This window comes from Odontesthes bonariensis, chromosome 8 (assembly GCF_027942865.1).
Source record: "Odontesthes bonariensis isolate fOdoBon6 chromosome 8, fOdoBon6.hap1, whole genome shotgun sequence".
NCBI classification, from domain to species: domain Eukaryota; kingdom Metazoa; phylum Chordata; class Actinopteri; order Atheriniformes; family Atherinopsidae; genus Odontesthes; species Odontesthes bonariensis.
This window is the reverse complement of record NC_134513.1, coordinates 19978871-20089183: the sequence shown is the minus strand read 5'-3', so window position 1 is coordinate 20089183 and position 110313 is coordinate 19978871. Positions and strand designations below refer to the sequence as shown.

Here is a 110313-nt window from a genome sequence, read left to right as displayed (position 1 = left end):
ATGCTGATGTTAAAAGTGTGTTTGCACAACAAATGTAATGGCACTTTCATCCATATGGCAGCACATTTAAAATAAAACTAAATGCTAAAAGCTATACACTACTTTTGAATTCATTTTTGGATTTTGTGTACAAATGTGATTAATCGTGATTAATTAGATTAAAAATTTGAATCGTTGCCCAGCCCTAATATTAATGAAAATGATCAGTATTGTACAGTTAAAGAAATTAGACTACTTTTCTTTACAAATAAGTCTGTGGTCTTGTAAGAAGAGTGGCTACCGCTTCTTTCAGCCTCCAGACTGATGTGGACACGGTCTTTCTTCTACACGCCATTTCTCATCTCACGCACCTCTGGTATTAGTCCCTCCCCATCTCGATGTTAGCTGAGGAAGTGAGGAAAAGGTGTAAGAAAAGAGGGGTAAAGGTACCAAGAAGAGTGTCCCTCAAGAGGCAAATCTGTTGCAGCAGCACCTGGATTCCCCAAATACAGAAATGGAAAGCTATCCTAAAAGAATAAAGAAAAAAGCTGAATGCAAAGATTTGTATATCTCATAAACCAATTGTTTCATTAATCGATATATACGGTATAGATATATGGTAGTTACACCTTTGACGTGTGCAGAAATAATTGCAAAGTTTGCCCGCCCCAACTCAATGATCAGAAAATATAGTACTTCTGAAACGAGAATAAGACATTCCGTGAAATGCATTTACCACATGACCGAAACTCTCCAAGCGTTCAGTGAGCCAAAAGAACAAACTAAATGGCCCTTACAGCCTTTTCCCCTTAACTGCAGTGAATTGGGAGCCAATTTCTGTGTTGTTTTTCCTGTGGGTGCACAGGAGTCTGACCCCTACAATGTGTGTGAAAGGGGCAGGGGGCTGCAAAGCTGGGTACAGCTCTGAGGTGCTAGATGTCATTATTTTGGGTGGTAAAAAAATGAAAATATGTGAGTGTATTGCACAATATAATTGGGCAGTCCATCCAAGTAGAGAGTAAAAATGTTATGAGAAACCCTGCAGTTTTTCAATGTTTCCATTTTCATAAAACCCCCAGAAATCTGAACAAAGTGAAGCATTTTACACCAAAGTCAATGGCAACAAAACAATTACTCCTTTACAAATGATTAAAAACAAAAGACAGAAATGCAAGTTGGCTAACTTTAGACTCGTAAAACAATCACAAGACCAAAACAAAAAAAAATTGTTTGGCTTAAAGTGTATCAACCACCTCCAGACCAGGTTACTACCACCAGGCCGCTGCTACAAAGTATCCCACATCAGGAAAAACACTTACCATAGCTCATTTATTCCCACTGCCTTCAAAACCTAATAATCAACCCTCTAACTTCAACTTCAGACCATGTTTCTGGAGACGGCTAAATATACTAAGTCTAGTCGCTCACAGTGACTCTCAAAATCTCTAGAGAACACCAAGACGTCATCTAGGTAGATCGTTAGGATGTCGAACGCAAGATCTCCTGGCACTACGCCCATCAAATCTCTGGAAAGTACCAGGGACATAACAAAGCCCTAATAGCAATCCGTCAGTGGAGCCCAAAAAGGGTGGTGACAGCGTTTTGTTTTTTTCTTGGTCTTGCTGAGCCACCGCATGGTGGAAATAGCTCACAGTCAGGCCCACACAAGAGAAGAGTTTGGGCTGGCCTATGGCACCCAGAGACTCTTCAACCAGGGGTAAAGGGTAAGCAGTCTTTGTGTGTGACTGCATTCAATTTGCTGTCATCAAAGCAAGACCGCACTGATCCATCTTTAGTCATTACCATAACTGCAGGTGATGCCCAAGGACTGCGCCTCTCTTATGACAAACTCTCTTTTCAATGGACTTGTCATTTAAAGTCTTGGAAAACACGAGTTGGGACTCGCCAGTGCCTTTGTGAAAGAGGATGTGCATCACCTGTTGGTATGATATGGGTGACATTGGTGCAAAATCCATAATCATTATCATCTGTTGAGAACACTGTCCGGTGTGTCTCCAAGAGCTGATTGAGCCATTTGCATCTGAGCATCGCTGAGGCCATGGAGGTTTGCGCGGAATGGAACTGACAGGTGCACTGAGCAGTCTGACTAGGGCTTGTTACCTATGCCAGAGGGTGAAATTGCAGATCTCCCACAGCTTCTTCCAACAACATTCTTACTCTCAGTCTCAGCAGTACCACTGGGTGCTTCCCAGTGACTTTTACAAAGCCTATTTTCCCTTCAGGTCCATAGAACTGCTCCTGCCTCTTTAAGTGTGGCGAAGACACAGAGTAGGTTTCCCATGGGATGTTTTTGGCGCTCCATATCTTCCCGTGTGCTCAAAGCGCCTCCAATTAGTTTTCGAGTGGTGTAACGTTTCCCAGCAATATCAAAGACCACCTGGTCTGCATGTCTTCTTCCATCAGTTCCACAGTCGGCGGGGATTTTGTGTCTTACCTCGGGCCGGAAAGCTCAATTAGCTGCTCCCATTGGTAAACTGCTCTCGCGTTGGCATGGCTACTCATCATAACAGATGTTGAAAAGTGTTAGAAAAATGAAGAGAATTCACCTAAGCATCTCAGCTTCCAAACCGGCGCAGAAAAAAAAAAAATCCATTTTTTTGCTTGTATGAATCAGTATGAATCACAATCAAATACAAAATACACATGTTTGGAGCTACTGCAACTAACAGCCAGCTTGAGCATTCTAATATGCGACCGTATATTATTTCAAATGGTATAATATCTGCTGCTCACAAAACTGACCTTCGAAAACGTGATGGTAGTATCATATTATTTCTTACATTTCTGCCCAGATGGCTGAGTGACAGCTTATCAAGATCAAGTTTTCTTCCCATACCTAACCTGTGTCCCCTGTGGGTTCAAAGTGTTGGGGCAGTTACGGTCGTATTGTTTGGATAGGACAGCCACATCACAGATGGGAGCTGTTAACCCAGTAAGTGGAGCCAAGACACTTTTGAGAAAAGGGTTGATGGTTGGCATTTAAAAAAAAGAAAAGAAAAAAGCCTCATTAAATGCCAACACCCTGACAGGATTATTATGTCTTTCAATGTCAAGCTGTTATAAAAAAAAAAGAACGTCTGACCTCACATTTAATCTTAATGTCTGCGTGTGCTGCAACAGCAGCTGGTGCAGAGTTCAGTAGGCTTCTTGCCACAGCGCAGCAAGAGTAAAAATGAACTGGTCATGCCCATCAGGGGCTGTATTCATGAAAACTTTGAGAATTTTCTCAGGGAACTTCAGTCTTTGCAGATTAATCTCAGAGCAACTCTTTGGATTGGTTGTTTGAGGTTTGAGAGGGATCAGACCCTCAAGCAGAGACTGACTCAAAGCAAGTAGTTTAAGAAGAGTTTATTCACAAGACTCAGGTAAGCATTTCCCCGAGTAGCTAAGTAATCATTTCAGAAGAAGCAAAGTCAACTGATTCGCAAGTAGGCAGAGAAGCAAATTAAAATGAAGTTTTTACAGTAAAGATGGCAGTTAAAATGTTAAGTATAAAGTTTATTCAAACAAGAACTCTTGAGATTCTTAAGATCTGATTTGTGAGAAGGTGCAGCCTTTCTATGGGTTACATGAAGGCCACATCTGAGCAAGCTGATGCCAGTGCTTCCTCTGACAGGCGGGCTGCTCTGCGGTGACTGAGTGGCTGCAGCTTCTCAGGCTCCACTGAGTGATGAACACGCGCTGTGTGTGTGTGGGGGGGGGGGGGGGTCAGGTCGGGGTCTGCAATCATGAGCTGGGCGCTCGTGCCGTCTCCACCGGCCGGCATGCATTGGTGATGATTTTGTTGTAAAAACCCAAAAGAGGCAACGTTTGGCTGCGCATGCGTGAGGAGGAGGGTTCTCGGTGATGATGACGCATTCAGGCAGGCTGGTTTCTCCCACTGTAGCTTCATTTGTTCTGGTCCAACTGCTCGTCTCCACACAGAGAGCATGACTTATCGAAGCTGACCCTACTTCTAAATGAAAAGTAACGCAAAAAGTAATGTTTTTTTTCTTCCGGTCAGCTCGGTCAGTCTTTTACAACGCTTACTACTTCCTGTCTATCAGCTAACTTTTATCTCATAATTACCGTGGTAAGCAACTTGGATGAAAGCTGACAATCCGGGGGAATTTGGATTTTCGTTCTTCTTTTTTTGTTTTCGGGTTCATAAAACTAACACAAACATAAAGTTGAACTGTGAGAAGTGTATCACTAAATTAATCAGAAAATGATTATCTAAATTAAACAGAATTTTTTAAAAAAGAAGAAGAAAATTCTCTATTCCTACATTCCCCAACTGCACCCGAAAGCAGCTCAACACATCCACACTGTGCTCGCGCTCTTCTCAGCACACACACAGCCCGCTACCTGTCGGGCGGAATGGTCGCTTTCTCTCGCGCACACATCTTCCCGAGCCCAGCGGTACCGCGGGGGAAACCAGGCCCGACATGACAGCGTCGGGACGGGAAAAGAAATTCCGCCAGCAGCCGCGGGTGACCGTCCGGCTGGAGGCGGTGTGGGCAGCGGGTCGCTACGCGGTGCTGGCCGCGCTGTGCGCTCTCTGTTACGGCAACACTCTCCACGGGGAGTTGGTGCACGACGACGTTTGGGCTATCGTCAACAACCCGGACGTCCGACCAGGGTCCAGTGTCAGAAACATCTTCAGCAACGACTTCTGGGGCAAGAGGATGGCGGACAACACGAGCCACAAGTCCTACAGACCTCTGTGCATCCTCACCTTCAAGTAAGTTCTGTATGCTGCTCGTGCACCACCAACACTTCACTGCAGCCGTATGTCACTGTTTTTTATTTTATTTTTTATTTTAAATTTTATTATTATTTATCTTTAGATTTTTTATTTTTTTTTTATCTGGCTGTATGTCACTGTGGCACGAGAGGTGCAGAAAGGCTGACGTCATGGAGACTATGTTCTAGGTTTGTGTTGAAAATGTTCGTGAACAAAAGCCAAACATACCACAACATGCACCACTGTCGTGCTCGGGGGTTCCCGCCGACCCAAAACTAACTCCAGCTAAGAGTTTAGTTGGACCGGAGTCCGGACTCCTACTTTCCATTTGGCTCCCACAGAAATATTTGCGCGTGAGAGTTGCTTGCCGCAGCACAGCCTCGTTCCAGTTCCACTGGTCTGAAGCGACTTCACGCTCAAGCATGAGAGGAGATGTGTCTGAGCCAAAAACAAAAAAAAAAACGAACCAAACCAAAACATGCCATTTCTGAAGGGGGCTTTTTTTTAAGCATCTTGAATTGGGATGGCGCGTGGGTGAGGTTGTCAGAGGGTGATGAAGGACTTGTGGAGGCAGGGTCCATGCATCAGCAGAGCACACAGCTGGGTGGGAATGTCTTAAAACTGCTAGTCTCTTGCAGTCACATAACATCACATAAGAAGAAGAATGACGCCCACATAGTGCAAATAATGGAAAATGTAACAAAAATAGAGAAATAGTCTTTCTGAATCCCATTTGCCAGCTGTCCTAAACACTTCAGGTTTCTGACTGAAAGTCACTGAGCTCTGCAAGGGCAGTCACAAAAGTAGGTGTACTCTGGGAAGTGCTTCCTTCTGCCCATCTGACCTCGAGCGTACCTTCATTCATCTTATGAAACCTTGACTACCGTGATTAAATGTATATTCTGGATGTTTTCATGACTCACAACCAGTTGACTTTTTTTTTTTTTTTTCCAACACCTCTTTCTCCAAAGAGGAGCAGCAGCAGCTGTGCAAATGTTGTTCACTGACGGGCGAGAAACCCGACTTCTCTCAGTGCGATGAGCAAACTGCTGTGTGTTGAATGCACGTAGAATGTGTGATGACTGGCCGACCAGCTGATTCCAAATAATCTGATCAACTGACACATTCCTGATATGCACAGTAGTCCAGTTCATTAGGGACCGAGCAGTGGAACTCCAAGGACCCTATTGTGTGTTCTTTCTTTCTTTCTTTCTTTGCAAAAGGTGCTCGAAAACTCAGAAAATTTTATGAGCGCCACCTGCCAGTCGACGACATGAAAGAATCTAAACTTTATATTTTTGGGAGTCGCTCATTGGCTCTGTAGCGCCCCCTACGATGCTTAAAAATGGTCCCCACACTGGGGTTAGTTTCGCGTGGGACGACAAAATTTGGTACACACATTCATCATGCCCAGACGCACAAAAAAGTCTCCTGCCGCCATGGTCCCACGTCCACAGGAAGGCGGCCATTTTGGATGGAAAGTGCGTTTTCGTGCCATTTTTTTCCCCGATTCCACGCCTTGCATATGATCGAACTCGTCCTACAGATTTAATGCTACAGACTTCAAACTTGGCCAGGTTACTCTTAAGATATGGGGGGAAAAAATCATTGGGCATCTTTTTCAAAACTTAAAGGCCGTGGCCGTGCCGACGCCTCAAAGTTCAATGACTCGCCATCACTCGCCACAAAAAATGAAGTCGCTTAAAACTCCCACATACGTTATCCAATCTGTCCCAAACTCCATACGGTGAATGCTGGACCCAGCCTGAACGCGCACATATAACATAGTGACATCCACCTTTAGCGCCACCTGCTGGTGGTTGGAAACGTCTTTTTTTTCCCCCACACCTCGCATTTGATCGAACTCCTCCTACAGATTTAATTCTACAAGCTTCAAACTTGGCCAGGTTACTCTTGAGACATGGGGGCAAAAATTCATAGGGAAACTTTTTCAAACCTCAAAGGGCGTGGGCATGGCTAGGGTCATGAAACTTGGCACTTTCTAGTTCTAATTGTATTCATATAGAAAGTTGCAACACCTCTTTCTCAATCACTCTGGTGCACCTAAGATTTTGTGTTTCTTTTCCATCCCCCACATACACAAACAGTCACAGTCATAACAGAATAACAAGGTCAGAGACCGTCACAGGCAGAGGAGGGTGTCTGACCTGAAGATTCCTCTGTGATCTGTAGCCTACGGCAGCAAAACGTGCAAGTCATTGGTAAAACTGAAAAAAAAAAAAAAAATACACGCCAGCCTCCATTATATTAACATGAAGAGAGGTATCGATAATCTGAATGCTTAAATCGAGACCAGGGACACCCACATCCGGTCCTCGAGGGCCGCTGTCCTGCAGGTTTTTAGATGTTTAGATCAGTGCATCATGAGCAGGATGGTGCAGTCCAGTAGCGATCTTTTGAAGAGATCCATTTCATCTGAATCAGGTGTGTTGAAGCAGGGAAACATCCTTGTTGCTTTCCACAGATGATGGGACCCTTTCACTGTTTGCTTTGGTCCCTGTGCGCTCCCTCCTCCCCCACATGTGGTAAACAAAATTTGAACAAATTGCCACAGTGTGCGACAGAGTGCTGCCGCCGCTCTGTGTGCACAGGCTCTGACAAACATCTCTTTTCTGGATTGGCAAGATCAGAGATGCCTCATTGACTAATGACTTAAAAGCCAGAGCGCTGGGAATTACAAGCTGTATTTCCACCACTGGAGGAAGGAACTTTTTTAGGAACTGGGGTCTTTTTGGCTGCAAAAAGCAGGAAATGAATGGAGTCCTGGGGAAGTGATTTCAGCCCCAAAAAGGAACCACTGAACATTTCTGATCGATGGAAGAATGTATATTTTTTTTTTTGTCAGTTTATTTCAGCAGCTCCTGAACGAATGAGGAGGCAAGAGCTCAAAATGTGACAAGAAAGCCGTGAAGTCCAACCAATAAAACAATAATATCTGATTTGTTTCAGAGCGGTTATACTTCAAGACTCAAAAACACCTGAAATCTCGTAAGAATATGTAACATGAACAAATGTTTCTACCGTGGAGTGGGAGGCGGCTTAGAAAATACAGCAGACAGAAATCAGAGCAAAAGAAAATGTCAATATCTGCTTTATTTATTTATTTATTTTTGGTGGTTATGGACCAAGATGGAAATAACCCCATTAAAGTGTGTCACATGGGCGCATTTTGAGTTCTTTGATCTACTGTGGGCTCAGTGTGGCCGTGCCCGAGACTCTGGACTATCAAGGTGGAGCAACACGCTTCAGTGGACTTCATTTGCCTAATTTATCCTCAGCCTCAGACCTCAACGGAAATGGAACGGGGTGGAAATAATCTCTTAACTCCAGGGAGGAAAGCCCCCGGGCTGTTTTTTTATTTTTTATTTTTTATTTTCAAAGTTCTGGGAGCTGTTGGTCTAAATGCATTTCTATTCGTTTCATTTTTGCAGTTGAGCGCATAATGTTGGAGCTTATCGACGCTCCCATATGCGCTGGGTTTCACTCGCATCAGAATGGAGCGTTTTTCTGCCAAAGATAGATTTTTTTTATTTTGTTCTTTTGTTCTTTTGTTAATGAAGCCTAAAACGGAGATAACATGGTTTGGAATGACAACTGAGGAGGGGGAAGAAAAACAAAAAAAACGTACTGTGACAAAATAATTTCCATTGGGAATGATTGTGTGTCAAATATGATACGTGTTTGTTGATTGATGTATATTTAATGTCTTTTTGAGTGCATGTCTTTCAGATTCATGTGGCCCAACCGTAACCGCAGAGTAAAACCTGTTGGGAGGAGCTCTCATTACATCATCTGGTTGCTTAGACTTGTCTTGGCAGCAGATGGCTCAGCCCTCTGCTCTGTTAGCTGTAGGTTCAAGCAGCTGTTTCCCAACATTTCCTGTCCCACATCAACCGGACGGATTTAATTAAGGCCGTTGTGTTGTGAGAAAAACTCGACTGAAGTTGAATGCGAGTTGATCTGAAGTCCATCACACCGACTGAGCTCCTCCGTGTACACATCTGTTGGCTCGGTGCATGTTTTACAGTTAAAAGAATTACCATGTTAGATTTTGGTCAAAGCTTTTCACCCTGCAACCATTTCCTGAATGAGACAACTTGAGCAAAGTAATGTAGAGCTTGTGCAACAGCTGGTTTTAGGTTGCAGTGCAAATTAAATACATACATCTGCACATTCCCACTGTTCATTTTCTTTAAGCATGGAAAAAAAAGAATGCTCCAAAAGGGGTCAACTTTTAAAAGTTATTCCGTCGTTAGACTAATTTCCAAATGTTCCACTGAAGCGGTTTAAGACTAAACGATTCCCCACAGTCTCGTGAGTCTCACCCGAAATCAAACTTTGTTCAGATCTGCGATCCGGTGGTAGCTGAGTCCCGTGTTAGTTACCTCGATGCTTGGCAGTCAGATTATGAGCCAGAAATCTGTCCGAGTAGTAGTTGGACCCAGTACCATACAACAAAAAGCTTCAACATGGAGAACAGTGAGGATTTTCAGCTGCTTTCATGCACCTATAATGTGTTTCACACACCCGCTGTGTACTTGGTTTGCCAGCATAAGCTGTTGACATATGACACTTTGTTGTGAGAACACAATGACCGTTCTAAGGCACTTTATGTTCTTTGCTAATCACAAATATCATTCGCGCATCCTGACTCTTAAAAGTGACGATCACTTTTGCAAGTGTGTGTAAAGTGAAGGCTGAGGAACAATAAATGGCAAATGAACTGTACTTGGATAGCTCTTTTCCAGTTGAGTTGACCAGTCAAAGTGGTTTTACACTACAAGGCACCAATGCAGCATATCTTAGTCTATGCAGAGCCACAGCCTACGCAGTGCTTGTACTCTTTCACACACCACTGAGTGCATCAGGGGCAACGTGGGGTCTCGCCTGAGGACACTTCAGCATCAACTGAAACGTCAGCAGCGTGTGAAAAATTGAAAGCCGTCACTTAAGACTGGTGAAACTAGGGCTGGGCGATTTAGCCTACAAATAAAATCTCGATTTTTATTTTATTTATTTAATTTTTTAATTTTTTATTATTATTATTTTTCTAACTAATGGACGATTTTCTATTTAAATCTCGATCCCCCGTTTTTTTCCGTTTTTCTCTAAACAAACCAGATCAAGGCAAAATGTAAATACACGTTTTCTTTTTTAACACAATTGATAATTACCAAATGACAAATGAGATTAACAAGTAGTCTAGGCCTATGTGAACAAATCAGTTGAAGAATAAAAAACAAAAAAATAAGAACAGCATTAATGTGCAAAAATTTCCAACTGAAAACAGAATCTCTTGCGGCTGGGTTGTAGATACTTCGGGTCTATCGTTTGCAGCATCTTAATGAACCCGTTTTTTTTTCTACGGTATAGATTAGGACCATATCTTTTGCTATGTAATATGTCACCGCATCTGTGATCGCCTGCCACGGGGCCCTTTCTTGTCATAAGGAATGGCTACTACGGAGTCCCTTAAAGCAAAACAAATCTGCGGAGTCTAGAAATGTTTTTAAATCGCAACTTTTTTTTTCGGTTCAGCCATTTCAAAAACCGTAGGAAAATAAAATTGCGGTTTAATATTTAAACCGAAAAAATGGCCCAGCCCTAGGTGAAACCATTGTTACACATCTGCAGTTTGAAAAGGGGCATTCGTGTGACGCATGTTCTGGATTGTGGCCATGCAGTGAGGTTTTGCGGCAATGTTTTTCAGACCTAATTTTTCAAAATAGGTCGACCGTCATGTCGTTGGATGGAAGAAGCAGAGATGTGTGTGTGTGTGTGTAGGTGACAGAAAGGGTAGCGCTCTCGACATCATCACATTGCAGGGTAGAAACGACTTTGCTCGAACCGGCCTTCTTGTCAGTCTCGCTCGGCCCACGCCACCATCAGCACATTTTTCAAACAAAAGTTCACGGGGAGGTTGTGTGACGCTGCAGCACAGGACCGTGAATGTTGTGTGAGATTCTTGTCAAGGGCAACAAAAGCATGACTGCACTGAACTGCAGCAAGTCCACACGCAGGATTTTCAACGAAGGAATGTCCCCTACTTACGGATATAGAGAAGCCACTGAAACGCGCACAATGGAAGTCATTACATCTCACCGCGGTGCCATTGAGATCTGACATTCACCCACACCATGGGTCATATTTATTTACAGCTACAGCTGATTTCTTGAGGGAGTCGAATCAACCAAGTTAGCTCGAGCGCCAATGACAAGTGACATTAGACTGACCAGTTTCCAGCCTCGGTGAGCGCTGAACATTCAAAGGAACGTTTCCAGCGTGGAAATCCCATAAATCACATACCTACTATAGGTTTTCCACAAAAACTACACACACAGCATTCTGGGTTCCACTCTTAAAATGAATATCCTCTTTTGTGTTGCTTCACTGCTGTCTTTGAGCACCCTAACCTGTCACAGCAGTTCCAAATAACTCCTCCGTCCTTTGGCTCAATGTCTCAATTTGCTTTACCGAGCAGTTCTAAAACCTGGAGAACGGCTGCTTTCTCATCGCCTTGCTGGTAATACAGTTGTTTAGCAAGATACTGTCAGTGTAACGATGCTCCCGGGACCAGAGAGTGTGGCTCACACAGCTTTCCAGAGGATTCTGCTCCCAGAAAACACACACAAACGACAGTTAATGAGTGCGCGGTGGAGACAACGGAGCCACAGAAATATTCAGGGACCATGTTGGAATGCGGCAGGTGTTGGGTTAGTGTTCACATGGGGAAGATGTGCCCTGCTTCATGCTGTGGCTTTCAGGGAAAGCTTTTCATGGAAATCCACATCTCTCTGTAGTTTCTCAGTGAGCGCCTCAGGCAGTTTTCTTTGTTTTTGGACTTCATCTCTCTTATTATTATTATTAATATATATCTTTTCTTTATTCAGCTGTGTTTTGACAGCCCTCAGTAACTTCCTGTCTCCCTCCCTGAATGCTTTCTTTTTTTTATGTTCAGCAGCTTTTTCAGGTTACTGGGTAAGCACCTCACTGTCCTTGTGGGAATAACACTCTCCACAAAGACGTGAATGCGATCTATCGCACACTCAGTCATGGCATTGATGGCGCCTCGGTGGGCTCTCAAGAGTTCAATCCAGTTCGTGGATTTAAAGCGCCCCTTCAGTTTCTTGAGCTTCCCGACACCATCTCCTCAAGGTCCTTTTGCTTACTCTTTGCTGCTGAACAATGAGCGTACAATGAGTTCCCTAATGGAGGAAGGATGGGCAGAGGAGCTGTACGCATCTTTTACTTTTGCATTGTATAAATTCAACTTCTTCTTTTGCACAGTTACAGCGGTGGACAAACTGGTGGGAATTTAGAAGTGTAGAGGACCGGGAGACTTGGATGAAATCTCCTTACGTCGCCACAAATCTGTTGGCTTGTTTTGTTTGTAACCTAGCAGTGACTAAGCTGATGACAACACAATTCCAGATCCTCTGGATCCTCTGGATCTGATAATCTGTATTCTCGATATTCCTGCTGTTTTCTCATCTGTGCTGCATATGTGTCCATTTCAGATTCACCCGTAATGATTGAGGGAAGAGAAGGCTCAAACTTCCTCCACCTCTTTCTGCTTCTAGCTCCTGCCTGACAACCGTGACGTTTCGTCTTTACTTGCCAGGGGTCTGGGGGTCTTATTCCAGGCATTCGTTGGGTTTTGGGAAGCGCAGTCAGCTGCTCCCCTTTGTAGACATCTTGATGGTAGCTCATCACAACTGGTTTTCATTCTTTGTTTCGTCTTGAGCCCTTTTCAGTAATTAGATATGTAACATTAATCTGTCAAAGGGACAGATTGACATGCAGTCACTGGTGTCTTTTCTGTTAATGTTCCTCACCTTTCATTTCTGATAGGACTGATACTCCCAGCTTCTTGCAACACCATTCATATCATATTACTGTAACGGGTCATATTAGCATACCAAGTAGCTTTGTTGGAAATTGGCAGTGGTGGAAAAATCTCACTTTTCTACCTGTTGATTTATTGAGCTTAATTTCACTTAATTTAACTGGATTTAACTACAGTAACAGTGTAGGAGTTTAACTCAAAGAAAAGGTGACATTTATTTAATCTCAGGACACTTTCTCCACGCTGGAGCATCATACAAAACACTTATTTCCTCTTAGAAGTAAAGTATTCTCAAACGAACAAACACAGCCTAGTGGGAAGTAAACTGGTCGTGGATTGGAGCAGTTAAAAATATTCATATATGATAAGTCGGAAGAGCAGAAGCTGCAGCTCAAACTGTTTTAGACATTCATTTAGCACAGATGCCGAGAAAAAACAGCTCTGTGCAGCAGCTGATAAATGTAGGTAAAAACCACAGAAAAACAATTGGAATGAATGTTATTTATTTCGCAACATGACGCCATCAAAGGCCAAACAACCCAGCCGTCTGTTGTCCACAAAATCTGCCCTTTAATGTGACTGTAGCTGGACTCTGGGTCAAATGTCTGTTAGGTCACAGGGAGGGGTAATTAACACATGCCACTTCCACTGTGGAAGTTTTTCTGTGCCATCAGAGTTTGGATATGAATTACTAATATTGCATTTTTACAGCATCAAAATCAGACTTTGAATTTGAAAAACCAACAGTGTAAAAAAAATCAATTTCTAAAAACAAAAACCACTGTAAAAAAAATTCAACATCTAAAAATTCAGTGGAAAAAGAACCAGACTCAACATCCGGGTAAATAGGGAGAAGCAATCGATCCCTGTCTCAATTCATCCACCGGCAGCCAATCAAGTTACGCTCCATTGGACAGATCAGCTCAATAGATATTGAGTAATATCTATCACTCAATTTTACTAACACAAATGGCAAATAAAGTAAACTCACTCACCGAAGCACCAGTGGACATGGCTGATCTGAATTTTTTTTCCACTGAATTTGTTTTAGATGTTGTTTTTTTTATTTATTTATTTATTTTTTTTTTTTGTTTGTTTTTACACTGATTTTTGTTTTTAGAAATTGATTTTTTTTTTTCTTTTTACACTGTTTTATTTTTCAAATTCAAAGTCTGATTTTGATGCTGTAAAAATTCAATATTAGTAATTCCTATTCAAACTCTGATGGCACAGAAAAACGTCCATATTCCACGTTCAGTTGTGACCGGCTTGTGTGAAGGAATTTTGCAATGCCAGTTACCGCATTTTTCCAGCTGCTGATGGAATTCTCTCCTGACATGATTAACAAACTATGTATCGGATTCTTCCAACTTCCCTTTGGGTCGTGGCACAGCACTGCGAAATACGGCTTTAGACGGGATGTCATCTCGCCTCAGCAGCTGCTGATGTTTACGCACTAATCAGTAGAAGGACGGAAGGCTCGTCTCTTTTGTCTGCTGCGGGGCCTCCTCGTCTCTTCTCTCCTTGGGCCCTCCTACCTGTGACCCAGAAATAGAAATTTGAACAGAAAACGTCTCAGTTCCCACATTGCGCTCGGATTGAAGGGGGCTTGCTGGCGGAGTCATAAGCAAAAATAAATAGCTGTATCCCTGTGAAAGTCTTTAGGCATCCTCAGTGTCTTAAGAGGACTGACCCATTTATGGCACTTTGTAAATTTGATTTAAAGTCAGAATTTGTTGTCAAGTAAATGTTTAAGGCTCATCGGACAGAAATAAAGAAATACAGTGGTGTACTGCTGCTGAATAGTGGCGCCAAGTCAGGTGGTTTTACATGGCAGCTCCCAGCAAAGTCTCACCTGTTGAATATCTGTCTTATTTCCTGTCTACTTCTGACCTCGACTCTTCCTCTTGCATCTCTGCTGAGAGGGACTAAGATCAAAGAGTAGGGGACGTGGAGAGGGACAGAACACGTACAAATTTCAATGAAATCACTGAGACAAAACATTAAATATCTTGGGTTGGCAGTTGCTGCAATGAAGCAATGCGAATGTAAAGATTTGGAAATGAGATGAGGGGAGAAAATGTGATGAGAGAATATGATCAACTCCCCCTCATACATAGTTTCTATTGTGGTGCACTGTACGTTGTCATTGTTGTTTTCAAATTCTTCAACATTCCCTACTGGGGACACATGCCTTTGTTATGTCTGCAGCATGTGGTTCTATGTTGTCTTGTCCCTGGAAAATGTGGTTTTGATTTTAAAACTTTGAATCTATTCTCTCACACATTTGTGGACAAACTGGAGACCCTCTAAAAATTTATTTTATTTAAAAAAAAAAAAAATATTTACAAGATCACGATTAGTCACACGTTGACATCGCAACAAAAGTTTGTTACACTTTGCTGCATGTCATTCCCCCTCTCTCTGCCCCCTGCTTCCTGTCTCTCTTCAACTGTCCTGTCCATTAAAGGCATAAAAGCCCCCCAAAAAATGTATTAAAATAAAAATGAATAATTAATAAAAAAAAATGTTAGACCTGAAAAGGAAGGATGGTCCAAACGATCTGCAGTTCAATCCTTAGTGTGTCAAAGTGTTTAAGGGACTTTGGTCAAGTCACCGAACCCCACATTGCCTCGATATGCTCACCGATGTGTGATTGTAAAGAAAAACAGCTACATACTGTATAAAGAGCGCATAGACATGATAAGAAGGGCTACATGATTGTGTGCACAGGTGAATGAGAAATGGATTTGGAATGGAAGTGGCCCTTTAATTATGGATAAAATGAACTAATGAAATAAAGAGGAGAATGTTCAGCAAACCCACGAATGCCTGTTAAATCTGGCTTTAAAGGTCAGATTTAGGGTCCCATGGGATAGATTTCCATGTTATCCCTGGCTTTGCAGGGAGACTGAAGCTAAAAGTCGAGGCAGTTCCAACACTAAAAGGACACAAACCTGAACCGCAAACTGTGAGTGAGATTGTTTAAAATGTTTCCATGTAGTTGGCATTAGGCGTAGGAATGCATTTGAGCCCAGCGTGGAACAATGAGGCAGCTAAGAGGTGCTTGTGGAGGTGAGAGTAGCCCTTTTGTTACATAATGAGGCATTTAAAAAAGAAAAAGAGAGATGAAGCTGTTCATAAAAATAGGTAAAGAATGTAAAATTAAATGTTGTGTCCTAATTATTGTTAGAATTATACATTGATTTTTTATTTTTTTTTTATATTAACATTTTGGTTGAGTAATGAATTGTAATTTAGAGTTAAATTTTTTTTGCATTGCTTGACACGCTAATAACCCTTAAAGCCGCCTGCATGCATCATTATGTTTTTAAGACAGCATTACAGTTAATTTGGCCTGACAGATGCTCCAACAGATGTGAAGTATGAGCATTGCTTCCTCTGGTAGGCACGTTTTCACAAGCAATTACGTGTTTAATTACCCCTTTTTTTTTTTTTCTTCTTCTCTTTACTCAAACATTTCCCAAACAGCCAAACTTGTCTTTTTTTTTTTTTTCTTTTTTTTTCCCACCTGGGGGAAAAGTTGCCATCAGGTCAGAGGTTGCAGGGTACACCCTGGACAGGTTGACAGTCCATCACAGGGCCACACAGACACAAATGAGACAAACAACAGTGCACGCTCACTCCTACGGCCTCTTTAGAATCGCCAATGAATCCAGCATGCGTGTTTTTTGGACTGTCGGAGGAAGCCGGAATAACCCAGCCGTACACAAACTCCACACAGAAAGAGCCCAGCTGAGATTCAAACCAGGAGCCTTCCTACTGAGAGGAGATTGTTTTAACCACCACACCACCGTGCCGCCCATTTAAAGGACTAATAAGGTATATTTTTTAAATTAGATGCTCGAATATTGAAAGCACAACTGTAACCGTAGACGGTAGAAGAAGCCCATGAATACATTTTGGCATTATTTATACAAAAACGGAGATCATTTTGCCTACTCGGTTAGCAATTCAATTCAATTTATTTTTACATCAGCTAATTCACAAAAAAAGTCATCTCAATTTATGTTGAACATGCGGTCCAATTCAGTCCAATTTATTGTAACTGTATTATGTATATGAGGCGAAAGTGGAGAAGAAGAACTCCCTTTGAACAGGAGAGAGCAGAACCAGGAAGTGTTACCGGGGCCTGACGGCAACGGTGTTGTTGTTGTTTATTTTCTGTTGTTGCTTTATAGGCTGCATGCTGTATGCATAGAAACTAAGCAGAACTTATGGAGAACAATTGCTTTCTAGGGAAAATTTTGATCATTTCCATCCTGCTTCCTCATCCAATCCATGAGACACGGTGACACAACATCAATGTAGTTTAGATTAAGGAGTTGAGCTCCAAAGGGTGGCACCCTTTTAAACCTTTTCATGAATCATTTCAGACGCTTTGTTCGGAAGAAGCAGCTGTTTCCTCCTAAAGCACAACATCTGGGTTCATTCGAATTTGAGTGGCAGTATTATCAATGCGTTATTTTGTCATGAAATATTACACAGTCGGACAGTAAAGAAAGACACTGGGGCAATATAGCCTAATTGTAATGCTGAGGAAGAAGATGACACATCAGCTGGAGCAAAGTTCCCACGTTGAAGGGTCAGGCTCATTATCATTCATGATGGAGACTCGCGCTCATAAAGGTCATGGCTCAAATCCCTCTCGCATGTGTGACCATCAGCAGCAACTCCTCCACAATGACTTTTTGTCCGGCCTGAACCCTGACCCGCTTCCTCATTTTTAAAATCTCTCCGGATCAATACGTGGGCCAAAGACATGAAGAGGGAGAAAATTACATTCATCCAAAGCTTTCACCTCGCTGAGGCGTCAAAAGGGCAGACTGAGATAATGGTGAGGACTGATGCTCTCTCCAGAAGCTCAAGCAGGTTTTTATCAGTCGTCTCATTGGATTATGAGCAGGGGAGGAATAGCAGAGGCCAAAGTCTCCTTCATCACATAATTGAGTGAATGTGAGATCACACAGGACCCTTTTTAGAGCTAATTATAATCCCGGATAAGGAGCTCAGATGCAAAGTTTCCCTTTTCTGTTAAGCTCTGCCAAATCTTTCTTTCATTCTTAGAGGTGAGCCACACACATGGGAGCAAGGACCCGCTCGAATGCTGTTTCCTTTCCTTTTCAGTCGCTTTAAAGAGGGAACGCTACCGTTTTTCTGCCCGGACAATTTCAAGCTGTTCCGTTAAATATTCAAAAATGATACTTGGTGTTTAAAATGCAGCTGATGTAATCCAGAAAGGATTACGCCAGCTTCTTCCTTTTCCTGCAGGCTTTCACTTCTCATATCCTTGTGCTATTTCTTGCAGCCATTTACTGTATATTTGTAGTGACAGTTCACTTGTCTCTGTTCCAGTTATTGTTTTTAAAAGGGAGGGGACTGCATTTAAAAGGCATATAGAACCACTGTGCTTGAAATGATGAATGGTGTCCATTAACAAAAACTGGAACCTCGTTGGCTGCAATGTTTCCCTTTTTTCTGGATCTAGGACTCTGTGGTTATACTCTTGTAGAGATTGTGTTGGAGAAAGGTGGTACAACAGTACTCATTCCCACTTCTCTCTGAAGGATCAGCTTCTGAGAGATGCTGATCAACATGTGATATTTGACGTCAGGAATACAACATTCTATCTCGAAGCAACGATTTGGCTTCGGATTGTTGACCCTTTTGTAGTCCAGCTGTGTTTAAAGTAAGAGTATGTGACTGTCTTTGAAGTAATCAGCTGATGTTTTCTGTGTCTCCGTTGGTCAGGTTGAACATCCTGCTGGGCGGTATGACGCCGCTGTATTTCCATGTTGCCAACGTGTGTTTGCACTGCGCCGCCACCTGCCTGTTCATGTACACATGTGAACGCTGCGTATTTGGAGACCAGCGCCTCGCCATCGTCACAGCCCTCCTCTTTGCTGTGCACCCTGTCCACACCGAGGCAGTGAGTACCTAATAACTTTTTTTTTCTAATTTATTGTTTTTAAACTCAAGTCCCCCCCCCCCCAGTATCCTTGTGACTCTTTTTTGGCCTGAATAAGATTGTTTATGCTGATAAATCTTCTCGAGTGCCTTTATTCTCGCTGATAAGTGAATAGTTTCCTGATGAGACATCACAAACTGGCTCTGGAAATATGGCAAACAAAACGTTTAGCTTGATCTCTACACTCTCATCATATCTGGATGTTACCACCAAAAACAATGTGGGGCAAAGGTCTAAATACTTGTTTTATTCATCTAAACTTGGATAAATTCATTTTGCTAACTTGAATTATGCTTTTTTTTTGTGCCTTAATGCTTCATCTGCTCAGGCAAAATGGGATTAGCTCAGTTTTCTGGCTGGACCAATCCCAGTTGGCAATGGAAGATGGGGACAGGTTTGACGATATAAGACTGTAGAGAAGAGCTCTGCAGAGGCACAACCCCCAGCACTACGTAACACTTGTGAATACCCTGGGTCCAATCAAATTATCCTAACCGAGTGAGATGACCCAGCAGTATCTAAGTAGCAGCCATGATAAGAGCTGTTCGGATTCTCCGGTGCTTTCTTTATTATCTCTTTTAACATAGGATACACCTTATCATCATTACTTACTGAAGCTGTAGCTATATCAAAAAAGTAGGAGTAAAGTTTAGGTAGCTCCCCTCTGTTGTATTAGCACATGGCACTGAAGAACGTAATAATGGAATTCCTTAAATTTGGTTACGGATAGACACAGACTATGACAGAATTTCTTCTCAGATGCTCTATGGTCAAATAATGTAAACTTATTAATGCCATGTGCCAGCACAAAATCAAAGGTATGACTAAGAGAGTGATTAGGTCTGTGAACATTTTTAAAGAAAAAGGACGGATGGATTGGAGCTTCGTCAGAGGTAATAATGGTGTTGCGCCTCCATCCGTTGTTGTGAAGTGGGAGCTGAGCCGAAAGGCAAGCTTTCAATTCCCTGCTCCGGCTTCATTCCACCCCTCACCAAAGGGAAGCCTATTTTGGTAGTGACCTAAAGAATAAGATTTCAAATACAAGTGGCTGAAATGAGTTTCGTTTGGAGGGCAGCTGGGCTCAGCCTTAAAGATAAGATGAGGAGCACAAACATCCGGGATTAGCTCTGCATAGAGCCACTGGTCCTTTGTGTTGAAAGAAATCAGCTGAAGTGGCCTTCTGATTAGGATGCCTTGTGGTCCCCTCCCTTTGGAGTTTTTTTTTTTTTTTTTAGCATAGCCAACTGGGAGGAGGGACCAATGCAGACCCAGAACATGCTGAAGGGATCATGTATCCCCTCAGGCCCAGGTCTGCCTTGGGATTCCTCAGCAGGCGCTGGGAATTGTCGCCGGGAATAGGGATGTGTGGGTTTCTCCCCGAGATCTGTCGCCTCCGCAACCTGACTTTGAATAAGCAGACAATGATGGAAGCCCTCGGTTAAATTTGATTGGGGAGATGTCACGGCCATTATGGGGTTTTGGGAGGATGACAGCAGGTGGGAATCTGCAGAGAAGCATATAAAACAGAACTGGAAGGGGTCCAGAGAAATGCTGATTGCACATATGCAGCGTGTTGCAGCTGATCCGCTCAGATGACTGAGTATCTCTGCCACACTTGTAGACTGGACACCGCCCTCCGCTTCTGTGTATTAATTTCCCACCACTTGCATTGTGAGGAACTCTGATGTCTTGATAGCAATTACCTCTACCTCCTCCTTTGGGCCGGTTATGACTCCAGCACTCTGATAACTGGCATATATATATGATTTTATAATCTGCCTTTATGTGTAATTTCCCCTAGTGCGAAGTAGCACAAATGGAAGTCAGGGCCTGAAATCTGTGCTGGAGTTGATTACTAACCATTTCCCCTGAGGGTTGAGTATCTCATGCTTTTGCTTCCTGTAAGGAACACACTGCTGGCTCAAACCTATTCAACAGAAATGTCTCTGTTACTTTGGGGGGTTGGTGGTGGTGGTGTTTATTTCAATCTGCAAAACCAGCAGATAGACCTCAGCTTCAGTTTAATCAGTCCCTACTCACTGGCTTCCCCTTGACGAAACTATATACGTGTATTCATATTAGTCGATGCGAGGTTTGAACCAAATTTGAATGAAATTCCGATTTATCAGTCTATCCAAAGAGAGATGGATGGATAGATCCAAAATGACTTGGTAATGCGGGAAGGTAACTAAGGATGAAGAGTGTGGTTCCAGCATTTTTTTTGTTGTGTTCTGATATTATCTAAAAGTTCAGTTTGTAATCAGACATCATCACCAGACCTGACTACAGATTTGAATCAGTCTGAAGAGACAAACTTTCCATCAGTACATTGCATATTCCCACAGTTGTTCCTTAATATATTTAAAAACACTGGACCACAACAGTACAGCATCACTGACGCAGCGTTTTCTGTCTTCTGTCCACGGTGGCCACCTGGCAGTCACTCAGTCAGTCCATATCCAATGAAGGAAGCTCCTGTTTCGGAGCTGAAAAGCCTCTATTCATTAATACATGCTCTCCTCTTACCGCTGCTAGAACGTTCGCCGTATGTGGACCGTGTCAGCCGTGTGTCGGCCACTTCTCTGACTCGCTCATACGCACAGAAAATAAGCTTTGTGTGGGCTGTGTTGGTAAAGTATAAATGTATAAACCATGCTTGCGCACGGAAAGGTTGCGTGTCCCGCGCACAGTTCACATGTATAAGAATGGGCGTGGCGCGAAAAGATGCAGGGAGAACCGCAAACTCCTCCAGTCAGCTACGAAATTACGGCAAATTACGAAGCACTGTTTCTCCACAGAAATGATCAAAATAGTGTTTCTACACAAGTTACTTTGTCATGTCTACGAAATATCATAATTATGTAAGCAGATGCTCCATTATTCTGGTGATCTGTAAGGATTTGGTTAAACATCAGAAAGCCTAAACCTAGCTGGCATCGTGTTTTCCACATGGCACCCTGGCTGCTGTGGAGATGCACCCTGATGATCACCTCTCTTTTCTGAGTCCGCTTGGCTAAAATGGATTTGTGGTGGCATCTCCTTGGTTACAGACTCCCTAGCTTCTGATTCATAGTCTATGACAGTTTTTATATAACTACATTGTGTTACTGTTCTTATGACTGTATCCTTTTTTTTTTTTTCTATGCTTAAAAAGCAGCTGCCCTCTCCTCACGTGCATGCCAACCTATGCTAGCCACACTGTGCTCTATCACCCTTTAACTTACATGCACTTTATTGTTAGCTATTTCTCTGTCAGTATGTCTGTGACCACGCCCTGTTTCAGTATAAAAGCTGTGCGGTCTTATAGTGGGCCTGCAGAACACTGAGAGAGAGTGTGTGTGTGTGTGTTTGGTTATGTTTAAAGATACAAAATTGACATGACTCAGCAGCTGTTTCTTATCTGAGCCGACAAACAATAAACTCAGTGACTGAACGGTGTCTTCCACCATATGCATATTCCCAGAGATTAAAGTGATTCCTGAAGAAGAGCTCTCTTCATTTTCCACTTGTGGATGTCCACCACAACCAGTGATGCGTCCTTCTGGGGAGAGTACATGGCCGAGTTTATTCACTTCAAACCATCAATAAAACGCTACATTGTGCATGGGTGTGTAGAGCCGACAGTTGGTGATACACTACAAGCTTTTTCACCAGACTTAACCTCCGGCTCTGACTGATCTCCATCCAGCAGTTCCAGCTGTCCAGCTATTGTTAGTCGACAATACCCTGAGCTCCTGGTGTTTCTTTTGGTTTTGCTCACTTGGCTGTCAGTTTCTCGCCACAACTTTAGGACAAATAGACTAGAGAGCTCTAGGTGTTCTGTCCAACTTTTAACCAAACTCTGCCGAGATTCCTGAGGAGTTTCTTCACCCTGCTCTCCATCCAGTTCTGTTGTATTTTTGATTTTTCGAGGAATACCTCGACGCATTCACGGTGATCTCTGGAAATACGCCCACCAGTAAGTTTTTGGAAAGCAACTAAGAAAACGACTCTTTATATTAAGTGTGAGTCGGTAAGAGGCAGCACAACACACTCTGTTACACAAAGAAAGAAACAGAAAGTTGGTCTTTGATTACAGATTTGGAGATTGAACGTCTTACCTACGTGGGAGCTCAAAGCCTTGACTTCACCATTGATAAGAAATGTTTAAAAAGGGTGTTTGAAATTGCTATTATTATTATTATTATTATCATCATACCTTTTATTTAACCGAGAAAAGTTTCTCAGTGTACACAGAAGCTAATGGTTGTAGCACAGCTGCATTGCTGAAGAGATCGGTTTTCGGAACGAGGAGGGCGAGTGCCACATTTCCCATAATCCTCGGACTGAAAACAAAGCTGTGCAGACTGCGCTGCCTCACTGTCACAATCACTATCATTTCCAGATACGGGCGTGTGCAGCTGCTGTTTGCGAATGGCAGCTGTTGCACATACTAACAGCAGACGGTCATGGCTTCTGGAGGTTCTCTCCAGCCCAACGGAACACATCAGTCTAGTAGAAAAGCATTGCAAGTCAGAGAGAGCTTTGTCCTAATCTAGTCCTCAAACGTTTCTGTTGAGTAGCTGCAGGCACGCAACCATTTCTCATCCCTTCCAGCTTGTATTTTCGTGCTTTCAAAAGTTCCAAGAAAACCCATCCTTTTTTTTTTTTTTTTTTTTGTTAGTAATTACACCAAGGGACCCGCAGTTTTGGCATAAATTTCTCTATGCAGCTGCTCAAGTTTTGCATCCCATCAACATCCAGCAGCGTTTCCTCACCAGAGCCGTCCAGCACATGAGTGATCTGAGTGTGTGTGTTTGCATGTGTGTTGCAGGTGTCTGGTATTGTGGGCAGGGCCGACGTCTTGGCCTGTTTGCTGTTCCTGCTGACATTCCTCTCCTATATTTGGTAAGACAACTCTATGCTACCCCACACGCTATCTGCACCGCCATCATGATAGATAAACATACATCTCTCACATTTTGTCTGACCTCTTGAGATCCAAGAGAGCTTTTTGAAGCTGAACATCTGGACAAGAGTGAGGACCAAAAGAACAACAGTAAACGGTAGACTGTACTTAGGGGACGCTTTTCTAGTCTAGTTGACCACTCGGTGCACTTTCACCCTTCCACACACACACATTCATACAGCACCTCTTAGTCTATACAGGGTTTCAGTCGACACAGTGCTTTTTTTTTCTATCACACTTTCCCACACCGATTTGACGCTTGGAAGCAACGTGGGGTCGATTCTTTGCCCTCCCCAGTCTGAGGCTCAGTGATGATAATTCATAGATTTCTGAAATGAGCCAAATTTCATCTTTACCGCAAGGCCACGGGGCAATTCGATAAATTGACATGGCTACTTACCACCTAATTAAATCTGCAGGTCGTAGAGTGAAGGACATTCCGATAATAATGAGTCGCTGACACTGTATTCTGTGCAATCTTCTAAAAAGGCAGTGGGTCGCATTCAACATGTAGGGAATTAATTTACCTGTCACTGTGAGGTATGAGCTGATGATGACAGGATGAATAGACAATTTGAGCTTGTATGGCAGCTTCCTTTTGACTCCGGTCTCAGTACAGCGGGGACAAAACATGTGCAGCTCCAGTTCTGCTAACGTGACCGTAGCACAGCAGCTCTGTCTGATCAATGACTGTCTGACCTTGGATATCACGTTTCTTTTCCACTGAAACGCACACATTTCATTTGAACTAGATGTAACAAAAGTCATGTTCCACATTTCTCAACCAGGCTCGACTGTACAGTACGTGTCTCTCACCTTGTTCGTGCAGCTGACAAGACAGCAGTCAACCTTCTTTGCTGATGAAAGGCCTTTTGTGGTGTGTTGCTTCTCAGGAGCGTGGGGGAGTGTGTCACTGAGGACTCTCTCCCCTCCACGGCGTCCCTGTGGTCTCTGCTGCTCAGTCTGATGCTGGGTACCTGCGCCATGCTGGTGAAGGAGACGGGCATCACCGTGTTCGGAGTGTGCTTGCTCTACGATGCTCTGGTGCTCTGCCGCAAGCCTCTCGCACAGTAAGCACTCAAGCTTTTGTTTGGTTTCTGTTTGTTTTCCTCTTATCTTGATTTATGTGGGTAGTGGGATGCTGTGTACTTACACAGCTAAAGTTGTGTCGGCCTGCAAACTGCTCGCTGCAACCGTGGATAATTTGTTTTGCAGAAAGGGAGTATTTTTTTTTTCTGAACTCTTTTATTATAGTTCATGGTTTAACATTCTTTTAATTGTTTTTTGGGGGCTTTTATGCCTTTTAATGGATAGGACAGTTTTAGAGAGACAGGAAGCAGAGGGCAGAGAGAGGGGGAACAACATGCAGCAAAGGGCCGTCCAATGTGGGACTCGAACCGGGTCCAGCTGCAACAAGGACTATAGCCTCTTGTACATGCGGCGTCTGCTGTAGCCACTACGCCAGTGGTTCCCAAACTTTTTGTGCCCAAGGCACACCAAAGGACAAGTAAAAATCTCAAGGCACACCTATTGTGCAAAATAGCCCTTATAACAGGTGTTATCATTCATATCATGTAAAATATCTGTGAATGAGCATAATTATTTACTAATGCCAAATAAAATGTGACAAATACAACTATTTTACTCATGAAATATTTATTAACAAAATATTTCTAAAATTAATTTGAAACTGTATCGAATTAGGCTTCATCAAAGCAGCAACACACTCATTTAAACCAGACAGGTCACAAAATTAAAAATGAGGCAAAGGAAACTCAGAATGCAGAATTTCAGCACAGAGAACTGTCAATGCAAGGAAGCTGCATTGTCCACAGTCTTAAACTACAAATGATAAATACAACATTTCAGCAATCAGCATTGAAACATGTGCTACTGTAAATATTTTTGCCTACTTACAAATTAGTGAGATACATGTGCCTGTCGGGGCGCGCAGGTTTCTTTAATCCTCTGTGCCACTGAGCAGAGGGCCACTCGCAAGTCCTGTTCAACAGAGAGCCGTGCCCTCCTCTTGTTCTTCATGTTTAACCAGAGTAGAGAACGCCAACTCACACAGGCAGGTAGCGGGGAAAAGAAGAAGGTGCTCAAACTCGTGGTGGGAGATGCTTAGGTAGTCCGATGCAGAAGCATTAGCTAACTAGCAGTTCAGTTTGCATTAGCTAACTTCTCCCGACAGGACACACTGGGGCTGAGGATTGTTGACATCCTCGGTCCAACTGAAGCCATAAGACTTTAATAGTACTGTCAGCTGACAGTTTTTTTTCCTCTTTTCTTTCGGTGGTGGGTTGTCGGCAGGCTCTGTACTGGTGGTTGGTGGTTTGCTCCACACAAGAAAGCGCTCTGTCTCTGTTTTCATGCTGTCCTTCAGCCCTTGATGTGTCACAGTCTCATAATTCCCACCTGCGCAACTGCGCTAACAGCGAAATATGGGGTTCTCTGAGGATTTTTAAAAAAACAATTGTTTTTAGGTATAAAGTTTTCCTCTGTATTATGAAATGAGTGCATACTGATATAGTAAATTAAAAAAAATCATTTTTGTGTAGTATATTCCAACAATAATAACGTATAGTTGTCACAAAATCCCACGGCACACCTGGACTTGCCACACAGTTTGGGAACCACTGCACTACGCCACGGACCACCCTATGGTTTAATATTCTTAAATTTTCTTTCTTTATCTCAAAGACTTCAAATTTTTTGAGGAAAAATTGTGTGTGAGATGTGACACTTGACTGGATTACTTGGCCCTAAAGGCTTAAAAGGGACATGGCATGTAAAAATCCTTCTTTTCTGTGCTTGAGAACATATATTTGGGTGTCTGAAGCCACTACCAACTCAACTACTAAAAAACAGAACAACCCACAACCCTGGCATCTTGTCCCATGAATCTCAACCAATCAATCGATCAATGAGCTGCTCAGATTTTCTGGTTAAACGTATGTTTCTGTAGAAAGTTCGTCAGCCTCCTCGCTCTGTGTCTCTGCCTTACTTCAACTTCAGTGATGCTGCAGTCGCTGTACCTCGGAAGTGGAAGATGAAACTCTTTTACGCTTGTTTTTTCCTTTGAGATTAACATAAACTATCACCATTCGTTAGATAGCACGCTGAAGTGAAGAAATAAGTAAGCTAATAATACTCCACCAGCACTAAAATCTGACTTGTAATTGGCGTTCTGTCATTTTTGACATGTTGTGATTTGGAAATTTAGATTTTACCGTTCGTCATTGAATGCACCATCGGTACAGCATCAGTAGCTGCTGTTACAGAAACAAACACTGGTTAAATGTAACAGTTGTAAATGTTAGCTGCTATGGAGCCCGTATGTGACGGAGGAATATGATGCGAGTTGTCAGTGGCGTTATCAACCTCGCAGCAAATGTTTCAACAGCTTGAGCCATTTAACACACCATTTGAGACGAGACCGTGACTAAAAGAGGGGCCAGTAGTCACCAGCTATCTGCGGTCCAACTGCAGACGAGAGAAATGGAAGTATTTCAGAATAAAACTGCCAGTCAAGTCTGGTGTGTGGTCTGAGCTCTCAGCTTATTTTCAGTGTGCTCTTTCATACCATAATATTTAACTCAGGGGGTTATTGTATATTGACATCAGGAAACGGTGTCGGCTTGCTTTTATAAGGCGGCATAAAGACTTAGCAGGTCACGAAAGTGCAAATGTGATACTCAGATTAGAGCTTTGTCAGATATAGCTAAACCTGCACAATAGTGGCAAGCTGCTCAGGTCAAGGACCAGGAGATTCAGTGGCAACCTGTGAAGATCCTTATTTTGAAGGTCTCGCACTCATCCGTGGAGCACTGCGTCACCACATTTCATGTACAAAATGATTCAAAGTGCTTCACATAAAATAAAAGCATTGCAGCAGGGAGTGGAAGAATAATTAAAAATATAGCTGCAAGCAGCAATGTGGGGGTCCTAGCAGAATGGCACAATAGGGAAGGCTTGGGCTGCTCAGGAAGGCGTCGTGAGTCCATGCACCAAGTTTGGCATCGATACATCAATGCATCGCAGAGATACGGCCAAATGTCCCATTTGCGCGTCGGCATGGAGTTTGATTGGCTGCCGCGGTTACACGGAAGTGAAATAAAAAAATCCACATGATAGCTTATGTGCGGCTTGGTCTGAAGATTCTATTTGCCAAGTTCCGTCGAGATTGGACACTCTCAGAGGCCTGAAATGCTTTTTGAAGGTTTTCGATTAAATTCAAAATGGCGGACATTTCAAGATGGCGCTGATGACGTCATGATGTGCATTAACCTCGACTGCATCCAGGGATTCCATTGGTACCTCATTTGTGACATTTGGACCAAGTGGTCCAAAGATATGGGCAAAAATGCATTTTGGCTACATATAGCGCCACCTATAGGCCGAACGTCACCAAACTTCTTGGGCCCCTTACCTTAGCAGTCTTGAGTCTGTGTTATAAGTTTAACGTCATAACATCAAATGGTTGCCAAGATATGACCTCACTTCCGGTTTGGGGGCGTCAACCTCGAGTTTGATTGGTTTTTATCGAAAAATTGAAGCCTAATTAAAAATTCCACACGATAACTTTTGTGCGGCTTGGTCTTAAGAGTCTATGTGCCAAGTTTCGTGAAGATTTGACAATCTGTGTGACCTGAAATGCTTTTTTAAGCTTTTTGATAAAATTCAAAATGGCGGAAAATCTAGGCATACGCAAATTGACGTCATAGGGTGCGTTGGACTCGTCATAATCCAAGGATTCCAATGATGTCTTGTTTATGAAATTTGGGCCAAGTATTCAAAAGTTATTAGGCTGAATGCACTTTGAACTTTGGCGTGTTGGTGGCGCTAGAGAGTAAGCTTTTGGGGCATGAAAATTCTTGACATTGGCTTTAGCACTTGGCTGATTACGTGTGCCAAATTTCACAACTTTTTACCATAGCGTTCATGGGGCTGCCATAGACTTCAATTGCAGCAGAAAGTAGAAGAATAATAATAAATATAGCTGCAAGCAGCGATGTGGGGGTCCTAGCAGAATGGCACAATAGGCAAGGCTTGGGCTGCTCAGGAAGGCGTTGTGAGTTCATGCACCAAGTTTGGCATCGATACATCAATGCATCACAGAGATACGGCCAAATGTCCCATTTGCGTGTCGGCGTGGAGTTTGATTGGCTGCCGCTGTTACACGGGAGTGAAATAAAAAAATCCACATGATACCTTATGTGCGGCTTGGTCTGAAGATTCTATTTGCCAAGTTCCGTCGAGATTGGACACTCTCAGAGGCCTGAAATCCTTTTTGAAGGTTTTCGATTACATTCAAAATGGCGGACATTCCAAGATGGCGCTGATGACGTCATGATATGCATTAACCTCGGCTTCATCCAGGGATTCCATTGGTACCTCATTTGTGACATTAGAACCAAGTGGTCCAAAGATATGGGCAAAAATGCGTTTTGGCTACATATAGCGCCACCTATAGGCCGAACGTCACCAAACTTCTTGGGCGTCTTACCTTTGCAGTCTTGAGTCTGTGTTATAAGTTTGACGTCATAACATCAAATGGTTGCCAAGATATGACCTCACTTCCGGTTTGGGGGCGTCAACCTCAAGTTTGATTGGCTTTTATGGAAAAATGGAAGCCTAACTAAAAATTCCACTCAATAACTTTTGTGCGGCTTGGTCTTAAGAGTCTATGTGCCAAGTTTCGTGATAATTGGACAATCTCTGTGACCTGAAATGCTTTTTTAAGCTTTTTGATAAAATTCAAAATGGCGGAAAATCTAAGTATACGCAAATTGACGTCATAGGGTGCGTTGGACTCGTCATGATCCAAGGATTCCAATGATGTCTTGTTTGTGAAATTTGGGCCAAGTATTCAAAAGTTATTAGGCTGAATGCACTTTGAACTTTGGCGTGTTGGTGGCGCTAGAGAGTAAGGTCTTGGGCCATGAAAATTCTTGAGTTTTTGATTGGCACTTGGCTAATTACGTGTGCCAAATTTCACAACTTTTTACCATAGCGTTCATGGGGCTGCCATAGACTTCAATTGCAGCAGAAAGTAGAAGAATAAATATAGCTGCAAGCAGCAATGTGGGGGTCCTAGCAGAATGGCCCAATAGGCAAGGCTTGGGCTGCTCAGGAAGGCGTCGTGAGTCCATGCACCAAGTTTGGCATCGATACATCAATGCATCGCAGAGATACGGCCAAATGTCCCATTTGCGCGTCGGCATGGAGTTTGATTGGCTGCCGCGGTTACACGGAAGTTAAATAAAAAAATCCACATAATAACTTATGTGCGGCTTGGTCTGAAGATTCTATGTGCCAAGTCTCGTGGAGATTGGACAATCTTAGTGGCCTGAAATGCGTTTTGAAGGTTTTTGATTAAATTCAAAATGGCGGACAATCCAAGATGGCGCAAATGACGTCATTAAGTGTGTTGACCTCGACCTTATCCAGGGATTCTATTGATACCTCATTTGTGAAATTTGGACCAAGGGGTCCAAAGATATGAGCAAAAATGCATTTCTGCTACGTATAGCGCCACCTATAGGCCGAACGTCACCAAACTTCTTGGGCCTCTTACCTTAGCAGTCTTGAGTCTGTGTGATAAGTTTGACGTCATGATATCAAATGGTTGCCAAGATATGACCTCACTTCCGGTTTGGGGGCGTCAACCTCAAGTTTGATTGGCTTTTAAGGAAAAATGGAAGCCTAATTAAAAATTCCACACGATAACTTTTGTGCGGCTTGGTCTTAAGAGTCTATGTGCCAAGTTTCGTGATACTTGGACAATCTCTGTGACCTGAAATGCTTTTTTAAGCTTTTTGATAAAATTCAAAATGGCGGAAAATCTAAGCATACGCAAATTAACGTCATAGGGTGCGTTGGACTCGTTATGATCCAAGGATTCCAACGATGCCTCATTTGTGAAATTTGGACCAAGTAGTCCAAAGTTATTAGGCTGAATGCACTTTGAACTTTGGCGTGTTGGTGGCGCTAGAGAGTAAGCTCTTGGGGCATGAAAATTCTTGATATTGGCTTTGGCACTTAGCTGATTACGTGTGCCAAATTTCACAACTTTTTACCATTGCGTTCATGGGGCTGCCATAGACTTCAATTGCAGCAGAAACGGATTAATAATAATAGGAAAAGCTACTAACTCAATGGGTTCCTGCAGCTTCGCTGCTAGGACCCCCAATAATAATAATAATAATAATAAATATAGCTGCAAGCAGCAATGTGGGGGTCCTAGCAGAATGGCACAATAGGGAAGGCTTGGGCCGCTCAGGAAGGCTTCGTGAGTCCATGCACCAAGTTTGGCATCGATACATCAATGCATCGCAGCGATACGGCCAAATGTCCCATTTGCGCTTCGGCATGGAGTTTGATTGGCTGCCGCGGTTACACGGTAGTGAAATAAAAAAATCCACATGATAACTTATGTGCGGCTTGGTCTGAAGATTCTATTTGCCAAGTTCCGTCGAGATTGGACACTCTCAGAGGCCTGAAATGCGTTTTGAAGGTTTTTGATTAAATTCAAAATGGCGGACATTCCAAGATGGCGCTGATGACGTCATGATGTGCTTTGACCTCGGCTTCATCCAGGGATTCCATTGGTACCTCATTTGTGACATTTAGACCAAGTTGTCCAAAGATATGGGCAAAAATGCATTTTGGCTACATATAGCGCCACCTATAGGCCAAACGTCACCAAACTTCTTGGGCCTCTTACCTTTGCAGTCTTGAGTCTGTGTTATAAGTTTGACGTCATAACATTAAATGGTTGCCAAGATATGACCTCACTTCCGGTTTGGGGGCGTCAACCTCGAGTTTGATTGGCTTTTATGGAAAAATGGAAGCCTAATTAAAAATTCCACACAATAACTTTTGTGCGGCTTGGTCTTAAGAGTCTATGTGCCAAGTTTCGTGATAATTGGACAATCTCTGTGACCTGAAATGCTTTTTTAAGCTTTTTGATAAAATTCAAAATGGCGGAAAATCTAAGTATACGCAAATTGACGTCATAGGGTGCGTTGGACTCGTCATGATCAAAGAATTCCAATGATGTCTTGTTTGTGAAATTTGGGCCAAGTATTCAAAAGTTATTAGGCTGAATGCACTTTGAACTTTGGCGTGTTGGTGGCGCTAGAGAGTAAGCTCTTGGGCCATGAAAATTCTTGAGTTTGTGATTGGCACTTGGCTAATTACGTGTGCCAAATTTCACAACTTTTTACCGTAGCGTTCATGGGGCTGCCATAGACTTCAATTGCAGCAGAAAGTAGAAGAATAATAATAATAATAATAATAATAAGAAAAGCTACTAACACAATGGGTTCCTGCAGCTTCGCTGCTAGGACCCCCAATAAGAAAAGCTACTAACACAATGGGTTCCTGCAGCTTCGCTGCTAGGACCCCCAAATATAGCTGCAAGCAGCGATGTGGGGGTCCTAGCAGAATGGCACAATAGGGAAGGCTTGGGCCGCTCAGGAAGGCGTCGTGAGTCCATGCACCAAGTTTGGCATCGATACATCAATGCATCGCAGAGATACGGCCAAATGTCCCATTTGCGCGTCGGCATGGAGTTTGATTGGCTGCCGCGGTTACACGGAAGTGAAATAAAAAAATCCACCTAATAACTTATGTGCGGCTTGGTCTGAAGATTCTATGTGCCAAGTCTCGTGGAGATTGGACAATCTTAGTGGCCTGAAATGCGTTTTGAAGGTTTTTGATTAAATTCAAAATGGCGGAAAATCCAAGATGGCGCAAATGACGTCATTAAGTGTGTTGACCTCGTCTGTATCCAGGGATTCTACTGGTACCTCATTTGTGAAATGTGGACCAACGGGTCAAAAGATATGAGCAAAAATGCATTTTTGCTACATATAGCGCCACCTATAGGCCGAACGTCACCAAACTTCTTGGGCATCTTACCTTAGCAGTCTTGAGTCTGTGTTATAAGTTTGACGTCATGATATCAAATGGTTGCCAAGATATGACCTCACTTCCGGTTATGGGGCGTCAACCTCAAGTTTGATTGGCTTTTATGGAAAAATTGAAGCCTAATTAAAAATTCCACACGATAACTTTTGTGCGGCTTGGTCTTAAGAGTCTATATGCCAAGTTTCGTGATAATTGGACAATCTCTGTGACCTGAAATGCTTTTTTAAGCTTTTTGATAAAATTCAAAATGGCGGAAAATCTAAGTATACGCAAATTGACGTCATAGGGTGCGTTGGACTCGTCATGATCCAAGGATTCCAACGATGCCTCATTTGTGAAATTTGGACCAAGCAGTCCAAAGTTATTAGGCTGAATGCACTTTGAACTTTGGCGTGTTGGTGGCGCTAGAGAGTAAGCTCTTGGGGCATGAAAATTCTTGACTTTGGCTTTGGCACTTGGCTGATTACGTGTGCCAAATTTCACAACTTTTTACCATAGCGTTCATGGGGCTGCCATAGACTTCAATTGCAGCGGAAAGTAGAGGAATAAATATAGCTGCAAGCAGCAATGTGGGGGTCCTAGCAGAATGGCACAATAGGGAAGGCTTGGGCTGCTCAGGAAGGCGTCGTGAGTCCATGCACCAAGTTTGGCATCGATACATCAATGCATCGCAGAGATACGGCCAAATGTCCCATTTGCGCGTCGGCATGGAGTTTGATTGGCTGCCGCGGTTACACGGAAGTGAAATAAAAAAATCCACATAATAACTTATGTGCGGCTTGGTCTGAAGATTTTATGTGCCAAGTCTCGTGGAGATTGGACAATCTTAGTGGCCTGAAATGCGTTTTGAAGGTTTTTGATTAAATTCAAAATGGCGGACAATCCAAGATGGCGCAAATTACGTCATTGAGTGGGTTGACCTCGTCCTTATCCAGGGATTCTACTGGTACCTCATTTGTGAAATGTGGACCAAGGGGTCCAATGATATGAGCAAAAATGCATTTTTGCTACATATAGCGCCACCTATAGGCCGAACGTCACCAAACTTCTTGGGCCACTTACCTTAGCAGTCTTGAGTCTGTGTTATAAGTTTGACGTCATGATATCAAATGGTTGCCAAGATATGACCTCACTTCCGGTTTGGGGGCGTCAACCTCGAGTTTGATTGGCTTTTATGGATAAATGGAAGACTAATTAAAAATTCCCTTGGATAACTTTTGTGCGGCTTGGTCTGAAGAGTCTATGTGCCAAATTTCGTGATAATTGGACAATCTCTGTGACCTGAAATGCTTTTTTAAGCTTTTTGATAAATTTCAAAATGGCGGAAAATCTAGGTGTACGCAAATTGACGTCATAGGGTGCGTTGGACTCGTCATGATCCAAGGATTCCAACGATGCCTCATTTGTGAAATTTGGACCATGGAGTCCAAAGTTATTAGGCTTAATGTACTTTGAACTTTGACGTGTTGGTGGCGCTAGAGAGTAAGCTCTTGGGGCATGAAAATTCTTGACTTTGGCTTTGGCACTTGGCTGATTACGTGTGCCAAATTTCACAATTTTCTCGCATTGCGTTCATGGGGCTAACATAGATAGCGCCACCTATAGGCCAAACGTCACCAAACTTCTTGTGCCTCTTACAGTAGGGGTCTTGAGTGTGTGTTAGAAGTTTGACGTCATAACACCAAATGGTTGCCAAGATAAGGCCTCACTTCCGCTTTGGCGGCATAAAACTCGAATTTGATTGGCTTTTATGGAAAATCAGAAGCCTAATTAAAAATTTCACATGATAACTTTTGTGAGGCTTGGTCTGAAGATTCTATGTGCCAAGTTTCGTGGAGATCGGACAATCTGCGTGGCCTGAAATGCTCTTTAAAGCTTTTTGATTAAATTAAAAATGGCGCAGTTTGTAGGCGTAGGCCAATGACATCATATTGTGCATTGGACTCGTCATAATCCAAGGATCCCAGCAATACCTCATTTGTGAAATTTGAACCAAGTAGTCCAAAGTTATGCATTTGGATGCACTTTGAACTTTGACGTGTTGGTGGCGCTAGTGAGTAAGCACTTTGGCCATGAAATTTCTTGAGTTTGCTTTTGGCACTTGGCTGATTACGTGTGCCAAATTTCACAACTTTCTCGCATTGCGTTCATGGGGCTAACATAGATAGCACCATCTATAGGCCAAACGTCACGAAACTTCTTGTGCCTCTTACAGTAGGGGTCTTTAGTGTGTGTTAGAAGTTTGATGTCATAACATCAAATGGTTGCCAAGATAAGGCCTCACTTCCGCTTTGGTGGCGTTAACCTCGAGTTTGATTGGCTTTTATGGAAAATCGGAATACTAATTAAGAAATTCCACATGATAACTTTTGTGAGGCTTGATCTGAAGATTCTATGTGCCAAGTTTCGTGGAGATCGGACAATCTGTGTGGCCTGAAATGCTTTTTTAATCTTTTTGATTAAATTCAAAATGGCGGACATTGTAGGCATAGCTCAATGACGTCATAGGGTGCGTTAGACTCGATATGATCCAAGGATTCCAATGATGTATCATTTGTGAAATTTGGACCAAGTAGTCCAAAGATATGAGCAAAAATGCATTTCTGCTGCATATAGCGCCACCTATAGGCCAGACGTCACCAAACTTCTTGGGCCTCTTACAATAGGGGTCTTGAGTGTGTGTTTAAAGTTCGACGTCATAACATCAAATGGTTTCCAAGATATGGCCTCACTTCCGCTTTGGCGGCGTCTACCTTGAGTTTGATTGGCTTTTATGCAAATTCAAAAGCCTAATTAAAAATTCCACATGATAACTTTTGTGCGGCTTGGTCTGAAGATTCTATGTGCCAAGTTTCGTGGAGATCGGACAATCTGCGTGGCCTGAAATGCTTTTTTAAGCTTTTTGATTAAATTCAAAATGGCGGACATTGTAGGCATAGGCTAATGACGTCATTGGGTGCGTTGGACTCGTCATGTTCCAAGGATTCCAGCAATACCTCATTTGTGAATTTTGGACCAAGTAGTCCAAAGTTATGCATTTGGATGCACTTTGAACTTTGACGTGTTGGTGGCGCTAGTGAGTAAGCACTTGGGCCATGAAATTTCTTGACTTTGCTTTTGGCACTTGGCTGATTACGTGTGCCAAATTTCACAACTTTCCCGCAATGCGTTAATGGGGCTGCCATAGACTTCAATTGCAGCGGAAAGTAGATCAATAATAAGAATACCTACTAACACAATGGGGTTCCTGCAGCTTTGCTGCTAGGACCCCCAATAATAAGAAAAGCTAGTAACACAATGGGTTCCTGCAGCTTCGCTGCTAGGACCCCCAAATACATAAAAGAATATAAAGAGAAACAAATAAAATGATTTAAATGAATTTAAAAACAGGCAACAGTCTAGATAAGTTAAAAGATATTTCATGCATAGACACATGAGAACAAAAATGTTTTTAACCTGGATTTAAAAATGTCTACATTTGGTGAAAGTTTAATCTCCACTGGCAGTTTGTTCCACTTGTTTGCAGCATAACAGCTAAATGCTGCTTCTCCATGTTTAGTCTGGACTCTGGACTGGACCAGCTGGCCTGAGTCCTTGGATCTAAGAGCTCTGCTGAGTTTATATTCTCTGAACATATCACAGATGTATTTTGGGCCTAAACCGTTCTGGGATTTGTAAACCATCAGCAGGCTTTTAAAATCTATTCTATGACTGACTGGAAGCCAGAGTAAAGATTTTAAAACTGGTGTGATGTGTTCAGATCTCTTAGTCCGGGTTAAAACTCTAGCAGCAGCGTTCTGGATGAGCTGCAGATGTTTAATCCTCTTTTTGGGAAGTCCAGTTAAAAGAGCATTACAGTAATCGAGTCTACTGGAGATGAATGCATGGATGAGTTTCTCCTGGTCTTTTTGGGAGAGGAAACCTTTAATTCTGTTGATGTTTCTGAGGTGGTAAAAAGCTGCCTTGGTGACAGCTTTGATGTGGCTGCTGAAAGTCAGATCTGAGTCTATCAGCACTCCGAGGTTACCAACTTGGTCAGTGATTGTGTGAAGGGCCCGAGTCTCAAGATCCCCTGCTGCTGATTGGGAAGATTAATTAGCTCCAGGATGGAATTTACCAACGCTGACCCTCTTCTCTTTGCTACCAAACAGAATGATCTCAGTTTTGTCTTCATTTAATTGTAGAAAATTCTTTTTCATCCAGGTGTTTACTTCCTCCAGACACTGACACGGTACGTCTGCTGGGCTGCAGTCGTCTGGTGACAGAGACACATAAAGTTGTGTAGTAAGACAGATGTTCCTCCTGTCTGCAGAGTCCAGTTGGGAAGTTAGTTGTGTGTGTAAGGACAACATGTGTTTCTCCAAATTTGTGTTTGTGTGTGGAAGGCCTTCATGTGTGAGACTGGCTCCAGATGTTTGGGAGCCTCCCTGTGTAGACTCGACTGGAATGTTCTGGAATGAGCCTGCTGTCACTGGGCTTGGCATGAATGTGTTTCTGTGCATTTAATCCGGCCTAGTTGATATTCTGGTTTAGTCACCGAGGGGCATGTGTCGAAATAAGGCTGGCGGGCTTCACTTTTTTTTTCTCTTTTTACTCGGTACAAAAGAGATCTACTCTCAGAATGGATTCAAGTCTATTGAGCGAGAGCTGGGAAAAAGTTTCGGTCTCCTAAGGAGAGCAGAGTATAAAGACATTTATGAAGCTCTTTTTTTATTAAAAAACGTTACACTCCAAATGCTGTTGGTATGAAATAACTTTAGGTTATAACACGGCCTTACTTGAATCTGCAGCTTTTGGTTTGTTTCCCATTTTACTGTGTACGATTGGAAGTTGTATCTGATACTTTACTTTGGTACATCCTAACTGATGTGTTGAGTGAGCTGATACTGCAGAGCACTGATGGGTCAGGGAACACTCGCATGATGAAAGGAAAGCTCCAGTATTCTTTTGGGACTTTAGGATGCACAGAAGGGGGGGGGCAGGTATTTGTGGCTCTCATTGGATTTAGATTTATTTGCATCGTAAAAAGGGTGAGTTTACTCCCTCCTTTTTTCCTTCGGTTCCTTGCAGGCGGGGCAGCGTTTTCTTGTTGGAAAAAATCCAGGTTGTCTTTGGAATTCACACAAGACAACCACCAGCAGCCACACTACCTGCCTTTTGTCCTTTTTTTACGTTTCCTGTGAGCAAACAGCATCTGGTAATCAGTCGGAATAAGATTACAGTGTAAATGGCATTTAAACGCGAGGGCAAAGTTGAAGATGTCATCAGGCGGGAAGTTGGTATTACAGCATCTTGAAATGTTTCTATTTGATTTGCTACAAAGAGGCATTATGGGATGCTGCCAGCTTCACATCCTTTGCCGTCCCTGTCTCTCTGTTTGCTATCCAGAGAAGATTAAACTGCTCCTAATTTAATTTGAGCCTTAATTTAAGCTCAGCAGCTGCCAGTAGATCCTCTGAACAAGCTAACTGGTTAACAGAGAGGGTAGTGCTGGGCGGTATGACCAAAAATACATATCACAGTATTTTTTCACGGTTTCACAGTATATCACGTTTTTTTTTTTTTTTTTCATGCATAATTAGGTGTTCACAGCATTTTCTACAGATTGAGCACAGAATTACTGCAGTAGATTAACTTAGGATGGTCTATTTTACCGTCATAGAATAACGCCCCACAAAATGATGCTGTTTACAAAGAAGCGCTACTCATGATTCTAATGAAGTGAGGAATCGGAATGCAAACACAATTGCAGTCAAAATACAGAACTTTTACTGTGCGTCTTGAAGTGACATTTGGCTCGACTTTTCTTTTGCTTTCCCCGTGTTACCTGCTGATGTGGCGGGTGCTGACCTTAACTTCATGCATTCTTGATATTCTAAGACATGCTTACGGCTAAGGTGATGGAGCAAATTGCTCGTGTTGCCACCTCCAGCGACAACTGTAGCCTGACAACACTTGCATAAAATGGTTGTTTGGTCGACGTCGGATTTTTTTGAAACCAAAAAACTTCCAAACTACAGACACGGTGTTCTGTCGATTTGTGCTACTTCGTGGAGAAATGCTACCGCCGCAAAAATCGATAGGCTCGTGTCAATCGATTTGTGCTACCCTATCAAAAAATGCTACTTTATGGTTTTCTACCTCTGTATATCAAATAAAGTCTTTTTTTTTTTTGTATCTAATGTGTATAATTATAAAAAGTGTAATGAAATTGATTTATTTAAGAGGGTAGCATATTTTGATAGTCCAATAACACGCTGTTAAATAATGCTCCCCCTTCTCAATGCATTCATGTAAAACGACTTATCACCTCACTGCCACTGTAGGATGAATGGCAGCATGTTCATAACATTTTCTAATCAATATTTAACCTTCACCTTCGCGTAACGCAAGTGCTTATTACCACCTCGCACCCAGACAGTAAACATGCTTGTTTAGAAGCGCAACACTGAAAAGGGTCCCGTCTCAAACAATGTCTCGCGACACAGCGCCCCCCCCCCCCCCGTTGTGTAATCAAATACACCGGTATGGCGGTATATTAAAAATTCATATCATAACGAAATTATAAACCGGTATTCGGTGTGAACCGGTATACCGCCCAGCACTAAGAGAGGGAGAGAATCTGGATAGCTGTCAGACGCAAAGAGGTTATGTGAGTGGGAGTATTGATTATGGAGGTCACTGAGCGGGGTACCAGCATTTGAGCAGCAATATGCTTGGGAGTTCAGTTTGAGAGCCCGGGGGGATTGAAGTTGTCATTGAACCGTCTGGATTTCGGGCCTGTGTTATTTCCAATCTGCCATGGCTATTTGTGAAGTGTAAGAGGTTGCAGGCTGGATGGTGGAGATATGCATCTAGTATGGGTCAACAGTGACTGCTGGAGCCACAGATTTGACCTTCAACTGTCCCTGCTGCTCAGGTAAGAAAACACATTAGCCGCATTCGGACAGTTCTAGGAACGCAGTTCTAGGAACGGTCCTCCTCGAATTTCGTTCTGATAACTGTCCTTCTCCAGAGGAACTGTTTCAGTTTGCATTCGCACATGAGTCGAAACCTGATAGAGACTGATGGGACGCAACCGTCTGCGACAGTGACGTGTTAAGGCGCTAGCATGGTTGCCGCGTCTGTCACGGCGGTGGTGGACCGTGACGTCAAAATGACGTTTCAGGCCTGGCGCTTCCCTTGAATAGACGGCGCAGCGCGTTGTCGTGCACCAGTAGATTTTTGTAACTTGGTGGCGCCACCAAGGAAAAACCGGATGGACCGTTGTGAGACCGGCTCAGTCAGGAGGTGCGTTTGTACAGGCAGCTGTAGGAAACTGCAGTGAAACAGCACAGGGAGCACTTAAACTCCCAAAACTGGTGCACAGAGATGGGCAGAACTTTGGGGAAAGAGGGAGAGTTCTGTAAGAATGTGTGGAAGAAGCTACGGGACAGATACGTGAAGGCAAAGAAGAGGGCAGAGACTCAAAAAGTGGTGATGCCGGGGGCTTCAGACCATCACCTCTTTTAACTGAATTAAAAAATTAAAATTATCCGAATACTGCAGCAGTATCATTAATGACAGTATTCCTGCTCTTCATTGTTTTCTTCTCCACTTTTGTGGTTGTAGAGTAGCGCTAACCTTCATGTAGCAGCGCCACTTCTGTGACGGAGAAAATTGCAACTACTGGCGCATTGACTTGCGCCACTATATATGGTGGCGGGCACGAACTTGTGACGTCATCAACACCGCTCGCGCGAGCAGACGCAGCAACCATGCTAGAGCCTTTACTTTGGCGCCACATTCAACAACAAAACAAAACCCGCGAAAAGTAAGGAGGGAAGAAAAAAACACCACCAAGAAGCTAATACGGAGAGCGGGGAGGCCACCGTGTTCATGGTCTGCATGACGGTGATATTAATCATGGACGATCACATCGGGCGTCTAACATCGAGGCTAGAAGAGCACACAGAGAGAGGCAGGATCGAGCGCAGGCGATACTTCTTGGTTTCATGAAGGAAGGAGAGCAGAGCGCCGCAGACAAAGGAGACGACATGCAAGTTTAACTTCTTAAACACGCGCAGGTTGTGTCCGTGTCGTATGAGTAAACATTTCAGCCGTGACAACATGACAAGGGGCGTAGCTACCAACCACCAAACACCTCCGTCCAGCCTCGGAGAAGGAGCTAAAATGGTTATAGGAACTGAGGGCCATGGTCCCGAGTTCCTGTATGTGCGAATGCGGGGAAAAAACGGCCCTAAAAAGGTTAGGTTATAGGAACTGCCAAAGGTTCCTACAGTGGGAATGCGGCTATTGTTACAATACGGAACATGCTCCCTCTTTCCCGGTTTCAGCCTAATGAAACCTTATATTGTCATCTTGGAATGTGACTACCACGAGAGAAGTAAAAAAATAAAACTCTATTCATGGAAAAACCTGCTCATTCTTTATACTCAGGTAGTCAGCTAGATAGTCTCAGCTAGATAGATGGCGGGAATGCCAGTGGGACAATATTTGTTTTTTCAGCTTAATTGAGCATCTGCTTCCATGTTCCTCCCAGATATGGATGATTGGTGACGGGGGAGGCAGAGAGTAAATTCTGCTACTCTCGAGGCTTTATCTCCTTCTGCCTGACAGATGTATCCTTTCTTTCTCCCTCACCTCGGTTGCAGTTACTGTACATATCCACCGCTCTGTGGCTTGGGTGCTTTATGAATCTGCCGGGCACTCAGTGTCACAGCAAAACATGCAAATGGGTACATTTGCCCAGTGTAGCAGTGTCACAATGTAGCCAAAAAGCTGTCTTTTTGTTTTCTATAAGGTGGGGTTCACATAACTGTAATAACTATAATATCTAACCCTACGCATGTCTGTTTCTGGACTGAGACTATGCTGAAATTTACTGACCCCCGAGTTCCTCAGGGTTCAGTTCTTGGACCCCTTCTGTTCACCCTATATCTGCTGCCTCTGGGTCAAATTCTGAAGAACTCTAAAGTCAACTACCACAGCTATGCAGATGACACACAGATATATCTCGCACTTGAGCAAATACACATGTTGGATAAAAGACAAGGATGGAATTTACGATAGCCTAGCATCATTTGGCCCAGAGAGTAAATGTAGAATTGGTCCTTTACCGAACACTTCTCTACACACATACCCTTCAGATGGACGACTACTCCAGGTGTTGTCATGGAAAAAAAGCTATGGTCGACTCTTTGCATAAAAGTTGTGGGTAAAAAGTGCGTGTCAAGGTGTTTGTGCATGCATCCCACTCGCCATCACAGACGGAACACGCCAATCGTGGATTCTGATGTCAGACACCTCTCTGGTTATCAGATATTACATGATTTTCTTTTTCTCTTCATGTGGTAGCGAGGGTAGAGAGCAATAAAAAGAGATGACATCGAAGCTAGTTCCCTGCCTGATATTCGAGTGGGGACTTTATATGAAAGCTGTCATTATCAAGGAGTATTCCCAAATCTAAGAAAGTGTGTTCTGCTGGGATGCCCTCAGAGTTGCTGCAGTAAACTAACATTAGAAACTCAGCTCAGTGTTGAACCTTTTGCTCGAGGTATTATGATTTTCTTTCCACAGTCACTATTTTTAGTCCCTGTGGTTCTACGATGAACAGGAAATAAGTCTTAAGTATGAAAGTTTTTCTGTGCCATCAGAGTTTGAATACGAATTTCTAATATTGAATTTTTACAGCATCAAAATCAGACTTTGAATTTGAAAAACCAACAGTGTAAAACAAAAAATCAGTTTCTAAAAACAAAAAATTCAACATCTAAAAATTCAGTGGAAAAAGAACCAGACTCAACATCCGGGTAAACAGGGAGAAGCAATCGATCCCTGTCTCAATTCATCCAACGGCAGCCAATCAAGTTATGCTCCATTGGACAGATCAGCTCAATAGATATTAGTAATATCTATCACTCAATTTTACTAACACAAATGGCAAATAAAGTAAACTCACTCACCGAAGCACTATCACAATGTGAAACATGTTGGTGGACATGGCTGATCTGTCCAATGGAGCGTAACTTGATTGGCTGCCATTGGATGAATTGAGACAGGGATCGATTGCTTCTCCCTGTTTACCCGGATGTTGAGTCTGGTTCTTTTTCCACTGATTTTTATTTTTTTTTCCATTTAATTTTTTTCCACTGAATTTTTTTTTTTTTTAGATGTTGAATTTTTTTTACACTGATTTTTGTTTTTGGAAATTGATTTTTTTTTTTTTTTTTTACACTGTTGGTTTTTTCAAATTCAAAGTCTGATTTTGATGCTGTAAAAATTCAATATTAGAAATTCATATTCAAACTCTGATGGCACAGAAAAACTTCCATACTTAAGTTGTGATAAAAGAACTTCATACATTAATACGTGATGTGGACCAGGACGATGGAAAAGCAGAATCCTCTTGGAAAAACCAGACGGACTGAAAAGACGACGTGTGCAGGGAAGCGGCTTTTCTGGAAAGATCCACGAGCAGAGCAAAGGAAGTCATTTCTACAAGATTTGAAAGCGAGTCGGCTTACTGACGGGACAAGAATCGGCCCAGCGTTACCACAAAGCCTGTTCAACGGACTGGCGAAGAGTGGAGATCAAGCGGGGGAATATGAGCTGTTGTACTGATGGGCAGATGAGCCACAGCTGTGTGGAGAGAACCTAACAGAGAACACCGCGCACACACACACACACACACACACACACACACACAGGCTTGCAGGACGTAGAAGCCCCAGAGGCTGATAAGCTCATGACAAAGTGTGAATATGACCTCTTTGAAATATGTTAAGCCTTTGTACACTTGAGCTCTTGTGTAATTTCAGCTTGTGAGGAATTATAGTGGTAAACTTAGGAATTCCTGTCAGTGCTTGGTAATTAAATCTGCTTTGGCAGGAGAGTAGCACTTGTGACACTATACATTGCACATCTGACATTCATATTCGTTAGCGTTCCGGATATATTTGTAAGTCTTTATTTTTTTTTTAATCCATGCGGCGGCGCCAGTGTTTAGAGGCTTCAAGGAGCGAATTTTGAAGGCTGGGTCTCAACAGTAATAACCTGAGCCAGAAATAGCCTGCGTATCATTAGTATGCTAATTATTTCAGTGGGAGGGCCTCATCGGGTCCTTCAACCCCAACTCATAGATAGTTATGCAATGGATCGAATGTAAATGTGTTTAATGTGGAGATAACTTATAACGAGGGTGTATTTGACTCTGGAATGCCAAGATTGCTAAAAAAGAAAAAGAAAAGATCCTCATTTGACTGCATCGACCTCAACCGACAGGGAACGAGAGGACAGTGCAGAAACAATAATAATGAGTATGTGACAACAATAATGTCATATATGCGTGGAGAGTAAAGAGTAAGAGCAGTCTCGGCCTACAGCAGCCTAAGTATGGGATGCTTCAGGGTCACCAGAGACATCCCGAACTGTAAACTTGATTAAAAAGGAACCTTTTAAGCCTAATCTCAAAGATAAAGAGGGTGTCTGCTTCCCGAACCCAACCTGGCAGCTGGTTCCAGGGGCCTGATAACAGAAAGCTCTGCCTCTCATTCTACTTTTAGAAACTCTGGGAGCCACAAGTTAGCCTGCAGCCAGAAAGAAGTGCTCTGTTGGAAAGATATCGAACTATGCGATCTTTAAGATATGATGGAGCTCGGTCATTAAGACCCATCAAAGATCCATCTTTTCTCCTATCTCAGAGTACATGGGCATTAATGAAGACATCGGGGAGATGTAAGGTGTTTTGTTTTTGAATGTTTGAAAACTAATTGGGTTAGAGGGGAAATGTGCTGTGACTCTGAGCTCCTCTTCCTTCTCCCGCTGTCTCTACTTTGATGCTCGCTCATTACTCATGAGAATGGTTCTCCGTCTTCTTTTGATCTCCAGCCAGAATCACCCAAGGTAATGTTCTCACTCATATTTTCTGTGCCGAAAGTGCCACACATTTCTCAGTATTATCCTCGGTACAGAAAGAGTACTTCTCTCTCTCTCTCTCTCTCTCTCTCTCTCTCTCTCTCTCTCTCTCGCTCTCTCTCTCTTCTTGTCTTTCCCTTACACACACACACAAACTGATGAGACAAAATAGACGTTTATTGTCATCACATTTTAATTTGAATGAAATCGACTGCCAGATGCTAAATATAGAAATGATAAAACAATAGTATAAGTTTCACAGATATGAACAAGGATATCATTAGATATATGAATAGATATAAATAAAAAGTAAAAAATTGCAAACCGGTATAAACAGATGGCACTCTGTATTAACTTTTGCACTGCTTTGGTAGTTGGGCTTAGCGAATGGAAGGGGAAGATCTCTGGTGTGGAGGTATCGGAGAAACCGCTCTGTGAAAGCTTACCAGATTGTAGGGGAAAAAACAAGTTGTGGCCGGATGTGAATGGTCTTTGAAGATGGCAGTGGCCCTCCGGGTACAACAGGCCCTTTTGATGACCTCCAGCCCGGGGATTTAGGAGCCAGTGATCCTCTCTGCTGTCTTGATGATTCACCCAGAGAGTTTTTCTGTTTTCTGCAGTGCAGCCAGATTACCACACTGCAATGCAGCTGTAGATCTGTAGAAGTTCATCATCAGCGTTTGTGGAAGTCATGTCCTCCTCTAATACCACAGGAAATGGAGTACTCTGAGGTATCTGAAGATCGGCACAACTTTCACTCTCCCACCACTGATGTTGATGTGGTCTTATAGGCTGGGATTATCGCCACCTTGGACATCCTCACCTACTGCTCTGTAGGCAGATTCATTGTTGACTTTGATTTTGCCTGCCACGATGATGTCATCATCAACGTTCCCCATGCTATTGGTCTGATAGTGATAGATACGATTTGCAGTCGTAGGTGTAGAGCAGAGATACTCATTGAGCGGCTCGCGAGCCACATGTGGCTCCTCAAGCTCTAATTGGTGGCTCGCACTTGCATAGTAGCTTATAACAATATGGTAACAATAGAGATACATTTTTTCAAATAACATACAGCGAATACTGCACAGTATTAAGTATTTTTATTAAGTATTAATTAAGGCTTAATGGTGTTTCCTAAAGGGGGCTCTGTTAAACCTGGCAACGCAGCCCGCTTAAACCACTTGACCGCAGAGCATGCTAGCTCCTTTAGCCAGCGCGAGATGCTGGCACAATGGATCGGTTTTTAATTAAAAAAGGGCAAAAACCAGCACAAAAACGGTGCTCATCTTGAATGTCTCACTATGATTACAACAACAAACTACAAATACAACATGAAGAAAGTCAAGGACATGCATGCCAGCTTCCGCTCATCCCAGTATTAAGGTAAATGTGGTCTTTATTGAAAATGTATTGGCTGTGTTGCTTCTTTTTTTTGTGGGATGTTTTATATGTAGAAATGCATATTTGCAAAAGGGGACTTAGTATGTTCTCGTAAAAGTGGCTCTTCCCTTGATTTTGCTCTGCCCAATGTGGCTCTTGTGAAAAAGATAGTGAGTATCACTAGATAGAGATAGAGGGAGAAAAAGAAGGGTCTCAACACACACCCCTGTGGGACACTGGAGTTCTGAGTGACGGCAGAGTTGTAATCAAGGAACAGCAACTGCATATAGCTGCGTCTGTAACTGTCAGAGAACCCTCCAAGCAGCACTGAAAACCAGAAAACTCTGCTGAGGTTCTAATGCTTCTTCTCTCATCTATAACAACTCGGTCCAATGTCTGCTCACCAACTTGCTACCAAGAAAAGTGCAACCAGACGCAACAAATCACTACAACAGCATTTTTGCGCCGAAGCAGATTCACGTCAAGAGCTGGGAGTCAGACTGAGGCAGACGTGAGAAGCAGCTCCACGCACTTAAAACTGGGGCAGAGGATGACTGTGCCTGCATCTTTGGCTGATGATAGGACATGTTGTTTTTAATAGGAACCAAACCCCGAGTGTTATGTCCAAAAAATGACAAATCTGAATTTATAAACAGAGTGCTGTGACATAATGTTTATCTCAGTATTTCCACCCTTTCAGCTCATTATGTTTGCTTCAACAGACTTCCCAATAAAGCAGTCCTTTAGTTTTTTAAAAAGTTTCTGTTAATCAGAAGTCCCAATGAGACCGTGGCATAATAAAAGCGCACACCCATCAGCAGTCACCGATTTCACAAATGCGACTGGAGACGATGTCTGCTCTTTGTTTTATTCTGTTTTTCCAAGTAAAATGACTCCAAGAAACCTTGCTCCCATGCACAGCTCACTGATATGTGGTCAGCTGAGAAATACTGTTTCTGAGGAGGAAAAAAAAAAAAAGAAGGCTGGAGCTCACAGATTTTAATGCAGTTTTTATTAGTGCAAACCATTTGGACAATGCCATGTCTTCATCCGAGCCTGGACTCTGACCTCCAGCCTTCTTTTATCCTTTGACGTAGACAGGCAGCTATCGGAGGACAAGCTTGTCCCCATGCTTGCACAACTGTTGGTGACTCACTTCAGCGGAGCGAGATGTGACTCAGGGAAAAAAAAAAAGAATCTCACAATTAAGTTAGAGAATACACGAGCAAGGCTGTGGCTCACTTGGTCAAGGTGACACAAACACAGAAATGTGTTTACACATTCTTTTCACCAATTTCGCAAAAAGCTGTGTGTGTATGGTTCATGTGTACCAACTTGATTTGCACTCCTGTTTTTGGCCAGCAATGGATGCAGGTACTCTCATGAGTCATTTTCATGCCTGACGCTGCAACGCTGTTGACTATGTGAGAAAAGGTTCAAACTGTCTCTGGGGGAAATCATGGTACATGTAAGTGCAGCTGAATTCACTGGACGGACGTCTTTGAAGTTACTTGAATGATGATTTTGTCAGATGAGACTGTGGTTATAAATCAGAGTTTTATCAGAGCAGAGCGACGGTCTGGGAATACTTGAAGTGACCATGAGTTGACACGTAATCTTAATGGGTTGATTGTCAGTCACAGTTTGTGACGCGTTTTTTTGAAAAAAATAGAAAAATGTGTATATCGAAAAAGAAAATTTGTATACATGGTCTTAAGACTGCACACATTCTTCCTTTGGAAACAGCAGTTTGTGTCGAGGAAAACGTGTATTCATGTTTTTAATGTGTCTGCTTGTGTTTCTGGGGTTTGTCCACAGACTATAAGTGACAGAAGAAATGCAAAAAGAGGAAACGGCTTGTCTGACGCATCATCAGAATGCATCTGCAGAAATCGTGTTGTCCCAAATCTCATTTGAGATATAAGGCATTAGATTATTGGGCTTCGGAATTAAACCTCTTCCTCTTGTCTTGTCATATTTTTCTAGAGGTCTTTCAGACAACAAAGAGTTAATTAAACTCATTCAGCTGTGTTTTGAATAGATGCTTAGCAGTGGTGTGGCCCCCTTCCTGTGGATGTGGGTGTGTGTTGGCTTATGTGTGATGCTCATCATTTTCACCATCCCTGCAGCTTATGGATTGGTTCGGGATTCAGGAGATTAGAAACAGAAAAGCAACATGTTTCAACATGATAAAGATCGTCAATGAACACGGAGGTTGGTAAAGACGGATTATTTTAATGTGGAGCCAGTGCTGTTTCTGATTCTGAGCAACTGTTGCTGAACCCTCACAAGGACAGAGGAGGATGTCTGTGTGTGTGTGTGTGTTAGAGAGAGCTTCTTGTGATTAACGTGCAGATTCTTTGCGCTGTAGCTTTCAGGGAAAAACACACACTCCTGCACTCGAGTACAGCTTCCTGGTATAAACCTGAGCATCTCTGAGGTTACAAATCTGTCACTGTGCCTCCTTGTAATCCTCTCCTGGGCTTTATGCAACGAACATTTGAACTAATCTGGCGGGCTGATGAGTGCGATGGGAGGGGGTGTGTTCACTTCACTGCACACATCCCTGATTATAGTGCAAAATATGGACATTTTTTTTTTTTTTTTTTTTTTTAAGCAGGAGAAACGATCGTGCATTCATAGTGATACAGCGAAATATCAAACGGATCCTACTCCATAAGCCGTGGTGGGCTACACACAGGAGAAAACTGATGATGCACACAAGGATTTACTCCTGAGTTGCTTGGGATCCTTTCATTTCCCATATGACAACATTACACCACAGATTCTGTTTGAATCAACCAGTTGGTTGTATCTAAAAAAAATCACTCCTGAGCTTTTCCCATGCCCACGTTTCTTAAAACCAGGTCAGCTGAACAGGTAAAGGCAACTTTACTTTATTTTTTCTAACCATGGAGTACAAACCCAGAGTGACCCATTACCCAAGAGCCAATGCAGTGCACACACAACAGCACAGTCACAGTGTAGTCATACACCTTAATGTATGACTGCTATATATATGAGATTGTAACCCAAGATTCTATGATTATAGTCTGACCCCTTACCTGTTCGCAAGCATGGGCAACACTGGAAAACGTCAGTCTACGCCCACCTGTTGAGTGGGCCTCACCTCGGTCTCACCTTGTGTATAAATTGGGCTGTAAGCTCACAAATGATGTTTTTGTCAGCCATGTAGGAAGCAGTGAGACCAAGAAGTTAAAGGGCTGCGCCTATACTCAGAGAAGATCTTGGGTTAAAGTATGTAACAAACATTCTATTTTCCAGTATACGCTTCGCCCTTTAATACTGTCGCTCGCGGGTTAAAGATGAAGCCGTCTGCGCCTCACCCAAGCAGCATAAGATAGCAGAGTCATGGGCTGTGTTCGAAACCGCATACTACTCCTACTACTCATACTGACTTTTTTCCCGAATGCATACTAGATTCGCCGAAATGTTGGGTATGCATCATGAAGTTACTACTCGTACTCAAACTACCCAAGATACAACGTAACTTGACGTAGCCGATCGCCATTTCCTGTCAAAACGGCAGTTTCAAGCTAGCTACAACAAGGGTAGGTTCACTTCCTGTTTTCAAAATAAAAGCACCAATTGTATCGTAATGGCTTTCCCTATGATAAAAGGCAACGGGTATTTTATTTTGTGAAAATAACTGGAAGTGCGTTGCTCACTGCGGCTAGCTTTAGTAGCACCGAATTCGTCGGACCAAAATTGTAAATAGCCGGTATTTTGTCAGACTTTCAACACGTTGGGGATCTAAACGACTACTTTCTCGCCTGAAAATGTTTCAAATGTTGCTAAAGTTTACAAAGTTTAGAGCTTAAGCGAAATCAGCTTCAGGCCGGCTGACTTCGGCTCGGGTAGCGAAATGCATTGTGGCTCTGCATACTGTCTGATCGATGAGAATGCCGTATGCAAGTATGTAGTATTTCGAACACAGCCTTGGACAATGAAACCCATTGCTGCAAGAGGTGAAGACAAAGGTTACGGTCTGTAACAGTTTACCCACGAGCAGAGTAGGGCAGTGAATGCCTCTCCAATACAGGTAGGATGGAGAGAAAACTTCCTACATCACTTACTCTGACAAAACACTTAGTCATTGAGAAAGTGGAGACATTCCGCAGATAAAATAGATGAAAGAACGTGGAGAGGATCATGAGACTGCAGTGCAGATCTCTTCCAGTCGTCCTTACATGCAAAGTCCTGGAGGTTCAAATCCCCCCGGTGGAGAGAGCCCTGAAATCTTTTGGAGGATCCAATCCAGGGGAAACACAAGCCAGTGAATAGCCTCACACAGCTTGTAAGACAGGCGCTGGGCGGACACTGGAAGCTCCTGAGAGTGCTCTCTGTAGTGTACGAACAAGCGCCGAGCAGAGAAGATGGGATTATGGCGTTGTGAGGAGGAGAGTAAAATCCTTCCAGAGTTTTCACTCTCGATCTGAAGAAGCTAGTAATGCTCTCTGATGTGAAGATACGGCACAGCTGAGCTGCCATCTCCTTGGATTCCAGCAGTAGCCACAGAGGGAGCAGAAAAATCACTAACCCTCTTTGTGGCTGTCGGGGCCAGCAATAGAGCTCTTTTGACTGACAAACTGAGGACCTGAGGTTAAGGATCAAATGGAGCCTTAACCAGTGCGTGTAAAAGCATGACCAAATCCCACTGAGGGGCCAGGAAGCGTGTCACCGACATGTGTCCAAACGTGCCTTTTAGAGATCGTTTCACCACAGGGTATTTAAACACTAAACTGTCACCAAAGCCCTTGTGGTAGGATTTGATGGCAGCAGCATACGCTTTCACTGTACTAAAGGCCGAATTCCTGGCCATTAACATCTGGAGTAACGACAGTATGCAGGGCAGGGATTATGCAGCGGGGACCAGTTCTTTCTCTATACACCAGCACTGAAATGCAGTCAATTTAAATGTATAAGATGCTCTGGTTGGCTCTCATAGCCTGAATTTTCCATTTAGCTTCCATTTAGCAGCCAGGCCCAGGGACGCTGACCTATCATAGGGTCATTCCTGATTACTCCTCCCGCTTGAGAGTGTCCTCATGCCAGGGAAGCCCCCAGGGACGGCCTGACAGCAGCTGCTTTGCTGCAAGCACAACTACCACGGAAACCTTCCTGCACTCCGGAGTGATTAACATCCCCGACAGCTGTTCCTCCCTCACTCGATCCAGGAGTGCAGGGATCAGTGTAATAGGCGGGAAGACCGGCTGCAGTGTCCTGGGCCGCGTGCGAACGCGTTCACTTCTAGCGCGGTGTTGTTTTGTAGACTCAAAGAGAACCACAGATCGCATCGTGTGTTTGCCTGTGCAGCAAACGGATCAACCCTGCTCTGCCGGAACCTGCTCCAAATCTGGAGAATTAGGTCGGGATGGAAGCTCCAATTGCCCCTCGACATGTTCAGAATGCCAGGAATGTGTATGTGTGTGTGCCAAACACGGCAGCTTTCTGGTTATGTTCAGCAGCCCTGCCGGTTTATCTGAGGTGCTGTCACTTGGCTGTCTGTGTGGATCATAACATGCTGATTCTGCAGCAGCGTGTTTATGTGGAGAGAAGTGTGAGCTGGCCGCTGCCCTCCCACCACCTGTGTCAGATACGCCGAGATGAACACTGAGATGTGTGAAGCAGCTCTGCTCGGAGGCACTCTCTCTGATGAAAATGTGGGGATGTTTCCAGTGAGCCAGGGCGGATGCCACAGAGGGGGAACAGACATCACGCCTTCCAACCGCATGATTGACAGGCTGTCAGCAAACTTTGAGTTGCTAAGCATTGAAGCAGGTTTGTCAAAGCCGTGACTCTGGGGTGAGAGAGTGAGTTTATTTCCACCCCCAGATGAACAATGGCCTGGGATGGGTGGAAAGAGTTTTTCTCAAAATCTCTGGTCAGGTTGGACAGATGCACCACCAGATACCCATCCCAGTCTCTTTTTGTTTTTCTGTTGTTTGTGCTCATAAAATTGAAAAATCAATAAATAGATACCGTCCGTCAAATCTATGGAGCTGAACCTGGTGGACGCATTCCAACACCTGTTATACTGTCAGCATGTGAAATGGACTATCCATAATAGATTTGTTCTACTGTGAGAGATAGAAAATGGGTCTCATCCTGCCTGTTTACCGTCTTATGTCACTGCTACGTCACCGCTACGTCACTACATTGCAACGTAATAAAAGTGGGTAGACTGGGAAAAAAAAACAATTCATCCTAAGTCTTGATATAATACCTCATACAACAACCAAAGAGCAAAGTTGAATTTAATAAGCCATACAAGTCCTTTTGATCCGAAGTTCAACTTGCAATAAGTGGACTAAAAAACTGTTTAATTAGAATTAAGCAAGAGCAAAATAGTTCTGACTTTGACATTTTAAATTTGAAGCTGGAAGGAGATGAGTAAAAGGGGGCTGAATATTTCAACTCTGAGCTGACAGTGTGATGTAGAAATTCACATCAAATCCTTTGGTCAGGTAAATTAATTACATGGATTTCAAACTTCAGCTTTGAACGACCCGAGTTGCCAGAAGTTGTACCAGGAATTACGAAGAATTCCTCATTTATTCTTCTTAGGAATATGGGTGACGTGGGAAACTTTAACACCAGAGCAGAGTTACTAATGGCATCTTATGACAGAAAAAACTTGTGAATGCATAGCCATCAACACCTGGAGGTTTTGGTCAGCGACAGTGCATCAAACATGACACCCATTGAAATGGTGAACTCCCTTTTTGGTGCTTCCAGTTTGTCATTTGGCGGCAGCCGTCATGAGTTTTTCGGGAAGCAGAAGTGATGTGTAAGCAACGGGCGAGTACGGACAAAATAAACGAGAAAAAATGCGTTCATATACAATCTTCGTAAAAGGATTGAATGTCTCAGTTTGGTTTTCTGCCGTGCGGAACAAATTCGAAGATGGGGAGTGATGCGGACCAGTAAACACAACAGATTTGGTTTACACACCTGTGTTTTGATAATAGCTTTGCACGCTCTGATTCTCTCAAGCATCTTCATCTTTTCCTTCACGAACTAGTCAAAACCCATCTTTCAGCTGAGTTCACATCAGTTGATACTTAGACGGACAAAAGTATTAAAGAATCTTCAGCGAACCATTTTGAAACGTGCTGGTGTCGGTGGGTTTTTCCTGTTAATCATGTGACACTGGCCTTAAAGGTGGCATACAGTATGAGGCCCTGTTTTAAGGAGTTGACACAATCTTTTGAGGTTTTGCTGACATTTAGGAGATGGGCTTTGGTCAGAATAACTGTTAGTTCAAGCACAGTGGCCCTTCTCTTACTCCCACTGAAACAGCTCTCCTGAGACCAGGCTGTTGGGCAACTGTTCACCCTGCCCCAGCCTTCCTGGGGTTGTTCTTGAGAAAGATAACGACCTCTCCTTACCATGGCAATCATTGTGCGAGCAGCTTAATTTGTTTATGCATGTGTACCATCAATCACTGCGTTTAAACATCTTGCGTGTATTAACTTCATTAAAGTTACCGCAATAACTTCATAGAAGTTGGCGAACATCATCTTCATTACCTAAGGCTAAGCTGTTAGCTGTTAGCTGTTGCTACTGCTAATTATCCCATTTCCCTCGTCTGAAGTTCAGTCAGTTCAGGAACTGATCCCCCTTGGTGGCTCAGTTTCATCAGTCCAGCGTTGAACTGGACCAAGTTGTTAAAACAGTCCAAAAGTTGGTTAACGCACATACGCAGTCTTTAAAAGGGATAGTTCGCCTCTTTTGACATGAAGCTGTATGACATCCCATACTAGCAATATTATTCATGAACATTTTCTTACCCCCCGCTGCGTCCTGTGAGCCGAGTTCCAGCCTCGTTTTGGTGTTGACGAAGGTAGTCCGGCTAGTTGGCTGGGGCCACAAAAATAAAGCGTTTTTGCTTCTCAAAACAACATGCGTTCAAAAGAGTAATACATTTGCATCACAAAATCGTTCATCCAGAAAAAGTCAGACCTCAGAATTGCTTGGCGCTATTTTCTCTCCCTTCATATCACTGCGTGCTATGCAGACCGAGCAGTAAACACCGTAACAGGCGCGGCTATCGGAAGGTGGCAATCACGGAGTGATACAAGGGAGAGAAAATAGCGCCAAGCGATTGTGAGGTCTGACTTTTTCCTGCACTACGATTTTGTGATGCAAATGTGTTACTCTTTTGAACGCATCTTGTTTTGAGAAGCAAAAACGCTTTATTTTTGTGGCCCCAGCCAACTAGCCGGACTACCTTCGTATTGCTAATATGGGATGTCATACAGCTTCATGTCAAAAGAGGTGAACTATCCCTTTAAGTAACTGTAGCTGGAACATTACCCTCTAATATAGTTTATCCACTGGGCTCTTCTATCCTTTGAGGCTGGTGGTAGATTTAAGATGCATGCCACCTGCTGCTGAAAGTTCTTTGAATTTTTGCCTGCTTCAAAGTTCTTCTTTTCTTTTTCTGTCCACCTGTGTGGCCTTTGAAGATGTATGGAGTTCGCCGTAGTTTGCATTCATGCAGTGAGTGAATGTATTTGAGAGTTTACAGCTCCCCCTAATGCAAATATGGTAAACCACCGTGCAGTAATTTTGTGGCCTTACCGGGACAATAAATTTGCATAGTTGTTGTTGTTGTTGAATTAAGTTTAAATGCCGTCAAACTCCAAAGAGGAAGAAGTGATGTGGTATGACTCTTTGAAATAATAATCGGAATCTTTTATGTTGGGCGATGGCAGAGGAGGACAGAGGGAACGTCTGTGCACACTTTGGATTTCATGAATTCAGCAGAAAGCAAAGATAAGATGCATGTGGTGTGTAAAATGGACTCTTTGGTCATGCAGCTTACTAGGAGGACCGTTGGCTAAATGTCTGCAGCCAGCTGATTAATACACTGGATTAACAAGGTGCTATCAACTTTGTCCTCCGGTCTGGTGAGTAGAGCTGTTCATTAGATGGGATTAGTGTCTGATTTTTATTAAATACAGTTTATATACTGAAAAGATGGGGCTTTTTGAACGAGAGACTGTTGTCAAGCACAAAATAAAATGGGAGTGAGTGATTGAGACATGCAGTTATATGGTAATATGACACGAGACACTGAGGCCAATCAAAATGAAAGAAATGATCAAGCCAGTAAAAGTTCTCGAGTCTTGAATAATTATGTCTTATATGATTATATTAATTATCAAGTCTTGTATAATTATATCAGATACTCACAGAACTGTCACAGATTCATAGGGGTGTAAAATGCCAACTAAGGAAAACAGAAATGAAAGCGCACAATTAAAACAGAGGAGGAATCTGCGGGCATCCGTCACAATAATGACTCCTGCAAGAATTTTAAACATCTGGCACAGCTGTACTGGTCATTTGGTCAGTTGTGTGGCGTGTTTTTTTTTTTTTTTTTTTTTTAAACCAACCCTGGCTCGCGCTCCCCTGTCCTTTTGCCTGGATAGAAGTTTTCTCTCCCAAATGGTAGATCAGAGATTGAATGTGTCCAGCGGAACATGGGAAGGCAGAGACCCGAGTGTCAACATGTTCCAGCCACTGTGTCTGGGTGAGCGTAAATAACTGAGGAAGAGGAAATGCCACTCTGAGGAATGTGCAGAATCTCAGCTTTACGGTTTCAATGAAGCTGCACTTTAGCACACACGGAGACGCTGACCAGCCAGAGCTACTGAACTGGACTCGCAAATAAGATTCTATCACAACCCAGGTGTGTGGGCTCTACAGGCGTGTGCATAACACCTCGTACTTTTTATTGTGTGCGAGGAGGGGGAGGATTTTTTTTTTTTTTTTTTTTTTCAAGTAGTCAAATTCACTTTTCTGTCTTACTTTTACCCTCCTCCCTTCCTCAGGACACAGATCCATCTACTCCATTCATCCTTGGCTGTTGCCGTGGTCACAGTTGCCATGGTGAATTAGCATCCTGTTTTGCAGATTCTCAAATTCGCCGTTCTTATTATTCTGCAGGAAACTTTGAGGCTGGGGGCCTGAAGGCTCCGACAACATCCGTCTCTTTCCTTTCTCCGTTCCCCCCTCTCGCTCTCAGTTTCATTCACCCAAACTAGAAAAGGTGCATTCATGTCACAGCTGAACTCTCCATCAGTTGCACTGCAAAATCACGACTGTTGAATGAGCCGCCCCATTGTAATATAGAACCATTATTCCCAATAGTTTCAAATGGTGGAAAAGTGAGGTTAAAGGTTTCTGTATGATTGCCTGTACAGATCTTCGGCGCCATCGTACCTGTTGATGTATATCTGAAGTAATTAAAAGTTTACTTCCTGCGGGGTGGATTATCACACGTTGCCAAAATTAGAATATCATTCCGGCAAACATCCACTCCAGCATAACACGAATAGAAACCGTTTAAACACTTTAGGAGTTTTTTGCACATCGTAAAGCATCATTGGGACGTTGAACACAGCTGGTCCAGTGGGAGAGAAACCGTGAACCAGTGACAGGATGCTGGAGGCATCTGCTGCAGCTCCAAGTCATTGGCCGCATTCGGACAGAGCCGTTCTAAGAAAGGTCCTCCTCGAATTTCGTTCTGATAACTGTCCTTCCCCAACGGAACTGTTTCAGTCTGCATTCACACATGAGTCGGGACCTGACAGAGACTGATGGGATGCAGCCGTCTGCGACAGTGACGTGTTACTTTAGCGCCACATTCAACAACAAAACAAAACAAAACCCGCGAAATGTAAGGAGAGAAGAAAAACACCACCAAGAAGCTAATATGGAGAGCGGGGAGGCCACCGTGTTCATGGTCTGTATGATGGTGATATTAATCATGGACGATCACATCGGGCGTCTAACATCGAGGCTAGAAGAGCTCACAGAGAGAGTCAGGAGACGAAGGATCGAGCGCAGGCGATTCGTTCGTTTCATAAAGGAAAGAGAGCAGAGCGCCGCAGATAAAGAAGATGACGTGCAAGTTTATCTTATTAAATGCGCGCCGGTTGTGTCCGTGTAGTATGAGTAAACATTTCAGCCGTGACAACATGACAAGGGGCGTAGCTACCAACCACCAAACACCTCCGTCAGATGTGTTCTATAGAACCCAGAACAGACCCAGCCTTGGAGAAGGAGCCAAAATGGTTCCAGGAACTGAGGGAGATGGTCCCGAGTTCCTGTATGTGCGAATGCGTGAAAAAACGGCCCCGTTCCTGAAAAGGTTATAGGAACTGCCAAAGGTTCCTACAGTGGGAATGCGGCTATTGAGTCTCGAGCAGCACAGGGAACCGTCAGAGGGCTTGGAAGGCATTGCTTTTTCAAATATGTAGCTGAGACGAGGTCAAATCCAAAATAGAATTTGTAGAAAATGGCATCGCATTGCTTTGATGGGATGAAAAGATTTGATTGAGTGTCTCAAATGGTACATCACTTTAGCACTACAAAAAGGTAGCTGCATCTTCAAATACAGCTTTGAAATCACCAGGGGGAATAGCAAAGATGCAGGAACCTTTTCCTCATCACCTCAACCACACAGTTCCCTTTTTTTTTCTTGAATGTTACCGTGCCGACGGCTCTTGCTTTTGGACAGTCGCAGGTTGAATACAAGCTTGTTGCTGTCGCCAGTGTACACAGCTAACATTTTGTGGATTCAGAGGTTTGCGTTCGGATATTGATTTTGAGTTTTAAGCTCGTTAAAAACAACTAGGTGAGCCACCCTCGTTCAGAGAGAAGTTCAGTGGTCGTCGGCGGGAAAAAAATGTGATTATTTTTGTCTCACTTGAGACAGACTCCTTTGTCATTGTACCTCTCAAACCTCAGCAGAGCTGACGGCGTAAATACTGTGTCAAAGACAAATATAGAGAAGGAAAAGAGAGGAAGAAAGAGCAAAGGGAGGGCATGTGTGACACACATTGACGGTGTGTAGAATTCTTATGAGAGCTCTTCTCTTGCTGCTTCCACAAAGCTTTGAAAGCTCCACATAAGGGGAATTTCTCAAAGTGACGGGCTGGATTCTTCATGCTTTCCTTTCTCTACGTATCCGTCTCATCTAATTCTCATGCTGCCTTTTTCCTGGCAGTTAGAGCTGCCTCTTTAGTTTCTACCTCAAACTAAACAATAGGAGGGTGTGGGAGAGGAGTTCATGAATGAGTCTTTTCTGGAAGAAGGGACAGGCGGGGGGTGGATGAGTTTTTGAAAAAGCCTCGAGGTATGGCCACATTTGAAGGGCTTTTAAGGAGAGCCGACGTGTAAATGATACTGAACAATGGGAATTTTTCTGGTTAGAGATAGACAAAACATTGGCAAGTATATTTAATGTGAAAATACCTTTCCAGTTTTGCATTTTTATTTTAGGGAAAGATGATTTTTCACCCAGGGCACTTCAACAATTACTTATTTGGTGTTCTGATATGTTTGTAAAAAAAAACATCACTAGGCACACTGGCTGCTTCCTGACTCCCCCACAATAGAGGAATGGAAGGATATAGTTAATGAAGTATACATAATGGAAAAAATTACTTTTTCACTTCGCCTACAAATGAACAGATTTATTAAGTTGTGGTCAGAATGGGTCTCCTATGTTCAACAGTCACGGCCAGATTTCGTGGAGTTAACAAATTGATAGATTTGGTTTTTGTGGTGGTGTTTTGTCTTTTTGTCTTTTTGTTTGTTTTGTTTATTTTATTTATTTTATTTTTTTTTAATTCTTGGGATTTATTTGTTTTGTTTCAGTTTTCCTCATCTGATACACAGCTCTACTGTCTAAGGAAAAGGTTGCTCGTTCTCCTGTTTATTTTATTTTATATTTGATTTAATTGTTTAAAGAAACCCAGATGTTGATGTCCCAACATACCATGTACATTTCTGTTACATCCCTCTGTTCTTTCTATTTTAATAAAAAAAAGAAAATGGGGGGGGGGAAAGAGAGATAAATCGGTAAAATTTTAAACCACTGTGGACATTTTATTTTATTTTAGGGCATCTAGATAGGCTGACCTTTTCTACCACTGTCAAACTCCCACATGCAGTTCAAGACCGCCAGTGTGTTCATCCACGACGCTGCACTGTTTGACCGCCCTGCTATTTCTGTGGCTTCTGTGCTTCAAGTTCACTTGTTCCTCCTGACCACACAGACCTCATGGTATAAAGAATCACTCAGTTTCCTGTTGTTTACTCATAAAGCAACAGATATGGCTTTGTAAAACCGTGGAAGTCACACAGTTGGCCAGTCACTCTAGGAGTGAATTATGAATTTGGAGCGCGTGATGAGCAGCATCTGTTTGTCCCTTAGATTGAATCCTTAAATTCATGCTTTTTTCGGTGAAAGCTTTCACTGGTCACGGCTTCTGAAATGTGAACATTTTTACGGTTTATCACAGGTTATGCTGAACCCTTGCTGTTTGATTTGTCAGAGAAAACGAGGCCTTGAAAATTGTGATGCGAAACTGTGAATAGGGACAGAACGCAATGATTTCTGAGTCTCATAAACAATATTCTAGTCACAATAGGAAATAGAAAACCCATTGAAGGCTGTTAATTAGATTCTTTACTATTTTGTGGAAAACATTAGCTCCTCTTGAAATTGATGGCAGCAACACATCTTGATACAGGTCCATGTTTGCTGTTAGCATCCCCTCTTCTTTTAACTATAGTCTGTAAACATCTGGGACCGAAGGAAACCGGTTTCTGAACCTTTGAGAGGAATGTTGTCTTTTTGTCTGATGTAGGATTCTGGCTGCTCAACAGTCCAGTCTTTGTTGTATTTTGTGTTTCATGATGCTCCAAATGTTTTCAGCCAGTGAAAGGTCTGGTCTGCAGGCAGGCTTGAGGCCCTGAGGATCATGGGCATCTTTATTGAATTTCAGCTGTGTCCCATGTGCGCAGAGACGTCTGCATATTCTCTGACTCTTTTGATGATATTATGTGCTGTACATGATGGAATATTCTAAGTTGTCCCAACTTTACACTGGGAAACCTTATTCTAGATTGCTCCACAATGTGTAGACTCAGTTTTATTTTAATTTTTTTTTCAAATTGCTGAACCTCTGCCCATCTTTACTTCTGAGATACTCTGCGGCTGTGTTTGAAACCGCATACAACATACTACATACTTGCATACGGCATACTCATCGATCAGACAGTATGCAGAGCGTTTACCCACAATGCTTTTCGCTCCTACCCGAGCCGAAATCAGCCGGCCTGAAGCTGATTTCGCTTAAGCTCCAAACTTTGTAAACTTTAGCAACATTTGAAAAATTTTCAGGTGAGAAAGTAGTCGTTTAGATCCCCAACGTGTTGAAAACCTGCCAAAATACCGGCTATTTACAATTTTGTTCCGATGAATTCGGCGCCACAAAAGCTAACCGCAGTGAGCAACACACTTCCGTGTATTTTCACAAAATAAAACACCCGTTGCCTTTTGTCATAGGGAAAGCCATTACGATACAATTGGTGCTTTTGTTTTGAAAACAGGAAGTGAACATACCCTCGTTGTAGCTAGCTTGAAACTGCCGTTTTGACAGGAAATGACGATCGGCAACGTCACGTTACGTTGACATCTTGGGTAGTTTGAGCACGAGTAGTAACCTCATGATGCATACCCAACATTTTGGTGAATCTAGTATGCATTTGGGAAAAAAGTCAGTATGAGTAGTAGGAGAAGTATATTTTTTTATATCCAGTCATATTACTGAGCTGTTGTTAATTCGCCTGATTGGTTGCAACCGATTCCTCCAGCAGTTTCTTTTCCTTAGCGCTTACTTTTCAGCCCTTTGTTGCCCCCGTCCCATCTTTTCTAATACAGGTTGCTGCCATCAAACTAAAATGGAGTATTTTTAGTCATGACATTTTAGCTTATAATGTAGGAAATGATTAGTTCATTAATTTTAATTTTGTTGGAACATGCAGTCGGAGTCCTGCTGCTCGTCAGTCCTCCCTGCTGTTGAAACTCAGTCCCCAGTCTGTGTTTTTAATTGAGAATCCAAATTTAACTTTAACACGAGCCTCCACTAAAAACTAGACAACTTTCTGCCACAGGATTCATTAACACACAGTACGCGTAGCAACTTTGTTCTAACTTGAACTCTTTTATCATTTTTTTTGGTGAAAATCCATCATGGCAAACAGTAACAGGCTCCACCCAGAAGTGCAGCACTTTGTCACAGCAAATCTACAATAATAATTTGAACCACTTCACTGTATGTCACTCATCTGCTAGTTTATTGCTTGGTATACTTGTATTTATCAGTTAGAAACTAAAGGTTGTACACCATCCTCCGGAACAGATCTATAATTTTGAAATATTTTATTGGCTGTAACGAGTAGACATAAGAATAGTTGTTAGCAAGAAAAAGGAAGACCCCTGGCTGGTTCCTGTGCTATGAAATAGCTTCAATATATCCAGGGTGTCTTTTTTTCGACCTTGTTTATCTAACCCTAATAATGGTGCTACAATGCTGGTTATGAACCAAGTTTTCCCATCCTGGATATGCGCACCTTCATCTAAAACAGGTGGAGTTGGCATCTGGTGACCAATCAAAATCTAAAATTCTATCAGAAAAGCAGCAGCTGCGGCAGCCAAAGAAGGAAGGAAAGAAAGAAAAATAGTGAGAGAAAAGGCTGATTGTGTGAGTGCATAATTCAATAAGCTGATCAATATCACTGCCATGTCATTAAAGCACTAATAGATCTGATCATTATGTGATTGTGTAATTTCCTAAATGAATGAAATACGGGTATAATCTCTGTCTAAGTTGACATATCCACTGAACGCAAAATATCTGGATTCAAGGTAAACACAAGAAACTTGTGCTAAAGGAGAAAAAAAAATGGACCAGACTCAGTGAATAATTCCCTATACTCCCTATATAGATCAGTGAGCAGTGCTGACCAACATGTCATTGGGGTCATCAGGTGGGAACCTCCTTTCATCAGGCTGGGTGGAGGCAGCAGGCTGGGTGGAGGGAGGGAGCAGGTTGGGCCCACGACACCTCCAGGAGGCTAGACAGTGATCACTGGCGTTCCAGAGTCACTCCCCTAATGCCAGCCAACACTGCTCCTCACACCACAACAACCATCTTTTTTTTTTTTCTTTTTTTTTTTCCACAGCCACAAGCTACCTCAGCCTCTCACCAACTGCACACCAGTCACAGCGGGGTGGGGATGCAAACCCTGGTTCGGGTAGGGGGTAATGAAAATATAGAGGGTGCCAGAGGTGGAGGCAGGACAAGACACACTAGCAGATTCAGCAGACAAACTCACCTAAACAGTCATATAATCACAAAAAATGCCAGCAAAACTAAGCCATACAACTCACTCAAAGCCATCTCACCCAAAATGGCTGCCTTATGGTTTTATAAGGCTCACATGGGCCAAACCCTCCACTTCATAAAAAGGGAATCGCATTCATAGGCCAATTTTGGGAAAGAATGGTCAAGCATAGCATTTCCAACCAGACACATCTGCTTCTAATATGTTTAAATGTTTTTATATTTTGTTTAGTGACACCAGCTCTTTAAGATTCAGGTGAATTTAGTAAATTTCTGAAGGCTATACAGTAAGTAAGTAAGTATGTAAAATGTATTTATATAGCACCTTTCTCAGACAGCAGTCACAAAGTGCTGCACAGGAAGGGCATCAGTAAGTACGATATGGACATTTAAAAATACATTACTAGAACTAGAATGCTTGTTTTAAAAAAGAATGTCTTGAGTTGGTTTTTAAAAGCATCGCCAGAGTCAAGTGATCGCAAGTAAAGTGGTAATTCATTCCACATTCGTGATGAAATGAATGCATGTATCAGCATCTCAAGATTCCTTTTTTAGAGACGACAGTTCTTAGTTTGGAGAAGTTACACAGCTGGAAAAAGCAGGTCCAGGTCTTTAGTAACTGTTTTGTGTGATTTTCTAGAGACGTGGCTTTGTCAACAATGACTCCTAAATTTCTCAGGCTAGTTTTGGATGTCTGGCTGAGGCTGCCTAAGTGCCGTTTGATGCCAGGAATAGCACTATCTGGGGCACTGATGAGGGTCTCAGTTTTGTTTGAGTTTAACTGTAGACAGTTACTCAACCATTGTTTTATTTTTGATTAGGGTCTCGGATATCTTAAAAGAACAATATAATTGGATGCCATCCTCAAACAGATGATAAGAGACTTCAGCAAACTGTTGTATAATCCTCCCTAAGGGGAGCATGTACAGCAAAAATAGAATTGGTCCCAGGACAGAACCTTGAGGTAACCCATATAGGAGACAGTAAGTCTATGAATAAGTTGGGAGCACACCTAGAATAGTTTTATAATGAAGAATATGCCAATGTCTGAGTCCAAGGGAGGACAAAGCAGACCGTCCAACATGAGCGTGCAGTGTGGGCAGTGGTGTGTGAGGGATTTTAAGGTTTGGGATGAACCTCAGAGCTCCATGGTAGAGATGGTATCCAATGCATGAAAGCATTGCAAAGATACGTGCATAAGAATAACATCACCATAACTAAGTGCAGACATGAAGGTAGCAGCAACAAGTCTTTGTTCTTGATTGTTTAAAAAAACAGTTTTAACCTTTTTTTTTTTTTTTTTAACCAGTTGGATGTGAGATTCGAAAGGACCCCATCATCATGTAGGATTCCTAAGTGATGTATTCCGACAGTGACTCAATGACGTGGTCACGAATGGCCAGTTTTGTTTCGTTGGCATTGAAAACAGGTTTTAAATCTCACAAAGTTTTCTCGACAGTATTAATAACTTGCTGTAGCTGTAACGAAGGCTGGTCACAGCATCATCAGCATGAAAATGGAATTTGGCATTGAATACTTCATGACAAAAGCTTTATGGAATTCTTCCGTGACGTTTGTGTTGCATTAAAGCTCTACAGCTGAACCTACTGCAACACAGCTTCGCCCACGAAGAAAACAACACGATGCTTCCAGACAAAACGAGGTGCAAAAAATGTTTAGTGTCCTTATGTCTTTTGCTGCTCTCTACCTGCTCTCCTCTGGGAATTGCTTTTTATACATAGTCAAGCTTTGCAGGTCTACTGTCAGTTGTAAGCATTGTATTTTGTCTCTTTTTTTTTTGTGAACAAAGTCAAATCATCTATTTTTCAGGCTGCTCAGTTAACAACATAGTGGCATTTTACTGCAAAGCAGTGGGTCCGTTCTCATTGTCTCTGCATACAGCACGAAGCAATGCTTTTCTGTGAGCGTCTCCATTTTGGAAAGCATAAAGTTTGAAGAAGACAGAGAAAGCAGGAGGAAGATGTTGAAGAAGCAACCATGGCGTCTTCTCTGACAGCAGCAAGAACCTTCCACACCTCCTACAGGGTGCTTGCGCAAGTCTTGAAAGTCTTAATAAGTATGGAATTTTGAAGCACTGTTTTCCAGACCTTGAAAGGTCTTGAATTTTGTGTGAAAGTCTTAATAAAGTATGGAAAATAAATGTATGGTAGAATTTTACAGTATGCTCAAAGGCATTGTGAAATGAGAAATAGGAAGGTAGGCTATAAAACTATAATTTTACTAACTGGTCACGTACTGTATTAGCCTAATGGGATGATATCCAATCAACGCATGCTTAGCCTAGTCTGGCACATTTTCGTAACGTCACTGCTGAGGTCTATTGACATGTACTTGTGATTTTCATGTTTTGAAACGTTTTCATCAGTAAAAGCATAATTTACTGTGAATAATGCATTTGTTCATTGAATACTAGCCTATAAAAATGAACATTTCTAATAAACACAGTTGGTACAATCTCAACCAATGAAGTAGGCAGTAGGCACACAAGTTACAAGTACATAAAGTTAAGGTCTTGGGGAAAAAAAGTATCAGTTTTAAAAAAGTCTGGAATTTTAATTTGGAAAAAGAGCAAGCACCCTGTCCTGGTTAATGTGACCGGGCTGAGTGTGGCTTTATTTTATTAACACACTGTACGGTACTTGTTGAAGTGAGCAGATAAAGAATGCCATTTAAATGACTGTCTGTCTTTCTGTTTTGCGTTCCACAGTCACTTGTCTGGCTCCAGAGGCAGGGACCTTCTCCACATCTGTACCCCGCTCATTAAACGAGCTTGCCTCATTTCTGGCTATGTGAGTATTTCGTCTTGCGTTTGGTCTTATACTTGGGATTCTACCCTTTTTAGTAACATGGCTACTACTGTTGTTTTTACGCAAAATGTATATATATATTCAGAAAGTTACAAATTTAAAAAAAAATTGTCATTCATTTTTTTCTTTTCTGAAAATATTGTCACATTATGTGTTTCTTTTTAGTACCATCAAACGTCCCATTTTAAACAAGCTCGTCTCACGTTCACCTTAAGGCTATTGGCCTCCACTTTTTGGTGCATGCTAGGATGCAGTTAACCTCGTCTCACAGCATGCTGTCAGTGCTCCTCTGCCCGGATAGCTCAGATTCTTCCCCTGCCTGTCTTCCAGGTGGTCATCATCATGTCTGTCAGGCTGTGGCTGATGGGCGGATCCATGCCTCTTTTTTCTGAGCAGGACAACCCTGCCTCCTTCTCACCCAATTTACTCACCAGGTTAGTTCCACCCTGACAGCCACTCTCACATGCATGAAAAAAAATTAAAAACTGTTGACTGTTTTGCTGTTGTTGTTTTTTTTTATTTTTTGTTAAAAGAATATCAGTAGAAAATCTATTTTTTCAATTAGTTTGATACATTGATAATATTGTGAACTGAGCCATAATTATTCGATAGCATTTCTGTGTCTCTGTATCTACTGATGTCTTAATAATTACTCTATTTTATATACAGTAATGGTATATAGTAATTCTATATAACTGGGTTGGTCTATTATTCAATTCAATTGGATTCAATTAAATGATACTTCAGGAAATTTTATTGCTGCAGTATAAATTATCATTAAAGATAGAGGTAGGTAACACGAGTGAACTCTCAGTACATACAACATAGACACGAACTCACAGCCAAAAGTTCAATATCTGGGGTGGAGAGATGCTCTTTCTCAGTGACATGTCCAGGATTACATCATCTGTTGTCTTAAAGAAGAGCAGAGAGGTGTTAGAGCTGCTCTCGCCGCCATGTGTCAGTGAAATTGATATTCCCTTCCTGTTACTCCCGCTGCATCCTTATTAGCATTTTATCCGCCAGTGATCTCACACTTCCCATGATGATCAAAGGAAGAAGTGGTTTATACAGTCTCCTACTGTGCTTCATTTTGCTCCTGCGCTGCATCCACAACATCTTCCTTCTCAGTTACTGTGCTTTGGTATCTTATTCCAGTCATTCTTTTGGTTTTGGAAAGTTCCATCAGCAGCTCTAACATGAAAACAGCTTTCCCATTGCCATCTAAACCAGAATAGAAACTGTTTAAAAAAAAATACGAGTTTAAACAAAAGAAATGCTGGCTAACCACTCTCTGTTTTGCCTTAATCTCCAACTTTCCCTTGTGTTGTTCATCTTATAGCCAGCTCTGTGATGGTCCTAGTAGGTGAAGTATGTAGTGCTGCATTTACATCTTCTAGCAGTCTTTAGGAAGATACTTTGTGTCTTAGCCTTGGCAAACCCATGCAGGCTCCAAGGATCCAGTGTATCCATGATCTTCCATCTCAAGTAATCCTCCCTCATTTTAAGATTATCATGCCTATGTAATGGGGTTTGGTACCCATTCTCAGATGGTGGGGATGATGATGTATCCTCCCTGACCTGTCGTCCTGGTCCCCCCTTGCGATGAAATAAAATTAGATGAAATTATTTTCTTTTACTACAGACCAGTTGCGCTAACATCCCACATCATGAAAGTCCTTGAGAGACACCTCACAAGGCAAATGACCCACTACAGTTTGCTTATCGTCCCAGGGTTGGTGTTGAAGATGCCATCATGTCCTTGCTTCAGCGAGCCAACTCTCGTTTGGACAAAGTACTCACTCTCTCCTCCTTGTTTCCATCATAGCTCTGGCTGCAGCATTTTGGATAAGCTGGAGGCTTTTCAGTGAATTCTTGGGACAGCCCAATAATAAGGAGTTATAGCAGTCCAATCTTGAGGTAACAAATGCATGGACCCGTTTTTTCGAATGACTCTGAGACAGGATAATCCTGATTTTGTCAATATTACGAAGGTGAAAGAAGGCAGTCCTAGAAACCTGTTTTATATGGTAGTCAAAGGAAAGATCCTGGTCAAGTTTCCTTAATGTTGTACTGGAAGCCAAAATAATGCCATCTAGAGTAACTACATAGCTAGACAGTTTCTTCCTGAAGCGCTCTGACGCTTTTTAACAACTGTTATGATGAGTTACCATGCCAACGGAAAAATTGTTTACAAACAGGAGCAGCTGATTGAGCTCTGCAAAACCCAACTAATTCCTGGAGTAAGACCCCGTATCCAGTATGAGTTGAAGATGAAACGCACTGGATTCTGGGCGGGAGGTAGACTGAGAGTAGGCCTGTCACGATATCCAATAAGTCAATAAATCGTCCGATAACTTTTTCCAAGCACGATCACTTTTCTGGCCACGATAAGTCTATTTAAAAAAAAAAACTTTTTTTTTTTTTTTGCGCATTTCTTTGTTTCCTCGCCACTCCCGCCCTTTCCCTACCTAACTGAATGATGGGCGCATTCGTTCGACTGTTACCTCGCAGAAGCCGCAGCTCGCGTCAAGTCAGATAGCAGCTAACGAAAGAAAAGTTATGGAACTGGTGCCGAAGAAAACGGCGAAAGCTCCCGTGTGGGGCCACTTTGGCTTCCAGCCAAATGATGAGGGTGAGCCACTGAATCTAAACGAGCCGATATGTCGGATTTGTAATAAAATGGTGCCATGTAAATCCAGCAATTCAACCAACATGATCATGCACCTAAAACATAACCACCCGTTGCAGTTTTCAGAGCTGGGGAAAAAAAGAGTGCATGTGTGTGTGTGTGTGTGTGAAATGCCCCATGTTTGTCTACAAGCAACTTTGAAAGAAATTCTTCATTGTTATTTTAATAAAATCACATTTATTGATATTTAAAAGGGTTTATTTGTATTTTTATTGCATTTTTTATCCCATTGTCATTAAATTGTTTGAAAGTCGCGAAAAATTCAATATTATCGATTATCGCAATAATTTCTTGGCCAATTTATCGTCCAGCAAAATTTGTTATTGTGACAGCCCTAACTGAGAGGATAAGGTTTAAAATTACTCCACCTCTTTCTCAATGTCATGAGGAATTTGAGATCACTAGCGGAAGTGTTCCAACTTTGGAAAGCTCATCGGAACACAGCAGAAATATCGAGATGACAGTAATCGCTGGCTGCAGGAGCAATGCGAGTCAAAAATGCTAAAACATGTTCTCAGTAAACTGTGATTTCCAGAAACTGTGACGCACCACAGCCTGTCCTGCCATTCTGTCCTGTTGTAGGGGCTTCCAGGATTGCCCACTGTGTACGTTTCAAAGAATTTTCTGTTGAATCAGTTCAGTTCGATTACCTGTCATTTGTGTTGCGCAGTTCACAACAAGAAGTCATCTCAGGGCACATTACCAAAAAAAACCCACATCAGTTCAACATCAGTACCTCTCAATTATAGATAAAGGTTGGCTTATTCCTGCTTCTTGGTCCCTCTGTCACCCATGTGGTTTTGCCTCTCTGTCTGACCCTGTTTTGGCTATTTCAGTAGAAGCGCACAGATCAATACAGCAGAAAAGCCAAGGCAAAGGGAGAAAAAGGTCCAGTCAAAGCAAAGCATGACTGGTAAATAATTATGACGTGGCGCAATTTTATTTATTTGGACTAAGTGTCAGATTCGAAAAACAGTTAAAGCGGCACTATGCAACTTTCAGTAATACGGGGTTTGTTTACCATGCAATACACACCCCAAAGCTGTAGGGGGGGCTCCGTAGAAAATAAGGCGACAGTCTAGCCATATTATATATTACTACTCTAGAAGCTAACCACATTCAATTTAGCCGTCGACAGCTAATGGAGAGAGGTGTGTCTTATCAGGCTCCCTGGCTCGGCTCAGAGCCCTTTAGACCTGCCGTGAAGCAGTAGTTCTCGGCTCTCGTGTGTCGCGAGACTTCCAGAGGTAAACAAAGCACGCGGCGCCACAGGCAAAGTTGCAAGCGCTGTTTCGGGCTAGGGCCACCAGATGGAGATGGAAATGTCACCGTTTTCATCAGAACAGGTCAGCCAAGCTATCTGATGATTGCCAAGCAATTTTATGACCATGAAAAAGTTGCATAGTGCCGCTTTAACCTTGGACAATGTCTTTTTCATTTTATCCTCTAGTGATCAAGTGAACACTTAGGTAAAGTGGAGTATAATGATTGGTAATCTGATTTAAATTGAACAATTTAAAAAATTTAATTATCCCTTCCTTTCTCTGTTCCATTTCTGCCTGCCTCTTTTCCATACTTTCTTTCCCCACATCTTTCACCCCACACCTCCCTGTTGGCAGGATTCTAACCTACTCATACCTGTTGTCCTTTAACGCCTGGCTTCTGTTGGCCCCTATCGTGCTGTGTTATGACTGGCAAGTGGGCAGCATCCCCTTGGTGGAATCTCTGGGTGACATGCGCAACGTGGCCACCATGCTGCTGGCTGTGGTGATGATCGCTCTCTGCCTGCACTGCATCTTCTCCCTACAGGTAACATCCAGAATATGATAAGTGCCTCATAAGTACTTAAGTACACACAAGAGGACCTTAAAGCAAAACGTCTGGAAACAAAAGTTTTGAACTGCGGTATCACAGCCTCAGGGGCTCTAAGGCAGTTTCAGGCTTGGAAATGTACACAACAAAAGTCAATGCACATAGTATTAAGCCTCTAATTATCTTTCCACATTTGACACTTGCCTCCCCAGTAAGGGGGGGGGGGGGGGGGGGGCAGTCGTCTGCCAAGCGGTGGTTCAACTCCTAGATTTCCTGGACCACATTTTGAAGTGAACCCCATGTTGCCTACCAATGCATCCATCGGCGTGGGAATGCGTGTGATAGAGAAATAACACCTCGATGCACAGAAACAGACTTCTAGCTCACAGTATTAGAAAAACACTAGTGTTTTAGCATCAGATGAAGAAATGGAAATTAAATTAAGACCTGGCAACACAGTAAAGACATTACACAAGAAAAATATCTGCAAATTAAAAAGTTTGAACCAACTTGTCTATTCACTTTGACTGAGTAGATGTGACAAATTTCTGAGCAGCACTCCAGTCGGCCACAGCATTTTTTTCATCCCATTTTCAACCAGCAAAAATGCAGCTATACTATAGCAAAAACATGCCAAAGACAAACTTGTTTTATTATTTTGTCAATTTGCTCAATTGTGAGCTGAAAGAGGGATCGTAGTGGTGAGCATAAAGTTATTTTCTCCGCAAAATATTTCATTGGTGGGTGAAATATGGTTTTCCAGAAATCTGGATATATTTTACATAAACTGGGATGAATATGGAACGCTGTCAAATCTAAAGGGCTCATACAGGGCTTTTTATCTACAGCGAGCTTTGTTGTTTGCTGGACTGCCGTCTGTCGTTCGGCTGTACCTGAAGCAACAACTCTGCATCACTGCTGTCTCCTGGCTGAAAAATGCATCTAAAATACATTTGAAATAGTCTTGCTAGCATACTGCACATGTGGAAATAAAGTTTAATTTTCCTTTACCTTTTGATGGGACAGGCAGTAATATTCAGTGTTAATGGAATTGTTGGTCATGTCTGTTAACCATCACAGAGGCCCTCAGTTGGGACTGAGGGTGCTTGGTTACTTTCATCTGTAGGACAAATGCTTTCACCTCGTCAGTTAGCAGCATATGTTTGGTGTATCTCCTGTTTTTCCCACCATCTTCAGTTTGACAGGAAATCTTTATCAGATTGAGGTGCAGTTTCAGGGAGGAATCTTTTCTGACGGCATTTTTCATCACACTAAAACCCGGAAGGCTCCTTTTCCGCTCCTTTCTTCTGAAGCTGCTGATTCTGGAGATCTGTCCTTTTTCCCTGCAATGAAAACCTGTTTGCACTGGGAGGGGGTCATAATGTTTCAATTCATTTTCTTTTCATTTGGAAAGCTTCAGCTGTGTGGGAGTGAGAGCCCTGTGCTCAGAGTGCACACATGGAATAGCTTTATGTACCCAGGACTCAAAGAGCAGAGATACTGTTTGTTGAATTTGAGCTTAACCGGCGGAAGGCAGACAGCTGTTCTTCAGCTCCGCCCATGAATTCTGTTTCAGCTATTTGTAGCTGTTCCCAATGCAGTTATTAAATGTGGCTCTTTACAAATATGTTGCCAGTCATTGCACCTGGGAAATAAGTTTAGATGTAAAAGTGTTTTTTATCGGATTGGATACCCAACCAAATTGAGGCAGATGGCTGCTGGTTCTGGTGAGTTTCTTCCTGGTAAAAGGGAGCTTTCCTCTCCACTGTCACCTTGTGCATGCTCAGGAAGGGGGAATTAAATCAATTAGAAGTTAATATGTGATCTGTTAATATGGAGTTTGATTTTGTTGGACTATATATGGATTATAGTGAATTGTTTTTGAAAATACTCGTGTTGGATTATCTTTAAAGTAGGGCTGGGCAGCGATTTAAAATTTTTTATCTAATTAATCACATGATTTCCCTGATTAATCGCATTTGTACGCAAAATCCAAAAATGAATTCAAAAGTAGTGTCTAGCCTTTAGCATTTAGTTTTATTTTAAATGTGCTGCCATATGAATGAAAGTGCCATAACATTTGTTGTGCAAACACACTTTTAACATCAGCATTTTTATGTAGAAGCCTCGCTCCACTGTCTGTTTCCTTGAATGACTTGCTGCTATCAGTTGTGTGTTTTGCCTTTAAGTGATATTTTAGACTGGAACTACTACGCTGAGAAGACAATTCAACTTGCCAGAGTTTACAGATGACTTTGGTTCTGTCGACTCCGCCGTCTGGAAGAACTTTAAAATGAAAATGGCCGAGTAAAAGTTCCGTACCCTTCTCCATGTTTGGTGGATCCGCCGATTACTTTCTTTTCCGGTTCCGCAGCAGACAGCAACAGACTTTTACAAAATAAAAGCCTGTGAGCAACAGAGTTTTACAAAAAAAAACAAAAACATTTTATTTATTTTTTTAAACTGCGTTAATGCGCGATAAAAGATTTACCGGCGTTAAAAAATTAACGAGTTAACGCGATAATAACGAGTTAACTCGTCCAGCCCTACTTTAAAGTGTTGTTGATGGGCAAGTCCCTCTCCATGAGGTTTGGTTCCAGATACCACGCTGTGTGTGGAGGTGAGCCCAACCGTATCTAGTTGTACCACTCCACCTCACAGACCAGCTCATGTCTGCATGTTCCAGGAACCAGTTAATGACACCAAGGATTAGCATGGCCATGCCCCCGCCTTTGCTTGCCACCCAACTCACACTGTGTCTTACCCCGATGTTTCGAAGCACAGGTTATAAACCAGTAAGCCCGAGGAGAGGGGTGGCGTCCTGTGGCTTTTCAACCTGGGCCTAGCCCTACAATCCATATTCCGGTCAAGGTATCTTCCTCTGACTGGCTTTGTTACATTGAGGTTTTTGCTTCGCTCTATCAGAGATGGTCCCAGTAGAGGTCAATGAGCACAGTCACAACACTATGAGCAGCACTACTCTGCACTTTACACTGCTCCAGTTCTCTTTACAGATAATTAACCAATCCACTGAACCCAGTTATAGTTTACTCTATTAAAGTCATTTGTGTTCAAATATACACAATCGAGGGAGAAAAAACATGAAAGCAGAGACGGTAAAGGCTGTGGGCATTAAGATGATAGGAATGACTTTGGGTATGGATTCTGTACTTGGAATTGACTGTAATTTGATCATTTAATGACCTCCATTGCTTCTCTGTTGTACATGTTTGTTAATATTTAAGCCAAAATCAGGGGCCTCTGAGCTGAAGAAAAACAAACTACCAAAAATAAACTTGTTCTATTTGTTGAACTCAATGGTGAAATGGGCTAATTTTGTGTGTTCGTGAGAGGCAAGTTTGACTCTGAAGATAGCTTATGGTGACTTTTAACATCACATTCCCAAACCAGGTAGGAGAGATGACTCAGGCAGGCTTTTTCTGTATACAGTATACTTATAGAAGAATGTACTGTACCAAAGAGTAGAGCTTGAACATTTAAAACCTGCAGTGTGAGGTTGGTTTGTTTCTCATGTGTTTCTCTCCCTCTATCTACAGAGGCAGAACAACAGGGAGGTGTTGGTGGGAATGTTGTTCCTGGTGTTTCCCTTCATTCCCGCCAGTAACCTTTTCTTCAGAGTGGGTTTTGTCGTTGCCGAGAGGGTTCTCTACATGCCAAGGTGAGAATGTGCGTCCATCAACCTGCACATATTTAGCATGTTAGCCGATTAGGATCTCTAGTCCCACCGCACTGCAGGATGTTAGCTGACATGGTTTTCATATATTCAGTTATTAATTGCACAAGCTTTCATTTCCTCAGGCCTTGACTGCAGCCTTTTCTCTTGTCTCAACCATAAATCCTTTAATCATCCAGATCCAGATTATTCAGAGCTCGGCTGCCAGACGATTAACAAGGGCAAAGAAAAGAGAGCACATTACTCCCATTTTAGCCTTCTTGCGCTGGCTCCAAGTATGTTTTAGAACTGATTTTAAGATCGTTTTAGCTTTTAAAGACCTTTGTGGTCTTTTATCTGCTTGTTTAACAGACCTATTGGTAAAATATGAGTCTCCGTGCACACTGAGATCCTCTGTCAGACACAGAGGATAAGTCCAGAGCTGACAGAGCATTTGTGGTGAAAGCCCCTAAACCATGGAACTATCACCTGAGGAGATCAGGTCAGCAACCATCAGTCATCTCCTCTAGATGGACGACATCAAGATGTATAGCAGTGAGCGAGACATCGATTCACTGATACACCTCACTAGGAAATACAAAAAAGACATCAGGATGTCATTCATACGAGATTAATGAGGCCGAATAATATCTAAGAGAAGCAGGATCATCACGACTGAAAGGGTTGAATGACCAGAAGTTACACAGTAGATGCTCAGGAAAGCTAGAACCTTGTACATTCCTTGCGAGAAGTTCCATCAGTGGCTGTAAGAAGGCTAGTCTGAAAGAGACGGAGACACCGATTTTTAGCAGCACAAGAATAGGTGCCGAGCACAAGAGCAATAGAGGCCGGGTCTGCCCCACCAAATAAGACAAAAGTCCTTGTACTTGTGGCGGTAGACAAACTACAGAAGAAGGCAGTAGTGACAGATGTGGCAACTTCAAAGGACGGCAACATCAAGAGGAGGGAACCCGAGAAGCTTGAAAAATAGCAAAGGCTGATATCTGGCTAATCTCCCTCTGTTTTGCCTTGATCTCGGCCTCCAACCTTTTTCTCCACAGGGGATACTCCTCGTTGTGTTGTTCATCTTGTAGCTAAGCGTTTCACGGATCAGGGCAGCTGTTGTTTGCATCAGCTTTGTTGGTTTCTCATTGCAGTTGGACTCGGGGGTTTTGTAAACCTGTCAACAGTTGTAAGAGTTTATATGCCTAAAGGCGTAAAATCAGGGTTTATAGTGAGGAGCTGATTTTCCTTGTTTATATCGGTCCAGCTGACCAATCGGAGTAGTTCAGTTTTTTGGGGGTTTTTTTTGAGACTGCACCCTTCGAAAGGAGCTCATCTAAACAACTGTTCAGTATGATCCTGCGGCAGTGGATAGTTTGAGGAAAGCCTGTTCTGGTACAACCCCAGAATTTGTAACTGCCCAGCAGTGGACTCCGGGCCGGATCCGCCCTCAAGCCGGGCAGGTCCGCCGTCCTGATCAACCGCTCGCCCCGCCTCCACACAGTGTTATAGGACCTGTTGCAGACTCTAGGTGGATCCGCACATTGTACACGCTCCCCAGATAGCAGTGGACTCCGGGCCGGATGATGTGTTCTATGAACGGATCCGGGCCGGAAGTGGCACTTAATGTGTGGATCCGGATAGGGTCAGGCGCGGATCCGATCCGGATCCGTGATTTGGATCTGTTCCGGATACATTCCGGTGTGCAAGTGGACTACGATCCGGGTCCGTTTTGCGGATCCGTTCCTGAGCCTACCCTAAATCCGGAACGGATCCGGTCCGGAGTCCGTTCGCTATCTGGGTGAGCATAATTGGAGCCCTTTTAATCAGCTCACTTTAGGCTTGAGGGTTTTCTTTCAAAATTCCCGCAGTAAGCACGTTGAACAGAGCGAACCGATGACGAGTGACTCTAAAGCAACACATCTTCGATCACGCCAAGTACAGAAGCGCACTGCCTTCACGAAAGAACTGATAGCTCTGACGGAAATTCTGAATAAATCTTGTGATGACATCCTGCTGTCAAACGATGCCCTAATTCTAAAAAGATGATAATGGCACTGTTTGCCATGTGTGTCTAATGGGAGTTTGAATATCAGTATAAGTGGTTTTATTTTTCAACAGTCCCCTAAAAGGTTTTGACTCACTTTTCCATGAAACAGGAATTATATTTAGGCACGGATAAAGTCACACATGAGCTGCCCCGTGAGCCTGTATTTTACAGTATTTTTGTACATGTACTTCATCAAATTAGTTGATGGCTATAACTTATTGCATTGTGAACGCTGAATGTAGAGACAATTATCAGTAAATAACTGTGATATAGAAGAAATCTTTAGGATTTAAAGGCAAGTTGCGAAGTTTTTCACTTAGTCTGTTTTACATAGTAGAAGAATGATTCTTAGATAATGATTCATCATTAGAAAATGAGCTCTCCAAGCGTTTATTTTTCTTTTATGGACGCAATGCGCCATCCCTAATAGATAATAATCACAACATAAAACTGCTGGCTTGTTATATGTCAGGGACTCTCTGTGTTTCTACGCAAGCAGCGCTGAGATGAGGTCTGTTTCAGAGTTTCTGGTAGGCTTTATTGGAAAACAGCAGATACAAAGGCCATTTGTGTTTAACACCCAGAGATAGAATGACTGATGGCTGCACACAGTATTTGTCTGACACGGCTGACAGGGCGCAGTGTGAAGAAGGGGAGGTGTCTGACAAAAGCCTATTTCTGCGCGATCATTGAGATGAAGAATGAGAGACGGATGGCACGACAGAGCGAAAAGAAAGAGGACTGTCAGTCTTTTCCGATGAATTTATAGCCCGGAGGGAAATGAGGCACAACCAAAAAAATATTTTTTTCCCCAACACACTCTCTCAATAAATAATTATTTACCCCTTTTTCTAGTTTACAAAAAAAAAATGTATTCTTCTGTATTCGGTGGCTGTTTTTAATTAACTTTGAATTCTCACAAATTGCTACATAAGGCCTTGTTGCTGCTGACATTTTAGGGCACGTAGATAGATCAGAATCCAGTGCGTGGAGACGAACAAGCATTAAGAAATGTCTCTTTAAATGAGCCAGTCGAAAAACCTCTAAAGTGTTAGGAAGTGTCAGTTAGCTTTAGTTTGTTCTTAACGCCTCTCAACGGTTGTTGGAATTGGTGTTTCAGCCAACCTATGTACATTTAATGGGCGTGTTCTGCATCATCTAAGAGGGTTGTCCCTGATCAACTTCCTACTTACTTATTACGCAACTTTTTGTTTAATGGTTTTAATTCTGGTTTTCATTCACTTTATTCTTGTGGAACTGCCTTTTTTTTACTGTGACTTTACTGCTGCTAAAGTCTAAAAAAAAACAACTGATGACTGTCCGCCAGCCAAACAGGGACACGTATAAAAATGTAATCTTCTACAATGATGGCTGTATTATTTCTGAAAGCTCTTTTTTAGCTCTCATCTGACACTCCAGTCTCACATTAAGCCTCCCTTGAGCACCGATATTTAGTTCAAAGTAGCCAGCAGACTTTGAGTGACTTTCAGACACCTTGGTTGTTCCCTTGGTCTTCTCTCATGACTCAGCCTTTGTTGATATTTTCAGCCTTAGCATTTAGTGTTTTATAGGAAGCCACAACAGTCACCCATGTTAAAACAACGAATCGGGTCAAAGGCACCATCATTAGCGCTTATTTATGGACTTCAGCCCTAAGGAGGTGCTGCGTGATGACATTGATGCTGAGGATGTTGGTCTACAGTGACACACAAGCGGTCATGTGGATTTTTCATCCTCATCTGCCTTCTCCTCTCTCCCGCCATCATTTTGTCTTTCTAAACTCTTCTTTTACCTACGACCTCGCTCCGTCCCTCCTCTTCTGCTCTCCCAGTATGGGTTACTGCATCCTGGTGGCTCATGGCCTGGGCCGGCTGTGTTCGGTGGCAGGCCGTTGGGGCACCACATTCCTCAGCGTCTCCATGCTGTTGCTGCTCCTGCTCTTCTCCTGGAAAACTGTCCAGCAGAACAACGTCTGGCTCTCCAGGGAAGCCCTCTTTCGGTAAGTGTGTGTTCATGACTGTGAATACATTACCCGGTACAATGTCTCCTCTCACACAAGCATTTTTACTTTTGCCTTTGCTGTTTTTTTTTTTTTCATTGCACGGAACAACTCGAGTCTTCTCTGCTTTACTTTCCCCGAGAGACGGGTTTTCCTTCAACATCGGCTGCTCATTATTTTGGTGCAGAGTGAGGCTGCAACACAGAGACGGATCACAGCGCTTCCCTCTCTGTGTGAAGTGGTCATTAAGTGCAGAAATGTTTAATATCTTTTCAGGGTTAGCAAAACAACTACAGAACTCACTTTCTGGCCAGAGCAAATATTAATGATAGTAATGAGCTTTGTTTATATCTGTAAAGTCGGTTTATCAAAGGGTGGCGGAGAAAAAAAACTTTCCTCGGTCGGGATGGAATATATTAACTGCAGATGTTTTGCAACAGTGTAATGGACCACCCAAGCTTTCTGTGCAACTGACACAAGACCAGATCCACCACACGTTTGTGAGGAGTCTGCTGGGGTTTCATGACATATGAAAGCAGTCGTGTAGGAGTGGTCGTCTGTCAGCTGGAAGATCAGTGGTTTGATCTCCAGCCCTTTCATATTTCAAAGTGTTTCTGAGTGAGATGCTGAACCCCACATTGCTAATTAGTGTGTGATTGTGGAGGAACAAATCACTGCACACATGTAATAAGAAGTGCTGCGCGAGTCTTTTTATAGTTAAGAGTTAGCTGTTTGTGGAACCTAGAGACTCGCTCAATACTCAAACTCCCTGCTGAAAAGCAGCTAAAGTACAAACCCTACAACAGGGTCTGTATGGCTGATGAAATACTTTTATACTTTTTTGTTCGTCAGACTGGGGAGCTCCTATGTTCTTTTTCTCTGCTTGAATTCACAGTGCAGATAAGAGTTCTGAAACAGACTGCCGGTGGGTGGTAGATGAGTCAAAAATCATGCCATACTAACAATGGCCCTCATGCAAGAACCGTTCGATTTAACGCACGATTTAAGAACAAATCTGTCCGTACGAGTGATTTAAGAGAATTGGCGCATTTATCAATCTTTTCGTATTTTACGTTTTCTTTCAGGTACGAACAGAATTCACGAGTGATCCAGAGCTGTCGTAGGAGTTTCGTAAAATAGCCCGCTGTTATTCCAATCAAGCTTGACTAATGGATTGTATATTTAATTACTTTGAAGCAAACATGAATAAATATATACATTATACCCCATAATTATGCTGACATTATTCTGTTTGATTTAAATTATGCACTAATTGAAGGTTAATTTGACTCTGTATATAACAAGGTCAATGGGAAGTGTGACCAGCAGCTTACTTACTACTTTTGGATGCCTTAGCGCGTCAGGCTCTTGGAAGAGAGCGTGTGCTCCGAGACCGTGTAGATACCCATGTGGAGACAGACGAATGGCTGACATTGCGATTTAGATTGCCAAGGACTGTGCTGCTGCAAATACGCAGCTTGCTAGAGCCACAACTCCAGAGAAAAACACGCCGATCAAACCCAATTACACCACACGTCCAGGTCCTCACCCTTGGATTTTTGGCCACTGGAACCTTTCAGAGGGAGATTGGAGACAGATCGGGGGTGTCCCAGTCCTCTGTGAGTCGTGCGCTTGCCTTGGTCATCAAAACTCTCATCAGTTTATCACCCGTGGTACATCAAATTCCCAAACACTGCTGTCCAACAAGTACAAATTAAGAGGGACTTTCATGCCTTGGCTGGACTGCCAAACATAGTCGGAGCAATATATACGCATCACTCGTGCTGTTGTGGAGTGCACTGAGCTGAAGGCCAGGTGGGTGTGTCTGGATACAGAGGTTTATTTTCATATCAAAGAATTTCTTTTTTATTTCGGTGACATTACGAACAGTTGACACTCGTAATTGCTTCCCATTTTTTTCGCTTTAGCAGGTCCCATAATTCCACTGCTGACACAGCTAAAATGACAGATTTTCCTTTTTTGGATCTCTGAAAGCAGAACTTCAATTTGAGAGCCCCTAAAGTTGTTCTTTTTGCGCCTTGAGGCCATTCTCATGACTCAACACTCAACATATCCTGGCCCAGGAGACAGGAAGCACAGACTAATATGGTATTATTTTGGGCGTGGAGTATGCAAATCTACTATCCTCGTGCACTTAAACACGCACAGTGGCATTCATCATTTACGCAGGTCGTTTACACACTTTTTCCCAAGTTAAGAGCATTTGTTGAATCTGACGTGGCGTGTTCATACGAGACCTTCGTATGAAAAAAGTGAGTAAAATTTAGAATAAAAATACGAAAATGTTATTGCATGAGGCCCATTGTCACATACAAGATCTATAAGGCCAAGACTTCATTTTTGCTTCATTTTTATAGAGGCTGCAGTTAAAAACCCGTCTCTTCTGTTGTATTCATGCATTCAAACAGTCACTCCACTGTTACTTTATCCGGTCAAATCACCACAGGGGGTTCCCCTCTTCTTGGGAGAGTACCTACTTTGAACTAGAAGAAAGAAAGAAGAAAAAAAAAGACCCTGTAAAAGGAATTCAAGGAATTATGACCGGCTGCAGCTCATGCAGCATGGACACAATAAAGAGGAGGGACTGCCATCAATATTGCAAAGAACAATGAAAGCGTTCCTGCAGCCCAAAAGCACCACAGGAAAGTTCTCGGTGAAGGTTAATTCTGTCAAAAAGAACTTGGCTCGCAGCCGACGTACTTGAACAAGTTCCCGATGAGTGGATCAAATCCACTCGAGTGTAATCTGAGCCCTGCTTCAGCCGAAGAAAGAGGTCACATGGTCATTGCCACTACTTGCTGACTCTCATATACTGGCCCGTTTGTTGTTAGATAAAGCTGACACTTGGGGGTGAGCCCAAAGATTATCTTGTTAATGTTTTATATGAAATAAATCTATTTAGATAACTTTATTTTACTTGATAACTTGATTTTGCCCCTTTTTTTTGCTTTCACGCTTTTGCCATTTTTGCTCTAACTGTCTTGTCTTTAGGGTTATGTGCGCCATATTGTGTAGGTTTTCCCTTTTGTCTCTTTCTCTGCTGTTTTAGTCTTTATTTGTCACTTGTCAATCTTTGTTTTTGTCAATCTCAGTGAGAATTCAGTCGAATCTCAAACCGAAGACGCCAAACTGCTTGATATTATTTAGTGTGACTCAATCTTCTCAAACATGTCATTTTCTCTGATGCTCATCCAGAATAATTGAATGCATTTATCCATTCAGAACAGAACTTTTTTTTAGCAACAAAGCAATACAGTGATGGTTTTCTGCACATGAGTCATTACACTGGAAACAGGATCTAATACAAGATAATTTGGTAAACTTTCAATGGAACTGATGTAGAAATATAAAGTAAAAAAGAGTACACGCAGGGCATTGAGTTTATTTAGTCTTGGTCCTCTGAGGGCCTTATTTTTTATTTCTTACTCAAAGATGCCTCCATGTTGGAAACAGTTGTGACTTCCTACAGTTTCACACAAAAATCAAATGTCTCGGGGGACTATGTAGCTCAACGGGTTGAACATACGACCCATTTAGCCTGGGTTCAATTCCTGGCCCGTGGCCCTCTGCTGCGTGTCATAAAGGCCGCTAGAGCCATAAGAAAAATCTTAGAAAAATAAACCTTGCACTGAATTTTACAAAAAGTAGGACAAGCAGATGTTCCTGTGCAATGACATCAGTGTGGACGGGATTTAAAGTGCAGGATTGGTGAGTTCAGATAGAAGTGGTGGGCGATTGCAGCTGCGGTTATTACTGTGATCGGAATGATATTGTCACGAGTACTTGAGACTTAAATCCTGTCTGAAAGCGGTTCAGTCTTTTTTGTTCTCTGAGCAATTTAGCTAAGTTGTCTGTGCCAGCTTTTCTATAGACAAACTGACCTCATGCCGCCTCCTCTCTCCTCTTGTTTCAGCTCTGGTATCCAGACTTTGCCTCACAACGCCAAAGTCCACTACAACTACGCCAACTTCCTGAAAGACAGTGGTCGGCACCCAGAAGCCATTTACCACTACAACATTGCCCTCAGGTGAGGGTCGGCATTTGTTTCATCCAAAACCTCGTCATTGTTCCACAGAGATTAAACTGTATTATTCTCATCAGTCAAGTTCTAGCAAGGGACAGTTGAAACGTGAGAACTTTGGAAGTCTTTATTTAAAAGAACAAAAAACGGCAACAACAAAACGGAGGCGTTAGGTAGTGTTGATGGATGGATTTCACTGGAGTAAGTCAGGTCACACAGTCCCTGTTGAGTGTTATTCAAAGCTGCTAGAGTAAAAGCAGTTATTGTTACAGTTATTGTATCAACCACAGTTTCAGTTTACACACCTAACTCACACTGACTTTGGACTTCTGGACCTGTTCTACCTCGACTCCATCATTTGAAGAAATTTAGTAGCCCATGCTGAAACCAAGGTTTTTGACTCGGCTGAAGCTTCTGTGATGTTCCTTAAATGGATAAAAGCATCTGCTAACTGATTTTTTTATTTTTTATTTTTCCTGTACATGTTTAAAAAACCTCACTGTTCAACTGGTTCAAAAGTATAAGCAGTAGTTGATTAAGTACATATTTATTCAATGCATACGTACTGATACGATCAATACTTGCAGAAATCCCTAAATGTCATAGATGGGTTTACTTTTTTTTTAAATTGGTTTGTCCTTTGGTGTGGGTGCCCTAGTCTTTATTTGCTGCTGTGTATTTGGTGTACTGTGAAGCACAGACAGCACAGACCTTCAAACAGTTGCTGTTATTCATGTTTGTAACAAACGAGTCCAGATCTCCAATGGTAACACTAGCTGTAGGGCTTTCACCACATCCTCCATCTCTGCTGCAGCATACTCTCGTCTACCCTGTCTGAACTCATTCTATCGGGTGATGTGGTCTGGTTTTTCCTTAGCTGAGTGACATCTTCAACTTTAAGATAGCTTCTGGGTTCTGAAGAGACTGCTTTGATTCATCCCAATGAAATGTGAATAATTTATTTTGATGCAGTTGGACAGCACAAGGATTTGTAGTGTGGACCCAGACACTTATTGGGACACAGATAGAGAAGGGAACTTGGAGACAGCAGTGGGACAGACTAACCAACAGATGTTGGATTTGATATGGATATATTAAAGGTTTTTGTATGGGAGGATTTGGCTCTCATGTTAGAATCGAGATTTGTTTTTTTTCCACCTCCAAGATGTGTTGGTTCTTGAGTATTTTGACCTGCTTGGCTGTGAAAATGGATGAAACTACAGGTGTATTTCACTCTTCTAGTCTTGGTCACAACTCAAAACTTTACACTATAAGCCACACTCACACAGCGCTTTGGGTGACCTTGGTCTTCCACCCAATAGGTCTGTGGTTTAATCTCCAGCACATCCAAAATATCTTTCAGCAAGACACCACATTGGCCTGATATGTTCATTGGCATGTAACTGTAGACCTAAGCGCTACATACTGACACTGACTGATACGGCCATTCAAAGTATCCTGGCTTGTTCACACTTCTGCAGCGCACCACCTTGCCACAGGGGTCCCCCAAGGTTCAGTACTGGGACCGCTTCTCTTTGCCATGTACACCACCTCACTGGGCCTGATCATCCGATCACATGGCTTCTCATACCAACTGACGACCACACAGTTGCATATTTTTGCATATTTCAGCAAGGCAATGTTAAACCTTCAAATGAAATTAGATGAAAAATATACTTTACCCATCCCAAAGGGAAATTGTTTACTATGTTTTTAAAGCCACATCTGGAAAGGCACTATCAGAGCTGAAAAATGTACACAGGTTTTAGAGCAACATGTACTCTATATAACATATACTGTATATACTGCATTTATTACAACAGCATGGCTTTATAGTGGAATAGTCCAAGAGCTGAAGTTTCACCAACTCAAAACAGTAAATTGTCTCTTCTCATTTGATTTGTTGTATTGATCATTGCATTCTGTTGATATTGTCACTTTACACAACATCCCAGCTATTTTTAAACTGGATTTGTACTTGAGTCAAGAGTGTGTGTGCTTATCAAGTGTCTGGTCAAAGGCTGATGACTGTGCTGTTATTTCAGCTGTGTTTACTGTACATTCAGTTCAGTTCAGTTTCATTTGTAATAGGTGCAAATCACAACAAAAGTCATCTCAAGGCGCTTAAAAGATACAATTCGATTTAGGCGAATTATAATCCAATCCAGTCCAATTAAATCTATCGGCCATCTGCCGCGGCTGGTCGTGGATTGAGAGGACAGGAAAATGGAGTCAACAAGCAACATTACACTACACCAGGGATCTGTGCTGAGAAAGAGAAACACAAGTTAATGGCAAAAATAATGCCACATATACATGGAGAGTAAAGAGAGCAGAGTAAAGAGAGGTGCAACATTGGAGGTCCCCCAGCACTTCAGGCCTGTAGTTACATTACTGAGGGTCAGGCTTCTCTGACACTAACTCTTATATAGATTGCATCGCTCGTATGAATTGCATAAAAATAAACAAAGCATGCAAATGTTAAATTAAACGTTAAAATTGTCCAGCAGGTTGTCAGGAGATGCCAATAAAAAAAAGCTGCATATGTCATATGTATGTATCATACAGTTATGGGACTATTGCTCTGTGATTTTCCTCTGTAAAGTTTAAGATTTGCGTTGTCATTTTTATGTCAGATGCATAAATTAACACAGTCCCCTGCTCCTTTGGCTCAGGTTATACCCCCGTCATGCCAGCGCAATGAACAATCTGGGCACTCTGACCCGCAGTCCAGAGGAGGCTGAGGGTTACTACAGGAAAGCACTGGACACCAACCCTCAGCATAACCGGGCTCTGTTTAACCTGGGAAACCTCCTCAAGTAAGGAATACACACACACTGAAGGGCTGTTTAAGAGCAGATGTATGGTAACAGCATTTACTTCTGCACAAAGACCTGTCTGTTAAAACCCCATGAGCAGATTCAGCAGCTGTGATGACAGTTTCCTGTAGAAATCCTGGAGTTTTGATTATGCAATTGTCTAAAAACGTTTAAACACTCAGTGCTATCCACATCATATCATGGTGTTTGGAAAGAGAACACCGTCAGAAAGTAATCTTTCAAGCAGTAAAAAGAAAAATAACCCTCCAACCACAAATTCCCACCTGCAGTTTTGACTGTGCTCATGATAATGAAAACCTCAGCTTTACTGTTGCACCTGTTGACCTTCTTCTCAGTCATGGATCATAACCCACGCTCACCGACATCTATCCCACATCAGGATACACTGAAACCTCCTCTGCCACTTTTGGAGAAAGCTTTGTGGGATTCTATAGCAATTCTTCAGCCTTAGCCTGAGTCAAGAGAAAGTTCTTGTGCTCTGGAAGACATCCTGCCATGTTCCAGTACCAAAAAAAATCTCACCCATTGCCCTCAGTGACTACAGATGATTACATTACATTACGGTCATTTTGCAGACGCTTTTAACCAAAGGGACTTACAAGAAGTGCGTTCAACATCGGTAGGCAAAAGAACTTCAGGTCACAAGAAATCACAAGTGCATTTCCTTCCAAAACCAAACAGCTAAGAGCAAAACTAGTGCTAGAGTAAATGCGATAAGTCAGGTACCTAGACAAATGCGAAGACAATTTAGAAAACAAAGACAATTTAGGGTTCAATATAAACACAAGAAACTTGTGCTAAAGAAAATAAAAAATTAAAAGAAAATAAAGGACCAGACTCAGTGAATAATTCCCTACACTCCCTATTATATAGATCAGTGAGCAGTGCTGACCAACATATCATTGGGGTCATCAGGTGGGAACCTCCTTCCATTAGTGTTTCGTCTAGTTGGGCCCACGACACCTCCAGGAGGCTAGACAATGACCACTGGCGTCCCAGAGTCACCCCCCTAATGCCAGCCAACACTGCCCCTCACACCACAACCACCATTATCTACCTCAGCCTCTCACCAACTGCACACCAGTCACAGCGGGGTGGGGATGCAAACCCTGGTTCGGGTAGGGGAAGAAATAAAAGAGGTAAGAAAAGCAGGAATGGGATTCAAACCCTGGTTCGGGTAGGGGGTAATGAAAATATAGAGGGTGCCAGTGGTTGAGGAAACAATAAGTGCGTAAGGAACTAGGACTGAGCAGGTGATGTCCTAAGAGGGCGGATCAGGGTAGTGTTTCCTGAAAAGGTGGGTTTTCAGCCTTAACATTGCACATCACCTAAGTCCTGGAGGTCCCATAACAGTTTGCTTATCATCCTTGGACTGGTGTTGGAGATGCCATTATCTGCCTGCTTGAGTGAGCCCACTCTTATCTGGACACACCAGCAGCACCGTGAGGATCATGTTCTTTGATTTCTCCTGTTCTTTTGAAATAATTCAGCCTGCAGAAAATACAAATGGGTGCCTTCCCAACCGTTGGATTGATCACAGTTTATGAGACTCAAGGGCTGTGTGTTGGCGGCACAGGAACACAGGCACTCTCAACTGTACTTCTCCTCACCTCAGACCAAAATACTGCATATCCTCTACAACTGTGTTGTGGAGAGTCTGCTCTGTAGCCGTCTGTCAGGGTAGCATCAGAGCGAGTGACTCAAAGAAACTTACAAAAGAATAATAAAGAAGGCTGGCTCTGTGCTGGGGACTGCTCTGAAGCCCCTGGAGCTGATTGTACAGAGAAGAATGCTGCTCAAGTTGATGAACACACGGACATACGGATCCCCTACCTAACAACGTGATCAAACAATCAAGTGTGTTCAGGCTTAGGCTTCTTTAGCTGGACCGAGCAATTTTTGTTTTATTGCTCAAGCCAAATTGGGCCTGGATGTGTCTTCAGAGGATGTGGGGTGGTTACTGATTTTAAAGTAGGTTGTTTTTCCAGCTACGTCCCAGTCAGGATTACATCCAGCGTTACCTACAGCACTGGTTTTCAGGGAACCCTCTCCTCCACCTATCTTAAGCTCTGCCCCAGTAAGTGTCTTTTCATGGATTTCCTTGTTTTTTTGTTTCATTTTCATGTTTTTTTTTAGTTTTTTTCATGGATTGAATTTGACAGCAAAAAACTCACCTGTATCTTCTGTTTTGACTTGTTTCATTAACTCAATCCTCTGGAAATGCAAGTTTTTAGCGAAATTACATGCTGCTTCACGTCTGTCTGTTCACAATTGACCGAGTCAAAACTCTGAAAAGGAGATAACACTCGACTCAGACGCATTCTGTGAACCACTCGCCCCCCTTGTGGAGGCTATTGCCTTTGTGTTTTCCCACTATCTTTCAAAATGTCATTGTTTGTGGTGTTCTGCTGTACATATGTCGCTATGTTACTACTGAAGACATTGAATATACTGATAGCCAGATTATTCATCCCCTCAGTCTCCCTCAAAAACTTTTCTTTTTTTTTCTGCTGGCAGAAAATGACACAAAAGAGGAAATGTCAATGCTCCCCTCAATATTTATTGAGTACTATTTGTGTTGTAGATTCTTTTCAGGTGCGTGATTACCCACACAACTATTATTGACTCTAAACCAGGGGTCCCCAACCACCTGTCCGCGAGACATTTATGCCGTGAGATTGGGGGGGGAAAAAAAAGACATGGAAATTGGGAATTCTTTCATTTCACTCGCTAGATTCTGTACTTGGAAATTGCATAGATTGCATTATAGGAGGCCGATTGTGCACGTTTATTTTTTTCAATGATGACTGTCTGTCTGTCATCATATCCTAATTATCCTAATTTGTAAAAGCGTCTGCTAAATGTAATGTCTGTTGAACGTAAAGTACAACAAAAAAAAAAAAGAACCCCCCCTCCCCCGACCGGGCCGCAGGAATAAATTGCAGAACCAAACCGGTCCTTAGTGCTGAAAAGGTTGGGGACGCCTGCTCTAAACTAAAAACAAATGGTTATAAAAAAAGACTAGAGGGATTCTGTTTAAACTTACCCTCAGTGATGAGATGGAGATGATGGTCGGCTAAAGATGAGGATGTAGACATTAATCATACTGGAGCAGAGAAAGGACTTGCTCTCTTAATAAAGTTTTAAACTAGCCCCACTGGTGACACCATCGGTGTCAGACGAGCACTTTTCATATGCAGTCGTGGAGCTGATTTCATTTGGTTGTCTTCATGTCATATAGCACGATGTCCCAGAGCTTTTCTTGTTCGGGAAGAAAAGCGACGTTGATAATGAAAACTTCTCATCACTATGGCTGTGAAAACAAACCAAACCAATAATCCACCACTGCAAGGTCATCACACCTCTGTGTGTGTGTGTGTTGTATTTGTGGTGTGCCTGTTGTGTAGACATAAAGAAGGGATGTATATGAATCTCTGATGATTAAAAATGTGCAATCTATAGTTTTTTTTATTGAGAGTGAGATATTACTGGAGAAGTAGTATTTATGCTAGCAATTCTAAGGGAAGGGAGATGATGCTTAAGTGTGTGTGATGATGGCAACAATGCTGAAGATGTTAGTTTTATAGCTGGGGCCAGATGCATAAATGATGCATACACACAAAAATCATGAGTGCGCCTTTTCCTTTTCACAAACTGGCATAAAGGAAGAACGCCAATGGGATTGTGCACAGCTCTCCTTCTACCGTCCGCATACATTTCTACCGCTGACCCTGATATGAGGTGGAAACGGAACAAGGGGCCATAAAACTAAACAGACAGTTTTGCAGGGCTTGCAGAGTATGATAGTGATTTGTTTCCCCTAATTTTGTTTCTAATTATCCATTTTCACAATATACTCTCATTTACAGTAACTCTGGGCATGAATAATCAGTGGAAAACCTCTCTAATGATTCTGTTTTTTTGGCAGCAGATTGTCTCGGAGGCTACCACACAACAAATATCCCATGATGCATCTGTGCATCAATGTCTCCACACAGGAGTTGTTGGTCCTGATGTGATGTGTGAGCTGATGAGTGTTTTGGCTGCTGGTTTATAATCCAACCATTAAACTTTTTTTTTTTCACGTCTGCAGGGTCATTACAGAGCTGATCACTACGTACGGTACTTTATATTTCAGCAGTTTTTGTTCTTATCTTGATTACAGAACTGAAATTTCCCTTTCCTCTGCTTCAGCCTGGAGCGAAGAATGTGTTGCACATTTTTCCCTCAGAAAGCTTTGGTCATGACTCTTTACACAGTTTAATGCGTCTAGTGTCAGATGTTTTGATTATCCGTCATTGTGAACAGTATGAAGGCCATAACTGATTCACCTGTGAGCTCAGCAAAAAGTCGACACTCATTTGTACACTGTCATGTTCAGACTCTGCTCCTCTTCTCAACTACTGGGCTCTCTGCCCAGTGTCAGGTTGGTGCAAACACCACCGACTGTGACACTTCTGACAACAATGATGATGACGCTGTATTCCAGGTCCCAGGGGAAGGAGAAAGAGGCCGAGGCGCTGCTGAGGGACTCCATCCGCTATGGTCCACATTTCTCTGATGCTTACTCCAGTTTGGCATCGCTCTATGCGGAGCAGGTAAGGCATCCAAACAGCCTGAAAAGCACAGCATGCATCACAGATATGTGTTCATAGTTAACATCTCTGTGTAGGCAGCAGTCCAACAACATGAGAGAAGCTAAGTGTGCATTCTTGGTGGAGGCCATCCCAGCTTTTTTATCCTGTATTTATATTATTTGTGTTCTCTCCCAGAAACGCTTTGCTGGAGCAAATGAAGTATATTTAAAAGGTATAGAAAACTGTCCGGACAGCTCCGACCTGCATAACAACTATGGAGTGTTTCTGGTTGATACGGGTGAGTTGAGTCTACATCCTGTGTGGTTCAGGCATGGCAGCTAAACTGTCTATACATAAAAAAAATGATGGCTTTTCTTATGCATCTCTAATAGTTTTCTACATTCTAAAAATCACAAGGCGACCAGAGAACGAATGCTTGTTGCAATATACCAAGGGAATACTAAGGGAACAGCTTTTGCTGTTGAATAACACCATGATTATTTGCAAAGCTTCCTAGCAGTTCATTATCTCGAATCTACTCTGGTGTTTTTGGTTTTCCAGAGTAAGCCAAGCAAGGCATCTTTATTTATATAGCGCATTTCATACCACAGGCAACTCAATGTGCTTTACATAAAGACCTCTAAGAGTTCTGCTAGGTTTATATTCTCTGAACATATCACGGATGTATTTTGGGCCTAAACCGATCTGGGGTTTGTAAACCATCAGCAGGCTTTTAAAATCTATAAACCAGTGTAAAGATTTTAAAACTGGTGTGATGTGTTCAGTTCTCTTAGTCCGGGTTAAAACTCTAGCAGCAGCGTTCTGGATGAGCTGCAGATGTTTGATGCTCTTTTTGGGAAGTCCAGTTAAAAGAGCATTACAGTTATGGAGTCTAATGGAGATGAATGCATGGATGAGTTTCTCCTGGTCTTTTTGGGAGAGGAAACCTTTAATTCTGTTGATGTTTCTGAGGTGGTAAAAAGCTGCCTTGGTGACAGCTTTGATGTGGCTGCTGAAAGTCAGATCTGAGTCTATCAACACTCCGAGGTTACCAACTTGGTCAGTGATTGTAAGGTCCCGAGTCTCAAGATATGTACCAACGCTGACCCTCTTCTCTTTGCTACCAAACAGAATGATCTCAGTTTTGGCTTAATTTAATTGTAGAAAATTCTCTCTCATCCAGGTGTTTACTTCCTCCAGACACTGACACAGTACGTCTGGTGGGCTGCAGTCGTCTGGTGACAGAGACACATAAAGTTGTGGATCGTCTGCATAACCGTGATAATTGATGTTAAAGTTCCGCAATATCTGACCCAAAGGGAGCATATACAAGTTAAACAGAAGAGGTCCAAGAATTGACCCCTGGGGGACTCCACAAGTCATGGCCACTCGCTCAGATTCATAACTGCCAATTGTAACAAACAGCAGCTACTACAGCAGCACTGGAGTCCCGCACATACCAACAGGCGGTAATGGCTCAGGCGATGGAATAATTGCCCTCCAATTGAAAGTTTGGCTTTGGTTAAGACACTAAATCCCACGTTATCCTAATATGTTCATCTATACTGTATAGAATTTCTGTGAATGGTTGATTTTTATTAATCCATTGGCTTCCTACAATTAATCTTCTCTAAAGGAAAAATTTGACTACTGGAGGTGTGTATTGGTGTATTTCTCTGGAAAGACACTGGCTTCCGTCTTTATTTTTCTTGTATGCTTGTATTTAGCTGTCCTCGATTCTTTTTGAGCTGCAACCTCTGAGCAGAGAGTGTGTCGTTAGCATGTACTTCAAACTCCCTCACTCAACTCGACACAAAAAAATGTAAATTGATGGGACTTTGAAGCATTTACAAAGCACCTAGAACCATGAGCTTAGTTGGGTGTATGCATGCAGGAAGGATTAATTCCCCAACTTCATTAATGAGCTGTGGTAATCCAGTTTGATCGAAGCTTGATTCAATACAATTCCAGTCAGACCAACATGTTTACATGCATTTTAAAAGTCCAGTCTTGGTTGGACTAACACAATAATTATTTTTTTCTAGTGTCATGTAAACATGCAAGTACTGCTCTTCCTGTCTTGCTAGGCAGGAGCTGGAGACAAGAAGCCACATTACAATGTTCAGTTTGCAAACTGCACCTCAGTCTGCCTTTTAAATGTGGGAAAACCAATCGCATCAAATAAGCATTCCTTCTCTTGGTCTTATTCCTTTTCCTTGTGTTCGCTCTCTTCACCCACTCTTTTCTTCATGCATCTTGACAGTAATTGTTTCCTTTTTTCTGAAATCATTTAACAATCGCTTAATTTGTTCTCTCCTCTCCTCCCTCCTCCCTCGTCCAGGAGAAGGGGAGCTGGCTGCTGCCCATTACCAACAAGCAGTGCGACTTAAACCAGCACATTACGTTGCTATGGTGAACCTGGGCCGTCTCCTGCGATCATCCAATGAGAACCAAGAAGCAGAGTCTTGGTTCAAAAGGTAAGAAAAGCGGCTTGACTTTGCTCTGGGTTGGTCTGACGCGGAATGATTGGCCAAGGCTGCTGCTGTGTGTGCAGCTGTAGGGGGGAGAAGCAAGACTAAACAAACAGCTGTCCACAGTGTGTGATGGAAAGAATCCCATTTACTGATGGATGGATTGATCCTAGAATGCGCCACACCAAAGTGTCAACAAGTCGCTCCTAACATGTTCTGTGTATTTTGTATTTTTGAGGTTTATACTCAACTGACTAATCCACAAAACTCTGAGGCAATTTTCCTGCGTTGGTTTGGCAGCTATGCTGCTTAAGTAGATTCTTTTAATATTTCGGACACCTTTCAACATCTGTTATGATGAGTTACCATATCAATGCGAGAGTTGTTTGCAAACGAGAGCAGCTGATTGAGCTTTCCAAATGCCGGCTGATATTTGATTAAAGACCTCAAATCCTGACGATTTGAAGCAGAAACGCTGTTGATGTCGGACAGGAGCAAGATAAAGAAAGCCAGGTCTTCCCTCAAAACCGATGGGGAATTTCAGATCTCTACCAAATAAAATGGATGAGCTTGCAGCACATACAAAAAGTATGAAAAAGTAGAATATTGAGAATATAATGTGTTTCACTGAGACATGGCTGGAAGAGCATATACTCCAACACCTCGTATTCCAGCTTTTTAAAACACACGAGCCGACAGAGACATCAGGAACAGAATAAGAGGATCTGTACCTGAGACAATGAACTGTTAGGTGTGAGTTTACTTCCAAATGATCTACCAAGAGAGTTCACCAGTTATTCCAGTAGCGGGTGTATATGTTACCTGGCGCGAGTGCCGTCTGTGATGTCACAAGCTCAACTGTTGCTAGGCTACAAACGCAACATCCAAATGCATTCATGGTTATTTCATGGAGATTTCAACCAAGTCTCCCTCTTTGCTACCTTCCAACCCTTCAACTGATCCAGAGAAAGTAAAAAAAAAAAAGGATTTATTCCCTGTAAATGTTAAAAGATGCATATACCTTTATGGAAATTCAGACCACAATTTGTCTCTCCTGACCTCCCAACTATACACCCATTATTCAGCTGCAACCTGTGACCATACAGACGTTGAGAAAACAGTCTCAGGTAGCTGAAGCTAATCTGCAGGGATGCTTTAAGGCCACATTCTGGAATGCTCTCTTTGAGCCACGTGGAGATGTCATGCAATGACGAAGTGTGTGTTAGATGTGTTTGAATATATTAACTTGGAGACTGTCATCCCCACAAGAAAAATGAGGTATGCTTCCCTAGGAACAAGCCCTGGATCACCAGTTACCTGAAAAAGCTGCTGTGGAAGGGAGCCTTCCTTGTTCCGGTACCTAAAAAAAAAATCTAATCCAGCTGCCTTTAGTGACTACAGATCAGTTGCCCCAGCATCCCACATGAAAGTCCTGGAGAGACTTTTATTGGCTTATCTATAACTATATTATTTCCCTTTGGGATAAATAAAGCATTTTTTCAACACTTCAGCGAGTGTTGGATGTGGTGTTAAATTGTAACATTGTCAGTATGTACTATAGCAAGCATAACAAGTTCAGCTGTCAACAGTCAATTGAATGCACAGAGAAGTTATTGACATGAACTGTGTTGAAATGAGTAGCAGGTTTATAGGCATGTGATCACTTTTACCAGCACTTATCATAGAGGTCCTGCTGGAACGCCTGTCTTGCATTTTCCCATAAACTCACCGGGGCAGCTCAGAGGACGGCAAGTCCACTGGACTGCTTCCAGAGCAGAACAATGATCTGTTCTTGGAAGAGTAGGGTTGTCCCGAATAAACTTTTTCCAAGCAGCTGGAAGCACGCCCACACACAAACCCATACACACTACTTTAGCCCCACGTGATGTACACACACACACACCGGATCAACACAAAATCGTTCAGGGGGAGGCTTGGTTGGCTCAAGGTGCCACGGGCAATTTTTGATAATATGGCGCCGTTAAGTGAATGTTGCAATACCTTCTCCTTGTCCTTATCTCCAGACCAGGGTGGGATCCAAGCAAACTTCTCTAAAAAAAAAAAAAAAAAAACTTCTCTCTTTATTTTTGTCTGTCTACATAAAATGACAGCCTCATAATGAGTACAGGACACTGATGGTGTTCTGTTCTGAGAATTCTCAGCTGCTAAATTTGATGTCACAGAATTGAAGCACAGCATACAATATATCCAAGTATTACAAGGCGGCCTCTTCACTGAATGTGGCAAATGGTACAACCTTTGCAAAATGACTGATTGCATTGAGTAACAGATGGCACATGCATATGTACAGGGGGCTCAGGTTGGAAGAGGTACATTAAGTACCTACTTTCTGTCATGTCCATGGGGTTTTCCCTCATGTTTTGAGTCTTGTGTTTTAGTTTATTTCATGCCTTAGTTTTCTTAGTTCAGGTCTTGTTCTGTCAGCTAGGGGTGGGTGCGATGCGTAGAAGGACACGGATGCAGACTTTCAAAAACAAGGTTAACATAAATCGCGGCTGAGACGGAAGACAAGATCTAGCCTGTGTTCGAAACCGCATACTACAGACTACATATGGCATACTCATCGATCAGACAGTATGCAGAGCGTTTACCCACAATGCATTTCGCTCCTGCCCGAGCTGAAATCAGCCGGCCTGAAGCTGATTTCGCTTAAGCTCTAAACTCTGTAAACTTTAGCCACATTTGAAACATTTTCAGGCGAGAAAGTAGTCGTTTAGATCCCCAACGTGTTGAAAATCTGACAAAATACCGGCTATTTACAATTTTGGTCCGACGAATTCAGCGCTACTAAAGCTAGCCGCAGTGAGTAACGCACTTCCGGTTATTTTCACAAAATAAAATACCCGTTGCCTTTTGTCATAGGGAAAGCCATTATGATACAATTGGTGCTTTTGTTTTGAAAACAGGAAGTGAACCTACCCTCGTTGTAGCTAGCTTTAAACTGCCGTTTTGACAGGAAATGACGATCGGCGACGTCAAGTTAAGTTGCATCTTGGGTAGTTTGAGTATGAGTAGTAACCTCATGATGTATACCCAACATTTCGGTGAATCTAGTATGCATCCGAGAAAAGAAGTCAGTATGAGTAGTAGGAGAAGTATGCGGTTTCGAACACAGCCTAAGACTCAAAACATGGGGAAAAACCCCATGGACATGACACTTTCACAGTTTCCCTCCAACCTTTCGCTTTCTTTGGGGGTAATTCAGATTGAGAAGTACCTTTTTCATTTGGTTAAAGTCTGAAAGCAGACTGATGGTTGAGGTGCAGATGTATCATGACCTGTGACCTCTGCCTGCAGGGCACTGCAGGTGACCAGGAAGGTGGATATCCTTACTCCCCTTGGAGCGCTGTACTACAACACAGGCCGCTACCAGGAGGCCCTTCAGGTGTACAGAGAGGCCACCTCCCTGCAGCCAGACAGCACCGAGATCTGGCTGGCTTTGGTGAGCTGAAACAAGCACTTAGTGAATCCAGGACATCTGGGTGTGTCCATGTTCACTAAACGACGTCCGTGTACTTAACACACTGATGAACCCTAACAAAGCTGTTGTATAGTTTCACAAAACAGTCTTTCTCTTCCAGGCTCAGGTTTTGGCCATGGCTGGTCACTCCAAAGAAGCAGAGAAGATGACCCAGGACATCATATCCAGAGAGGGTAGCTGTATCGAATGTTACCGCCTCCTTTCTGCCATCTACAGCAAGCGTGGCAACTACACAGAGGTGTGTGTGTGTGTGTGTGTGTGTGTGTGTGTGTGTGTGTGTGTGTGTGTGTGTGTGTATGTGTGTGTGTGATTGTGATTGTGTGTCTGCATTGCTCAGAGGCAAACGCTGCGCGGATAAACTCTCATTGTTAGACGGCTTCCGCTCCTCGAGTTACCGTGGAAACAAATTGCTTTACATCAGATCAACAGCCATTTTCTGGAGAACAGCAGCCACTCATCCTCCTGCTCCGTTCTTCCTCCACCACAAACACATCCCTTTTCCTGCAATTAAAACCGTCTTTACAGTGTTTACACTACAAATCCACAATAAAGTGTGATCACATGCCATCGTGCACATCACAATGGAATGTGCAAAATCGGTGGCTATGACTGATTTCATAGCACAAATAGAAGAGGTACTCACTGCCACAAGAAGGTGAGGAAAAGCAGTCAGAAACTGTTAACCGTGAGCTCCCAATAATGATTTTAGAATGACAGAGTAGAAAACGTGGTGCAAAACAATACAAGACACTGGTGTTTCAAGTTTTTTACAAAGACGTTGGCGGCTCTCTGCAATTGTCCTCTTCAGCGTTTCCTGAGACAGCTGTTGATGTACAGATGTAAGCGTTTCCCTCACAAATCAAAGTAAATCAGCACGATTTCTAAAATTAAAAAACTTCATCTTCTCCTCCCTGCATCCCTCTTTCCTTTAGAAGCCTTTTTGATTAATTGCAGCAGCTAGTTAAGGTGCTTATTGTAGAGCCAGCTTTTAAGTGAGCTTTAAAGCAGCAGTGACTTTGTCATTCAGACCAGAAAGTCCACTTGTACACGCTGTGTGTGTGTCGATCTGCAGATTGTGTATGTATTAACTGCGTTTCTGTGGCAGGCTTTGGAGGCTCTTGACAGGGCCCTGCAGCAGAATCCCAGTGATGTGACAGTGAAAGCAGAGCTATATTTCTCCAAAGGAAACCAGCTGAGAGAGATGAACCAGCTGGACTTAGCCTTTGAGGTACTGCTCTTCTATGTTTGTCACTTCTCCTCCTCTACTTGATAATACAGACTTTACCGACCCATGAACCTGCCACATGAACCCTCTCATTTCTTTCTTTTTTTTTTTAAGCACTTTATTTATAGACCTTTTTCAATTTACAGAACACAAAACAACACACCAATCCCACTCACCCACTCCCTCAGGCCAAAAAACACCAACAAAACAAACAACAGCAAAACAAACAAACAAATGCAGATATCTTCTTAAAAAAGTAAACTCACATATACAATATGCGTACTTTCAATCCCAAAAAAAAAGGTGTTCTTACACCTGCACATTCCTAGTTACATTGATGCACTCATACTCACGCACATATAACCATACATGTGCACACAAGCACACATAAATATATCCATGCTTATACATACAAAAGTATACAGACATATACACATGTACCCATATATAAGTGCATACTCGCAAGTACATATGCATCCGATCCACCCAAAAGGAGAAAATAGATAAATAAATAAACACCTAGCATATGTAGGCTCTCATAAAGGACATTCCTGTACAGAAGACATGATGGGGAAATCCTATCTGTTACATAGATCCAGCTGGTCATTCTATATATGCAAAGGCTGGCACGCTAGAGCGATGTCAGGTGAAAGATATGTTCTCAATAAACTCTATAAAGGGAGTCCAGGTTTGAATAAATCTCTGTTATGGCTAATTTCAGTTTCTCTAGTGGAATCATAGAGAGCACCTCTTTAACCCAGTGTTTGAATGAGGGAGGGCTTACCGACTTCCACTGCATGAGAATTGATCTCCGCGCCATCAGGGTTAAAAAAGCTACAGCATTCATCTGTAAGTTAGTAAAATGTTTTTCTGAAGGTATTGTCCCAAAGATGTGGATTTAGGCTACATCTTGGACATTCAGGATTGATGTTAGGGTATATTCTGGCCAGTTTCTCATTTCCTCTCATTTCTGATTGGAAATACACTGAGGTGAACCATCAGGGTTCTCTTTCCCCTCAAGAGGGTACCTAACGTACATTGCAAGTTGCTTATTGCTCATGATGGCGGCACTCAGTAAGGAGAACATCGTTGCCAATTGATCAGCCTGGCAGTTCTCAAGATGAACTTTTAATGCAAAGTTGGAGTTGATCACCAAAAGACCTAGATCAAGCTAGGAATAGGAAGGGTGCAGGAAGAAAAGAAGGCATACTTTTAAGATGTGGGAGAAACCAGAGTAATGCTCTGGGTTTTGAGGTATTGATATGATACGATATGATAAAGGCTTTGGATTGGCCCAAATATCATAATGGTGTCATTATTTAATGGTAATTAATCAGTCTGTACTCTATGGATATGGAATATAATGGAATACTATGTGAACACTCTTATTTAAGATGTAGTTAGTAGTCACAATATGGCTATATACTGTATGTAAATGTGGCCAGTGTTGGCAGGACTGTCTCAGCCTGCTAACCTGCACTGGGGAAGTTACCATCCACCTGGATCTGCTGGCGCTCTCTGAATACCTTGACCTTGACTCGTGGGTCAGATTTAATCTGTGCACGTTTCTTGGAAAGCACTTCTCCTGCACAGGAAGTTTTGATTGACTTCCTGAGAAAAAACACTTGGGAGGAGACCCAAGAGAGACTCATTTGGAAACTCAGGAGAGGAAACGAGACAGGAAGAGCCAGGGAGCTCAACTCAGGTCACCGCAGCTTAAACCAAAACACTGAAAATGAACAGTGTTAAATGCTTTTTAAAATGCTGCTGGGTTTGAGAGACCTGCACACAAATCACAAAAGAACTGGCTGAAGGCCGAACAGTTGAGGACAATAGAAGACAGAACCAGTTCTGGTGAACCTTCATTCCTATTGAAGCTGCTGTAGAACACGGAGGACTGTGAATATAAGCATGCTGTTTTTAATCGGGTGCTCAAAGAGAGTAATCAATGAACAAGCAGCCGAGTTGTTGGTGATTTTATACTGGTGAGAATACTGATAATACTGGTGGAAAACACACTAATTCAAGACTACATTGAAGAACTAAGTCCCGGCACTAACTGAGGATGAAACTGCTTAAGGATGAAACTTGCAGTGACAAAGAGAGGAAGGGAAAGGTTTCTAAAGAATAAAAGAAGAGGGAAACTATTGGGAAATTCCTAGAGGAAGAATATCATGCTGGAAAAGGTCCTCCCTAATGAACTTACACCAAAACTTTTTGAATAATTAGCAGAGCACTTAAAAATGTATCTGTATGAGCAATAATAACAATATCAGCTTGTTAAAGATCCACTTCCATTGTTATTTCATTTACAAATATACATATTATACTGTGGTCACCACTATGATTGAATGCATTGTGCATCGTTTCTGTCAAAAATATCGTCCTTGTCTCCTTGTTTCAAGCTGTTTTGTGTGAGCTAGAATTGGCCTGTGTGGCAAACGACTGGCTTTTCCGGTTTTCCTCATGAATATCCGCGACGTGACAATAAGGCACCTCTGATTGGTTTCTAAAAAAAAAAAAAAAAACGTCACGGGGCACACCCCCTAGACCTTCAGCTGAGCTGTGCCACTGCCAGCCCGCAGCGCGCTATGTTTGAACTGTGCCCGGAGATTCTTGCTGCACTGCAACGATTGGCAATCATTGCTGTGAATTTGTGAAAGTTGGCGGATAAAATCATGTCTTCGGTGATACAACCCTACATTTACGACCCTGAATCGGACGAGGACGAAAAAGACGACGAGCAACAACAACAACAACAAATGTCTCCTCGTTTGTCAATGACCTTATCCCAATGGTAATTAATTGATCTCTCCCTAAACTCTCCATCATTATCGTGCATGAAATTTTCAATTAACGTTGACAAAGATATTACACACCTAAAGCAACATGAACAGAATTACACCGAAGTGAGCTAAACTCATGTCTATGGTGGCAGTTCAAACAAGTTTCACGGCGAGACGAACAATAACCGTTGAATAAATTAGTCTTAGGAAATGATAAATGGTGGAAAGTTAACTTTCTGGATTATCGTCCGTCCATCAGCAGAAAACCGAGGCATTGATCGCAACGTTTTGAGTAAACGGCAAAACTGACCAAACAGATCCTCGTATGACATCCTATCCTATATCCTATACCCTTCCTTATAATGAGAGGCGAATTCTCCCTATAGTCCGAAAGGGTGATGTCAGCGAGAGCTAAGCAAAGACAGTCCTTGCAATGTCTACGGTATGAAAACAGCTGACAACAATGTCTCGTCGTCAATTCTTGTTTGAACGGGCCTTTAGTTTAATAGAGTGGTGCTAGGGCAAACGCTGGGTTGTCTCAGAGCCATTGTCTAGTATGCGTGCTCTTGACTTGAAGTTGCAAAACAAATTGTTCATATTGTTGTCTAAGACTTTGCTTAGCTCGCCTCCGAGTCAACTGCTAGCAGCTGGTGAAATCAAAGACACGACTAGCCCACAATGCATGTTACATCTTTAAATTTGTATCAAGAACATTTAGATTGTAAAGATCACATTTCACTTACCGCTTGTGAAGTGGTGGTTGATCTTACAGACGGTGATGATCCAGACTTTATCAACAGCTTCGACGCAAAACCACTGTTGTAAGCACCCAGATTGGCGAAGTCGCTGTCCTGGAAATGTTTGGCACACACAACTAATGACTTGGGGTATGAGGCTGGTTGTGACCCAAAGATAAATCCCAGCCATTTCTTCTTCAGGTCTTCATCCTTGGGCAAGTGGTACATCGAAGATGTTTTACCTCCACAAATAAAACACGAGCGTGCTTGTTCTGCCATGGTTTCTTCTTCGCTAAGTTGTTAGCCTCTGGTAGCTAGAAATCTCTCAGCTGGCTTTCTCAAGTTCTTGTTGGCCATTGTGGGCGGGTATGAGCCAGTGGGCAGAGATTAGCTGTGGCCATTCCATACAAGGCTATGGGCGAGGCTTACGACCGAGTGACGAATCAAAGTTTCGCCTTCTCTCACGCGCTCATTTGTCTGTGTCTCTAAGTGGGTTGACCCTACAATGACCAGTGCAGCCCAAGTAGATCGAATTACACTTTGGCGCGGCGCATACTCAGATGACTTGTTGTGACCTACCACATTTTAAAATGAGTGACACAAAAGTGGTTTCCAGCGAAAGTTGGCCTTTAAAGAAGAGTGCTCTGTGCCACAAACCTTTGTCACTGTGAACCGTCATGGTGCACAATGTATCCAACACATATGGAACTCTTCTTATTAACAACAGCATCACGTGCCAGAGTGTCTTTAATTGTGTGCATTGTTGATAGAAGATTTAAGGTGTCCCTTTTCTGGGCAGTTTTGAGCAGACATCCTTCCCCAGAACAGATCTCCACTCTGACATATCAATACTGAAATTTAGACATTGTGTTTACAGCATGGGTTGAATTATTGATGATTTTAATCAAGCAAATTGTTTATTTAATCACTTAATAACACCATCCTGTTCCTGGTTTCTGAAGACCGGTTTTGTTTTCAGTCTAAAGGGCTGTTTGATAAAAGGTTTACAGGTCAGTTTGGGGGGTTTGTAACCACACCCACACACAGCGACACAGAGAAACACTTTTCTGATCCGTATCTCTGTCACCAGAGCTACAAGCTGGCTGTTGAACTCAAACCTGACCAATCCCAGGCCTGGATGAACATGGGAGGGATTCAGCACATCAAGGTAAGAGGCCAGCATCATAGTGTTTAGCATAACAGTGTTAGTATTTATTTACACCAGTTTAGGTATTCCTTTCATATTCCAGGTAAGACGTTACTAAGCATAGTCTTATTAATGACCAAGCAAAGTCAAAGTACCAGTATCAAAGTATCAGTATCAAAGTACCTGTATCAAAGTATCAGTATCAAAGTATCAGTATCAAAGTACCTGTATCAAAGTACCTGTATCAAAGTACCAGTATCAAAGTACCTGTATCAAAGTATCAGTATCAAAGTATCAGTATCAAAGTATCAGTATCAAAGTACCTGTATCAAAGTATCAGTATCAAAGTATCAGTATCAAAGTACCTGTATCAAAGTACCTGTATCAAAGTACCTGTATCAAAGTATCAGTATCAAAGTATCAGTATCAAAGTACCTGTATCAAAGTATCAGTATCAAAGTATCAGTATCAAAGTACCTGTATCAAAGTACCAGTATCAAAGTACCTGTATCAAATTACTTGTATCAAAGTACCTGTATCAAAGTATCAGTATCAAAGTACCAGTATCAAAGTACCTGTATCAAAGTACCTGTATCAAAGTATCAGTATCAAAGAACCTGTATCAAAGTACCTGTATCAAAGTACCAGTATCAAAGTACCAGTATGAAAGTACCTGTATCAAAGTACCTGTATCAAAGTACCTGTATCAAAGTACCTGTATCAAAGCACCTGTATCAAATTACTTGTATCAAAGTACCTGTATCAAAGTATCTGTATCAAAGTACCTGTATCAAAGTATCTGTATCAAAGTATCTGTATCAAAGTACCTGTATCAAAGTATCTGTATCAAAGTACCTGTATCAAATTACTTGTATCAAAGTACCTGTATCAAAGTATCAGTATCAAAGAACCTGTATCAAAGTACCTGTATCAAAGTACCTGTATCAAATTACCTGTATCAAATTACCTGTATCAAAGTATCTGTATCAAAGTACCTGTATCAAATTACCTGTATCAAATTACCTGTATCAAAGTATCTGTATCAAAGTATCTGTATAAAAAAGAAACCAGTTTCTTTTCAGAAAATGAAAAGAAAACTGCTCTGCTATCAACAACAAATTCTTATTAACGATTATATTATTCACTTAACTTCCCAAAGAAATTAGATTAAAAGTATTTAAAAGTACCTTATCCACTGTTTTCTGAAAGTAAGATGCGCTAATAAGATTTTATATTTTCTTGATAAACTAGCTTTGCAGGGAGTGGTGTAAAATACCAAAGTGAGGGTTGACAAACCTAACTCAAGTTACTGACTAAGCCATGTAAATTCTCGTGGCCATTTCTTTGATGCTTCCAAGTCATGTCGGGAATTCCAGGTTCTCTGTTGCCATTAAATGCAGAACTTAGGCGCGTGATAGAATAATGTGATAATAAGATAAAGGTGAATCCCTGTTAGCATAATGTGATCAAAATCAGGATATTCCACATGGAATACTTCCATTATTGCTCATTGTGAATATGACTCTATGGAGGTTAATGTGACCAGGAAATTATATTTACATGGGACTGTCTCATTCAGTGCAAAGTCTTAACTGGGTTGATATAGGAATATTGCTGTGCATGTAAAGCATGTTCATATGATGTCTTTATGTGGTTCAAACTGTATCATGAGCAAAATCAGCCATCAACACTACAGCTGAGGATTTCTGCTTTGAATCTGCAGAGCACCACCCTCATTAATGCCTTAATGTCTTAATCCATAGATGTTAAAGGGATAGTTCGCCTCTCTTGACACGAAGCTGTATGACATCCCATATTAGCAATATCATTTATGAACATTGACTTACCCCCCGCTGCGTCCTGTGAGCCGAGTTCCAGCCTCTTTTTGGCGTTGACGAAGGTAGTCCGGCTATTTGGCTGGGGCCACAAAAATAAAGCGTTTTGCTTCTCAAAACAATATGCATTCAAAAGAGTAATACATTTGCATCACAAAATCGTTCATCCAGAAAAAGTCAGACCTCACAATCGCTTGGCGCTATTTCTCTCTACCTCGTATCGTATCAATGCGTTTAGCCACCTAGCGATAGCCGCACCTGTTACGGTGTTTACTGCTCGGAAGCAGGGGACTGCTCGGTCTGCTCTTCAGTCTGCACAGTTTACACAGCCCGTAGTGATACGAAGGGAGAGAGAAATAGCACCAAGCGATTGTGAGGTCTGACTTTTTCTGGATGAACGATTTTGTGATGCAAGCATATAACTCTTTTGAACGCATATTGTTTTGAGAAGCAAAACGCTTTATTTTTGTGGCCCCAGCCAACTAGCCGGACTGCCTTCGTCAACACCAAAACGAGGCTGAAACTCGGCTCACAGGACGCAGCAGGGGGGTAAGAAAATGTTCATAAATGATATTGCTAATATGGGATGTCATACAGCTTCATGTCAAAAGAGGCGAACTATCCCTTTAAACTACAGTAAAAGTGGATACAGTTTATCTGGAGATATTTCAGCGTTCCATCAAACTTTCCAGTGCATATGGGTCTGCAGTCTTCATTTTTCTGCGATCTGTTTCTCAAATTTGGCGCATGAACTGATCGGTTTTGTAACTGAACTATTTATAAAGTGTGACACTGTTTCCAACAATTTAACTGAGAGACACCTCAATAGTACGAGCATGTCTGATAAGTCCGTTTCAGCTCGTGTTTCCTTGCAATTCACCAGGTCAGGTGGTCCACTGCCGGCAAGTTCCCCTGTTGCTGCTTCCTGGTTCTGGCTGATCAGGGCAAATGTATGAAAAACCTAAAGGACGGAACTCGCCAATTTTGCCCACCCTTCAAAAATCCATCTGGCATCCATTTAGCGCCGCCAAGTGTTTGTTAAACACAGTTACAAGTGCCACCAGGTATCTAATAAGCAACACCAGGCATGAGAAAAGTGCCACCCCCGTTAAAAAAGTGTGCCAGAACTGGCACTATTTAAGGCCTGTAGGAGTCTAATAACGATCTCCTCCCTCAGCCAATGAAACTGAATGTTTTTCATCCAGTGAGTAAATATCAAGAGAAGACCTTACTTATCAGGAACTGAAAGATGGAATTTTGGAGCGTCTACAGAGCATCTGGGCACATCTGAGTCTAATTGAGTTTGGGAAAAACTCGATTTTCTGCTTTTTCAGTCAGACCAACATGTTTATATGCGCTTTAAAAGTTCAGTTTTGGGTCATGTTTACTGTCCCACAGCCTGGCAGTGGGCCACCATTTCTGACAGAAAGAGTTTGATGCTCTTGAGCTGCCAGCTGTCATGCTGACTGATTCCATTGCTTACGGGTTGTGCTCCTGTCAGATTCGGAGATTTCTTTCCTTGTCAAATTATGAGCAAGTTGCGTATTTTCCCCTCTAATCATATGGAACATGTTGACAATAATCCTTAAAGTCTTCTGATGTAACACCAGTCTATAGTTTTAGTTTACATTTGTTGGTACTGGATGTTTTATCTTTTGCGTATTTGTGTGTGTGTGTGTGTGTGTGTGTGTGTGTGTGTGTGTGTGTGTGTGTGTGTGTGTGTGTGTCCACGCAGGGAGACTATGCAGCTGCCAGGATGTACTACCAACAGGCCCTGCTTCTGAGTCCTGCTTCCAAACTGTTGAAGGAAAACCTGGCAAAGCTGGACCGGCTGGAGAGGAGAGTGACAGGGGGGGCGTAGGTGGCCAGAGACCCTCTCGTGCTGCGTCGTACTGCACGCAGGTCAGGAGAGCAGGGCGCCATCTGCCCCACATGAACCAAAATACCAGCCTGCCTGTGTAAGAGCAGAAGAGGAGGGGGAACCGATGCGGACTGCAGGGTTTTCAGGGGTGGAGCGGGTGTGCTGGAGGCAAAGGGACTGATGAAGCCACAGTTCACATTGCTTTGCTGTGGTAAACTGGAAGCTCCTTGTGTGCATCAGCTCTTCTTCATCATGCGCATTTGCTCCACACATCTGTGTCTGGTTTCTTTACTTTCATGCAAAGCCATGTCCTTCATGGCATTTAATGATGGTTTGTGATCCAGCTGTCTCCTCTGCCTTTAAGATCTCTTAATGCGTTTCTATTAGTGCAGTGAAAGTGTGTGAAAAATGTTGACTGTCATGAAGAGAAGTTGCGTGAGAGTTGTTTCTTGACTTTTTGGGAACAGTTCAGACGACCACTTACAAGCTTTATGGAGCTTTCAACCACAGGTCCTGTTCGAGACCGGAGGTGCCTCATGAAAGGACTCATGACCGATAGAATTAGTCTGCTGACTTCTGACAGAGGGCTCTGAGCTCCGCATTATTCCATTTACTCCGGGTTGATATTCTTATGAAGGTAAACTGCAAACAAATGGGGCAGGTACAGTTAGTTCTGATTGAATCAGTTAAGAGGCCTCACTTTTTACTGTGTCTCATCTCAAACCCTTAAGATTAAAAAGCTAATCGTAAAGATTGCTGAGTATTTCCAACCACAGATGGATTTATTTATTTTTTTGCACAAAAAACACATGCAATCATTTTTTAATATTGAACCATGTATTTAAACTTGCAGTCACAATTGAATCTGTCAATGAGTTCAGTGTCAAATTCAGCGGTTCAATCTCCAGCATGTCCTTGTGTTGAAGTGTCCTCGGGCAAGACAATGAACCCCACACTGCCCCCGAAATATTCATGGATGTTTGATTGTAGTGGAAAAAAACATCAAATATATACGATAAGAATGCTGTGTGTGTGTTTGTAGAGCACGTTGTAGAACCGAGACATGTGTTCCATTCCCACTCCATGACAGCTGCTCCTCCTACATGGAATACAGAGGAGCACCATCAGGTGAGATGGGTCGTGTGCACCTTCAGCAGATCTTGCAGCAGTAACAACCACACTCTGAGGTGTCATTGTGTGCTGGCCAGGCCAAACACAAATGCTTTTCTGCTGAGGAAATCTGTGCACAGCTTCTGCAGTGAAACCAAAGCATTGGAGTTCAGGATAAAAGCAGCAGCATCTCAGCTTTTGCTCCTTTTTCATTTGGCTTATCATATGGATTAGTTCAGGGAGACTTGCTGCTAAATTGAAAAAAAAAATTGCAGTAGTCGCAATAATGCCAGCATGAAATCTATTCCATGATTTATTTTTTTTTTTATTCCCAGGGTAAATTTGGTCCGGACATGAGTTTGATTCCACGACTGATATGAACGGAGGCTTTATGATCTGGAGCCTATGACTGGTCTCTGTTACATCGATTTTTGATTCAGACAAGGACAAACTGCAAACTTTTATATTGTGGAATAAGATGTGAGAGATATCAGAAGCGTGTAAAAACTCCATATACTCCAGGACAACCCAATTGCAGAAATGATCAGATTTGTGACTCGGGTCTACAGCAAAGATCCACTTTAACCTGAGAAGACAACCAATGGTGAGACCTGCGGCGCTCCATTGGATGAAGAAGACTGTGATGCTTAGTTAACAGCTCCAGAAAGCTAGTAGGTGGTCCTTTGGGCTTCTACTTTTGTGTCACAATGGAGAAACGAGGAAACAAGATTAATTGTAGTTCTATCAGTCGCTATCTTTTAGTAAATGCAACAAAAGCTACAGTTGTGAAGCTCTCTTTTGTAGTTCTGAAATGTAAAATTACTAATAACCGCAGCTTCTTCTGGAGCCAAACGCAACTATGTTCACCTGACCTCCATAAGTGTCCCGAGGCCAAGCTCACGAGCCTTCTGTAGCTATAAGCTCCTGTTTGTACTCCTATGTATGACTTTATATGTATCATCCTCAGAATACTTCTGTTTGGGTGTTCCTTGTGATTTTTTTTGTTGACAGTGATGAGTATTCTGTGTTGTGGAGTGACAACTGAATGAAAATGAAGCGACCCGTGCAATGACTGACTTGCACCAAGAAAATAAAGTATATGTTTTTATTACATGGTGTTTGGAGTTGTTCGAACTACATGTCTTAACATTTTCCCTCTGCAATCCTGAACAGGGTGACGCTGGTAAAGAATGGATGGGTGTGCAGCAATTTTTCTTATTCTGCATCTCATTGGCAGAAAACTCCGATAAACTCAAAGAAAACTCCAAACAAAATCCAAAGTCTGAAACAAGAGGTCACAAAGAGAAAATGAGACTTAAAAAAAAAAAAAAAAACTGGCAATGAAAACTCAGGAGATCAAGTATTAAGAGGACATAATTGACTAATCGTAAACATGTGCAACAAGAAAGAACAGAAAGAGGTTTAACGGGAAACTGACTTTCAAAATAAGTCACACTGGAAAAAATGCCCCTCCAAAAATAAGTAAAAAAAATAACAAATACAAGACGTTTTTGCTTGAAATAAGCAAAAAAATCTGCCAATGGAACTAGTAAAAATTGGCTTGTCAAAATTTCTTGAAATAAGATGGGATATTTAGGACTTTTAAGTTAAAAGTGATCTTGAAATTAGCTTAAAAACCTCTTCAAATGAAAAAAAAAAGCTTGTTTCATGTGAAATATGACTTAAAACCAGATGTTTAAGACTTTTTTTCACTTAACAAGATATTCAAGATGTATTGTATTAAAACAAGTCCCTATATCTGGCTGAAATGATACTTGTTTGGCAGTTGTCTTATATTAAGTGTAATGAGATACTCAATGAGAAAAATATACTTGGTAAGATTTAGATTTTTTCCAGTGCAGGAAAACACAAAAAGAATTCAAACTCTAGTAACAAAAATCAGGAAAAAAATGGACTAATGACAGATACTGGTGAATATGGGTAAGTGAGAATAAATTAGAAAGTGAACTAAGGTCAGGACTGAGAAAGACAAGGAATACATGCTCAAGAAAACATGAAGAAAAATACCAACAGAATGAACACATGAAGCTAAACCAGGGAAAGCAGCCAAAACTGAACGTCAATGTAAACAGAGTTTCACAAAGTATATAAGAAATAAATGAATGCACTGATACGGAAACAAAACCAAAGGACTACAAAGTCTGCAAGGCAGAAATCAAGAAATTAAAAAGGGCAAAGAATAAACAAGAATCCGAAGACCACCGAATTCAAAAAGTCAAATCAAATCAAACAAAAACCGAGAATCCACAGACCCAAACGGAAGAAGCCTCGTGCTGATCGCACTCCGTTCTTTCAGCATGATGTCATGAAGAGGGAGGTCAGTGTTGTTCTTTATATTCGTTAACCTGCGCAGCATTATTCTTTTTTACAGTCAGACGCAAGCCATCCCTAATTATAAGCTGTATCAAATGGGAACGTTTTAAGACTAATCGAACATCAGAGAGGATGTCTTCTTGTCTGTCTGAACCCGTACTGGCAGCTGGTTCCACACAAGAGGGGCCTGAAAGCTGAGGGCTCTGCCTCTGAGATCTTCCACTTCTTTAAGATCTAATGGAGCTTAGTCATTAAGAGCTTTATATGTGAGAAGAAGCTTTTTAAATTCTATTCTGAATTAACAGGAAGCCGATGAGGAGAAGCTAAAACTGGATAAATATTATCTCTGTTGTTAGTTCTAATAAAGAACAAGCAACTAACTGGCTGCAGCAGTGTGGATCAGCTGGAAGTCTTTCATAACATTTTTAGGACAGCCAATAACAAGGAATTACAGTAGTCCACAATTGAAGTAACAAATGTATGGACCAGTTGTTCTGCATCTCGATGATTTTCAAAAATACCTTTGAGGCTCCTCGCCGTTGTAACAGAAGCCAAGAAAATGCCATCTAGAGTAACTATATCGCCAGTCGGTGTCTTCCTGGAGCACAAAGGTTCAAAGACGACAACTTCAATTTTGTCTGAATTTAGAAGCAGAAAATCTAGAGTCATCCAGGTCTATACGTCTTTTAGACATTCATGTAGTCTAACAAACTGATTGGTTTAGTATCATCAGTATAGCAATTGCAAATGTACGCCATGCTGTTAATAATAATATTACCTTAAGGAACCACCATTTACCTCTTCTATTTCTCCCCCTACCTGAACCAGGGTTTGCATCCCCACCCCGCTGTGACTGGTGTGCAGTTGCTGAGAGGCTGAGGTAGCTTGTGGCTGTGGAAAAAAAAAAAAAAGATGGTTGTTGTGGTGTGAGGAGCAGTGTTGGCTGGCATTAGGGGGGTGACTCTGGGACGCCAGTGGTCACTGTCTAGCCTCCTGGAGGTGTCGTGGGCCCAACTAGACGAAACACCGATGAAAGGAGGTTCCCACCTGATGACCCCAATGACATGTTGGTCAGCACTGCTCACTGAGCTATATTATAGGGAGTATAGGGAATTATTCACTGAGTCTGGTCCATTTTTTTTTTCTTTAGCACAAGTTTCTTGTGTTTACCTTAAAACTATATCGCTAGTCGGTGTCTTCCTGGAGCACAAAGGTTCAAAGACGTCAACTTCAATTTTGTCTGAATTTAGAAGCAGAAAATCTAGAGTCATCCAGGTCTATACGTCTTTTAGACATTCATGTAGTCTAACAAACTGATTGGTTTAGTATCATCAGTATAGCAATGCAAATGTACGCCATGCTGTTAATAATAATATTACCAAAAGGAACCATGTACAAAGTGAAAAGATATTTTGGTTGTTTTGTCTCACTCTGTTTCCCTTTCATGTGGGTTCCTAGTTCCGAGTGGACGGGGCAGCTGGCGGTGTTCATGATTTCTGATTCCACTTACTTCTGGCTCATCCTGGTGTGGCTTTTAAAAAGCACCAGTCTCCTCTCATCTGTCGCCAGTGCTTTTGTTCACCAAGAGGAAACAAGACGCCTGGAGCTCATGGTTAAGCCATTCTCTGCTGCCCTAGAAAACGCCACTCTGCAGCGCCACAGTCGCAGTCTTTCCGTCTGGATTATCTTTTGAGACTGACATCACCTGTCCAAGGATCGAGCCACCTCGCACCGCCACCATAACCTCTCAAGGGAAGTTAAACCAAAGTTTTGTTCAGCCACCTATTGGTCAGCACTCACCTTCTGGAAAAAAAAACACTGAAGGGATATCATCCATTTTACTAACCACTCTGTCCTCTCCCAGAGACCTGACCCATCCCCCCCGAGATAAGACTACCCAGTTTTTGCCACAGAACATCCTTATCAAGTTTTCTTCAGTTTTTGTAAATAAATCATTTTACACTGGAAAAAATCAAAGTCTTACCAAGTATATTTGTCTCATTTCTAGTTAAAATATCTCATTACACTTAACATAAGACACAACTGCCTAACAAGTACCATTTCAGCCAGATATAGGGACTTGTTTGAAGACAATACATCTGGAATATCTTGTTGAATGAAAAAAGTCTTGAAAACAAATTGTTTTGAGTCCATATCATATGAAACAAGCTTTTTTTTACATTTGAAGAGGTTTTTAAGCTAATTTCAAGATCACTTTTATCTCAAAAGTCCCAAATATCACATCTTATTTCAAGAAATCTTGACAAGCCGATTTTCACTAGTTCCAAGGCAGATTTTTTTTGCTTATTTCAAGCAAAAACGTCTTGTATTTGCTGTTTTTTTTAACTTATTTTTGGAGGGGCATTTTTTCCAGTGTACTTACGGCCTGGAAGAACAAACCTTTAAAAAAAATGTTGTTGGCATTAACAAAGTGGAATCAATCAGACAAATATAACTTAAACCAGCCTGATGCAGTTCATTTTATCCCAATAACATGCTCAAGCCTCTGTAATAAAATGTTGTGATCGATCGAGCACAGACACAGGTCCGCTCTCAGAAGCCAAGAGGAGATCAAGGATTCAAGGATTTTTATTTGTCGTTATAGTCCTACAACGAAAATTTGTTGGCACTCAAGAAAAACAGACGGACAACAACAGTGAATAAAAAGAATTAAGTGTTGAGTATAACAGTTATAAATATAGTAGGAAAAGATATATACAATTCTAAAAATGGTGGAAGGTAAACATTGACGCAGTATATGTATTTTAATATTGCACATTTCACATTGAGG

The 110313-nt window shown here is 42.3% G+C and overlaps 1 protein-coding gene across 2 annotated transcripts; it reads left to right on the top strand.

Moving 5' to 3' along the window:
- Positions 1 to 4306: 4306 nt before the first annotated feature.
- tmtc1 (transmembrane O-mannosyltransferase targeting cadherins 1) lies at positions 4307 to 106299 on the top strand. 2 transcript variants are annotated; one of them, XM_075472044.1, is made up of 20 exons: positions 4307 to 4723; positions 18366 to 18543; positions 23396 to 23469; positions 24424 to 24600; positions 64727 to 64808; positions 65157 to 65260; positions 69138 to 69327; positions 72888 to 73009; positions 76888 to 77055; positions 80990 to 81103; positions 83773 to 83916; positions 88427 to 88535; positions 88710 to 88812; positions 90856 to 90991; positions 94304 to 94448; positions 94588 to 94725; positions 95593 to 95715; positions 100326 to 100403; positions 103101 to 103281; positions 103953 to 104033. In XM_075472044.1, exons 1-19 carry the CDS (start codon positions 4428 to 4430, stop codon positions 103257 to 103259), a joined length of 2640 nt encoding a protein of 879 aa, XP_075328159.1. In that variant the 5' UTR covers positions 4307 to 4427; the 3' UTR covers positions 103260 to 103281; positions 103953 to 104033. The 2 variants fall into 2 exon arrangements, with proteins under 2 accessions (XP_075328159.1, XP_075328160.1); XM_075472045.1 differs by lacking the exon at positions 103101 to 103281 and having other exon boundaries at positions 4309 to 4723; positions 103953 to 106299.
- Positions 106300 to 110313: the final 4014 nt, after the last annotated feature.

Coding starts and splice junctions, on each gene's coding strand:
- tmtc1 (XM_075472044.1), top strand. CDS start 4,428: ATGACAGCGTCGGGACGGGAAAAGAAATTCCGCCAGCAGCCGCGGGTG. Junction 69,328..72,887: donor ACTGCATCTTCTCCCTACAG/GTAACATCCAGA, acceptor CTCTATCTACAG/AGGCAGAACAACAGGGAGGT. Junction 94,726..95,592: donor AGCGTGGCAACTACACAGAG/GTGTGTGTGTGT, acceptor TTTCTGTGGCAG/GCTTTGGAGGCTCTTGACAG.